Source organism: Oculina patagonica, chromosome 6, assembly GCF_052425735.1.
Source record: "Oculina patagonica isolate OP01 chromosome 6, crgOcupat, whole genome shotgun sequence".
In the NCBI taxonomy this organism is placed as follows: Eukaryota; Metazoa; Cnidaria; class Anthozoa; order Scleractinia; family Oculinidae; genus Oculina; species Oculina patagonica.
Window position 1 is genome coordinate 16022618 of NC_135763.1, and position 143273 is coordinate 16165890.

A 143273-nucleotide genomic window follows, 5' to 3' on the forward strand; every position below is an offset into this window, starting at 1 on the left:
CTCTTTATGGGGTGTTTAAAAAAAATCATAATTACTTTTTGTTAAGTCCGATTTCAAATATTTTAACATGAACTAATAGACAAGACATAAAATAAAATGATAAACAAGTTTCATTTTATTTGAGTTAAAGAGTAATTTTTCAGCGCGTTGAGCGCGACGCCTAAATTTGACTCGAAACAGGATGATTTTTTCGGTTTTTGACCGTTCTCAGCAATCATCGCCAAAAATATTGACAAATAACACTACAAGCCAAAATATTGCTATTTTTGTTTATCATATGGATCAATTGTCTTGCACAGAAAATTTGAAGGAATTCTGTTCTGGGCCGAAAATCGAGTGGTCGGTTCTTACACGGACGCCCACTTAAGTTTTGACCTCGGGGAGCCTCCCTAGGGGAGCTTCAAGGAGCTTCCCCGTATATAAAAAAATGAGGTATACCGCCTCCCTTCAATCCGTTTGGTTGCCGTTGCTGTCCTGGCTTGCTTCAAATCTCTTACAAGTTTCTTCGCTCCCGAGACGATCAAGTATTCCTTTTTATTACTTGTCTGTATAAGTTTGCCAGCGCAGCAGTTTGAATCTCGTCTTTATTAAGCAAAGTGAAAGAACTAATTTTCATCCTTCTAGTCCCAAACGCGACATCTCCTAAAAAAGCTGTTTTGGACCGTTTTTCCTGCGGCCTTCAGGATAATATCTGTGACTAAAATAGTCGATTTTGAAGCAACGTTATCTTTTAAAAACTTTACGTTTAAGATCCGTAAAATGAAGTTAAATTTCTCCGAAGAATGAAAGGGTATGCATGAAAAGACAATGTATGCAATTAAACGCCATATGTGAAACTTAAACACTTTAAAAAAGTTTTTTTTTCAACTTAGCGAGAAGAATAAAATATTACGCCGTCAAAACTGGCTACAATATTGACTCCCTGATTATTATAGTTGGTAATTTTACCACACCAACACTTAACGTTACATTAGAAGCTTTTTGCACAAGGGTTTGATGCGGTCATCACTTTAAAAAAGAGTTGCTTACTTAGCGTGGTTAAGTGTTAAATCTTCTCATGTACTTTGAAAAACCACGAAACATTTGTCAACTCCCACGCTGCATTTTGGGTAAGAGTGATCAGTTATATTTGGACAACTGAATGACTTGAGTCAGTTGAGCTCGATATACAGTTCACTTGTCAGTCATGGACAACAAGACGTGCATATTCGTTTTTTCTCTTTTGTTCGTAGCCTGCTGCATTTTGAGAACGGACGGAATTCAGAATCCGGGTTATCCCTTTGGAAGACCCAACGGGAAGCGAGCTACCATCTCGGTAATAAAGTGCTTTTTAACTTTCTTTTAACTTACAACCGTAATTTAATATTTATGTCAAATCAATTCGGATGTTCTTCATGTTTTCCTTTTTTATACATAGAAACCGTTCAGATAATTTCTCATCAAGGTTAAAAAAAAGTCACCGGAGTCATGATATCCTTGGATTTGAATTTATTAAAGCCCTATGCTTCTTGTATATGAAGACAACGCTGTTAAGTCTTACTCGCCACTTTTATTTGTTCATTTGCAGAATCGCGAAAGGAACATCCGGGACATGTGTGCCGCAATGAATGACGTTTGTAAAAGAGAAAGAAAAAATGTCGAAGCAAGCCTGGAATTTGACAGAAACTAACGAGAACAGATCTGAAGAGAAGAATAAATCATATAAACAAAAATAATGTAAAACATGTTAAACACTAATAAAGGAATGAAATTTGATTAAAGTCTGTACAAGAAAACAGATTGCTGCAACGGTCCTTTTCTTCTCCATAAGATACCGCAAAAGTCTGATATACGCTCCCCGGATATAAGCCCTTCTCCTCCCTCCTTAAAAAAATAAACCACTGAAAACCTCCCTTCCAATAACAACCCAACAATATTTTGAAACATAAAACGTGCGGTTCCTATAATAAGCTTTTACCGTTTGACTTTGTGAACGAAGACAATAGGTTCTTCAAATACAGATGTTTTAAAAGCTAACGGAAAACTCATTTTATTCTGCGTTGGATTTAGCCAAGTGGATGATGTTATATCTTCACCTCCCCTGTCGCAAGTTGGTCTCGAACTAGTGTTCTATAGATGCTCATTCTCAATCGGTATAAACTTGTGCAATTGACAGGAGCATAAATCATAAGTAAACAGTCAAAGCCGAAATTAAAAGGTTGTCATCATGATTGTCACAAACACGAGCTTTTTCTCTCAAATTGAAATAGCCGAGCGGACTATTTTAAACTTCCTTCTTGTGTTTTCGAAAATTCGCTTAAAACTCATCACAATTTGCTCTTTCTTCAAACATTCACGCGATATCTTCATCGTAATTTGCAAGGCACGATTAGCGTCTGATCGAAGGTACTTATATCATACTTCCAGCACCTCTTTAATCCCCCATCATAGTGCCAGATCCAAACATCTCTTAACAAACACGAAAGATACGAAGCAGAAGACAACTTGACAGATTGCTCTAAACATGTCTTTTGTTATATTCGTCATCTCTGTCCTTTAGAAACAAAATAAAATGGAAACAGCAAAAATGGGGCCCATACGCTTTATACCTTAGTCTTTTATTATGTCAAGAAAACCTAAAATGCCATCACAACAGCTATTAAATGACAGAAAAGGATAAGGTAGTTAATACTTCAAATGCCAACATCTTTTCTCCCATTTCTTATCTCTTAAGGAAAACTCACATCTTGTCGGGCTTTAAATACGATAGTTGTCAGAGGTACTCTTATCTAGAGAAAAAGTAAGGAGATAAAAGGATTTTAAAACGTGTTCAATTTTGCAGAGGCGCTCTACACAACAGCCTTTTAGAAAGCTTTTCAACTAAGTACACAAGTCAAGTAGAATGGATTTGTTAACGGGGGTTGAGTCACGATACAATACATACCCTGCAACGAATGATGGGTAAAAGCTTTCCTTAAAATTTCGGTGTCAGAGCAGACGTTATTCACAGAGTCATAGACGCCCTTATTTCACCGCTCTTCACAAATGGACATCAAGGCGCTCTACACAACAGCCTTTTAGAAAGCTTTTCAACTAAGTACACAAGTCAAGTAGAATGGATTTGTTAACGGGGGTTGAGTCACGATACAATACATACCCTGCGGCGAATGATGGGTAAAAGCTTTCCTTAAAATTTCGGTGTCAGAGCAGACGTTATTCACAGAGTCATAGACGCCCTTATTTCACCGCTCTTCACAAATGGACATCAAGACTTTTATGTTGATTTCTTTTCTCGTATCCGCAGCCTGGTTCATGTCCAACACTGAATCATTGTTTAGTAAGAACGCGAATATGAATGGGGGACGATCAATTTCTTTGGTATAGCTGACTTTTTTTTTTCTTATTCCTTGTTTTCATTTTTAAAATTTCCTTACGATTTCTTCCACATTAACAACTATTAATGTTTGTAATAATAACTTTAGGTACCTTAGTAAATTGAAAAGCGAGATAGTAACTCCACTATGAGGGGGTTGTGTTTTACTGAAGAATGTTCTGAATTTAGTGGTTTGGTCACGAGGTGAACCAATCGGGCAATTTGTTTTTCATTAATGCCAAACAAAATCACTTACGCACTGAGAATTTCAAACAATCGAAACCATTAAATCGGGAGAAAAAGAAAGACAGCTTTAAGAAAGAAACCTTCGGGAAAGAAGAACAGGGGGACAAAAGTAGAATCTGGCGAAAGAACACGCGGCAAAAATTCGTTTGTCCTAACGTTCTGACCAATAACTGCATTTGTGACACTTCAGTCCCGAGTTCAAATCCACGTCCAAGTTAATGTAAATAGGCAGCTGGTCACATACCAGAAAATAATTAAGTTTGTTTTAAGCTTGGAATATTCCATTGTTCAGTTTATAATTTGCTGTCTTGCGCTCGACTTAAGCAGGCATCATGCTAATTACCATCTCGCCAGCCTTTGCCAGTGCCATGCGTAAAAATAATGTTTGCATATTGCTTCTCAGTTTACACTGTCGCGAACGTACGCAAAATTTAAAGTAATTTGTGTTATATTTTGTATGGATTTCAGAACTCGAAAAGCGGCCAGAAGAATATCAGGGACCTGTGCGCTGCCATGAAAGATGTTTGCAAACGAGAAACAATTCAAGAGCAATATTTTAATCAGTGATGCTGTGAGAGTAAACGCTTTATGTAAAGAAAATCATAAGAAACATAACCACATGTAAAAACTCCAACTGATATTAAAGAAGCTAAGTACATAACATTGGTTCTGGCCTCTTTTTACACCTTGAAAAATGGATATATTATTTTCTTTGTTTTAAATTAAAAATAGCGCCGGCAAACGACAGTAGGAAGACAACAAAAAACACCCTCCCATATTCAAACTATACAGAAACCAATAACCTTCATACGTACAAATTAACCAAAGCTTAACGAAACATTTAATCGAAAAGCAAGAAAACAAAAAAGGTCCACAGTAACATAATAGTACACAACAAAATAAAATTAAGAAATAGTCACGGGTTGACGTTTCTGTTATTCCGCTCCAGGGTTCCGCTCTAGAAAATGGCGCCGCACTTAAAAAGAGCAGGTCCGACTATTTCAGTTTATGTCAAAAATAGCAAAGAAACACATCATCTTTAAAACAATTAACTCTCAATAAAATTGACAGCCCACGCTTTAACGAATAACTTCAAAAGCCCAGACCTCGATGACGTCTTATTCCGCAAGACTGAGCTTACACCCGCTTTCAGTGTTACGTGCATAGCTATCTTTCTATATCCATCTCTTGACATCGTCTTGCGACGCGCTGTTTGAAATGAGCCAATCAAAATCGATGCATACCGGTGTGAGTTGTTTGATGCAAATGAGCCCATATGTTCAGAAGGTCATGCTAGCGGGCTGTGATTGGCAGATTTCGATCCGTCGTTTGTTTAGACGTCGAAAGAGAGATGTCGATAGAAAGCCGCTATGCACGTAACACTGAAAGCGGGTGTAAGATAATCACTATTCTTTTATAAAACTCTATTAATTAAAACAGCAAAAAGTGGCTGCTGAGGTCGGGCATGGCAAATACCCATAGAAAAGTTCTTTATCACTCCCAAATTGTAATGTTCCACGACTGCAGGACATTTTACATAATAAGACTAAGGAGATTACTAAAACGATTGTGTAAGAAATTCTCCCAATAAGTGCTATACGAAAACAGGAAAACCAGTGAGGAGAATTTGTGGGCTTCCATTGCAGCTTAATTGGGTACTGTTAAAGGGACATGGTCAGCGTTCATGTTTTGAAGAAAGTCCACCTCAACCCGAAATCAAAAATACGCGTAGAGAACCTTCGAAATCTGCTTCAACCTTCTCGGTGTATTTTTATTCTCTAAATGTTCTTATTTAGTGAAACACTGAGAAGATTGCAGCAGATTTCTGAAAGTTCGTTTTAAAAAAAATTCCATCATGGACTATTTTCAAATTGTGAAAACTAGTGTCCAGGTCAGCGCGGTAAGAACGCTGACCATGTCCCTTTAAAGTACTAATCAATTAATTTTATATGATTTCCTTGCTGGTTTATACATGCGACGCAAGCATAAGTGAAATCATGGACAAAACCACAAGGCACGTACGTGTAAACCTGGTCAACGTAATCACAAGAAATGGAAACCTTATCTTATTCTTTTGACATTAAGGGATCTTCTTACGTCCTTTCGTTTTCAAGAAACCGAAAAAAATGCAAGCGCACTAAGGATTCTTTATCAGGCTCTTACGCGGCCTCTGAAGGCTGAGTTACACTAAAGAGGCAAGCGTACAAGCAATTTTGTTCTAGCCTGTAGAACAGGCGGTTTATTTTTCGTGTCGAAGCGCGAAGTGCGAGTTTTTATTTTGTGGGTCGCGTGGGGGCGAGCGCGAAGCGCGAAGGAAAAATAAACCGGTTTATTTTTCCCTCGCGCTTCGCGCGACCTCGCAATAACCCCGCAGAAAATAAACCGCCTGTTCTGCAGGCTATTTTGTTCAAACTTGAGTGGCACGACAGCCGTATACGACACGGCTAATGCTTATAAGTAACACGTGTAACACAAATGCTTAAGTTATGTGTGTAGACCATGCTTTACATACGTTTTACTTGTACCGAAACTCGACTCTCTCCTCCGCAGAGGCCTCTTTCGTGTTTCGGGCTGGGAAATGGGAAGAGGTGAAAAGTAAGCGCGTGGAGACTGGAGAGAGTCGAAACGAAAGCGTGCGTCTCGCTTTCTCCCACTAAAGGAGCCTCTGCGAGGAGAGAGGAAACTGCACGTATTGCAAAAAAAAAACGATGTCTATAAAAGACTTATGATAGCTTTGTTCCCAAAGTGTTCCATTCTTTTGAAGTTGAATTTATATGGATGTTAATTCTGATGGAATGTTAGGTCACAGGCGTTAACAGCTCGGCGTCTCTGGTTCCAAACCTGCAACAACCGATGGCACTGCAAAGACCACAAAAACAGTACATAAAACGACAAACATGAAAGATCAACCGACAGGCTTGAGAAATTATAAACACAACAACAAGTAATGTGAACAGGGCTGGCACAAAACCGAGAATCAAAAGCTCCACCCATGAACAAACATTCAGCCAATCGGCAAAGGGCCCGGTAGATGTGACAGCCAATGATTGAAACGCAGCAGGAAACAGGTTTACCATCGCTAACACAATAAGTGATAGCAAGGAAATTGTTTCCACGGTGTTGGCCTTCGAATCCCGAAATGGCTTCTTAGCTAAATGATGAAGAAGAACCAAAAACGAGAAGAAGGTCATCAGCATGAGACGAGAAAGTGGATCACTGATGACAGCTTTCATAACGATTAGAACCAACCGACGACCAATAAGAATGCTCTCCCAGTTCAAAGAACCTCCTTTGCCCTCCTCGGGCCTTTTAAAAGGGTCATAAAGAACTTTTTCAATTGATGCAGTCAAAAACGGGGAAGAAGAAAAGTTCCCATCGTTTGAATTACCCAGAAGAGCGGCGAGTATCCAATGGATGAGAAATGGTGCAGGAAAAATACAAGCAAGCAAGAACCTTTTGACAGAGAGCGCTTCGCTATGTAACTTTATTGCGGCCCAAAACAACACAAACCCAAAAGGGATGATGAAGGTAACAACAAATGCTATTAAAACGTACTGCCACCACTGATAGCAAACTACATTACCGTCATAAAACAGTCGCCACTCGGAACCAATAGGCACGCATCGCAAAAGGTCAAAGCTAACAGATCCTAGAATGGCGTAGCCCAGTAGCAGGATTTGTAGTATACCACCAAGATACGGGCCTGCGAAGGGAGCATCCTGACCACCTATCATCCGAAATCCTACATGAAAACAAAAAAGGAGGCAAATCGTAACCAGAGTACCAAACACATGGAGAGTAGAAAAGAGCCGTTTCGTTACAACCGTAAAACCGGGAAAAGGGCAAATAAACCCAGCCGAGGAGGAAAATTTTTGCTGAAAATTGAACAGTCCCACCACGGGCTCCACGAAATAGGTTTTCATAAGAGATTTCGAAGCACTCGAAACAAGGAGCAGACTTCCCGCCTGGTAGAAGTAAAAAACAATTTTCAAAAACCCCCTGTCGAAGTGTGGTTCTTGGGTTGCGGGTGTAGGCTCCTTAAACCAAATTATTTGACGCTTTAACCAAGATAGAAAAGGGGGTTTGAATGTCAAGTACAGTGCCACAATTAAAACGTACACTGCTGCTACAGGCCAAAACCAATAGTCTGTGCACTTGGAAACTGGTCGACAGCAGGCGGAGTAAAGTGTTTCGGTGTAGCCCGGCTTACATTGTCCACATAATACACCTAAACGGTTTCCCTGACAACTATTGTAATCTAATGAATCTTCCTGTTCGTTTCGACCGCAGTATCCTGGAGGGCAGATTGTAAACTTAAGGGTAGGCGGAAGATATGACTTCTCGAAGCCCCAAAAATTCTGTTTTGCAACAATGTTCTTACTGCAATTTGCTCCAAATGGACAGATGAGACACTCGAAGCCAGACATTAAATGCGTTCCATGCACTTGCCCACGCTGTAAACTGTAGAGACCCCCTGCGCAAGGCAGGCAGCTATAGTCCAGACCAGTAACCCTGATCGTACACGAATCATCTTTTGTTTCAGTGGTTATTGTATTTGAAAAGTTCAAAAACTGCATTTTACTCCCCACCGGGCAATAAAGTTGAGTGGAATTATCATTTCCAAAATCAACAATGCCTCCTTTTCCAATTGTCACCAAGGAATTTCCAACTGCGTAGCGCTTGGCGTTCATCGCGGTGTTTTGGATGACTAATGGCCCCGTACTTTCTGTATGAATAAATGAGGATGTTGAAAAGGTTTGCAAGTTGCGAATTAATTCAGTTTTGGAATGCAGGAAAAAACTATTTCGTATAGCAACACTTGTCGACCTTTCTTCTGTATAAATGGTACCGCCAAGAGCTGATGCAAAATTGTCCAGAAAGGAGCAGTTCTGAAATGTTGTCTTCCCGCGGTGGAAGTAAATTGCACCCCCGATCTGCGCAGTGTTGTATTTAAACGTTGTGTCCTTAAAAAGGAGCTTGGTGATATAATCCCATTTAGGGAATTTTTTTGTTTTTTCTGGATGGTTTTTGTCGATGCAGCCTGCATCTTCAAGCGTATCCCAAGGCATCTCAATATATAAAGCGCCTCCGGCGGTGTCAGGAGATGAGTTGTTTACAAATAGAGAGCTTTCAATTGTAATGCAATTTTCAAAACCAGCTTGAGAATCTTTTTTCTCCGAATTCATGGCCGAGTTAGGAATGATGAAAGCTATGGCTCCACCATAACGAAGAGCCGAGCTTAACACAAACTCGCTGTTTTTAATTGTAACGTTAGCCAGCCTCAAAGACTTGACAAATACCGCTCCACCTCGTCCGTTATCACTCCTGCTTTCCACAAAATACGACTGTTCTATGTAAAGAACAACACTTTCCGCTAGTTGCGATAAAGGGCCCACAAATAATGCGCCACCGTCACCAAACGAACTGCAGCCAAGAAAAGTGCAATTACGCAGGCTTACCAAAATCTTCGGAGCAATAACTGAGACCGCGCCTCCTCCGGTCGCAGAATATGAACTAGCGGATTTGAACACGCAGTCGGTTATGTATACAATCAAAACAGGGTCTCTATTCCAGTTAAAGAAAGAACGATCTTTTTGCAGAGTGGTATTTTCCAGATTCATTGGTACGTGTCTAAACGCACTTATAGAAACAGCACCACCACCTCCAGCGCTGTTAGCCTTGAAAACGCACCTGTGAAATGCGATCGTTGAGTTTGGACACTGTATATATACAGCTCCACCTTTTGACGCCCCAAACGCTGCCGTTTTGACAAACGATGAATTTATGACCAAAATATTTGCACTGTCAGTTGCCAAAAACAACAATGCACCACCATCACCATTCACGCCGTACGCGAAAAATGACGAGTTATAAACCTGTGCTGACATGTTGGTTGCTGTGACGCTAAGGGCCCTTCCGCTAAGACCCGAGAAATAAGTTCCACTAATAATTGCGCTCACACTATTACTGTCTATGATAAATTCGGTGCAATCTCCAAAGGGGCACAAATGATTGTTCCAAATGACAACAACATCCTTCAGAGTAATATTTTGATGGCCATTCATCAAATTTACATAAACGAGACCCATCCGGGAAACAAGGTTATTTGTAAATGTTACGTTGTCAAGTGTGAGGTCACAGCTAACCGATAAGCTACTTTGTATGCTGATCAAATTTCCCGACTCAACTCCAGAAACTACAAAGTAATCTCGGAATACTGTGTTTTTGACGTCCAAACTAACATGACTCTGCAATCCGTTTTTTGTACTATCGATAGCAACTGAGAGACCACTGGTGTTCTTCCAGAACAACGAATTTCGAACTCGGATGTTTATAAAAGTCTTGTTTGTCAATGTAAACCCGACTCTTTGTCTACGCCCTGCAAATTCACAACCATCTACTGCAGCTGAAGAATCGCGGAAAGTGACAGCAGTGTCGTTGAAAAATAATCCTGATAAAGTAACGTTCATCCCAAAACCGTTATCGGATCCATCAACAATTGTCCAGTTTAAACATCGAATCTGAGGGATAGGACCGAATCCTAGGAATGACAAACTCTTATTTATATGTAAAATCCCGGTAGGACAGTTGTAGGGATCTTTGTCAGTGTTGGCGCCATTCAAGTAAATGTGAACTCCAGGCGATGCCAAGTTGACGGCTCGCGCAATGGTTTTGCATGGATGAGACAGGTTACATGTCCATTTGTCGTCACCTGACTTGCGGGAAACGTACAGGTTAGCTCCTTCAGTAAAAACGCCTGAAAGCAATAAGGCGTGGTTAAGTTACCAATCAGAAATACTTACAGCTATGAAAATATAATTATGCCACTGATGGGCAAAGATTTAAAAAAACGTTTTATTTTTTTTAGTAGCATGCCTGTAACATAAACTAACTTGAAGCTTAGTACCACATGTCACTGTAATCTTCTGCTGCAGTTCCTCAAAAACCGTTTACAGTGAAACCTCGATTTAACGAAGTGCCAAGGGACTGTGGAAATGTGTTCGTTATATCGAGGGTTCGTTATATCGAAAACCCCGATATAACGAATTTGCGGAAAAACAACCAAAATGTTCGTTATATCGAGGTATAGTTAATAATTGTTTTTCACGCTGTTGCGTTGCACTACCCAGCATTTAATGATCTGAACAACTGTCAAAAATAACATTTGTGCTTTGATGTCTAATACCCACAAAGGTGTGGACATCTTCAAAGGTATGGATGTCTTCGAAGTTGTTTACCTATTGGGATTTAAGAATTTTTTATCCTTGTTGGTCTGTTCTACATTCATCTTTTGTCTCTTGTTAACTGAAATTCGTTATATCGGGGTACATTTTACGTTTGGGCTTCCGGATTGTGTTCGTTATAACGAGGATTTCGTTATATCGAGGTTCGTTATATCGAGGGACTGTTCCATACATTTTACTGTAACTTTGGCCGGGCTGAAAAATATCGTTCCACTGTATCAATTTTTTGCCGGTCTTCGCCTAAGGTAGTCAAACCATTACACTTCGAAATGTAAGAAAATATATAGAAAGTTTTGACTAAAAAAATTAAACCTATTCTAAAGCAAAGGGATACTACTGTCTCCTTTTTAAAGAGTAAGCAATGCAATTACGCTCACATGCCACCGCTTATAGAGGGCTCGTATCAAAAGAGAAAACACAAAGCTTAAAACGTGACCTGCACTACGTGTCTGAGGCTTTTCTTTTGCTGTTTCCGGTCTCTCTTTAAAACCTTTAGCTTCGTTTCTTTGTTGTCCCATTGTAGACCACGTGACTTTACCCTTGAGAATTCTCTCTTTCAAAATCAAATTCACGTGAAAATGACTGAACAATTTTCAGATAGACAAAGGGACAATTCTCTGGATTACCGTACCCAAATTCGCAAGTAGCCAATCAGAAGCGCGATCTACTGTCCTGATATCCTACGATATCAAGTCACTGACCTGATATGCCACCATATCACGGTCACTTTGAATTAAAGTAGTGTTTCTGTACGATGAATTGAAAAGAGGTTTTACCAATAAAACAGAAACTAGTATTTTTAATTAGCTGGTGTTTACCGGTCGTAAAATGAGAAAAACTTTCCCGCCAAAACTAAACTTGAGCGCGCTCGCCAATTGCGCGATGTTTGCCGACGAGTACTGAAACATTCACACTGAAACAATGGAGTCGGAGTTTCCAAATTTTTCGCAAAATTTGGATTTTGAAAATTTAGGGAATGTAACTCCAAACAAACGAGTAAAAAAAAATGTAAGAAGAGGACTTGATAAAAGTGTTGAAGACCAAAAAAGTATCAATACAAGCAGGTCAACACATTTTGTACTACGTGTCTGGTAAGCATGGCTTCAACAGATCGAATAATATCACCGGAATTTTGGCTGAATTTGGGTACGGTAAATACCTAATAGTACCTTTTTGGTACGCTTCGGCGGCATATCAGGCTCGTTTGGTCTCACCATGGGTATTTTGGCTCGACTGCGTCTCGCCAAAATACGAACCATGTCTCGACCAAACTCGCCTGATATGCCGCCGAAGCGTACCAAAAAGGTACGATTAGGTATAAGAACATCACCTGATCTACAATTAATGGGAAATTTTCACACGCAGCCAGAGGCTCGGCCTTCGCCCAATTTCAAGGCATCCCGCCGCGCTCTGGTAGCCGGGTAAGCTAGACCTAACTTTGAAGTTTCCAAGTTGACAAGTTTGTTGAAAGCCCTTTATCAATTTAGTCCTTTGTAAACGAAATATAAAAACTCGGAACTAGTCAAAATTACATGTAACGCTGACATTAAGGACCGTTCCTTTTATGGGCAAGGTCGGTGTATCTTTTCATAATGGGAGGGGGAGATTGGCTATACCCAACCCAGGGATTACATAGAGATTTTAAAAGGAGACTTTTTAAAAAAAATTGACTAAAGTGACAGTATATATTAGTGGCGGTATGCATTACTATTGAGATCTAAAAGTCGTAGCGTTTTTTATGCTTAGAAAATTCGAAATAGTCCCCTTAAAACCTTTAGGGTTGTTAACGTCTTTCTGGCCTTGTTTAAAAAGTGATTTTTCCTTTCCTCCACAATTTCCCTTTGTTTCATGATTTAGAATTTACCGAATTTAACAAAGCTTTTTTGCTTGCCAGTATTATAAATTTAAATGATATGATAATAAATCAATTTATCACTTATCACCTAATTGCAATAAGGTTGTCATAGAAAAAAGTCAAAAAGGAAAAAATCAAATAAGAATTAATTAAGCACATGCATAAAACTTATTTCTACAAAGGGCCTCAAAATACGAATAAATCAATTCATCTTGTTACAGCATAAAAAAGTGGACTCATAGTGTGAAGATAAAAACTAGTGAGTTTTCTGTAAATGCTATCAATTATAAAACTACGTTAATTAATTCCTAGTTAACGTTTTTCTTTTTTTCTTTTTTTCTTTGACAACGTTATTGCAATTAGGTGTAAACTTGATGAAGTCTAGAGTAGCCAAAAAAGTACGCGTCCATTTTTAGAGGTAAAGTGGCAGAGGTTTTGATTTCAGCATTCGTTTAAGTAGATAGATTAGGTGGGGGTAAGGTTAACAAAATAAGTATACCATTTGAGTAGGAGCTCATAAATTTTTCACTACAACAAATAATTAGTATTGGTAATCAAATGGTGACGAGTGAAATTAGGAAATAATTTCACGCGCGTGATTATTTCCTAATTTCACGAGTATACCATTAGATTACATTTTAATATCATAGGTGACAAATTACACTTTCAATCGTAGGTTTTTGACTGGTATATTGCATCGCGAACTCCGAGCTTTGAAAAGTTGAAAGCATACATTTTGCTCAAGCTCGCAAGTGTTTAAGTCTTTGAAGAAAACCTTTTAGAGATTCCTTTTTGCTGTTGACAAAAAGTTTAAAAGATGAATCAACTGTCAATTATTTCTCACATTATGACCGTAGTTCGTCTTGAATGAACTGAAACCGGTGCCCATGTAAAACGCTCCAAAATCGGCTCGATGCCATTTAGGTAATTGGCTTAAGTCTTGAAGTCGTTTTGACGTTTTGAAATATAAAATACAGTCGACTCCCGATAACTCGAACCCTCGCTAACTCGAACCTCGCGCTAACTCGAACCGAAATTGATTTCCCCTGGATTTCCGTTATACATTTACTGTAATTTTACCCTCGGTAACTCGAACCCTCGATAACTCGAATCTCCCGCTAACTCGAACCAATTTTCATTTCCCTTCAGGCCATTTTCTATATAATTTTACCCTCGATAACTCGAACCATGTTTGTCAAGACGTGAAAAGTCAAAACAAACAGTGTACTGTAGTCCAAAACGTTGTATTTATTTTGAAATAAAAGCTACACGAGTCAGAGCCGTTCCCGAAACGCCCCTCAACAAACTGTGGCGCGCCATTAACGTACTTGACGTGCTACAGACGTTCAGTTTGTCTGTGGAGGGTGATACCTATTCTTTCAAACTCCAACCTTAGAAAACGTTTAAGGATTATCGCCAGGACGAATTAACTGACCACTGCACGAAAAAGTAAATGGCATAAACTCTGCAGCAGTAGCCTATAGCGTTGTTCTCTTTGAAACCTACGATGTTCGCAGCTGGTTTGCTTTGTTTCACGTTACGTTACGTTCTGGTTTATACAGTGATTTAGAAGACTGTATATTGTTCCTTTTTCTTTTGGCTCTTCTATACTCGAATTAAATTTGTTTAAAATGTACACCGGTCAACACTGTATGAATAGAAAATCAGTAAACACCGTTTTTTCCTTATTTCCGTTCATTTGTTATCAACTTCCGATAACTCGAACTCCCGATAACTCGAACCATTTTCAATTTCCCTTAAAGGTTCGAGTTATCGGGAGTCGACTGTATCAACAAAAGTTTGATTACATGGCCAAGGCTAGCTGGCTAAGATGAAATTCAAGCGAAAATGTACAAAGTTTAAGCTTTAAAGGAGAAGTTCACTCCAGAATGGCCATTTATTTTCTTTACGCCAATAAAAAGTTTACACAAAGATATGTTATTCACCAAAATTTCAGCCTCCAACGGGCGCTTTAACCCTACGAAATCTTTCCCAAAAGTCGACAACTGAACGCCGCCATCTTGAAGCTGGTAATGTATGCGTGATGTCAAAGAGCTCAGCCTGAAGTTTGGCGTGAAAATTTAAATACTCAAAACTCCTTGTTTTTTTCGCAGTGGCTTTTGTTTGTTAAAATGCCTGTTTGTGCAGCTCCATTTTGCTCAAACAGAGCTCCAAATAATACCAAAACAAAGGAGTTTTGACAATAAAACTTTGTCTTTGGGCTGAGCTCTTTGACGTCACGCATACATTACCAGCTCCAAGATGGCGGCCTTCAGTTGTCGAGTTTTGGGAAAGATTTCGTAGGGTTATAGCGAACGTTGGACGCTGAAATTCTGGTGAATAACATATCTTCGTGTAAACTTTTTTTTGGCGTAAAGAAAATAAATGGCCATTCTGGAGTGAACTTCTCCTTTAAAACCCTTTCAGTGCTAAATTTATCCAAAAACAGGGTTTTTTTCTACCGTTAAACTGAATTTTTGATGCTACGATCCTGAATTTCCTTTAACTTTGCTTAAAAAGCACTTTTCCACAATGCAGCAAGATTTTGATGAAGATTCCATTAAAAAATGTACAAAAATGTACTTTGGCGCATGCGCATAAGCCAAAATTTGGACATTATTTTTTTTTTTTTTTTGCGAAATCGTTTCCATTTTTTTCTTGATCCTTTTCCTTTCGTTTCTCTTGGCTTTGTTATTTCCACTTCTTTCTACTGTATCCGTCCTTCCTTTAGACCAAAAAAGTTTTGATTAAAACATTGGTAAACCCTGAAAAGAGGACCTCGATCTTTTACAGGTGTTTTGGCCTGTTTAAGCACCGATTTTGCACTAAAAAGTGATTGACTTTTTCTCGATTAGCTCTGTCAGGATGCGACCGATACGCAAAATGAATAGTTCTTTGAAAAGGTCAAACCTAGCTCTATCAGATGCTTATCACTAAAATCTGCTGACTTTCAAATTGATGACGTCACAAGTGGTTCATTGACTGCTCCTCCAAATGTCGAGAAAAGTCGACTTTAGCAGTGAAAGAATTAAAACATCTTTTATTACGGACGCCATCTTGCCGCTTACTACGTTGCCATGGCAATTTTATAATTTCACATGTGAAATTATAAATTAACGTATAAAATTTCGCGCCAAAATTAAGGAGTAATTTGTCACTCATGATATTAACTAATTTATTAAGTCTTTATTAATTAAGCTCCCCTAACAATTAAGCATACATTCATGTTGTAACAGGTTTTCGTAATTATAAAGGCGTAAAAGTTAAGTCAATCTCACTTCTTGAGTGTAAGAGCCTGGTGGTACATCGCTTATCACTGAGCCAGTACCCATTTAAACATGTGGGTGAAGAGAATGGCATTAATGAAAGTAATTTGTCTTTCCATAAGAGTGAATGTGGTTCTGAACCTCCCATTCTGAAGTCCAACACATAACCCATGAGACATAACCACAATTCAGTGGCAGATCCACTGGTATAAATGCATTACAAGGTGGGAGCCCTAATTGAAAAAGCACCTGACTGAAAAATAGTTTCTCATTTTCATGTGAGAAGCCATTTTGAAATTCTGTATCGAGTGAATTCTTCAAAATCCTTGTAATCTTCGGGATATCGACTCTGAGAGGGCTGTAATCGTAAGAAGTAGAGCATACGGAATCCAGAATAAACACAGTCCAGTCAGAGAATATTTGTACAAAGGGGAATAGGATACTCCCTATAATGGCCTATGTGGGGAGGCTACACCAAAACTGTTACCCTTTTTCAGATGGGAGATTTATGTTGGTTGAAGATTAGAAAAGGGTAGGAGAGGTGTCTCTTACGTATTTAAAAGGACTTTCAAAATATCTTGAACTGTCATTCTAATGGTACAGGAAAGAGATGCAGTGTTTCTACTAAAAGTATGTAAAAGGGAAGGGTACCATTTTCTATGGAAGGTATATGATTAAGGCTTACCTTTTTTGTCAAGAATGGTGTGTGAATGGTGTGTGGAACTTGGGGCGGTGTCCTGCCATATAGAACTTTGTTCAGTTCCCCAAGGGGTGGGGTGAGGGCCCAGAATCCCACTGTTTCTCTATTTGAACAATATTTCATGCAGGGAATGTTATCATGTTATAATGTAATAACCTGCTAAATTTCCGCTCTCATTTTTTTCAATAACATTTTGTTTACAATAATTTTTTAATCACCATTAATCATACATTTTCATTAGAGGAACACCTAGTCCCAGAACCCCTTCCATTACTCCTCCCTTCTGCTTAGCCTTTCTCAAAGATGTTGAAAAAACCCTGGCTTGAAAGGGTAATGCAAGCAGTAATTAATTCAAATAATAAAAATAACAAGAATAGAGGATAGGACAGAGAATACAGGACCTGATCAAAGACAGTTTTTTAAGTTGAAAACCAAATTCTCTCAAGGATAATTTTATAATGAGTATAAATTCACAATTGCAATATATTAAGATTTAGGCAGGCCTAAAAGTGGAGCTCCTCATTTATCTGATTTTCACTGCAGTTTAGAGTGTTCTTATTCTGATAATTAATTTGAATCACTCACAGTTAAACTGAATGTCTTACAGTACAACAAAAATATTTTTCCTTTAATTTTTTTGCCTCTGACACTCCCACCCCCTCAGATTTTGCAATAACTTTGCAATAGGTGGGTATGGATATTTTTTAAAACTGCACAATTCGCATTATCTTAAAAGTTATGATGTATAAAACAACTGTATTTGCACGCTACATCTCAGTAGTATTTCCATTTAAAGTGCAAATGACAAATCACAAATAAAGTTATCCTTTCGACCGATGTAGCGATCAAGACACCCTATAAGAAACATGATCCTCTTTCCTACATTAAACCCAAAACAATAACATTTATTTGAGTACTGTAAATTGAGGCACCAGAAGCACCCATTTACATCTCAATTGCATAAACCTCTTTGCCACAAAAAATTAAATAAAAATTAGTATTTCTCAGGAAGTCCAACAACTCATCTTTTCCAGCCAGCAAAGACCCCTGACCATGGATATGCCATGCCCCCTTATTATGAAACTAGAAAGCCACCCACTAAAGTAAGTTACACCTGTACATCAGACATAACATTGCATCAATCTGAATACTGTAACTTACGGCAACAACAGTGTTTGTAATTCTGCAAACACTGAAGCAAGGCTATAAAATTAAAGTACTTAAAAAATTAAAGTAAAATTTAAAAAATTAAAGTAATGTACTTGAGAAAGCTTTCCAATGCTTATTAAATTATTTATACCAGTATTTATATTGATTACCTTTTTTTATATTGAATCTTTTGATGCAGTGCTTATTTAAGGGCAGCCATTTTCAGGGCTCACAGGGGCTAATAAAAATAATCATCAAGAATAGAGATAAACAACCCATTTTTATCCAAACACCATAGGAACAACAAACAAAACTCAGGTTTAAATGTCATAGTCACTGTCTCTTTCCCAATCAGAATGAGTAGAACACAAGTTGTATGCAGCTTATTCAAGGGTAGTGCTCAATTGGAGGTGGAAATTAATTTTGTTAATATTTTTGCTGCTATATGCAGGGCATGTTCAGGGGTGGAGCTTAATAGGAGGTAGCAAGTTACAACAGTAATTAATACTAATTTTTCATACTTTTTGCTGTTGATTGATGACTGAATTAATGCACTGACATGCCATATGCTACTTTTATGGTTATTTAATTATAATCACAACAACAACTCAATAAGCAGCCATGTTTTACTACTCCTGGAAAACTACATAACATCTCTGCATTGTTTGGGGGGGGGGGGTGGGCTAACAACTTCAACACTAATGCGGGTTCAGTCAATAATATTATTGGCTTTCGCCACAATACTGTGCACCCCTAAATGTCATGATATTTTCCAATCACAATGGTGAACACTTTTCTATAAAAACAGGGCTATCATTAACACCTGTTACAGCTGAGTTCACCCAATGTTATGCCTATAAATGGGTGAAAATGTTGATTGGTGTTACGTTACACTTGAATACAAAACAAAATGCTACGGGTGATAACTTCAATGTTATGGCTGCTAACAAACTTTATGAAAACCTTGAAAAAGACTGTTCTCAAAAGTACAACAAGAACTGAGAATAGTCATTAAAGATAATATATGAAATGGTGTGGGGGAATGGTAAAAGGAAAACAAAATTGAAATGCAAAGAGAGGAAGACAACTGAAAACAAAAAAATGATCTGAATTATAAATCCCAACATTTACTTGAAGACAATAAGTTGTGGCAATATTACTAATACTTCTACAAAACACACGTACAAATCTAACTGATGTTGTAACAGTCCCAAATGCTTTCTTTTCAGCCAGAATAAGTATTAAATAAAGTCAATAAAACTCGAAGAAACTTGATTCGGATACACCGTCACGCAACAGTTGCAAACGCAGTTGCGTGACACAAGTTGAACTACACGTTCGGCAAAATTACAAAATTACAAGTAAAGTGTGATTACGGAAAAAAAAATTACCTTGAACCTGGGTAGAAATAAGCAACCAAATAACTGAGACCGCAGGAAATAATTAACAAGAACATCCAACATCAAAAAAGTAAATAGACTTGGCCGAAATGAGACCATTTAGGCGAGCAAGACAAGGACGCCTTCATGACATTTTACACGTACGGTTCAAACTGAAAAGTATTTTAAAAGGAGGAGGAAATAAAATTATTATTTCGCTCTGTTTGTGTCTCATTACGTGATTAAAAACAGCGCAAAATCCTGTATTTGAATTTTTTCATTTCGCACTACATGCATCGACACGCCGGAAACGTGACAATAATTAAAAAACCAAATGTCGACAAAAATCATGATTTAAAACAAAAAAAGCACACAGCAGCATCAAAAGTAGCCTTACCGGTTAGAGAGACGAAGCAAAACATGGCGTAAATTAGAACTGCAAACCGTTGTTGGCCGTTTAACTTCATTTTGCTCTTGTGCAATGTTGCTCCACAAAATAGCCTGGGGAGAGAGAACCGGAAGTACAAAGTGCAGCGGAAGGGGTTTACACAGTGCTTGACATATCGTTCCTCGAAATGTCTCCTTGTTCCGCAGTAGAACTTAGTAGAAGACAAGAAAATGCATAAGTAATTTTAGCAATTTTTATAGCAAGACTTAGCTACTATTTAATTAAACGATTTCCCAAAAGATTTTTCGTGATATGCCATCCTAATTTCCCACTCGCGACCGTGACTTTATATTTTTTTGTATGCACTGAAAAGCTCCTGAAGGCCGTCTTAGGCGAGTTTCTTCCGTGACGTACGTACTTAAAAATAATAAATAGAGAAGAAACTTGCCCAAAACGGCCAGGAGAGTTCCAGAGTTAAATAACAGATGAGAAAAATAAGACAGGGGTCACGATCTCCTTGGTACTAAGTTAACAAAAAAAACCTCTCGCTAGTGTGATTGTTTTGAAAGTTAACTTTTAATTATTATATTTTCATTTTCGTTAGCTGAAGCCCTAAACACATCCCTCTCACAAACGTTTGCTATCTTATACCTCGTTCACACCATAGTTTAAAACTGATTTATGCTCTGCTTACTGACCTCGACTTGAAAGCTCCATAATGAAATCACAAGTTGCAGCTTATTTTAATTTAGCTAGGGTCACTGCTTTTTACTTTTGTTTAACTAAGCAGGTTTAGTTTGTGTGAACAAGCTATGAGACTGAATACATTTGCGCTTTATCACTTTTCAGCTGCAACAAGTCATTTTATAAATTTTAATTGCATATCTTTCCTCTAAGTAATAACCGGACGAGTCAGTCCGCGATATGATTAGAATTGTGGACGAGTTGATACTTCACAAGATCTACCTAGCTAAAAGTGATTTCGATTTTCGACGCATGCGTTATTATCAAGACACTCGTCCCCAGAGCCTGCTCTTCTTTTGAGAAACTCCGCGATTCACGGACTTTCGATTGTTTATGTTTAAATCTGATTGGCTGACAGTTAAAAATGAGCAGTCAGCGCATGCTCGAGTCCGCGTTCTTGGTGCTGACCAAAAGAAAAGCTGGTCTTGGGTTTGTTTGTACAAAAGTAGGTCCGCAATGTGTACGTGTGCCTGTGAGTAAGGAGTAGTTTTAAATGCACGGCTAGTACGACGACACTTGTATTGGACAATTTATTTGGCCGATATTTCGACTAGTCAACTAGTCTTCTACAGGGCCAGAGCTGGAGTGAGATAAAACTTAACGGCTCCTACAAGTGTCGTCGTACTAGCCGTGCATTTAAAATTACTGTTTTATACACCTCGAGTGACTTCTAGTAAATGCATCTCCAAGCTACGTGAGATCCGACAAAGAATTGTGCCATAGTCTTCCTAACGTTGTGTAGCCGTCTGCATTTAATCGTCCCACATATGTGATTAAGGAGTTGTATCACAAACCATGATAGCATTGGTCTCAGGTAACTTGACTTTACATGATTGCTGTTTCGCACGTTCACATTGCTGACCTATTTTATAATCCTAAACTCGCATCAGATTTTAGACTTCGATATATCTAGCAACAGTATACCCTTTGATTTGATGCAATTCTATAGAAACACAGACTGGCAATCTATATACTAATCTCTAGCTAAAATAACCTTGTTTTGTTTTGATTACACGTACAATAGCAGCTTAAAGAAGTTTAAGAAATATACATATACATTACGAAAGGCAAGTTTTATGACATCTTGACAATATTTTTGATTTTTTTTTTCAATACGCTTTTACTAAAAATTATTTAATATTCCAACAAAGCTAAGCACCCAAATCATGAAGTTTTAAGGGCTGATCAGTTTACCAATTTCAATCTGAACTATCAATTAGTGAATGATGAAGCAAAACGCAATTTTTATCTAGTAATTGTCAGTTTGAAACACAGACAAATTGCAAGGTCCAGCCTCGTCCACATCATAAGACTAATTACAGCGTAACATTATTTGTACATCATTAAAGAAAACACCCCATTGTAACACTGTTTAACCCTTTCACTCCCTGAATCGAATTTTGCGTATTTTGGGTAAGTGGATAAAACCCTTATATATGAACATTCAAATGACTTTTTTGGAGCGTTACTTTTAAATGGTACTTTTTATGATGCTATAGAAGTGGCTTTACGGTTTGAGTCTGTGTGCGTGACTATTGAAGTAATGCTGATGACAAAAGCTATCATGTTTCAAACTGAAACTTGACTGTAATTTGAACTTAGCCGCTGTAAGGGGTGAAAGAGTTAAACTTCACAATATCGTAACGCACTTGCATATTACATTCTCTCTCATTAAAGAGAAAGGTCGATGTGTTCAGACGATGTCGATAGACTAGCCATCTTTACTCATCGCACACTATACTGGGTCAAGCAGAAGTACTTTTTCCTTGATGAAGAACAGACGATGACATTCACAAAAGTCCACACAAACCACAGGCAGACCACCCTATGTGTTCGTGGTTAATAATTGTTGACATAAGGTTATGTTGAAATCAATGGCGCATATAGAAGATATATAGAGAAACATTAAGTCGGCGTCGATTTACTACAAAATATAAAGTTTACTCTAAATGATTCAATAAAAGTTAAGATGAAATGCTGAATGTGTCTTGTGTCGTGTTTTTTTTTTTGCCGCCCCGAGCCCTTTAAGACGTTTATTTTGCGAGATCATTTAGCGACCGGTAGAAGAGAGAGAGAAGGGAGAACTTCTTCCTTTATTGAATCATTTAGAGTAAACTTTATATTTTGTAGTAAATCGACGCCGACGTAATGTTTCTCTTATATCTTCTATATGCGCTATTGTTTATATTTTTCAACTTGTGTGTCTGCCTGTGCACAAACCAGTAGCAAGGTTTACAGCTACCTGTGACAGTACCAACCTGCCAAATATTCTCCTCGCTACAACTATAAAGATTTTATTACTGACGAAAAAGTAGTTGCCAAGTTATTTATATCAACATATAACTAAAACCTCCAACACTCTGGAAGACTCAGTCCAATGCAAGCCATTTCTGCCGTAAGGTTTGTTTTTGACTGTTAGAGGAGCTAACCGATCTTTTCTGCTTCACGTTGTGTGATTCACCCTTTGACCTTCCTTTCCGTTGTCACGTTAGCTTTACGTTAATGTAGTTGATGACTATCGTCTATGCTTTTATGAGGATTTCTTGCTTACTCAGTTGTCATGAATGGTTAGTAGTCTTTTATAAAGCGGCCCGATAAATGTCATTTGTTAGGATTTGTACTGCTGTGTAATTTCCGGTGTTATTTACGCTGTTACTCAGTGTTACTTCAGGTTCAGTGTTATTCTGTTGGTAGTTCCCCTTCTCGTTTTCCGAACAATAATCGAGGCAGCCCCAAAATTTTGTCGATGACAGAATTTTCCGAGGCATTCTGTGGCTGAGGGGCATCAACATTGCTTTCTTTGGCATTTTCTACCTCTGAAGTAAGTAAACAGAACACCGTCAGCTATGCAGTTGCTATTAGCAGTGTTAGTTAACAGTTTAGTTTAAGTGGTACAGGAAAGAAAAGTCAAAGGAGAGAAAGTGCACGTGAAAGATAAAGAAACATTCCTCCACCCCCAGAGAAGTTGAAACAGAACCAGAACATAGAACCAAGAATCTTCTGACACAAACGTCTGAAAAAAAAGAGATAGGGAAAGCAAAAGATGCAATGCTGCGAGTTTGATTTTGATATTTTTGCCCGATACCGATGGTCTACATTTGACTGAGTTCCCCGGAATGCTGAAGGTGTTTATCAGTCAATACGCGGCATGTTACGTTTTAGAATGTATTTCCCTCGTTTACCCTATTACGCGAATACATTGAACTTCTGTTTGTTTTACAAGGATATATTTTGGCTACCACCCTATTGATGAACGGCCTTCACCTTCCTTAATTGTATCTAGATACAGCTATACTGCAGTTGAACCATCCCCTGACGGTATAACGACATAAACGTGTTTGCTTTTGTTTTTTCTTTCTCTTCCATCTGACCGAGCCATACCAGTGTGTCTTAAGTTAGGATCTGGTTCTGCAGAAGAATAAGTACCTTTCGCTACGATACTATAAAGATCATCATCGGAACTGTCTGTTGGTAACTCCGGGGGCGGAGGCGTGAAAGGGTGAAAAGATGAAGTTCCCGGTGTGATATTGTAAGAATGCCGCTCAGATAAAAGCAAACTGGAGTTGTTTGCGTATGTATCTGGCATAGCATCCAAGGGGGAAAGGAGTTCCCCCATGCTAGGAGGACGCATCGTACCTTTATTAGCATCCTGCTCCTGCGGAGAGCATCTTTCAGAAGAAACATTTCTGCACTGTAGGACACTTCCTGATGTGTTCCCTTGATCGGCGCTGAAGCTTTTAGCACTTGCATCTTTCTGTCCCGATTTGACACCGTTGTGCTTCTGCCAAATATCACCTGGTTTGTTGTTGTAATTCGGGTTTGTTATTATATTCGGTGCACCATCATTTGTCGGTTTCTCTTTACTCCACTTTCTGTTTAAGTTCGGCGAGTTTCGATGGTTGGAGTAAGGCGTCGGCGCTCCAGCATTGCTGTCAGATGACAGTGTGTTCGAAGGATTGGAAGATTTCATCGTGGAGTTCGGATTCGGCCGTTGATATGACATTGAATGTTGTGAGGATGGCGTGGTGCGTACGTCTTCAGAACCTAGTGAAGGTGGTTTCCCTTGGTAGTTTGACTCTCCATCCCTTCCAGCGGTACCCGGTCCGAGCTGCTTTGTTGGATGACCAAGAGAGTTATACTGTGCACTTCTAACGTTTGACGGCTGTTGAGATTCACTTCCAGGTTTTTGCTGCCTGTTGTTTAAAGAGCCACTTGCAGAGGGGTACTGATTTACCAAAGTGCCCCCTGAAACAGACCTCGCTGGTGATTGGGGTTGTGAGGTGGTGTTTACAATCCCAGAGTTAGACATTCCATTCACAGGCGCTGGTTGTGCACTTGGTGGCCAGTTATGGGGATTACGCACAGGGGAATGACAATATCCTCCATTTCCAGTTGCAGCCCTCTGTCGGGGTAGTGTCCTAGCAGGCGACTGATTTTGTGAGGCGTGATCTGAATGTAATCCTTGTCGATTGTGAGGAGATACGTTTCCGGCGCTTAGGTGGCGAGGTAATCGTACTCTCTCGTCGGGATAATTAGTCATGCCTTGGCTGTGATGCCTTTCGTGACTTCGGGATACGTTACCGGTGCTATAAGCTCTGTCTCGTCGCGGTGTTCCGCTTTTGGGCTCACTTAGGGTACGGCTTCGACATGGAGTTGACGGTAGACTGGAAATCGCACCATTTCCAGGCAGATTTATTGGATTTGGATTGGTCACAGAACTTGGAGCTTTATTATTATTATTGCCACTGTTAAACATTGGGTTGACGTGAATATCTGTTCCATCGTCTTTTTTCGCTGTTCCATTTTCCATACCAGAATACCTGTTGTCAAAAAGTATTCATCAGTAAGTTTGTCAGTGTTCGGGCGCTTTCCATTTGTCAGAACAGGCCGCCCAGACCGGTATATTCGACAACAGAATTCCGTTGGATTTGTCCTGTCAAATCAGTCAGTACATAAATATTATACATTGTTAGGAAAATTGTTAGGAAAATCTCGTGTAAAAGGCTCATTTCACATTAACCATTTACACGGACCGGTCGGCCATTTCTGAAAAATCAAAAGCGCCCTTAGTATTTATTGAACAGTTGTTTACAATGCCTATTCCTCGCAACTCATCATTGAATTTTTACCGATTTCAGCAGCTCATCATTCGCAGTTATATCTCTGTAACTGTCAAAGACTGATAACAGGGCTTTGCCTTTCTCAACGAACGAACAACATATGAGTGGAAAACGAGAGGAAACTCGAGGATCGTCAATATCTGTTAATATGCAGTGTTAGTGCAAATTTCTCGTTGGAGGGCTTTGATTTTCCAACATGCGATAATAAAAAAAAAATAACAGTCTGGGTTTTTTGTTTGGAAAAAAAGACAAAGTTGCTAGACTACTATTTTTAACTTATTTTAACGACTTTGATCATCTAGAGATAAGGTGAAATCGATTTTTGATTCACCTTGATGAATACTGATGGATGGCTCTCTCTTACCACCGCTTACATATACTCACTAATAGCTTTCTAAACTCTGGCCCGCGGCATACATAAACACATTTTACAACTCAAAGCCTCCTTCTGAAAACTTCTTGATATTTTTTTTGTTTGTCTTCTACACATGCTTTTGAACAATAAGCCCAGGATTATTTTGGAAGTTAATGGTAGTCTACCACGGAAATTGCCCTTTTTCTCATACCTGTCGATGTTGAACTCTTTGGGAACATGATTATTGACATCATGAGCAGTAAATACAATCTCGGGTCCTTTTGGAAGGATTATTCCATCGGGTGCCTCCTCTGCATCGGCTAATTTCTCACCCTTTCCAGGAACATGTCCGTTCTGTTTCGTTGTCTTCGTTTCTTTGGGTGGAGCTATGTATCTCTTGGGTTTGTGCATAATGTCAAGCTTCAGGAAATCCTTCTTCTTCTGGAGAGTTAGAAAGCAAGCCACCACTGCTACCATTATTATTGCCGCCGCCAATGCACTCAAAAGAAACACCGTCAAATATGTCGATGAATTTTCTGCAACAAGATGATAGGAAACTTGCAAATATATTTGTGATTTGGCAGGAAGGAATATAAATATAACGTGTTGGCCGTCACGCTACCACGTCGGTAACGTATCAGTGGTGTGACGGCCGACGAGTTGGCCAACGCGTTGATGGGATCGGACTCGTTACCTTTCCCAAATAATCTACATAACGTACATAACGTCTAAAAAATATGATTAATGTCGAACCTGGTGCGCTGCTTTTATAATTTTCAACACGTGACGCACTAGCGTTTGGATCCGAAAAAAATGCATTGAATTTGTTTAAAGAAAGTGGTCAAAATTGGATGAAAGCTCTCATCAATGATTTTAAACGATCGAGGGCCAAATGAAATCCTAGAAAGCATTAGGACAGCAGCATTAAAAACGGATTACCAAAAGCACAACTTCATTTTTCGCAGGACAGAAATCAAGCTTTGGTTCACTTGTATACAAGGTACTCTATAATATTCAGAAATGCATGTTTCTTTTTACTTAAGTCAAAAGGATTTTTCCACAGAAACGTAACTAAATTTCATTGTGCTTTTCCTGTTTACAGCCTACGTAAGAATCCAAAATAATAGCACAAACTGGCCATTTTCATTAAAGAATGAATCAGGTGCTGTCCACTGTACTAGCATCACTATCATTTCGAAAAGCGTTCATTAGAAAAGTCATATGTCAATTAAACCCATTGCAGTAGCAAAGTGGGTAACATAACCATGGAATGAAATTTATTCAAGCAAGTGAAATGACATTCATATCAAAACGGAAACTAAGTATTAGAGATCTCTATGTTATATATTCAACATTGCTACCGTTTTACGGACAGTTATTTCAAGTACAAGCCAAGCGTAAAGTCTTGGTGCCGTTTTTTACTGCCAACGTTCCAAGGCGTCATTAAAGGGACTATGTCACGGGGATTTCGCAGATTTTTGGTCTAAACTGTTCTGAAATAAGTGGTAAGCAACTTAACCCATGAAAAACATATCTTTTAACATTAAACTAAAGTTGTAACCTTTATTGGGAGATAGAAATCAAACTCTGGCTATTAATTTTTTTAAGGCGCGCGGAAACAAATTAAAAACGTTGGATAACGTTTTCAAATTGCAATCCACTTTCCATCCAGGCCATCCACAGCCAAACACGCTTTTAAACAGTTTTATTGCTCTAAAATAGCAATTGTTAATAAAACTGGACCATTATTTTTAAGTTTCCTACTACAAAAATATTAAGTTTGGTTGTCCAAAAATATGTAAAAATCCGTGGCATAATCCCTTTGATGTGCAATTTGAAAAGTTGAAAGTCAAGCCGCGTATCTCACCTTTCATATGAAGAAACCAGAGATAAAGCGATCCTGCCACTCCCATGACGACCTCTGGCCTTGCCTGCTGCATGACCACTGGTGCAGCGCTGGAGACAGCCTTGGATAAAGGTCCCTTGCGAGTTGTCAGTATGATTGGTCGTACAGTGGTGGGTATGGAGGATTCTGTCCCGTTTGGTGATGTGTCGGTACCGTTCACTTGTATCGTGATTTGTACACCTGCGGACGTGGTTGGAGTCTTAGTTTTTTTGTCTCGGTCATTGGTTTTTGTTGTATTTGTTGACACAACAGGAATAGTTATCGGTACACTAGCATCAGATTTTAACACTGTTATGTTCGGTTTCACTGTACTGATACCTTTACTTACCGTATCCGGTTTCTTAGACGTTATGGGTTTAGTAACGATTGGTAATGTTGTCGGCGTCACTTTTGTCGACTTGTTAGTCATCATGACTGGCTCTTTGGTCGATACAATAGAAATTTTGGAAGTTGTTTTAACAGGACGTTTCGGTGCAGTAGTGTGCTTTGTTGACATAGGTGCTTTAGTCGTGCGTGTTCGACTCTTTCTCACAGTGGAGTTTGTGCGAGTTTTCTTTCGTTTAGTCAAAGTGGTTACTCTCTTACGTGTGGGTGTTACTTTAGGTGTTTTATGTTTAACTACCGGTGGTGTTGGTGAAGTGAAAGGAGCAGTGCTGTAACTAGGTGTGGTAGTGTAGAGAGGAATGGTCCTGATTTTCAATTCATGTTTGTTCACTGAAGAAGAAGAAAAAGAAAAGAAGAGAATAGAAGTATGCTCGTGAGAGGCAAAGATACAGATACGAACTGGATAAGATCGTATCAAAGTTGAAAGTGAGATAGTTTAGATATAAATATTACTAGATTCTTTAAGTGAGTTAAGGTGCATATCAACACATCGACCAATTTGAATCGCCGGAGAACACAAGAAGAGTTTCGTTTGAACTGTTTTAGATATAGCATTTATCTTAATTTTTGTAACTGCAAAAGTAGCAGTATACTCGCATCAGCTAATACAGGTACTTGAACTAAAACTAATGTCACTTATCAGCGTTTATCCCTATGTTTAAGAAACATCTCGTATTTATTTCAGCCGGTAATCTTACGAGGAAAGACATTTTACACTGGAAACTACCAAAACTATCATTGTTATTTCTATTTGAACGTTATCTTTCCTAAAATTTGATAGTTTTCTTTGATCTCGAAATTACAGAAAGTCACGTTTTCTTCACGCAACATATTATAATGTCCGTGGAGAAAAAACGATGCTTTTTAAGCCATTTGTAAATTTCTTTCCTAAATATACTGTATCTTCCGGTTACACCAATATTAAGTATAACGTCAGGTCATAATTCGAACGTGTGATAATTTAAATAAAAAATACTCACCACACGCGTAAATAACTTTGAGAAATTTGTAAATTCCTTTACAGTGATTTCCAAAGTAAGTTGCATTCACGGTAACAATGCAGCGCCTCTTTTTGTCGCACAGTTTCATTATCTGCGAGGTGACATTCATCTCAGGACAGACCGAGGTATCGTCGGTTTCATTAGCCAGAATAACTGACTGATCCACCAGGCCTTGTCTAAAAGGACACAAAGTGCGCCCATCCTCTTCGCGTCCGTATGTAGCAGCATAAATCACCATTGCAAGAGACGTGTTTTCACATTTGAACTTGAGCGTCGTTCCCTGGCAGATGACTTTAGAGGCCACTCTTCCTACATCCACAACGCGGACCTCTGAAAGAGAACAAAATCGTGAATCATGAGGTGTGTTCCACTGGGGGGTCCGGATCAGGATCAGAAATCCAATATCACTTGCATCACGGTACTTGAAAGGAACCGATGGATCCACTGTGGACAAGGATGCATCGGTTCCTTTGACACACCATGATCAGAGTGTTCTTGGTTAACTGATCCTGCTCCGGGTCATCCCAGAGGAACACACCCATAGTTCCTTGCAAGAAGGCAGTCAGGAATTTCATAAAGTGACAAAAAATCTCCTTCTCTATAAATAAAGGCATTTAGACTTCCCATTACACTTCTTCATCGGGTTAGGCAGATTTTAAACAGCACATTAATGGTTAAGAAACAGAACTACGAATAATCTTGATATAATGTCAAGAAAACAGGTGCCAAAAAATAATACGTGAGCTGAAGCAGTAAAAATTGTCTTGACACTGCGGGAAATGCACTGAGACTATTATTAAGAAGGAGTTTATGTTGACGTGAGAAGTTAAAAGTTAAAACCCCGGTAACTCGAACTCGGATAATTCGAACAACCCCGCTAACTCGAACTAAATTTCGTTTCCCTTGATCAAAATTTTGGATCTAATTTACCCCGATAACTCGAATTCAGTCCGGTTCTTGCAACTCGCCACGGTTGCCCTTTGATTAGAGCAACGAACAGATCACGTATTTGACAGCCATTTTCCACTCTTATCATAAGAATTTATGATCGTGTTAGAGTTTCTGACGAGATAAGTTTAATTTGCACTGTACTGTGTACTGAAGTGCTGAAAAAACAGTACACTATCAGTTATTAACTTGGAAAATTAAATATTCAATCGACCCCGATAACTCGAAACCCCGTTAACTCGAACTGTTTTTCGTTTCCCTTCAGAGTTCGAGTTACCGGGGTTCTACTGTATATGGAAATTTTATACTAGAGACGGATGATCCGTCTGAACGAACTTGCATTTTAATTAGGCGAGCATTTTTTAGTTCGTTTGATAATTCGTCTGTGTATAAATACGGGCAAACAGACGGATCATCCGTCCAGACCGTGAACTTTCTGCATAATTCGTCTGCCAAGACGAACTTGCCAGATAGTTTATCTGGACGGATGATCCGTCTGTTTGCTCGTATTTATACACAGACGAATTATCAGACGAACTAAGAAATGCTCGCCTAATTAAAATTGAAGTTCGTTTAGACGGATTATCCGTCTCTAGTAGAAATCGAGCCAGGAAACAGTCAACATCTTATCTTAAGGAAAGCTTGTAAATCAGTCAGCTCGTCAATTCTTCCACATCCCGCATGGTTTACTGAAACCGATAATTCCTGAAAATGCGCGACCTTTTACTTTAAAAGTTCCTAATTGTCAAGACGAAATTTTCTTGGTAGTATTTATGGGATTGCAAAACATGTTTAAAAAATAATAATAATTTGTGTGTTGACATCCGAGCTTAATTAAGCGATACGAGAAATGGGAGGATCCGCGCTTATTTATTTAGAAGAATTAAAGCTCAGACCATTTTCTTCATTTCACAGGTAGTATATTTAAACTTAAGAAAAAAATTTGGAGCAGTCTAAGAACTATAAGTTGTCTTGAAAACAGTATACAGACATTTTCATTTCTTCGTGATGAAATTAAGTATGTAGAACTATTTGGAGCAAACATGTCACAAAATAATTAAATTTATTAAGAAATTGAAAGTAAACACATTGCAGTCATTTACGCTAGGCAGATGTAAAACATCTCGGGTATAACAAAAACAACAGCAACAATTGAAAATGGCGTTCTAAGAACTTGGTTAAACTTTTTCTAAAAGAGGTCTGTTCTTTTATTTTTTCGGACATACATCTAGCTTAATACTTTTGCCATATATTTCAATTAAAAGCCCTAGTGACAAACTTGGAAAAAGCTTGTATATTGATAACTTATTAACACTGGAAAAAAGATAGGGTTTATTAAATTCTGGTGAATTTTCCCTGTTATTTGGACATAAAAAGCACCACTTTATTAAAAAAAAAGGTGTGGTTAAATTTTGCGTGAATTTTAATTTTGTCAAAAAATAATCCAACGAAGTCGGTATGTTTCTTTCAGGTCTAGAACTCACTGTACTATAAAACTACAGTTAAATCACTTCAAAAGGAAGCAATATATTATAATAACATCATAGTTGATATTTTACAGGATGGAATTTGCACGAAAGAAAGGTTGGCATTCTTTGCTACTCGTAAATGAAGAAAATTATTAATTAGACAAAAAATGGAAAGGTGAAAATTCATCCTCTTGCTAATTAGTTGTGGTTTCGTTACTTAAAATGTTTCGATCGATACACAAACAATAGCTTCAAAGGACTCGCAACATATTGTAAACTTTTTAATTGAGTGCGACATGTTGAAAGAAAGATATGTCCACGGCGTCATTAAAAGCAACAAATTTGGAACAGTCTCATTGTTTTGGAGAAAATCGTTTCTTTTTTTAATAATATTTTTTCTATGACGTTGGAAGACGCCAGGGGCTATATTAAGACAGCTGGAAAGAAAAGACGCTGCCAGGGCACAACTTTGTTAAGAATACATTACAATTCCCTTTGTTACCAGTTTGCTTTTACACTTTTCATCCGATCGTAGACGATCATGTCATGTTGAAATTGCCAAAAGACGTTTGTGAAAGGATGTTTACAAATATGGTTAAAAACATCTTTTTCCGAACCAATTACTCTGCCCCATATGCAATGAAAAGAATAACTTGATGGTTTTCTTTCGTGATCTTTGCTTCGAGCTCTCGCAGACCGGCAGTCTTTTGAGCAAAATCATCATTTATAATTTATTGATAAAGAAGTCTGAATTTTCGCTTATGTTCTGGCAGTCGTTTAGGTTTACAAGGGTTCGTACTTGCCGGCCATGAAAAATACATGATGATAAAGTGCTGTTTATGCTTGTAATCTATCATTTTGGATTTCGTGAGAGAATTTCATGCAAATATCTCCAAGTTAAGTTCTAATTAGATCTCCAGGCGAGTCAAACTATGAAAGTTGTAAAATATTTAATAACGTCGTACTAGAAAAGGTTCAGTTGAATTATCTGAACAAAAAAGTTCCAAAATAATGTTCAAATATCAGAATTCTTTTAAAAACCAAAATAAAGGTTAACAGAAATACTAAAGATTACAATTGTTGTTATTTTAAAGAAATCAAAATTTCAACTTGACGATAAAGTCGCGAATGCTTTTAAAATATCGTCTGTCGTACTTACGCAAATACTCGGTACAAAATATAGAAGTTTTTTTTTTACTAAACGTATAGTGCAAAGGAAATGAATTCACAACAGAGCGTATGAAAAACCCAAAGAGACTTTTTTTGTTAGCTGTAATTAACGAACGCAAGATAATAGATACAGATGTGTCCATTCCAGAACGAAAGATTAGCGTGTGTACAAAAGTTGCCTAATTATTGGACTTTCTTGAGAAATAACTTCCCTTGTGGACCTGACGCGGCAAGTGTTAATGAAAATAACACAAAAAAGGGCAATTATCGGTAATAACACCAGTGAGAAAGCAACATAGAAAATCTACTCTTTAAATTTTCTCTTCCACTTAAAAATGCACCCGCTTGAGAAGCTCGTTAGGGTTCCCTTGAATTTCTTTGAGGCGTGTTGAGCTCAGACACAACTCATTTTTGTATGCATATTTTATTCTGTAAAACAAACACTTGTTTTTTTATTATTAATTTCGCAAATCTAACCACATATGTTTTCTCAATGGACGCTTGTGGCTTCTAACTTTGGCATCGCCGTCTTGCATTTGAAATGTTTGGAAATTTTTAAAAATGGCAGTCTTCTTTTTTGTCAGGCAGTATCAAGGAGAGCCTTCTACGATCGCCTTGAAAAAATACATCGTTTTACTTTTTTTCGCAGTCAAAGAACTCATTCGGAGATAAGCTTCTTGTATACATTTGCGGTTATGAACGGAATACTGAATGAATAGCAATTCTTACCACAACGGCTGTCTGACAATGCTTTGCTAATTTTTCCCCGCTTTTTCTTACTACACAATTAACTTTTCAAAAAAAGAATTCGAACCATCAACAGACGCAATACTATTAAACTTAGAAAGATAAATGCGCTGACTTTATAATCACTCCAAATGTTGAAGGTATTCACTGAAGGGACGAGAATTGAAAAGCAGTATTTTTGGCTTCTCATTTCTTGATTTTCATCTACTGTCAAACTAAACGGGAAATAAATGATGTTACAATTTTGCGCACTTGAGAGACTAAAATTCCGCGCGCAAACTGAAAACTTTTGAAGATCGGTTCTACAACCACAGACAACCCAGATTATTCAGACCGTATGCAAGACAAAAATAACTTGAGACTTACCACCATTGTTAACCGAGATGGTCAGCTTCAGTACAAGGATCACAAGGCTAATCTGGGTGAAGGAAAAACAAGCAGATTAAAAACCTGTAGGTACAAGAAAATGTGTTGCGCTTGAGATCAGCTGCATGTGAAAATATCTCGCAAATTTACCTTTACAAGCACCGAGAAAGAATTAAAAATAATCATCCCGGACTACAGTCATCGAACTTTTCTGTTTTGCTCAAGATTCCTCTTTCCTTTCCGCGGCAAGTTGTCCTGTGATTCAGTACGTGTACATGACCTAATTTGAAGTTGTGGATATTGTTGTCACCCAAATTGACTTGCCCGTCCGGGTAAGCGAAGTTTATGGTGATTTTCATTAATTTTAATGCGCTTTTAGGAGGCAGAGCTGTCGCTCTATTTGAAAGGCGTTCAGTCCACTAAATCAAATTTCGTCCGAATGTCTGTTGATAAGCGATCGTTGTTTGGCGAGATCTCGCAGAGAAGCCGTAAAATTCTCTTCGGAAAAAATCCTGATCAATTTGATCTATGGTGCTAGGTGTTAAAGTGATAAATCCCGCTTAATTCCGAGGTAAATTCAGCAGATATTTTTGGTTTTCTACCCAAATTTAATTTAATCGTTTCACCACCTGCTTGGAAACATCACCTGTTCCCCTAATATGGGCAATGAGTTGTCAAATACACCAAGCAGTAATTGCAGTCGTACGTTGACAACTATAAACAGCGCACAAAGCCCATTGGAACTGCACAAAAGGCAAACAAAATCAAATTACTTGAGACACTGGACTCTGTTTACAAATTTACATCCAGGGAGGTATTCAAGGTCGCACTGCAAAATGGAATAACAATGGACGCGAAGATATTCGCATTCAGGTTCAAATTGCCAATTTTAAAGCAAAATTCTACAGAGTGCTTGAGTTAAGTGCGAAGAAAAGATGCGCTTCAAAAATGCTATCGAATGACGCTTGATCTCAAAGACCATGACACTGTTTTGTAGCATAAAAATCATAATCATATGCAAAATATCTAAAGTGATAACATGATAAGTTTCTTTTTTCTAAGTAGTTTAGATAAATCTCTTGGCATACAACAAACGGAGTTTAAGGCGACCTCAATACTCATGTCGTTTTTTGCTTGACTCTTAATGTCCGGCTTTCGAGACCACTTAGTCAGTGATCTTTATAATAAGTTGAAAGAAAATCGAAATTGAAAGTAATTTATAAATATTTTTCTTTGAAAACAAAGTATATGTATTTCTGGATAATTCTTCTTCATAAAAATTGCTTCAAATAATTCTCAAAAGATTCCGCTTTTTTTTTTTCTTTTTACCTCCCCAAGTAGACTTAACATTTTTACTCCGAAACGTTTTACAGCGCCTGTATAAAATGAAACAAATATATTCGGCTTCTTGTTTTATAACAAAATATTACGAAAACAGTACATGTTAACAATCACCTATGTTTTTCAATAAGTTAAAATTTCTATTCACGAAACCTATTGTAATCTATTATTAATCACCCAACTTCATAAAGAATTGTTAAAATAAAACAGTTGCATTTTTTGTCCTCTATCTCCCCTCCCTTGTAAAATGACAAACAAAAAAGCTTCTTTTAAGTTGAGGATGACATATTCTAGGTAGGTGGCCTTCGTTTTAAAACAAACCGTATATTTAATGGTTTAAAAATAACCCTTTGTTCGCAGAGATTTTAATGGACTTGACGAGTCCGTGTGCATATTATAAGATAGTTCGATACTATACATTTTCTCCTTGTCAGTTCAAACCATTTCTTCTTGAAAATTATATGAATTTTTTTAAGCGTTAGTTGAGAGAATTTGGTTCTGCTAAGACAGCATTTCATTGTTATTATGTATATTATTATTTTGTTTATTTCTGACACCTGTCTATTTGATATTGTGTTAATATGGTAAAGAGAAATAAGTAAATGATCTCTGTTTAGAGTTGACAGGTAAAGAAATCTCGTCACGTGATACACAAAAGCCGATAATAAAAAGGCAAAAACATACATGGTTCCTTAATGAACTGTCAATCAACATAGAACATTAAAATTCCGAAGACATATTCCGAGAACTGAATAAACGTCACGAGTAGCCGCCCCAGAGAAGAGCAATAAATTTCAATAATTCTTTCTTCATCTCTGGCCTTCGTTGGCACTGTCTCGCTTCCGTTTAAACAAGTAGCACGTTACTGATGAAATCGGGCTGTTTAAAAGATCATTTAAACGACAAAACAAGAGAATGGAGGCGAAGTCGTCCATTGGACAAACAATTCGCACATCCGTGGAATCGGGCATATAAAGTTTTAGCCAAGTTCAATAAAAATAAAAAATATGGCCGCTTAAATTCCACCACGCGTATACAGCGGCTATATTGTAAACTTTAATGAAAAGATGTGAATTTACTTGACAGAATGTGCGAGAATGATGAAAATGTTCGTAACTTGACAACTTGACTAATACGTTTTGTTTAAAGTGGCATTTCAGCCAATACCTCTGGTTGGCTGATAGTCTGCCACACAAATGCCTTTTCTCCCTTTAAATGTTTACAGATCAAATAAAATGAATCAGTAGAATTTCCAAAAACATAGGAAGAAGAAGATATAATGATCAATTAAAGTAAAATCGCGAAGAACATTCATTTTAGCTTGATGCAGAAGCCAGTGAAAAATATCTGGCAACGCTGTTAAAGATGAAAACGTTTGCAGCGGCGCGGCGTGTCTTGTTCTTGTTTTTAACTTTTTCTCATTTTCTCTGGTTTTACTTTTTTTATCAAAAAAGCGGTAAAACAAGATAACAAAACTACACAATTAGAATACTGCCAAAAAGTGCTGTTTTTACACTACTAAACTAAAATCATTTAATACTGACCTGAATATATAACTTCGTAGTTTTCTTAGACTTCATGGCTAATTTGATAATTCTTTCCCAAACGATTTTAGAGGAAAACGTTAAGCACGGGTCAAATGCCCAACATTCTGTTTTGCGATCTTCGGTTTTTCAGATAAATCTCGATAGTCTTGATTTTTGCTTACTATCGAACTTATTTATTACGTAGGTGGTTAACAATTAACCAATTAGAGAAAATAAAAGCCGGCAACATGCTGTTTGTCGTCCTGTTTACTAACACGGAGCCTTTGGGAGCCCCTTGTTCCTGGTTGTTCCAGGTGATGAGTTAATTTAATCGACGATTTCTCTTTTGAACACGAATCTTTTTGTTACAATGTGGTTAACTTTGTCACTTTGACGATGGTCAACCTGCCGTTAGTTTCGTTACGTTTCATTACGCCGTTGGGTGCTTCTTGTTCCTAGTTACTCAGCGTCCTAGTTACTCAATTCTTGTCAGCTTAATTCTTCCTGGTGACAGAAATCTATCTTCGTGATGTTACTAAGCTTATTGTATTCTAGATTGATTCTTTGTTGCTGTTTATCGAATTGCGTAACTTTATACAGTATCTACATACCATGTTCACTTTGAGAACGTTTTTGTGAACTTTTTTTGTGAATTAAGTTGCTGGAAGCGGTTAAAAAAAGTATTTTAAGTTTGACTTGAAGGGTGCCACTTCTTGTATCTTGTTAGGTGACATTTCTCCCAAACGTTTCTTTGCGACCTGTATAGTTCTTCACTTGACAAGTGCATTTTGGCCAATCTTGAGAAGACTTGTTTGCTATCTCTTTTTTGATGTTTACCACCAAAGTATAGCCCTGCCTTAATATTGAGATTATCTTTCAAATAACTTTGTCCTAGGTAGTATGGGTACTCAAATTAGTTTTTTTGCTTCTAAATTAGCATTCTTTTAGTTGCATAAGCTTTACTTTCGCATCTGTTTATTACGTACGACGTGGCTGACAATTTGACAGTCGACAACATGTTGTTTGTCTTCTTGTTTACTAACATTGCGCCTTTGGGAGCCCCTTGTTCCTGGTGACTTAAAGCGATAAGCAAAGTTAACTTAGCTAATAACTCTCTTTCGAGGCTGATTCTATTTCTTTTCTGGTTACATGTTTGCCACTTTGACAATGTTCAACCTGCTGTCTGTCTGCTTAAGTTTTAATACGCCGTTGGGTGCCTCTTGTTCCTAGTTACTCAACGCACTGGTTAATTAATTCTTGTCAGCTTACTTCTTCCTGGTGGCAAAAATCTATCTTTGCGATGTTACTAAGCTTACTGTATTGTAGATTTTTTTTTGTTACCGTTTATCGATTTGTGTAACTTTATACAGTATCTACATACCATGTTCACATTGTGTCTTGCATACATGACAGGAATTTTTAAAACCTTTCTGTGAATTAAGTTGCTGGAAGCGGTTTAAAAACGTATTTTAAGTTTGACTTGAAAGGTGCCACTCCTTGTATCTTGTAAGGTTACATTTCTCCCAAAGGCTTATTTTTGGACCTGTATAAGTGCTTTTTGACCAATCTTGGGAAGACTTGTTTGTTATCTCTTTGATGTTTACCACAGAAGTATAACACTGCCTAAATTTTGGGATTGTCAAAGGCTAGTATGGATATTCTAATATCAAGTTTTATTAGCAGTACACTTTTACCGCTTTTAAATAAGAATTCATTTTGTTGCGTTTGCCAGCCTTCGTATTCATGACATAATTTGATATTTATACTACAAAAGGTGTAATCCCGATTTCTGTAACCCTCGATTTCTCTGAGCTCTCGATATCTCTGATCAGCAGGGATTTGCTACAGCAAATACATAAGAAGAACCAAGAAAGATTTAATACTGCTCGACGTTTCGGAGTCATCTTGACTCCATTATCAAGAGACTTGTACAGTATGCAAATAAGGAACGCAACAAAATAGGCATAAAACAAAGAACGACCTAAACGAAACCTTAGCGCGGATGGAATCCGTTTGCACGTTAAGTGTTGGCTTACGCATGCGAATGTACAATATTTCTTTCACGAGGCAATCACATTTGCCGCTACATTTTGTGATGACGCGAAATTGTTCGATGAAGCGTTCAGGTATTTCGCAATTGTATTGCGATAGAGCAGTTTTCAATTGAGTGTCGAAAAACCAAAACCAAAGTAATTACTCTGGCCAATCACAAAGGACACAGACAATCGAGTGAACCAATCAAAACTCGAAGCAAATACACGTCGCCGGCACGAAGCGCGGGAAAACGTGCGCGAGCGAGTCACAATTGGTTTTGGTTTTACTCCTGATTGGCCGAGAAAGTGGCGCGAAATTTTTAAACCAATCACTAAGCGTAGTAAACGCAAAACCAAAGCAAACGCAATTAACTTTCGACACTCAAGTGAAAAACGCTCTATCTCGAACCAATTAATGTCTCCCTTGGAGGTTCTAAAAATCGAGATTCCACTGTATCGTAATCAATGCAAATCATAATAAATGCAATCACAAATTTGGCTATAAAGATAACCACAATCCACACTCCCAATTACCTCGTGGTTATTCATATTATCAGAAGCTCGTAAGTCTAGCTTATGAACTTCCGATATTATATAAAATATGTAGTTTATAAAATAAGCAGCAGAGGCAAAAAGTGTTTCTTAAAATTGGCGTGTTGACAAATGCCCTTTTGGACCAATCAGTTTGCCCGTTTTGTACTTTTATAAATTTATATCGCTTCCGAAATTCTGTGTTCGACCCAATCCAAAAGTATAAACCGAGCGCAGCTAATTAGGGCTTATTTCAGACAAATCTTCTTATTTGGAAATGACAAGCCTGAAATACCACCTGTACTAATTAACGTTCGCCATATATTTAAAAAGCGAAATCTAGATTAATTATTGTATTTACTCTCAGCAGACATTAGTCAATAAAAAGATAATTGGAGATAACCCTGTTCTTAGAGTGGCATATGCCGCCTTTGGTGTTCCGCGATAATGTTTTTGTAGTGCAAACATGGGAGCAGACACAAATCAAACAATTTTTAAAATTCGACGCAGGTTTGTCTCTGTTGTTAAAACTTTGGTGTAAACATCTAACAAATATATTTCAGAGTCGATATGATAAGCGATCTAGGGAATCACAATGATCAAAGTCTCCAAAAAAATTATCAACGGACATGAGCAAAGGCCCTCATTTTATTGCAACGAATTTATCCCCCCCCCCCCCCCCCCCATTAACGAAAATTAAATAAAGTCGTTTTGCTTTTTACTTTATGTCCTTGGCCGAGGCCCAAGTGGAGATTATGCATTTAATTTTTTCGCTTTTAAAACGGGCGGTTGTTCGAAAAAGGCGGCGAATTTTATTTTGTAATTATTTTGTTTGAGTTCTGACAGTTCTATCATTTGCTTCATCCTGCCTGTGCTTCGCTTTAACAGCGCTTCAAAAATGTATCGCTTGTTTACTTAATTCGAAGCCTTTTTTGCCTTATTATTTTCACGAAGTTCATCGATATATCTTAACTTTTTTACTAAATCAGTACACTGTGACCATTTTCAGGTTCGTTACAGTCTCCATAGCCATTTTAGCTAACGATATGTTTACATCATATGTTTTATAACAATTTAATACAGCACCCAACTCGAACGCTTTGCTCTACAAAACCCAACACACAACTCCGTTGTTTTAATTACGAATATCGACCACCTTTTGTTATTTGCTCAGTGGGAAATGTGCGCAATAAAATTGTAAGGTATCTTGATATATCAACGTTTTCAGGAAATTCATAATGTTTATTTCAAAACAATTTAAATATCACGAGTATGTGAATGGCAAATTTTGGAAAAATCTGAGCCCGTAAACCGTGTTGCCATGTTACAATATTTTTGTTAATGTCATTATTGTTCACAAAGTAACACATGGGTTACAATTTGGTTAAAACCCGTTACTTAATCATTACATGACGAACAACTATGCTACAAAATCTTTCATCAATATCTCAAGCACCCTGACTTTGACAATTAGCATAAAGCGCTTCAAACAATTTCTGTTTGCATTGGCTCCCCCTCCAGAATGACAGAAACTTCTTACGCTTTCTCAAATATAACAATACTTGTTAAAGTAATTTATGTGACTGAGGGACGATGAATACACGAAAGCGCGTGTAATGTTTGACTGAGTTTTGCATTACAAAGACACCGTTCAATTTCCGCTCTGTGGGATCTGGCTTAACGTATCGGTTATTCCACGCATTATTAAAAGAAAGGCATCCAGCAATGTTTTTCATGTGACTGCATATATGTGCACACAATACAAGCGTTCCTAACATGCTGAGATTTTCTGATATTCGTATACAAAAATATACTTCTATAAAACAGCGTTTTATATCACAAAGCGACTAACACGTGCGCATAAGAAGAAATAATTTGAAAGGGAAAAGCCACATGTCTTTACGTATTTGCTTCGATTAAAAAAATAATTAGGATATTTTTTTTCTTTTCCATCCGTCGCAGAAAAATCAGTTAATTTCTATCGACACTCAAATTCGTTTCTTTCCGATTCGTTAACAGCGTTGGCATAATCAGAATTTATAATGTACATTGTATTATATATCCTCTCTTATTATGTAAAGAAAGACATCAGCCTTAAGGGTTTTTAACTTGGACGGGTTGCTAAGAAAAACAATAGCTACCTCACGGACCATGCAGACGACGGCCTTTGCCAATACTGTTTTTCTTTCCTCGCTATGATTTTCATTTATTTTACTGTTGGAGAAGAATTAAATGGTCTAATACTTACTGCAGACTTTTTCCTCGTCCATGCCATTCCTCGGCCAACGTCTTTACAAACCGGTATTTATTGCATGTATCATCAGAGGATACAGCTGTTGTCGACCAGTTCAGAATCCACGATACGGTTATGGTTATTTCGCCATTTGAAGTTATTCAGAAAAAAAGTTTGCTAAACTGAAATTTCTGAGTATTTATCTTCCCTTTCTTCATTTTCCTCTTTCCGCTTGCTCAGCGTACATGAACGTAGTTAAACAAACATTTGGCGGTGGACCAAGCAAAAGTTCACAAACCAATTAAACGACAGCAGGTGATGTATGCGAGGAGAATGGGCCGAGTGGAAATGCGGTGCGCTGTTCTCCAGAAAGGACATTGGTAAAATGTAGTTTATGTTAAAAGGGCTAGGTCACACAATTTTAAGCAATTTCTGCACTGACCATCTGATAATAAAATTAACTGAAATATCACAATTACAGCTGAAAATTGTAGACTAACTCAAAAGTAACACAGAAAAGCCAAGAAGGGGCATGGATTAACAAAATCGGACAAGATTAAAACGGACTGCATTTCGTAAACTTGGAAAACGTCGGCCCGACTTTTTTCAAGTTTAACATATTTTGTATAAAAACTGTCGTTAGTAATGCTCGGAAATCATTGTTTGTTAGTGGTTATCACAGATTTTTCAAATAAAGACTGCTCGCTTGTTCCTCTACCGATTTAAATTTTAGACTCGTAATTAACAAAAGTAGACAGAATGATCTAAACTGCTGTGACCTAGCTTATTTAACCTATGATGCGCGGGAATCACGGTGGTGAAAACGCACTTATAAAACATGCTGTTCTGAATCGTCGAGGAGATGATTTGATTATCCTTTAATAAGCACTGCATTTCTACCTGTAATGTAGATGACAGGAATAGACTGGAATCGAAAAAACTCAATAAATTCTCCTTAGTGGTTTTATGGGTATTTATTAAGGGTTTCGCTTCTTAGCAGCGCTGATATGTGCAGTGTATTGTGAACCCAACTCAATATGCTAAGAAACGCTTCAAGGCAAACAGTGAGTTTTATTTGATTATTTACACATGATTAAATAGTTTCGTATCTCGCTTTTTTAACAAGATATCACACAAGTCTTCTTTCCGATATTTGAGCTTAGGAATACTGTTGTGAAAGGTATATATGGCCCGATAAAGTCTTTCTTCTGCACTTAGCTTACAAAGACGACCAAAGGTACAATTCTCTTGCGCTTCATTCCAAAAATCAAAATATAATTTCCTTACAGTTTACGAAAACAAAACATTTAGCCATAACTAGCTCGTATAAACATAAATCGAACCTTTTTTGTTTTATTTACATTAGGTTTCTTTTAATTATGTCATTTTTTAATATAAAAACCTACCAGGCTGATTATAATAAAATGAAAATTAACTTGGAAAGAAGGTCTATTAGGAAAACATTAGGAATTTCCTGTTTCCCTCTACTCGATTATTCTATGACAGTTTTCACAACATTGTAGGTACCTATTTGGAACTACAGTTGTGATAAAAGGAAGTCTTTAATTGTTCGATGAACTAGTAATACTGTAAAAAGCCATTTTATTCGTTTTTCATACAGTGGTGATATATTTACGCCAGTTACTAATTCAACTAGTAATTTAAAACGGCAATTTTAAGAGTTTTAAAATATCATGTACTTTTTAAATTTCAATCAATAAAAAAAAGTAAATGGACTGCAAAATAAGAGTCAGAGTTAAGGAGTCTTTATCGTTACAAAAATAATTCCGTTAATGGTAGGGACACTATGGAAATTGTTACATTTGTTTTGATCTGAGAAAACAAGGGTAGCGTGTTTTAAACGTTGAATCCGTTACAACGTGTAACATAAGTACTTTATCAAATTAAATTCCTCAGTTCTGATCATTTTATTTTATTTTTTCTACATCTTTTAATTGTCAACTTTTTTAATGGTGAAAACTGTGAAAACTATCTGTTGGTAAATTTTCCAACACTAGCTACAGATCTTTATTTTCCATTCTATGTTATACTTGTTAGTAAGATTGACCAAAAAGTTGCTCTTTTATAGATATATATTCCCAATTCCGCTTTTGCGTATTGGCCCAGGAGAAGATTAGGGACAACTTGAGTAAGAGATGACCTTTTAGCAAGGCTAACCGTGCCTCCATTTCTCTATATTGTCTAAAAACCCATCGGATTTACTGTAAGATGACTTTATAGCCTTTACAAAACCTGGACAATGCTAATAAAACACCCGTGATCAAATCGACTTCATCGAAGCTAAACTTTTCAAGAGAACCGTATTTAGAAATTATTAATCTCGGCAATTTCGAGAATACTAGGATGAAAAATTGTAAGCAATAATTACTTTCGTTTTAAGTTGGTTTCGTGCATGTACGACAGATTAGAGAGCTTCAATTTATTGCTCAGATTTTTTATTAGACTGTCATTCACGCAAGTATTTTTTTCTGAAGCATTCTCAAACTCGTTTTGTCACTAATATTAACGTTATTCGTAATTTCAAGGGGTTAATTTGCAATGAAGTTAAAATATGTTTTAAAAGTATTCTCCACGTTTTCAGCTATACCGTCAAACAATTAAGACTAAACTGTGAGAGGCTAATAGTCTAATAATAGAGAGCTTCGGCAGACGTACGCGTCGTTCCACTTTCTCTAGTATTCGGTCCTCTTCGATCATCGGTGTTCACATGTCTCCCTCGTCCAATTCTAAGAGATCTGTTTGTCCTGTAGTCTGGGTTCAAATTTTCTTGTCTTCTGGCTACAGGAGCAAATTGTGGCGGGCCCCGGTGATATCTGGGAGTGTCGGTTTGTCTGAATAAAAGGTAGGGAAAGCACAATACTAGATCTGAGCTTATTTTATTTCGATATTGTCTTCGATATTAAATATAAATATGATCCCCGCGGATTACCAACAGGCCTACAACATATGTGTCGGGGGGGAAGTTTACCAATAATGATTTAATTAATTTTGTGTTGTGGTACTCAACAAATGGCAGGTCCCATTTGGAAGGATGGATGATTAATGATGGCGTGGAAGGAAATGGTTAACAATACAAAAGAAAAGTAGAAACTTAAAACGCGCAAGAGGCGTCTTCAGTCCAGTTGGGCTCCCATTATTAGCTTTTTTTGCTGTGAAACAAAGAAAAAACCTCTAACCAAAACACCATTGCTAATCCACACTGGTTTCTTTAATTACCAGTAATGACCAAAATGCTGCAAAAATATGGTGTTGCAACATGGAATAGCTGAAGAAATTGCGTTTATCGTTAAGTTCGAATGATATAAGATGATAAAAAATCATTATGTGAGTCTTATCGACCAGAAATTAATCAGTGCTATCCGGTAGCTATTATGGGGTGAACTCTCAAAAGTGCAATAATTTTACCGGACTACAATATAAAATATAAAAATTAGAACACCTCTAGAATATTGCACTACTTAAACTTTTAATTCTATGATCAAAAAATGTTGCCAGACCTATAGGTTAAGGTATTCGATATTAGTTATTATTCGATATTAGAATCCGATATTAGTTAATCAATAGACCATTATTTAACGTAATTAAAATATGAGCGATGGTCAAACCCCATCATCACAGTTCAATGACATCTGCATTACCCGTGTGACTACAACACACCCTACAAAGGGTGCAATGTGGCATTAAATGATGTTTGAAATCATCGATGCATCAATAACACAATTAGGTGCACAAAAATCAAAAATGTAAAAATGAGATTTACGGTCCTTGGTGATGGGTTAGAAATTAAACTGAGCAGTTGTGGTCCTTGAAGTGAAGATGGTTATTAAGCGAGCTTCTGTTTTAGTTTGGTTTTTACTTGATGTGGCCTCCTCCTAACAGGTGCTGTAAAAAATTAAATAGCGAAATATAAAATAAAAACGTTAATGACGTGGAAGTAGGAAGGAAGGAGAGAAGCAAGCAAGCAAGCAAGGAAGGAAGGAAGGAAGGAAGAAAGAAAGGAAGGAAAGAAAAGAGATTGTGTAAGTGTGGATATTAAGCGAGTTAATGGACAGATTATATCTATGTTTGTGGTTAATTCTTATAACAACTGGATACTAATTTGCTTTAAAAGCATAAAATGGATGCTTTCAAAATGTAAAATGTAAATCACGAAGGATAATTTCGAAGCTGTTAATGTACGACGTTGGTCGCAAAGGAAAAGAGAAATATAGACTTAAAACCAACTCAATTGCACATCAATAGACAATTCTTTAGAAAAGAAAAAGCAACTGAATAAAATAACCACCGACACATCTTTTGCTAATTATCTCTACTTACCACTTTTTCTTACGCATAAACTCACCTCTCTCCATTCAGCTCCTTTGTGTGAACATCCTTGGCGCTGAACGTCCTAACAACTGTGCCATTTTGTGAGCTCTTATGAGGTAACGTACCTCCGCGTTGCCAGTTATATCCTTCCAACATGTAGTCAGGAGGAGGGGTCTTTATGGGTCCTGATAAGAATGGGTCAACTTCGGTTGGCGTCTTTGATCCAGTGCTCCCATATGTGTTGAATTTTGGCTCTAGGTCCTTGACTTGAAGCTGTTGTTTATGATTGTGGTGGCGATAGAGTATGATAAGACCGACAATGATGGCAAGAGCGAGTGCGCCCGCAGCACTGGCACAAAACACCGTGATATAATTCGAGGAATGTTCTGAAAAAAAGACGTAAATTATAGGTGTTTGCTTTTGTTTCTCGTTCTCTGTTGTTTGTTAAGAATCGTGCCTGGTGCACCGTGAGGCAGATATGTGCTTTCTCAACCAATCTGAAACGACTTAGTCTAGTCCCTGAACTCTCCCTTCTGCGCCCTATTTATGGTTACTGAGGCTCACAGCGTTATTGGGTATATTACACCCCTCTCTAACAGACCCAGTGGAACCCGACCCAGTGGATTATTTTCCCCTACCCAGTGAAAATTTAGTCTCCCCGCTACCCAGCGAATATTGTGATTTTACCTGCCTATTTTTGTGCTTCCCCAGTGACTGTGCGTTGTGACTTATGTCGAATAAACCTACTTTAGAAACGAGCCCAAACAGCCGACCCAGTGGGAAATTGGCCAACCCAGTGACTTTTTGCAGATTCCACTGGGCCGCTGAGAGCACACTACATGTATTATAATTATTGACCCTACTAAAGCCTTATTTTTCTCTCTTTGCAGTACATCGAGGATTTCAGTCGCTTCACACTGATGTTTTGGTTCATGGCTGCAATTGTAGATGCATTACAGAGAGAGAACAATATGATTTTTTGAGGGTCAGTAATTTTTAAACACAGTTGGTCATTAGAACACTACCTTATGTCTAGAGTTTAGGCTAATTTAATGTGACTTTTATAGGTTATAGGCTAGAAAACCTAGATTTTAACTAATGGTATGTTCTAACCCTCTTAACAATTTAACCCCTGAAAAATTGCCAATTGGCACATTGTACCACAATTGGGCAATACATGGTCAGTATATTTGCATTTTTACACCAAATTTGTCTTTGAAAAATCTGCTTTTTGGAAATGAAAATTGCAGCCCCTCTATATGTGAGTTCATTGCCTACCCCTATAGCATTAACTTCACAGTTGTAAAATCCCTTTACACCATTTTAAATCCATTTCTATCAAAGCTACAACTAATCTTCTTACTGGTTACTGTAATTTATGGCATAGACCGTTCAGTGCTTTAAAAATGCTCTTCTATACATGGACACCCTGTTTACATTATCAAAAATTCAAGCACCTTGCATGAATAATAGCCACATAAACAGTGAGCCTGCAATGCCAAGGGATCCAACATCGGACTTTGAAGCAGAGCCGGCCTGCTCCACTTGGAATGGGTCAATAGCGTTGTCAACTTCTGAATCGCTTTCTGTGGTGCTGGCGGTGCGAAACGTTGGAGGAGCTGTAGCTCTAGGCGTTGACTGACTTATCAGTATGGAACTGGTGGAAGCGATTACGTCTACCGTCGGAAAGATTGTTGTCGAAGAGAAACTTGAGAAGCTGACTAGAGAAGAGGTTGGCGCTAGTGCAGTGATCGTTGCCTTGGTTACAGTACTTGATGACGTGGACGTGTGAATGACCTTTGGTCTGCGTCTCAGCAAATCTTGAAAAGAAAAAAAGTCACATTTATGACATTTATTCATATTAAAAAAGGGCATTGGTAGCTTTGACGGGCAAGGAAAGCATTAAAACATATATTTAAATCTTGCTCGATCAAGTATCAAAACATTTAACATGATTACACAACCAACGTACACCAAAGGAAGGCATGAGTAAATAAAAACCTTAAATACTTGTTTAATCGCTTAAAGGATCTGTGTCACGGATTTAAGCCAAATATAGCCATAGGAAATGACCATCAAATTCGGTAAAATATAAAAATAACCTCTCCTCTAACAGTGACAGAACATTTCAATAACACTGTAAATGCAAAAGAAGGTATGGATGGCCAAAAATGATATGGGTTTTTGAAATATTGTTGGGCGGAACAGTTTTCAATCTCGTTTGCTTTTAACTTTAAATTAAAACGCCTGGAAGACACATTCGTTGCTTTGAAGCTATGGTTTTGTCATTTAGATCCATAGAAGTAATTTCTTTGGAAACGTTAAGTTTCATAGCAAGTATTTGGCAAAACTTAATAAAATAAACATAAAAGTCAGCCGTAAAACAGTCCCTTTAATCAAGGTAACATTTTATTTTTAAGAAAAACGTGACCAATCTTCCATTATCATGATTTATCGTATTAAAACTATTATGAGTGAAACATTCTCTCAGAGCCTTCGACAACCTGACCTAATACTTACTTTCACATAGATTTTATACTTACCACACGAATAAACCAAATTAAGGTACAAGTGTTTATCCAGACAAGGATCTCCAAACAGTGCACTGTTCACTTTAACTCTGCATTTATTTCTCTTTTCACACAGCGTTTTTAATGTGTCAGTGACGTCAGCCTCACCACAGTTGTAATTCTTGTCATTCTCCGCTCCGTTGTAAGGGCAAATCACGTGACCGGGTTCTGTTCGTCCGTAGAGTGCGGAGTAGATAGTCAGCCCCATGCTCGCGTTTGCGCAGTGGAGTTTAACGCGTTCTCCTTGGCATATTACCTTGTTTTCGAACAAGTTAATCTTCCACGCTGAAACATGTAAAAGGAATTCATGTCACCGATTTCAGGCTCCTTTGGAAGTAAACACCGCATGTTTTCTCTCAATGATATTATTATATTGTCAAGCAGACCGTCAATGAAAAAATCATAAAATAATCGCAACTATTGTTTGAGAAAAGTGGTTTTTATGGACTGATTTTTAATGAGTCAGGATATCAGTGACGTCTTTAAGTAAGATAAGCGTGAAATACCCCATTTTCAACGTCGAAAAATTGTTGTCTGGTTCTGAGACCACTTTTTCGCCGAAGTCCGTTTGTCGGTTTCTGGTCACTGGGTGAAGTCCCATATTTAGTTTAACATAGTAACATCACTTATACGGCCAGCACCAAGCTAACTCTAAGTTAATTAAGAAGGCCCTTTAGAAAATGCCATACTGAATCCATGGCTGACTTCTTCATTTGATCTGAAGTTTTTTTTTTTACCCAAGTCTCGTGAAAACTGATGAACAATGGGAAAGGAAACTTTGCAATTGCCTTAGATCCAGGGTATACTACTGATATCGGGCCTGGCCCGTTCACGAGTCCTGATCACGTGACGAATTGCAGTGTTTTGAATTGAAAATCAATTCAAAAACAAAGTTGAACGTACTTGAAACGATCTTGTAATAACCAATTGTTTATCAAAGAAAATACAGGCTGAAGTTTATTTTTTTTTTTTATTCTTTTTATTTTTTAAACTTTTTTTTGTTATTTCAATAACAGTACTGAATAATCTTACTAAGATTGGGTGTACTGTATATGGTTTTTGAAATGGTACAGCCAAATTGCAGCGTTATGAAAAAATTCAAACAAAGTTCGTTATGTCATTTGGATGAAGATACCTATCATAAGAGTCAGGAATTCAAGTTGAATCTTGATCTCGAGTTGGATCTCGAGTCAGAATTTCAAGTCAGGCGTTTGTCGCTTCTTGTGCTCTGCAAGTCACCCAAAATTTACGCGTGTCCTTCATTTTATGCCTGCATTATAATCTATTTCTCATTTTATTGATATGAATACAAGCTGCGATTGATCTGTGTTCCCAGTGGTTTCATATATTATATGAAATATTTATGCATTAGTGTTAAAGCAAAGGCGTGCATGGTTGTGCCGGTAAAATCAGTGCATTTTTGTACTTCAATATGCATTATTTGGGAGACCTAATCTAATCTTCGCAGCCATCATGTTCATGCATGATTTTCACCTTTATATATTTTTTTAAATCGGATTACGTGCGGTTTTACAACTTACATTCTAGCTTTATTTCGATTTATTAAAGCTTTCTTCTTAAAACTCCGCAGATAAATTGATTTATTGGGAGTGTTAATTCGATTATGCTTGTCAACCGTGAGACAATTTCAAAGGTGTATAGCGAACTGAGTATTTCTATGTTTTGTAAATTAATCGTATTAATATCACTACCATTTCCCATAAGGCAGTATTATGATTTCACAAGTCCGGCATTTCGACCGCAGACAATGTCTCTTATTCTTTGTCTTGTAATTATCTGTAAGAACTGGTGTTGTACATAGACAGAATTAGAATCTCTTAAAACATCTCTTGTCAGTCATTTCTATTGTAAAATTATCACGCGATTTTCTTATCAGTCTTGAAATATATATAGAAAAAAATAAATGCTATATTGATTGACCACGTACTCGACACCACTGATAACCACCGATCAATCTGTGTTATTCGAAAAGCTCCATTTTGCGAAATGTTTTTGTAAGGCAGCCTTTCTGTGTCCACGAGTGGAAAATGTGGACTGAACCTTGATTGTTGCCAATTTTTACTAGTATATCAGTGAGAGATCTGACATAAACACTTCTTTTTTTACAAATGGATGCCATCATTTTGTGAAAACCTTGCAATCAACCGCGCAAGTTTTCTTAAATCAATAAATGTTGGTCAGAATGTTTTCTTTGAGTATTTTTAAATTGTTACCATGCAGCCAAGTCGTTGTTACGGATAAACAATGTCACTTCCAGAATACACTTTAATATCGAGCCCTTGAACTTTCAGCTCATTGTTTTTACTCCCAAAAGTAAATATTTCGTTAATACAAGCAATTGGGCTTTTGCATTATTGGAATTTCTTGTTCTCATGAATGATAAATGCAGAACGAAAAAATCGATCAGTTTGTTCTCAGTTTCAACAAACTCGTTTTAAGATTATCTTTGAAATACAACTGAGACTTGACGAGTGCCGCAAATTTTAATGATTATAGATATGTAACAATTCTCCACAAGAAACCTTTAAAGTTCATTTACACTTTAAACTGTGCTGGCCTGCAAATTTTAAAATGAACCGGCAGAAACTAGACAAAACATTGACAATCTAATTACATTTACTTCTTTTGAGAAACCTTCTAAGAACTAATAAATTAGACAGAGTGACATTTGGAGATTATTCCTCAAAGTGGAGGTTAATATCGCGGATATTTACCAAGCCCCAATGTTGAGGTAAATATCGACCAGTGTCCAGCAACACTGAGCCTAAGATATTTTTTAGTTTTTGCCAAGCCACTGAATAACTAGAGTAAAACATCCAAATTTCCATTGCCAAGTTCAAAAGGATTTGCCAACAAGTGAAGATATCCCTCTTGTAATTTAAGCCAATCAGAACATGATATTTATCACTTCTGTGATACCTATATCAATTTTTGAGAACTTCATAGCGACTGAACCACTTTCCCGTTCTAAATGAGTTTATTTAATTTTTTTAGTTTAAATTTAAGCTTATTTTCATTTTAATGTACCAACTGCACTAAAAACATCTCAATGTTTACAAAGTTTTAAATTCGTAGGAAGTAAATTAAAAAACTCCCAGGAAGCAGATCAGTAGATTTTCCTTACATAGTGCCATTTATTACTCACATTATCAAAAGAGACGTATTTATTAGAAGATACGATTTAATTTGAAGCAGATCCCAGATGAACAAAGCCAAATGCAAACACTAAATTGAAGCATATCGAAGACACTTGTGAATTGGTCCTGTGGTTTTCTAGTAAGTATGACTGCTATCTCATTGGACACGGCAAACGAGTTATGAAATTCCCAGCTGGATGCTTTTGCAACGTGGTGCAAAGTACTCCGCCCCTCCATGAAAAACAAGAAGTTTTATCATAATTATAGAAAAAAAATTAATTTACACCGAGGAAGTTTTGCTCACCTCTAAACCGTCAAAATTTGAAAGATGCTTCTTTGAAACTTTGCGAGCGACCTTTCCTCCAACCGAATCGGTCCCTTATGCGGTTGCATCGTTAACAAACGAGATTAATTGGGACGGGATTTCCTTTGAGTTCAAATTAAACGTTTTCATTCGCGATAATAAGCGGCAAACCTCGAAATGCAGTTGAAATTGAATGGTTTAACACCTTGAAACCATCGGCCGCCGCCAGGCATAATTTTCTTACAAAGTTATAATGAATATTTGGGCCATCTTAAAATTTTAAGATTTCGACATAAGCGCTCGGATAGAAAAAGGAACAACGACCTATCAATAACAGATATCTTTCAACCCTTCTTCTAATATTTGTTTTGGACCACATATCTTTGTCCATCGAGCATAATATTATTAAAAGTCTCATCGAGCCCAGCCCTCGAACGGCTGTTTTAGTTTTTCCATTTGATGAACAATCTAAGACAATTTTGCAATTTTTTAATCCCTCCATACCATTAACCCGAGAATTTTGGCAATAAAATGTTAGAAGATTTTCGTTTTAACGCACAAAACTGTAAACAAAGTGTGTTGATATGAATAGAATAGTTTGCCAAACTGCCAAAAAAAACTACTATAGGATTTACCTTCAGAATTGCCACAAAAAATACCAAGAAGGATCGCAAAGACCTGAAATATAGAAGATGAGAACATGTGAGCTTTTTTACACATTTCAATCACTGCCCATTCATGTTTAGCTTTAAAACATCTCGGTAGTAACTGTACGCAAATTATTTTCACTTACCAATTTCAAAACAACTTCCTTACACAATAACTCACAAGCCATTTCAGTGCCATGTAGAAAGTCCAACCAAATTTGCTGTCAAAGCCCGCTGAAATTAAGTTATCCTGCGTAAAAGTGGAAAGAAAACGTGATTAAACTTTCAAGCAGAGTTTAGAATCCCTGAGTTGTCAGCCAATATCTTCCTATGCTGTTGCCGCGGGGGTTTTGTTGAGACCTGTGCCCACCGCACCACCTGTCAGGCAATACAGACAATGTATGGACTCCGCGTCAGAATTTTAATCAACAAAAGTTCTTGACTAAACCTTAATGAAAACAAAGCACAAAAAGAAAAGAATTCCTAATGAAGGCACCAAAAAGCTAACGAATTGAATTGAAACCGCTCTCGAAGTACGCAATGTAGTCAAGGACGTGTTTGTTTTGGTTTAAACATCGTTAGAAAGCCGAAATGGGTTAACGAAGGCCGTCCGGCGTTTGCAAAATGGATTGAGTTAGCAAAAGTTCTATAGAGTAAAGTGGATTAATCATCTTAAATAAGTAAAATTCGAACCTCAGAGTGTAGTAGCTTCAAAGACAACAGCTCAAGAACACATCGCCAGATGACGCCCAGAAAAACAAACAAAAGATCTTTCTGAATTGTAGAAAATGTAAATGGTTCGGTTTCTTACTGTTTCGTGGGACCAAAACGTCTGTTGACTAAAGACAAAAAATCGATGGCAGTTCGATTGATTAATCCGCGGTAAGCGTACAAACTCAAGGTGTTTGTGGGCAAGGACAATGTAATCGAAGATGAGAATTTGTTGATATTAATCTTAGTAGCATCCTTCTTTGTGCTTTCGTTTTTTTTCTGTCAATGTTAGCATTGGTAATTTTTCCCTCACCCATGGACTTTTAATTAAACGTCAACGAGTGAACATACTGTCAGTTCATGGTATCAGCATTCATTTTGGAGCAATTATTAAAATTGACTGCTTCCTGACGTGAAAAGCCTGTCATTAAAGTCACGAAGACTGTACTCTTTTGTTCATGTTGTGAGTTTTGGCCTTTAATTTAGATTGCCGAAGTGAAAGTCCGACGCATGTTTGTTTTCCTATCTCGATCTATCTCCGGCCTGTCACTGTAAGGAAAATCAGATGGAAGATATGGCGCTTGTGATTCCTGTAGCAGAAAGCTTATTCAAGCTATACTGAAGCCTCAGTTCAGTTGTGAAGTATATGGCCGTGTTTGGTTCCTCGCTCCTTCTAGCGTCTCTACTGAGAAAATCGAAGAAAAAATTGCATGCGAAAATTTTGTCAAAATTTTGTTCGACAAATCTTCATATCTGCATTTTAAAATTCCTTATTTCAACAACAGCTTTCCTCGTTCTTGGAGGTATTTAACACTCAGTATTGTCAAAATTTTGTTCGACAAATCTTCATAGCTGGATTTCAAAATTCCTTATTTTCGGCAACAGCTTTCCTCGTTCTTGGAGGTATTTGACACTCAGAATTGTCAAAATTTTGTTCCACAAATCTTCATATCTGCATTTCAAATTCCTTAATTTCAACAACAGCTGCCCTCGTTCTTGGAGGTATTTTAACAGTCAACTTTCAACATTCTTAAAATCTTTGTTAGCGAGTGTTCAAACCCATGTTATGCTATGAATTATAAACTCTGATAAATAGTTACTTCCATTAGGTGTGACTTAGTTAGTTACTTGTGTTAATTATAATGCCACTGATGGATGAAGGGAATAATGATGCGAAACTAAGAGCTCGAAGTAGTCGTTGAAGGTTGGGAGTTCCTTGGCTCCAGCAAGTATCGATATGGTGTAGCGTTTTTATACTATGCAAGATGACAAAATCTTGCCTCGCCCTTCTAGTATGTTCAATGTTAAAACAACACACATAAATTTATAGCTTTAAAATTGTAGAATGCCTCGAATATCCATGACTATTTATAAAAAAACAAAAAACTATTTGCCTTCGACGAGTCTTCAATTCCAGTAATTGTCAGCACTTCTCTTCTTTTCGTCACAGAACCGTTTTGCTTTCGCATAACTTGCCGGGCTCCTCAAAAACAGAAGCAAATCCTGGCGCAAGGAAATTCTTGTATTAGCTCGATCACGCGAGTTCTCTTAATTTCAAATTCTGATTGGCTTGTTGCACTATTTGCAAATGTGGTGATTAGCGTTAAATTTAGCATGATTTTATGTAAATTCTTGAAAAAATCACTTACGTTGGCCAATCTAACACTCAAATTTTGGTGCCTTTCTCACGACAAAGAAACGATCTGCAACATTTCTGTTGATAATCGCGGGCTCATCCACCCAAGGCACATCGCACAGCAAGGTATTTTTTTCTCTCTCTCCTCCCCCTCCCTGACTACATTTATGTTCACAAAGGACTGTGAATTCAAGCCGGTGTTAAAAACAATGCTTCGTAACTTGCCGATTCCATCAATGACCTGGAAATTGCAGACTTTTCTATTTCACCGATTTCAAAGAGTCTCATTGCATGTCATTGGGCTTATTGATGCGAAAAACATTCCTCGTCATTGGCCCCGTTACGGGAGACGAAATTAAGATTATTTTCCCTCTCCTCTGGAGAGGCTCCTTTCACCTCTCCCCCAGCCAAGAAAGAGGCCTCTGCGAAGGAGAGAGGGATTCTGGTTACTGTCAACGCAGCGATACACCATACTAATAAGTTCAATGCGAAATATTGTATCTGACATGGGCTATTAAGTTGATTGCACAGAAGCTTCATAACCTCTGCCTTTGGGCTTTCGCTCTTGTTTCGTGAGAGATTTCATTTCTTTGTTCATTAGATTATATGACCTAAAACGATGCCACACTTTGCAGAACATGAGATGTAAAGCGACCTTAGTTCAAACCACACTCTTGCTTCTCTACACGAAGGCTTAAAGAAAAAGAAACAAGATTTGAATTTTACCTGAGCTTTATCTTCTTGCTGCCGTCTTGAAGAATTTCGGATTTTCGCGACGCTCGTTATTCTGTTATTAATCCGAGACGTTGGTTATTCAACGATTGCGAACACTTTCAGAAAACTGCGCCCTTGACAAGAACGTCAGACTTCAATATCTGTATACTTCTTCTAATTTTGTAAGAGTAACAACTTATTGAGCTCAAACTGTGTCAGGCAATATATATTATTTGTGTTGTTATATCAGTTCGCATTATTTGTTGAATCAAAATTATTGTTTTGTACCTGATAACTGTACTTATATAATATTACCAGGAATAAGTCAGTGTTTGTGTAGAAACAAGATTTAAAGATTTTTTGAAATTATTTTAAACAATCTATACATGGAAAATGCGAGCTATTGAATTGGAACACGGAGAGTCCTGTAACAGTTCCCTCAGATATCTTCAACTATCTGTTCAGTTTTTTTTTAATAACGAGATGAGAAATATAAAGGTAACAGCCGCCTTCCTGTGTGCAGTACATAACTATTAGGAATCCCACAAAAAGAAATTAGAACTGAGCCACGAACAACAAAAATATAACACTAAAAAAATCAATCTATTTATAGAAAGGAAATTGCTGGAACGAACACAACCTGCTGTGCCTCAAAGTGTATCATCCTTAAAAAATATAAACTATGGGATTCCGAATTTGAAGACAAACCATTTATCATATGCAATGCTTATTTTGATTATGTTTTTATGTCTAATTACTCAATAAAAAAGACAAACTAAATTGAATGGACGACTGCTGGTCTCATTACAAGAGGAACTTGGGAAAACTTATCTTAAATGTGATCTCAATTTTAATGTCAACGATTTGCATTTCTCAAACAAGAGCCCCTTGTTTTCAAACCATTAGAACGACCAGTCTTTCACTGAAGTGTTCGTTTAGTCCTCTTGTGGCCAAGTTTAATTTTCTCTGCTATGCTAAAATTAAGCTGCTGTCATGAGGAACACTCATCTAAAAAAAGCTAACTTTGCGTCATTGTTATACAGTTGAAACATCATTGCAACAAATGTAAAGACTGACGTCAATGAGACCTATGAAGGGCATTTTTATCATCATAACAAAACAATATTGTTGTTTTGGAGATGTGGAATTCATGAGAGCCCAGAAATCCAATATCTTGTAGCTTTATCTCCATCAAATCACGTATTTTATTAAAAAACTAGCAATAGTATATTGCAATTCCTGCGTTTTGATTGGTTAACAGGCAATGGTATATGAGCTCATACACCATTGTTCACAATATGGGAGCCGATACGCGCCAACGAAAGCAACCGGGGAGCTATGCAATGCAATTCTTTGGGTGTTTTTAATAAAACAATTATTCCATTCGCGCTTGTTGGATATGAGATCGTTATAGCCAATTCGGTGCTACGTGCCTCGTTGTCTATCTACCATCTCATATCCAACGCGCGCTCGTGGAATAATTGTTAAATGTTTGTTTGTAAATACGAACCGGTGAAATATCACTCACTCAACTTATTACCGGATGGGGTCATGTTTTTAAGCTGAGTTTGTGGTTTGGCAATAGCCAACACAAGTGAAGATGCGGTACTAATTATAACGGCATTGTATGGACTGGTATTTCCAAATAAGATTTTTGGAAATTTTTGTAAAACAACAACAACAACAACAACATTTTATTTGCACCTATTCATTCAATTATTAGCAAAAACAATAAATAAAATAAATAGATTTTGCCCAGAAACTTAAGCCTTTTTTAAAAATATTTTAAAAAGGTAGGATATTTATATTTAAAAAAAAAAAAATAAAAAAAAAAAAAAAAAAAAAAAAAAAAAAAAAAAAAAAGTAAGAAAAAAAAAAAAAAAAAAAAAAAAAAAAAAAAAATATAAAATATTTTTTTTATTTGTCAGCAGTCTCGAAGTTTAAAAGTATGCAGTAGAACCGCAGAAGACGTGTGGACTAGGCATTTAAGCTGATCGAATATGCTTTAATACGGACATCAGTATGCTGTATTCGAGTTATTGTGTTTATATAGCTCCTTGATTAACAGTTATCACTCTTGGTCTAAATAATAAATCTTTGCAATGTCGGTACACTTATTTATAATCAATCCTGTTTATTAAAAGAATATTTGATTTTTTTCTAGCTCGTTAATATCTTGTAAAGCACCGACCGAATATTACAAGACGGGTTTATGGGAAAATTAAATAACGATATCAAAAACAAAGAATAAAAAGAATATTTCACACTCCTGCAAAAAATGTAACGTTTATGCACTGCGAAACACGATAGCGATGTCGGGGGCGGGATGGGAGTGGCGGTAAGGGCAAGGATTAGAGTAAACCGGATTCTCTGATTGAACATTTTTGGCTAAGACGACATTTAACTGAAACTTGACTAGCTGACAAACGTTTCACTTAGCAATTCTGAACACTTGTTGCAGCTTTGAAAAATACTCCAGGCATTTTCCATTTTTCAAACTTTATCTTTATTTCCGTACTTTTTCTATGCGTACTGCGTTCTTGAGCTCTCTCCTTCGCGGAGGCTCCATATCAGAAGAGGGAAAAAGGCTAAAAATAGGGGAGCGCGGTAGCCCCCCGCGCGCTTTCGTTTTTCTCTCTCTAGGCTCCGCGCGCTTATTTTTCACCTCTCCACATTACCCAGCAATACGTCTCCCCTTCGTCTCCCCATTTACTAGCAGTACGAAAAATAAAAGAAGGCCTCTGCTGCGGAGAGAGGTTATTGAGCAAGATAATTCACTCTCACTATGCGTCTCTCCACCCAGGTGTACATGAAAAATCGGCGACGGACTCCTTGTCGTCTCTTATGCGAAAATTGTAAGACCCGAGGGACGGACTCAAAAGACGACTGGGGACGAGTCAATATCGGCGAACTGTTCGGGAAAACGCTGAGGGAAGTTGCTTTATGCTACAGATACTGGGACAATAAACTGCCGACCGGTTAGCTCAGTTGGTAGAGCGCCGGACTGCCGTGCGGGAGGTCTCGGGTTCGAGTCCCAGACCGGACCAACCAGGCTCAAAATAACTGAGGAGAATATGCTGCCTTTGCAATGACATCGCAAATGGAGATATTCTAGTCTTCTCGGATAAGGACGAAAACTGTATGCCCCGTCTCCTGCATCTTCAGTGTTATAATCAACAGGGGACGTTAAAGAACCCACACACTTATCGAAAAGAGTAGGGCACGAAGTTCCCGGTGTTTGTCTATCTTTGCGCATTGTGTTGTATACTGTGAAATGCTCGGTTTCATTAGCATATACTTGCTAGAGCCCTAACACGGCCATAATACCGAGGGTAAATAAAGTTTCAATACAAGTTAAACTGTCTACATTAGACACAATGCACAACGAAACTCAAACAATACAAAAACGGCAAGTAATGGAATAAATACTTTATTAACCTGTCAACTTTCTCAATAATTTGATTTCTGATTAAAATTTCCTACTCTCGACTCCATTCACCAGACAGAAAATCGTCAGAAATATATATAATTTTCTGTACATACAATATGATAGAATTTTCACCCCCTATTTACAGCCCTCGCAATGAAAACCAATTCACAGAATTGAATAGCTAGCCAAAAAAGTACAATATATTTATTTTTGCCGAGACTTTCTATGTACTCAGCCTTAAAACGCTCACCTTTGACAACAGTAGTTATAGCATAACCCGTAGCCAAAGGGCAAAACAACTTAGACACGCCTCGGGGAACTGTTATGAGGTAGGGGTGTTGGTATTAATCGGGGGGGGGGGGGGTGAACATCTTCCGCCTTCAAACCTTAAAACATCTTTATAACAATAAACTGGTGTGCCTTCCCCCGCCCCCACCGGGCCCTCCCCAATTACAAAATCCGACCTATTCTCCCTTCAGCAAGGAAAAATTTCTAACTTCTCTATTAGTTTGATGGATAAATTCAAGTATGCAGGTCATGAGATAAAAGGATCTCGTCAACTCAGCACTGAAGACAGTTATGAATTAAACCAGATTCTCCCAAGGAGAATTGTAGAACATGTATGAAATCTGTATGGAGAATTTGGAAGGTGGTCTAAGGGTCAATTGCTGCAACGTACCATGCATGAGAAACTCTCATATCCCACGAAGCACTTCGTGGGCTTTGAATGAAGTACATGTATGAATTAACTTGCCTCTGAGAAAATGAAAGCACATGATAAATAGAACGAGTCATAAAACCAAAGCCTAAGTATCGTTACATTTTGCCAATGACAAAAACGTAAACATAAACGAAACAAAACGTAGCAAGAACATGTAGCTTTTGCCAAGCGCGGGAAAACGGACGCGTTAGCCAGAATCGATTTGTGCGGATCATGCTTCTGATTGGTCAAATTAAGCATGTCCGCTCTGATTGGTCGAAACAATTTGCACGAATTTTATCAACCAATGGTAGAGCTGAGTTGAAGCAAGACAAAGTCGGCACGTAACTACTCAAAAGAGCTACGCACATTATTTTCAGAACTGAGATTAGCGAATGGAATTAGCTACTTCCCACCTAAAAAATATATAGCTTTAAAGTTTTTAGGACAGCAAAGAGAACAGAAAACACGACTAAGCCATTATTTCGTGCGAAAATAAGGGCAGTAGCCTCTTGCTAATGTCGTCGCAAAAGAAAAAAACCCCTTTTAGCTTTCATCAGCTACTTATTTAACGACTCGTGTTGAATTTTCGGACAAGCATCGCTGGCTAAAGTAAGTGACGATGAGCAAGAATTTCTGCCGCCGTCAACGGTCGGGCGTCTTCGGTGATCCGTCGTATCGGCGGCTGTGTGAGACCTTCCCTCGTGAGTGTTACTCTTGGTTCCTTGTTGTTGACATTGTCACGAAATTTAGTCAAGCGAAGTTCAAGTTCTGGCGGTCTTGACCTCGACGAACTCTCGAATCCGTCCTTGGTGTCTCCTGAAGAGTCTTCATCGATATCTGGGACAACTTGAGCAGGCTCGCTGATTGTATTCGACAAATACCTGCCGATAAGCAAAAAAAAAATTGTTATAAAATGTTCAGAAAGAGCAGTTTTCAGTTGAGTATCGTGAAACCAAAACCAAAGAAATTACTCTGGCCAATCACAAAAGACACAGACAATCCAGTGAACCAATCAAAATCTGAAGCAGATACATGTAGCAGGTGCGAAATGCGGGAAAACGCGTGCGAGCGGGTCACGATTGGTTTTTGGTTTAACTTTTAATTGGTTGGCAAATTGGCGCAAGATTTTTTAAACCAAACACTGACCGCTCTAGCCCTTGTGACAACATTGGTTGGAGGGGGGGGTAGGCTGTAGTTTACCGGGGTATCGTACAGGAAAAGTATTGTCGTTTTCCGTTACCTTCTTTAATTTATCCCAACGATTTACCAAAAGTTAAAATTCAGAGGTGATTTGACTCGTTTACTTGCATGAAAGTCAAAAATTGTTTTGTTGGCCACTCACCATGCCGTCATGGTATTTCTCAGGAAATCAAGCACACCAGATGCTGTGAGTCTCTTTTGAGGATCCAACATAAGCAGCAGTCCAATCAGCGACTTAGTGTTATCAGACACGCGGCCATCACTGCAAAAAAGAGAGTTCATGAGAGTTGAGTAATAAACAGCACTTCTCAGTAGCTATTATTTGAATAGTCACACACTAGGCTTTCATCCAGACTTTAAAGTTAGAACAAGCTTGTACCAAATGAAAGTACTGCTAAGTAGCTTTTATTTGAATGGTTACACACTAGGCTTTCAACCAGAATTTAAAGTTAAAACAACCATGTACCAAAAGAAAGTACTACTCAATAGCTTTTATTTCATTGGTTTCACACTAGGTTTTCATCCAGACCTAAACGTAAATGTAAATACAATTTTAAAGTCCATACGCGGGACGAGGTTACCCTCAGTGTCCGAGCCAGAGGCTCATGTATAAGACGTAGGACTGTACAGATCGAATTGGAATTTAGTAGTGTTGATTTTTGCGGAGGGAGGAAAACCGGAGAACCCGGAGAAAAACCCTCGGAGCGAGGATGAGAACCAACAACAAACTCAACCCACATATGACGCCGGGTCAGGGAATCGAACCCGGGCCACATTGGTGGGAGACGAGTGCTCTCACCACTGAGATGGTAAAGCCTGCATATAAGCCTAGTGACCCATCAGGCCGGAGGTTATCCCAGTTTCTGTAGCATAAAGCGACTAGGAGACAGAGTATTTTCTACTCCACCCTAAATAGGATGCTAATCCATCGCAGGGTTTCCCCCAGCATTAAATTCCTCGGTACCCATTTATACATGTACACCTGGGTAAAGAGAGGGACTATGAGAGTAAAATGTCTTGCCCAAGAACACAACGCAGGGCCACGTCCAGGGCTGGAACCTGGACCACTCAATCCGGAGTCCAGCCACCATGCCTCCCAGACCCACCCTATACAGCATAATAAACCAACCCTCCAAGTTTATTTTTTTCCTTAGTGGCCATTTGGCCACCGACTGCTCAGGTTTGGTCGCCAGTGAAAAATTTTGGTCGCTTAAATAAGCTCACGCATACAATCCTTCTTCTCAATTTTAGTCGCCAGGCTGGCGACTTTGGTTTCAATTTAGTCGCAAGCTGCAAAATTTTAGTAGCCATGGCGACTAAAATGGTCTTAACTTGGAGGGTTGTAAACACCTAACTGTACGAAAGTACAGTTCAATTGCATTCCATGATGGGTCACACAAGCATTTCATTCACAGACTCAACACTTACTTTGGTAACACAAACTCTGCAGTTTTGATCTTTCTGAACAGCTCATGTGGTATGCTGTCATAGAATGGAAACTGACCATACAGCATGGTGTACAGAACGACTCCAAGAGCCCACATGTCACTTGCTTTCCCTGAATATGGAGCTCCTAAAGAACAAAGACAGGATATCATTAAAAACCAATTAATGCCTACAGTTACTGTAATGTCCTCTCATTACTGAGGTATGTTCTTGATAACTTTCAGAAAACCAAAAAAAAACAACAACAAAAAAAAACAGGGAGACATGCATGTTAACTAAGCATAGATTGCACATCAGGTAATGCTAGATCTCTAGAGAAGTTTTCGGAGGGGGGAGGAGGGCGGAGGGGGGGGGGGGTTAGTTTTGACCTGTGGATCTCAATTTCTCTCCAAAAATGAACATGCTGCACAGTGAATTTAAAGTTAGTAAGTAATGCTTTTTTTTAACTTTATCAGAATTCAGGCCATCTGGAAAAATCATATGCTATTTAAGACCAAAAGTGCACATTACCCAGTAAGATCTGAAGAAAATTTATAAATCACATTCAGACTAAAGCAACAAGGCGTATACAGTTGTATAGCTTATATAAGGGAGAAGTCCTCTTAATATAATGCCTCCCTGCAATAAGTTTGACCATGTTATACTGAAAGATCATTGATTATGGTTTGCTCACACCTTACAGAATGATTTCATGACTTTGTTTTGTTGTTCAAAGACATTTTGTTCATCAGTGAGTTTACCTTCATTATTCAAGCATACATAAACACGATTGTGATACTGCCCTTTTAACAGTGTATGCCGTCAAGGTGAAACAATGAATGGACAGAGCTAGTCATATGGCTCTACCCTTATGGGTATTTCCTAATCTCGTTCCCAGATCTAGTGGGCGAAGCCGAAGGCGAGATCTGGTCAAATCCGATTTGCACCACGTGATTGCCTGTCAGGAATGTGGCAGGCGAGTCAATTGCGCATGCCCTAGACAATTCTAAGAAAATGGCAATCAAATGAATATCCAATCCTCAACCAAATGAATAACGAATGCTTTACCATTCTCGTCTTTCTTGGAATAATATCTAGCAGAGTATTTTACTAAAGAATTAAGCAGAAGGCAATCATGAAAGCTTTAGGTCGGGTAAAAATATTTATTTGATTTAAAAAAATTGTTCATTTGGCGGCGAGACATGTCTAGATTTTATGCAAATTTGATCCGGTCACTTAATCAAACTTAAATATTCTTACGGCGGATTCTCTGTTTTTAAACATCGTTATTCGTCAGAAATAGCTTTATAATGCTACAAACAACTAAAACGAAATCTTCTTGTCTTTTGAGGCCGACTGTAAACAACGAAACGTCTCAAAAACGAATATATTATGATTGCGTGCATGATCTATGATTTGCATAAAAAACAGACATTGAATTCCCTTGGGGCCGCATCACACGTTCAAATTTTAGCGCTGTGACAGCCATGCTTTGAAACAGCCAATCAAAAAAATTGAATTTTCTTACTTGGCCAGATCTCGCCTTCCGGCTTGTCTACCTGCGAGATGTGGGAACGAGATTAGGTATTTCCAATGCAAATAAACATGTCAACAACAGCTACTGATGCCTTATATTAACTAATGCCAATCATATTTGCAGATAAACATCACCAAGTGTCACTCACCACTGAGGACATCTGGACTAATATAAGCCGGACTTCCTCGCTGGTCTTTCAACAAATCATTGTCTCGTATCAGGTGCTTCCCCAGGCAAAAATTTGTTATTGTAATTCTTTTTGTGCTGAAAAGGATATCACAGTATATAACACATTAAACACTTGAATTAATATAACAAAGAAATATTTTTACAGTAACTGTAAATTAATTTGATTCTCAAGAATTATGTACATCAAATGTCACTTTACAATACAACATTAGGGTTATTTTAGGTTACTTTTTTGGTAATTTCAACTTGTCCAAAGTCTTTGATAATTTCACACGTGACAACAGTGTACTTGTGAGTTCTGTTCTCTCAGAGTCTATTTTGTTATATGGTTTTCTTCCAATCAAATTCCTGAAATTTTAACTAGCCATTTTGGCTAGTGAAAGCCCAGAACCTACTAGCCAAAACTGCATTTCGGCTAACAAATCAACATCAACAAAATCGACAACAAAATGTTCACTTTTGAAAGCAAAAGTAGTTGACACAATCAATGTTTGCTAATCACCACAAAATCAGCTGTGATAGAGCAAAGTACAGTGCTGCATGGCAGCTTCTTACACATGGGACTCGTGGAGATGAAACTTCCAGCTGAGCCAGCTTGATTTATAACAATAATTAATACATCCATTTTCCTGTTAACCTCCCCTTCCTAATTAGTTAATATATTAATTAAATGAAACATGACAATTTAATGCCTTCTTAAGTAAATTAACAAAACATATTCAGTATAATTATAATAACATTATCAAATAACTATTTATTACCTTCTATTCAGCACAATATTTCCAAGTTTTAAGTCTCTGTGAACTATGTTTCTCTGGAAAGAAAAAATGCACCTGATGAGGACATGAATACAATCACTCGTAATTTAATTTCAGCATGCTTAGCACAGATGTGGCATTGGCATTCTGCACACACAGGCTGTTGCACAGCTGCACTATTGTCTACAGATTAAGTCTGCATATGAGCCTAGTGGCATGGCCCATCAGGCCAGAGCTTATCCCTGTTTCCGTAGCCCGGGGGGTACTCAACAAAGTTTTGTACCGGGGGCTCCGCCCCGAGCTCCTACCCCTTACCCTTTTATATACCATTTTGCCAGAAATTGTACCCCTTTCGTATACCTTTTAATGAAAAAAGGTATCCCTTTCATATACCTGAAAGTCATGCATAGACTTAAAACACAACGTTTTCTTTTCATTTTCAAGTAGCGCTTCATAAACTGAAATTATACAGCCATAAATTGCATCTGCTCGAAATATTTTTATTAAAAGGCCCTTTCAAAAACCTTAATGACTGATTTCCATACCCTTTCGTATACCTAAACTGTGAAATCCCTAGCCTTTCATATACCTGAAGCCTGAAAAAGGACCCCTTTCGGGCGGAACCTCCCCGTATAGGCCATTATAGGGAGTACCCCCCCCCCCCCCGGGTTCCGTAGCATGAAGCAACTAGGCGTATTTCTACTCCCCCTTGATGGGATGCTAGTCTTTCGCAGGGTTACTCCCAGCTTTAATTTGCCGGTACCCATTTATACACCTGGGTGAAAAGAGGCACTATGATGTCAGTGTCTTCTCCAGGAACACAATGCAGTGTCCTGCACAGGGCTCGAACCCGGACCATTTAATCCGGAGTACAGTGCACCAACCATTAGGCCACCATGCCTCCCATACAACTGCACTATAGCCAGCAAAAACAACTTTTGTAATAAAAATGTCCTTATGTTGGTATTATAAAGCAAAAAAAAATTGTTTAAAGCATCATTTATTCAACTATAAACTGTTGAAGAGGTAACCAGGGCTGGCATTAAAGAAGTTTAAGAAAAAACACTCACAAAAGGCTTGACTGTGTTTTGCGTTTTCTTAGACTTATGCTTACATCACTTTCTAAGTGGTTTATAAAAGAGCAAAATTTGAATAAATATGAGTTATATCCTGAAGGTCTATTTGCATGGAAACAGGGTGGCACCCTTAACCAGCTGGGTTACCTGTCAAATTAGGCTTAAACACCCACCCTTTTTTATCCACAATTCCATGGTTTTCTCCCTAGCTATCCTCAACATTAAATAACTGGCAAAAAAAAAAATAGTCACTCACATTGAAAAACATCCTTTTATAAGACACTATCAAAAATCCCAAAAAGAAAAAACAAAGCCTATTTTGACCAAATGTTTCAAAAATGTATGACATTAATTTTGTTGGAAGAAGTAAATCAAAGAAAAGGAAGTTGGGTACCCCTGGCAGGGACACATGCGTAGGGTTAGCTCTGTCCCCAGCTGCGGTTGAGTAGGCAGGCTGATAAGCGACCCTTCTAGAAGGGTAAACCTGCTCCCACTGCACTATGGAAACAGACCAAAAAGGAAACAGAAAACGCTTTAACCATATGGTTCTGAAAGAGACATAAATTATGTAGGAACAGAAACAAATACAGCAGATCCTACTCTTAAGTTGCTTCTATAATTTTTTTTTTCAGATTATGTAACTTGTCTTTGATCTTGAAATTTGCGGTTAAATCGATAAGGGACTAATCTCATTATAGGATTATTCAATTACATTTAATTTTTTTCTATAATTTCAAAGAGAGCCGGTGATCTAGTCTAAAATCAAAATAAGTAACAATACTTTTCTTCATGTCAGTATCAATTTAGCCCACGTCCTTCAGAAAAAAAACAAAGAAACTTTGATTCAAAAGCGTAGGAGTAAACCTGCTGAAACGAAACTAGCAAAACTTAAAAATGTGCTTGAACGCCCCCGTCGATTGTAAGTTTATAGCTACGTGTTGACATCGTATTTGCATCCATCCATGCGTAAAACATTTGATTTGTCACGTTGATATTGCTAGTTTCTCAGATATTGCTGTAGCTAGACCATCTTACATAATATACGATGCACTCGGTTAATTTAATAAATCTGTAACTATTTTAATCAAGAATTCAAGCAAACGGTTCCACTCAGACTAAAGAGGAAGTTGGGATTAGAATACATATCAGAAGCCGAATGAACATTACCACCCACGCGAAAGATAACAGTATTTCCCTTAACTTGCAAGTAAGCCCCAAGAAAAAGATATCTTTTTGTAGAATAAAACATAAACGGATTTGAAATAAAATACGCTAACAAAAACTTGGCGAGATTATTGTCTGTAACGCGAAATCGGTGCCAAATTTAATCTGATTTTAACCAACGACTTACGATCGAAGCGAAAACCTTTCCTTGAAAGAGTAAACCATTAAGACTTGACTGAAGGTTTTTCCTTGAGCACACCACAAACCATAGATATAATTTTCTCAATATAAATTTGTGCTATAGTCTTACCTTATGCAAGCACTCCACAACTCTGACAATGTCGTGAAAAATTATTACTGTCTCTCTTTCGGACAATCGCTTCTCTCGTATCACGTAATGTTGAAGGTTTATGAGGTCCGCAGTATCCGAACTAAAGTCATGGGCGCAAAGGCAATCCAGTACTAAGCAAAGACGATGTCGAATTCTATACTGTCTCGCAACTGCACTTTGTGGACGATGAACTGCTGCCGTATTTGTAGAATCTTTCTCGAGAGGGATTTCCTCGTAATATTCGTCTTTAAAAAGTCCATGATGGTGAACAACGCCATCTTGATCGTTCAAGAGGGAAAGAAGTGAGTACTCGGTATGTAATAGCATTTTGCCTTGTTTATCATCGTAGCTTTCGCGTCCAGTATCTGATAATGTTAGAATCTTGATCGAGTAAAAATCATCGGTACCTTCCTTTTTCGCTAAGCACTGAACAATACTTCGCACAGGCGAATTGCCTAATCTTGGTCCAAGCAAATACGGACCGGCGCGCTTCAGCGTTCCACGATTCGAAGCTCTAATCAGAGCTCTTCGCGAAGTACTTATCGATGAACTCGAGTTTGAAGTTGACGATGACTCTCCAGCTTCGAGGCAAGACGCCTTTCGCTTCACTCCTGTTGATCCAGCACTACTAGATCGCATTTTGGATGTGGTATGTTTCCGCGAAGCAAAGTCGCTTGCTGTGAAAGGAAGATTCTCTGCGTTGTCTGCGGAAGTGATCCCATTCAAAAAATTTCTCGTGTACTCAGATCCTCCGGGACAAAACGGTGCGCGTTAAGACTGGGACGAGGTGAGCATTTCAAAATTCATTTCCGAAGAAATCGCCAAAGTTTAAAATCTTTTTTCATTAAGATCTGTTATTGGAACCTCAGAAGCTTTCTTTTCGATCAAAGACGGTTCATTATATAAAATTGAGGCAAAGCGTTGCGTTACCTTTACGATTTTTCGTCTGCAGTTCACCGAGTTTGGTTGCCATGGTGAAGACGCCACACGTGTAACACCAAAATAATCAAAATGGCTGACATTCTTCTCCAAACTCCAGATGTTGCAGGTAAATATATGTCGATCTTTCGCTAGGCAATGCTTTTATCTTAAGTAAATTAAATCCTGTTTTACGGAAAGTTTTGTTAAAAAAATATTCCCGAGAAAGGAGTAAAATCGAAGTTAGTTTGGTCATGTTTGGTCTTGCTCACAAATTCGAACACTGTAGCGTCGCGCGCGATCGCGCGAAAGAAGTCAAATTCTTAGCTAAAAAGCTGTGATTTTCGCCCATATTTTTTCATAGCATTCCATTAACTCAATAAAGTGAATTATTTGGTAACATAAATGGTATCATAACAAACGCTAGTTAAAATGAGGTAGAATAAGCCGACATGCAAAAATCAAAAATTATTTAAGCTTATTAGCGTTGGATTGGCTTTTGATTAACAACAGATGCAGTACCTTTTCGTGTACCGCGCAAATCGGTGGTTACGTGTACATATATTGGGTTTGACAAAGTTTTCGTGTTTATCTGAAAAGTTTCGTGGTTTATAACTTGTATGAAGACTTTTGTTTTGTGCTTTATCTTCTAAATGTGTTGAATAAAGATAGCGTGCTATATTGATCCCTCAGGCAATACACCGCTTGTGAACCCAATCATCAAACCATATTATAGAGATGGCTTTGGAAGTAAATCTATTGGCGAGCCACAATGGAGGCCACATCCTAGAAATGCCCTTTCCATGCCCGGCAGACTTGACAACTCAGAAAGGTGAGTCTGGCATGAGTCTTGTTAATCTCAAGGCCGACAACAAATTCACCTAATTAGTTTCAAGACATTCTATAATTCGTTTTGGGGAGAATTTGGTTTTGAATCAAGATGTCTTTCCCAAGATGATCAGGTTATCTGCCTACATCTATTTAAAATAGTTATAAGGTAATCAGAAATGAAGGTTTATTAGATTACTGCTACATGCAGGATTAAAAGGCTCAAAAACGTTTCAACCAAGGAATATCAGTAGTTCGCATAGTGTGATCATCTGGGTGAGAGGTCAATGATAACTTTATTGACTGACAACAGTTTTTTCACTTGACTAAGAAGATGACTTCCACTCAAGTTGTCAAAATGTCAGTCACCAACAACAGTTCATTACAGAACAACTCTCACCCGGATGATCACACTATACATTAATTAAAGTGTTCAGTGTTATGAAAAGTACTTTGGCAAAATGGAGTTCACATAATGTACATAGAATTGGTGACTGTTTCAAACAATAAGGTTTTCAATTCCTGTATGTCAATCAAAGTGATGACTGACAATCCAGTTTTTCATGCTTAACCTGTAGGACAATTACATTGCGATTGTGTTAAGATGTACATGTACATGTAAGCATCCCATACCATTTCCAACTATCCAAAGTTCTACTCGCTGCCACTTGGGTGGAGCTCTGCCATTTTTAATGGCATAGTGACTGAATGGCCATTAGGCTTACTAGCTGTAACAGTACATGTAATTTTTTTTCATGTATTCTGTCATTCTGCTATTTAGAGGGGGCAATGGCCTTGACTGGGTATCAAGTATTCGCTGTGCATCCCTAGAGAAGACAAGACATTCCCCTCCCAGGCCAGCAGAACAAAAAGCTCCAACACCTCCCATCACCAGGGACAATAATATGTTGACCAGAGAGCAAGGTATAGTCAAATGTATACTGCTTATCATATAATTTATACTTATACTATAATAATAAATAATTATAAAATATTTATATAGCGCCAATATCCTAAAAGAAAAGCGCTTTACAGAAGTAACGTTAAAAATATTAAAAATACTATATATTCAATGAAGTGCCATCAAATATTTTACTTGCTGGATTTCTTTAAGGAATGAATGAAGGTGAGTCTTTTTTGGGGAGAGGGGAGGGTGAAGGGTTAGGAGTTTTACCGGTTAGTTCTGCTGACAATGGTTGTACAAGTTCCTCTCAATTTTTAAGCGATGACGATTGCTTTGTCGTGATGCGTCGGTGGGATCTGTACTGCTTGCATTCTGTTAGCTTTCTGTTGCGCTTAATTGACGGATTGACAGAACCAAATGGGACTGGGAAGTACCTTCAGGACTAAATGCTATGTGAACAGAGATCGAGTTTACAAGAAATCGCCACTAAAAACACAAGCAAAATACTCCTGAGAAGTTAAAAAGGACTAATACAAAATGTAAACGCAAGAGAAAAATAATGTTTGAAAAACAATTAAAGATTGCATTTTACCTTGGTCGCTTGAGAGAGAGATCTTTTATAATTTAGGCTTATACCAGATCACACAACTTTTCTCATACAAACATTCAATACAAAAGTTTTCAGCTACTTTTATTTAGTATACATCAATATTTTTTTTGGATAAATTTTCAGAAAACAATTTAAGAACCCTTGGGAAACGTCATCACTTCTGCATGCATTGCGTGCCATTTATTTATTATTGGTAGTCTGTTTCTCTCTGTTTTCTTTGAATTTATTATTTTGTTGAGCTCACTGTAAATGAATAAGCAAACAAACAATCAAACATCAAGCTAAGGGAGTGAATATAAGAATTTGAAGACATCTTCTGCTGTGTGTGCATCTGATGTACCGGTAACTTTTTTGTGCCTGAGACCATTCCATTAACACCCTCGTTTTTGTGCAAATATATCTGTAGTAGTGTAATATAACGCTTATGTAATTTTGTAAATGTGTGAGCAATCAATAAAAAAAAAAAAAAAAAAAAAAAACACCCTCGTTAAACTTTACAAAAAAAACTCGATCCTATATGAGATCTGACAGCTACATCTTGACTCAACAAAATGTTGCATCCTAATGAATAATAACTCATTACTTGGTTTATAAGAAAGGTTTTTTGTCTATTTTTTCAGCTGGCCAGGTACCCAGTGAAGAAAAACCCAGATATGTCCAACCAACTGTTGTTTACGACACTTATGATGACTTTGAGAGAATTTACATGAGAAGACCACTAGAAATATCTCTAAGAATGTCTGTTGGGGCAAAGAAACAAGGTACTCATAACAGGGATTTAATGTTCTTTAATACATTGGGCAAAAACCAAAATTCTGAGATATTTTGAAAGTTAAAAGGAACAGTGTCACTGAGATTTACAGTGCTACTTGAAAATTGCGTTGGTCTTAATTTGAAATCCACATGTATAGTCACCTGGCCCTCTGAAAACGTACTGTACTGTAGTCATGAAAGTTGTTAAAAACTGATGTGGCTATGGATGGGTAGGAAGAGCGTTGCCTGAAACTTGAAAAAGCCGGGCTGACGTTTTCAAATTGACAGTTTTCTTTGGAAGAAGATCAGATCAAAAACCATTGATTACCGGTAGGGTTTATCTTGGAGAATAAATATATGCCTTTTTTTTAATTTTTATAAAGGTTATTTTGTCCTGATCAGTGAGTGTACCCTCATAGTTCTAGCATGTTTTTAATACACAAAACATTATAGACTTCACGCGACACTGTCCCTTTAAATCACCAAATATATAACAAAAAATCTTTCACACCTCCCTGTTTTTTCCCCCTCTACAATACGATTCCTTTTTTATTTGTGAGATGGTCTGAATTGTTTCAGAGTAATTAATAAGTGGATCACCTGACTGTGTTTTATTGTTTTGCTCTTGGCAGTGTATGACAAGAGAAATGATATTCCTGTAGCCTCATTAGGAGATAAGAGTTACCAAGTTCCAGAATATTCATTAGATTTCCACAAGCAGGGAAGCACAAGACCCATTATAAATTTTGGGTAAGAAAACGTAGAACAACATACTGCAAAAGGTAGACCTGCAATGCGTACATGAGTTGCAAAAGGTAGACCTGCAATGTGTACATGAGTTGCAAAAGATAGGTCTGCAATGCATACATGTCTACTGGAATGACTCCACAATGGGTTGTTTTTGTGTTGTTCAGTTTTGTTGAATTGTGGTCATGTCTGGCAAGTTATCAGTAAAAGTAAGGTAAACAGACTTAAAATCATTACTTTTGTTTACAGTGGATCCTTAAAATGTGTACCGGACACTTTTGTCCCTCTTCAAGATTTACCATTTAAACCTAGGTAAGTGAATTAATCTTCCATTGTGTTTTATTAGGAACAACCATTCCAACTGGAAGCAGTTTAATTTGGTTGATGTGTCCCAATAGAACACTCTTCCAACCACTTTTAGTTGAAACTGTTGATAACCGTCAGGTTTCCCCTAGAAAAATAAAATTTCCCTGACCAAATAAATTCAAATTGCCAGATATAGTAGCAGCCCCCAGCCCACACTTTCGAGAAAATAAACATTATGCTGAGATCTCTTCGCATCGAAATGAAATGCTTCTTTCAGCCATCAATTGTATGAAATCAACTGCAGAGTGGTATATTCCAATTTTCCCTGACCTTGAAAACATTTTTTTTCCCTGACCATTTTCTGACCTGTGGTGGCCCTGTTTTTAGTTGAAACTGCCAGGCTGTGTTCTATATTGGGATCAACTGTTTTCAGTTGATTGGATTGGTTGAGTGTCGAGTTTTTAGATAATTTTATGTCGTATACTAATTTCTTCTCATTCCATTTTAGAATCACATTCGAAGAAAAGCAGAAGAAAAAATTAAAAAGGGAGGAAATTGAAGAGGTTAAAAATCTTGATCATTGGCGACCAGCTGATCCACTTTCACCTGCGCTACAACTTCCTGGAACACATGGATGATGTCATCATAAATTACGACCAAAAAAATTAGGTGGTCCCCATTAAATTACTACAGTTAGATAAATTTTACCTTTTAGAATCTTATTTATGGAAATGTTACCTTTAGTTAGGAACAAATTGGACAATTCTTTTGAAGTGTTTTCACTTTGGTTGTTACATTTTATTGCCTAAAGGGAGTTTAATTCACAGCTGGTACTTTAGCCCCTGTCCACACTAACCTGGATAAATTTTAAAACATAGTTTTCACTCCCAAAATGGATTACATTAATCCAGATCAATTAATCATTAATCAGCATTGTCATAAAGCTGCATTTTGGGGTGTCCACACTCACCACATCACCAGTATTTTCAAATTTCTCCACTCTGAGAAGTGTTTTGGAAAAGCTTTGTTTTCGAAGTCAGAAAACACAGCTTTAGTGTGCACAGACAGCACAGTAGACCAAACCATGAACACATGTTGTAACTGAAGTACTGGTACCATTTGGCTGATGAAGGTCCATCACTAACAGGGCTGTCATTAAGTTTTTATGCAGCCGTAACATTGAAGTTATCACCCGTAGCATTTTGTTCTGTATGTAAGTGTAACATAACACAAATTGACATCTTCACTGTCTCGTAACATTGAGTGACCTCAGCTGTAACAGTTTATGACCCTTAATGACTGCCCTGACTAATAGCGAAGTGCGCGAGTGATGTCATGACTCAGACAAACAAACCAAAATGGCAGAAAATTTTCCTAAAACACTTTATAAAAAGGCCAGTACATGTTCCTGAAACACTAACACAAATAGAAAAATAGAAAACAGGTACTTCGCCTTGATTCCTTCTATTTCCCGCAGAACACGCTGTTTGCTGAGCCACATGGGGGTTATATTCATTTTGCATTCTATTTTTAGACTTCGCACACTTCGCTATTGAATAGTTCCAAGTTGCAACTTTATTTATGAAATTTATTATTATGTGTTTCAAAGGTTCTTGTATGGCTGTATTGCTCTGAACTCAATGAAACATTTTATAACTTTTGTAATGAGTGAAAAAGTTCCTCACAAACAAAATGGAAATGCCAAAAACAGGTACTTAGCCTTGATTCTCTAAGTACACAATATATATTTGAAGGATACCTTTTTTTATTTATTTGTATACATGTAGCATAATAATTTATTATTGCACAAAGAAATTGAATTAGACAAACATATTTTTCATGCACATATGTATTTTTTAAGTATTTGTTTGAAATCAGTGATATTTTTTTACAATGGTGTAAATAAAATTTGTGCGTTGGGTAACTTTGAGGCCATTCAGTTTTTTTGTCTAGACTGTGTGCAAATGTCTTATCTTGCTTACTTTGTTTTTGAAAATAAATTTAGGATTCTACTGACTAGATATGAAATTCCCTGAGTTTTACCTAACTTTGAAGAGGTTTTCCCAAGACTTTTTGCTGGTCTATGGATATCTACATGTAACGTTCCAGAAGGCCTCCTCCCAGGCGGGAAATTTTTTTGAAGTTCCAATTTATAGCAAAGATAACCTTTTTCCCCTCAGTCTAAACCGAAAAATATCCCTCGTTTCCATGAAATAAATGACTACCTGGTATCTTTCCTTCCCCCTAAAACCTCTTAAGCTAAGGAAAGAAATGAAGGAATTCAAACTTGGCCACTGTGTAAATACACTGAATGTACACTTTCTTTAATTGCCTCCTCCAGTACCTTAATGTACTATACAAAGTGAATGACACTGGTATCACAAGCACTTGTTTAAATTCAAATTTTTTTTGGTACAATATTTTATAAAAAGGTTTTCAGGAACAAACATTGGCCACTATAATTATACAGCTGTACAATAAAAAATATTCATCAAATTCATATACAATTGTAGCTGCCAGACAATAACAAAGTGTTGACAAAATCCAAATAAATATATTCCTATAAAATATAAGTACAGTATATTTGTATTAATTCTTGTCCAAAATATTTTTTATTATTTTTCATTTTGGGAACATTTCAATCAATCACAAAATATAAAACAAGGCAAGCTATTAGCAATAGCATCTCAAAATAGGATAACAATTTCTTTCAAAAATTTGGCAAAATCTCATTCATTGCAAAATATGCGATTCTTTTAAGATTAACTTTGATAACATCTTGTAAATCATTCCTGTAAGTGATTTTTCAGCCTGAATCTCAGGGGTGAATCATGGCACAAGATGCGTTTAAATGGTCTGCAAGCCTTCTAATGAGGGCATCAAACCTTATTTTATAGTCTGTAAGTTATAAAGTCAGACCAGCTGACTGATCTTTACACTAACAAGACTTAACTTAAAATAATCATTTCAGATGCATCAAGCAAATAAGGAAAATGATGACATTCAACATCAAACGTAGCCTTGTCATCTAATCTTCTGTAGATTTTCTATAAAAAATGGATATACAAAAGTTAATGTGTGTTTAATTAGCTTCTTTATATGAAAATGCCTGAGACCCAATTTGTTACAATAACAGTGCACATGAAAAATAGGATGTTAAAACAATAAATTAAGAATAATCAATTTCTCACAATAGAATAAGCTGTTTTTATTTTTCTTAGATTGAACTGGACCTAGCTTGCGACAGAGACTATTATCAGTACAAGTGTAGCTGTTTCTAATAATTTACCTGTTGCGATTTAAATTTATCTTTTGCTCAAAAATCTTCAAACCAGTTGCTTAAGACAATGATAAATAAAAATCAACTGGTTTGAAAATTTAAAACAAGATAAATTTCAACCACATTATACCCAAACAATAGACTCTTTGGCAAGCAAGTGTCAGTTCAATCATGGCCTTTATGGTGGAGGCAAATTGAGAGAGGTCTGGGGTTGATTCAAGTATCCAGGCCATCATTGGCATCAACAGACTGAGAATGAATTATGGGAGGTGTAAAATGTGGTACTCTGGATGCAAAGTGGCATGGACCTCTGGTTTTGGCTCCTGAAGCTTGTCACAGGAAAGAAATGATGCAATCAAGTATGGTACCCAGGGAAGGAGGAAGGCCTGATAAGACTCATCAACACATTTGTCCGGTGAGAAATCTGACATGCAATGTGCAGTGTTAACTGATAATCCAACCACCAATGGGCCAGTGAGCCTCTCTATAGGCCAGTGAGGTGGAATTTTAATGCAGTTAAGTGTATGTCACAGCCCCAGGCACCTGGGCACCTAACCTTCACTTGCAATAGAAGCATTAATAATTTGAGGATTCATTGTCTTCAATGTACCTGATACAGTGTTGAGGAGATTCTTTAGATCTTCAGTGGTGTTCATATCATGTCTCCTCCCAGGTGGAATATCAAGCTGGTAGTCTGGTCCATAGGCCAGAAAATACTGCAAAACACAATTGATGTTAATGTTAATGGATTGTATTTTTGTCATATAGTCCAGGTTGATTGGCAAAATTCTAAACAGGCCACATGCAGACAATAAATTAAATTAAATTTGCATGCGAGAAAAAATAAGTACATGGCACTTATTACCTCATGTTCTGGGATGTCAAGTGATAATGGTTGATTAAGAGCCACACCAGTCAGATATGTCCAGCATTTTGCAGCATTCTTTGAATTATATCCACCTAAGATAAGCAATAAGCCAAGATAACATTATAGTCTCAGATTAATCGTCACAAATTAAGGCTTAGACTTGCTCCAAGTCGCTTGTTTCGTGTCGATAGAGTAACTTGAGTAAGTTCGCTTTGAAATCGCGCGCGAGTAACCGTGCGGAATTTGTTTGTCCGTGCGTCAAGGAATGGCTCGGAACGAGCGACTTGTGTCACTTGCAGGAAATCGATTCTGGGTGACGTTTTCGTGTGCATTGAGTTAGTTTCTTTTACCGTGTTGACGTCAGTTTTGTGCGCCGTCTGCTGTTGACGCGCGCTGTGGCGTGTGTAAAAATGGCGATTGTCTTTACTTTATTGTGGGAAATCATACTTGTGGCTTTTGATGGCTCTTTCATTTCTGTAAAATTGAAAAGGGACAGGAACAAAAAAAGATATCTGTGTTGTTCACACTGGTCTAACTGCCGATGTGAGAAGGAAACTAGTCTGCCAGAGAGGTAAAAATGCAACCTTGTCTCGTGGACAGAGCGAGCTATAAATTAAAGTTGGCGAGCACAGTGCGCTCAGTAAAGCGCGCGCAATAATATGATTGACAGAATCTCGATGGCGTCACTGGTGGAAAAATCTACCGGTGACACCACATTTCAGAATTGGCGAGACAAGTCGCTCGTGCACGCCCTCCGTTTCCATATACGTGTACTACGAATCAAACGAGCGACTTGGAGCAAGTCTAATTAAGGCTGAGTCTTAGCCTTAATCATTTTGTGAAAAATCTGTGATGGACACCATGCACAATACATGCAACGTGTGCAAAGGTTTCCCTTTTGCTGTGGGTCTGTTCAGTTATGTCTATCACAAATGTCAAAATGTGGTAATTTAAGAACTTCCAGTGACTGTGACCCTCTCGCATAGCAGCTCATGATCATGGGCAGCCACATCTTTTTCTTACCAGGGCAGGTATTTTTTGCAGGTTGCAGGTCGGAAAATTGACTTTTGAGTTTTGTTTGCACTCTGGTAAGCCTGAATAGCACTCCAGTTAGCCAAAACAAGCTCAGGATGCAACTTGTATTTGGATACCACATCCAGAAAGACATTGAACCCTTTTGAAAAATGTTCAATAAATTGAGACCAATTAACTACATTTGGTCTATATTTAAATAGTTGATAAAATTAACGCTCCATGAATGGTCAAACTAAAAAGAACATTTCACCCACCTCCTCCAAGCAATAACAATGGCAGGTTCCATTCCATCAAGTACCTGACACACTCTCCAATGCCATGTTGGGTAAGATTAAAAGATGCCATAGGATCACCAGCTAGCGTATCCACCCCACACTGACAAACAACCACACTTGGCTTAAACCTCTTTCTGACCTCTGACATCACTCTGTAACAAAATTGAAAGCATTTTTTAAAGCATAACCAAATTCCTCAGGAAAATACTATGTATCTTTTGGCCAAGGGTTATCTCCAACAAAGATCTGATTGCCCAATGTCACCAAGAGAACATGAGAACTATCATAAGAAGGAGGTGTTGGAGCTGGGTAGGACATGTGCTGAGAATGGAAGGGAAAGCTATTCCAAGAACAGCACTTCATTGGACACCTGAAGGCAAAAAATCTCGATGATTTGGTAAGTGCAGAATGCAATATGGAACAATTGAAAGTATGATGTTTTATATATGTTCGTGTTTATTTGCTTTATTTTACTTTCGGAAAAACTGTTCACAGGCTACTTGTATTCTTTCCCAGGTGTTCCTTACGCTAATCTTTGCAAACGTAACAGGACACTTTTGTTCGTTTGTAACAAAATACTTTTGTCTTCCTTGAAAATGCGATAACATGAAACTTTTGTTTTTTTGTTTGTTTTACAGCGGCATCGATGACATTTGTTTAATTTAATTAAGTTACGGTTTAGACTGCAAGAAAGACGATTCTCAAAAACTAAAGAAACAAATCTAATCAAAAAACATATTTTTCGACAAGTTTTTTAAAACGCAGTACAGCTAGGATATTTGTTTCCTGGTTATCAGGTGTTCACGCCGAAAATCCCGGTGCAAGTTTTTGCATACCTAATTACGAAAGCGCTGTGAAAGTCTCAAAATCTAATTTAATTAATTTGCGGTTTTTACTTGGCCAAGAAGTCTGCATGAAGCCTACTGCAAACACGCAATACAAGCGATGTTCATGATAGTTCCAGAAAACAACGTAGACTAATCTGCGCATGCGTTTGGTGTAAATTACGTTGAGTAGTACCACAAGGAGAGCAAAGGGTTTTCTGAAACAAATATATACGTTTGAGATCTTCATATGAAAGTAACGTAGATGTGCTCCAGGTTTTACCTAGGGGTACGGTCAGGTGCTCCCCACCCCCACCCCTCCTCAGGAATAATTAATTAATTGATATTAATTAATTAATTGATGATTAAAAGTTTACACCGCGTTAGCGGCTTAGTGGTTTAGGGGTTAAGCAGACGCCAACCCACCAAACCATCACAATAGTGCATTCTGCACTAAAAACAGTGCAGACGACCAAAAACAATTTGGAGATGGTCGGTAGAAACTGAACTGAAAACCCTAAGCTACACACCTGGTGAGACATTAAGAAGAAAGCTTGTGACAGGCATGTGTGGAGAAACTTTGTCGCTGCCCTTAGCGCCGTTGGCGTAAAGGCAATAAGTAAGTTTAAAGCATAACAATCATTGACAATAAACACAATTCATTTTTGGGAAATCCTTACTACCATGTTTGTTAAATACTGTTTCTTTTAACTGGACGATTTTCCAGAAGATTTCTGGATGGCAATCTGGCAAAGACCCTCAGATCACAAGTACCAACCTCGAAAAGATTTTTATAAAAGGCTTGTCAGTGATTCCGTCCTTCAGTGGTACGTTGACTGAGTAATACTTTCCTTTGCCAAAACCCACATCCTCACATGATCCTGTACCTACAGTGTAAACAGAGTTGAACCTTTGGTTTTTATCACTTCCAATCTACATTGTATTTGATTTTGGATTTGAACTTTAGTCTACCTCAACCCTACAAGTCAAGACCATTTTAGTCACCATGGCGACTTAAATTTTGGAGCTGGCGACTATATTGGAACCAAAGTCCTCAGCCTGGCGACTAAAATTGAGAAGAAGGATTGAAAGCATGAGCTTAATTTAGCGACTAAAATTTCTCACTGGCGATCAAACCTGAGCCGATGGTGGCCAAATGGCCACTAAGGAAAAAATTAACTTGGAGGGTTGTACCTACAGAACAGTTATCACATATTTAAGGACGACTACTACAATTGAGTCTGGAAGGGTTAAAGCAGGGCTAAAAAAGTGCTGTCTGGTAGTCTTGGACAAGTACAAATGTGGGATTTTTGTTCCGCGGAAGTATCTTTCATTCCCACTTGCCTGATGGATAAGGGGCCCAGGCAAGTCATCGGCCAACTTAATGGAAAAATAATAACAACAACAACAACAACAAGACAACTAATGCAAGTATCCACCTGCCAAAATGCGCAAAATTAAAGAGCTGCTTATCCTAATGCGAAGCTGGTATTCAAGCTTTTTTCCCGAGTTCTGTTAAAGCCCTTTTGGATAACCCAGAGTTTACAAGTGTAATCAATAACTGAACCTTACTTTTAGCTGGCAGATGTAGTCACTGTGACAAAAAGAATAACAAGAAAAACAAAGAAAAAAAGACAACATATTACCTGGAAAAAATCCTGGGGAATATTTATGAAATGACACTGACATCACTTTTGAAGTAAAAGAAAATGCATCCTCGACTCCTGGAAATAATATTCAGTATTAGTATGACTGTATAAACTTGCTCCTAAACTACTGTTAAAACTAGTGTATAAGCTGCACCTTTTTGCTGAACTTTTGGGCTAAAAATTGTGGGTGCACCTCATGTACGAGTGCGGCTTATACACTAATTTTTACGGTACATGGTACAAATTAAAGTGTATATGACATGAAAAATATTTTCTGCTAATTTGAAAGGCCTTTCGAAATACAGAAGAATGGCGTTTTTCTTTTCGAAATATCCTTTTTCGTTTCAGAGATATTGACGTTTTTGTATTATGCAAATTAGATCAGTGATGACGTCACAAGATTTGACTCTAAAAATGGTAAAATACTCAATAAACAATATCTCTAAAACTATTAAAGCAGTGTTCTTGGAACTTGGCACCACAAATGTGCATCACAAAAGAAACAAAATGTTACTCTTAGGGCTGTTGCCATGACAACAGTTTTGCCGCTGGTGCTGTCTCAATAAAAACTGAAATTCCCAGTTTTTGTCTTAAACCAAGAACCATCTAGCTCAGCCAAACCAATGGTGGGAATTAAGGCAATATGGGAACTATGTCTGTTCTAAGCAGGACCCTTTGTCTCACTTTAGAGGTCAGATATGGAGATATTTGTATTTTTGACAGAGAGAGACTGGAGCTGAAAGAGTTGCTATGGCAACAATACGTAGGGTGTCATTTTGTTCCTTTTGTGATGCACATTTGTGGTGCCAAGTTTCAAGAACACTGCTTCAATAGTTTTAGAGATATTGTTTATTCAGTATTTTACCATTTTTAGAGTCAAATCTTGTGACGTCATCACTGATCTAATTTGCATAATACAAAAACGTCAATATCTCTGAAACGAAAAAAGATATTTCGAAAAGAAAAACGCCATTCTTCTGTATTTCGAAATGCCTTTCAAATAAGCAGAAAATATTTTTCATGTCATATACACTTTAAGGAAGAGGGTTTTTTAACTGTGTTATGCGTTATTGTAACCAATACAATTTCTTCTTGTCAACAGTTTTTTGTCTCAGCCTGGATAGAATGTCTTGCGTATTGGTGAACATAAACCTATATAAACCTATGTTTGCATGTGGTTAGTGAGATTGAAATTAAAAAAAATATATATCATTTGATAAAAAATTAGGACATCTGTCATGGCTGTCTTTAATTTGCTGCTGGAGTTTAAGATAGGGCAGCTAGTAGGATGAAGGGTGACCAGATTTATCTTGAGGCTTAGCATGAGGTGCAAATTTTATTGGGCTTTTGAGGATGCTTTTAGTTTAACACCCTGTAGTAGCCTGATGAAATCCCCCTCACAAATTTGAAATAAAACCCTTAATGAAAGGCAAAAGACAGATTATTATATACAAACCATCTCCATGATGAAGATCAATGTCAACATAGAGAACCCTGTCAAACTTCTCACGCAACTTCAAAATCCCCAAGACAATGTCATTGACATAGCAGAATCCAGCTGCTTCATCCCTAACAACAACAAAAACAACAAAATTGGTTGTTAACTGCTACATAGACATGTACCCAGTATTTATAAGTGCATGATGCAGGCATGTAAAGTATGGAGGGGGTAGAGCTTTATAGATGATGCCTATCATGCTAGACAACAAATAATTAGCATCATGGGATAGATTACAGGAATGGAAAAAATCCATAATTTTTAAAATTATCACGGAAAGTTTAGCTCTTTTCAAAATAATTAGTTGTGACCTTTCTTATGCTTGAACTCAAGAGTTTTAAGGACTAGATAACCATTGAACAAGAATGTTTTTTTTTTTTAATTCTGAGCAAACAAGAGAAAACTCTTAAAAACTCCTAAGAAAAATGTGATCCAGACTAAATTTGATAAGAGCTAATGATAGTCACCCAGGGTACCTTGGAGATTCATCAGACCAAATGAGGGCAAGAGTTTCAACTCTTGTCAATTTATGTTTGTTACTGTCTGTACATTTTGCAGTAGTGCCTCACATGCAACATTTTGTCAATGAGCTGTTTAAGACCTACGTAGCTCAGGCTTAAGGAAAATTGTGACGTTGTGGACTTTGAAAAAGATAGGAATAAAAAGGTTCCACTGTGGGACTATATACCTCTGGGCGTGGTGCCAGCCTCCCTGCCAGTTGATTGCTATAGAACATTCCCTTTTGTTCAACATCTCAGCAGCAGTCAGTGTGCCCCCAGCCACAGCAGACATGCAATCAAACAAGTCATCAAACACTGGGCAATCAAAGCCTGCAGCAAAGCACAAAGTTACCATTATTATGATTCACAATGCAACAAAGAAGGATGCAAAATAGGCATGTACTATGTAACATTAAAGTAACATTAATTAATTAATGTTAATTATTAATTATTAATTAATTAAGTTACATTAATGTAACATTAAAGAAATATGAAACATGTTTTGAGTTGAAGAAACATGGGAAAATGTTTTCTATTTCTTTTAGAAAATACTGCAAGGGAAAGAAGAAACAACCCCACATTTATTGAGAATATCAAAAAGTAAATTTATTTCTCTAAGCTTGCATGATTTTATATGGCAGTCAAAGCTTTTTTTATCTTTTGAACAACCAGGCCCGGTTTACTACTACTACATAACAATGTAATGCTAGTTAACATACCCAAACCATACTCAGAAGCCAATTGCTCTACTTCCTCACAATCTTCATCATTTGTCATCTGTTCTAGGCATTCAATGAAGTCCAAAGAATGAAATGCAGAAAGTTCTTGGACTGAGGCTCTTCTTGGTTTAACAACTCTGTTTGAAACAAGTTATATTCACTTTTTCTCTCAAGGGATAAAACAAATAACAAACGCACAATGTTTTGACACTGTCATGGCATCATTGTCAAGTGACCAGGCATAACTAAATATTGATAATCAATGACATCAATTGGGAAACAATGAGTAATCAATGGGTAATCAGTTGATTAGTCATTGATTATTGGCGATAATCAAGGAGTAATGGAAGCCCAAAAATTTTGTGGTCTATTGATTACTCATTGATGTAATTGATTACCTATCGATGATATTGGTTAATCATTGATGACCCATCAATTACTCATCGACTATTGACCATTTACTTTTTTTACGATCCCATAATACACCTTGTTTACCCCCCAAAATTTTTGTATAAGCATTGTTTTCAATTTCTCTTGGGACGATTGTACATCATTGTAAATCACAAGAGAAATTGAAAACAATGCTAATGCTAAAATTTTGGGGGGTAAACAAGGTGTATATGGGAACGGTGAAAACAGCAAATATTTATACACAGACAATATGATTTATTTAAAGGTGGCTGAATACAGTTTTCATGTGGCTCAAAGGCGCGCGCTACAATTTTCTGCTTGACGTCATTATTGCTCGCGCGGGCTAAAATGGCGCTAGCAACTCTAAACGGAAATGAAACGAATTTGATTCACTTCGGAGGTCGTAAAAGCCAGATTTTGATACATTTTTTTTGAAAACCTACCGTACAACCTATTATGAAACTTTCACAATTAAATTTAAGGGGTGAACCACGTCCACAGTCAAAATTTTGAAAAAGTTTGTAAGACAGATTAAAAATCGGCAAAAAATCACATTTTCCTATTTTGCGAAAAATCTGTCTTACAGATTTTTGCGTGAATGATAAATCAAAGCCAATTTCTTATTTCTGAAATTTTGAGGTAGAGTCGTACGGGTAAAAAACGCTGTTTAAACTACTAGTGCCAGGCCCCTCTTAAGCACTCAGCCATTCATTTAAGCCGTTGATCAGCATTTTTATTTAACAAATATCGCATTAGATGGTTTAAGGATGTAACAAATAGTGACAAGAGAAAGACAAAACTTTTCTGGAGATTGTACAAGAGAGTTAAAGGTTGGACTAATTTGCCCTCTCAAAACTGTATTAAGCCACCTTAATTAGAAAATGGACCTTGTGACACACAATTCAGAGACTGTATTCATGTTCTTAATTTCAATTTTAAATCACTTGCCCAGTGACTCCCTGAATTGTGTTCCACTCAGTCCAATATATAATAGACCTTTTCACAGTTTGATGCCCTCTTGGTGGGAGGCAAACACTGCAAAAGTTACAGTAAATGATATAATATAACAATATATAATATATGATGTATACAGCAATTCCTAGGAATTACAAGGTGGAGATACCTAGCAAAAGATTTTTTTGATCAAATTTGAAGGACACAGCAATGCTAGGAAGCCAAAAATCTCATTTTTAGTTTTTCGTACAAATGTTTATATTTTTCCACGCAAACGATGGCTTGGATTTCAGACAAATGAATGTGAAAATGAAAAAAAATGTTGGAGCTTTCCTTTTGACACTACATTCCCCAATTTTGATCAATAAACTCTTTTACCCTGTATCTCGAGTTTGTAATTCAAAAATATTTCAGAAATAGTATTCCATTAATTATTCGAAGAAATTTTAATTGGACACCATATTGTCTCACCCTAACTAGCTATGTAGAATTGTAGTTGAAAAAATCCAAAACAAGAATCTTCAGTAGGATTACATTAGTTCTTTTTGCCAGAGAAAATTATTGTCGTGGTTGGATTTCATGGCTGTAACTGAGCTGCTCAAAACTTGTAAAGAGCTAGCTGCCATTGATATAATAAGACAAGTATAATAAAACTAATCATAATAATTATTTCAGCTTTTGGCATGTGCATGTAGTTTGCACTGTAAATCATCTTTAAAGTTGAGGTTTGGATAAAGTTTAATTTAGTTAAAATCTACAAGCAGTTAAGCCTAACCTTATTTAACGAAAAAATAACTTGAATAGTATCAAAATTAAACTTACACGAAGACCTGCTTTTGAACAGGTATCAAATAAATAATTTGTTGAAATGCATTTTTGGATTAAGTAGATTTGTTGCAATCAAAAAAGCAGTCAGTAGATTTAACATGCTTGAAATCCTAAAAATTTGCATGAAGTCAACCATTTTAAGGACAAAATGACCCACTGGCCACTAAAAGTCGAATGTAAATTTAATAAAAGCAGGCTAAAGGCACACGATTGAGCAAATTGCAAAATTATTGATAGGCCATGTTTGGTTTCCCGTTTGTAATAGATTAATATTTTGCGGTTAAGAAAAACGACCGTAGTTTAGGATTCCATAAAGAGAAGCTACATAATTACCTAGCATTTTCCAAAAGTCCATAGGCTTTAATCAGTGTATGGGTTAACGACGCCTACAAAAAGAATTACGAAGATCAAAGATTACCGGTGCTAACGAAAACACATCTCGGCAAAATATAACCAAAAGAATGCTGTTGAAATAAAAAAAACTCACTCACCCGGTTAGGGACTTTAGGAAGATTATCACACAGTTTTACGAGTTCGTCTGAGTGTATAAATACCACCGTTGTGGGGACCTTTTTAGCCCTTTTGACAGTGAGTCCGCCATTTTCTCTCAACGCCATCTTCAAACTTGCGCGGGAAAATACTGGACAATAGAAGTCAAAACAACTAACAGGTAGGGGTGGGTAGAGTGGAATTGTCATATGTACGTTTTTAATCCAAGATGAACATTAAACCGAGATTTAAGGCTTAGATTAGTCATACAATACTATAAAAGTATTATTCTCACTCTAAATGTAAAAGAATTTGAAGATTAGATTTAATGCCACCTAAAGAACAAAAACTTACCCCTCCCCAGAAATTTGCTTGGTATGTATCGCAATGCATTGTGGAGATTGTCACACGTTTCAGTCATCAGCTGAACGTGAAATGCATCAATGCTGAGTTTCAATGGCGTCTTTGTGTTGAGTTGTTTGGTCGTGTTATGTTCAAAAGCTTAGAATTTAACACTTTTTCTGAGAGAAAACCTCAAACTATTCTTCTGCTAATGCAGACAACAACTTTCTATTCGCGGTAAGTTGAGTTTATTGGTCAAATTAATGTTGTGTATTGGAATACAAAAATGCATGGCGGTCACGTTCGATTTGGCCTGACAGCCAGAAAGTGAGCATTGAATGGCCATTTCATTCGACGAAAACGAACTCTAGGCACTTTTAAATGTTTGTGTTGCAAGGTTTGTAACGTTAGCTTGAATTGATCTGGTTTATATTAATTCTGCGCTTAGTTTTTCGCGAAAATCGAGGTGCCCGCTTTCCCGATGGAGCGCCTCCCCTACTGTACGAAGACTCAAGAGGGTTTCCTCCCTAAATTCACCAAATTGTGTTATTCCAATAAACAAAATTGTTAGTAATAACGATTTTACTCCCTTTGCGTCTCTCCAGGTGCGACGAGGAAGGGTTTTGGAAAGAATCGAGCGTCGTCCCGTGATCCCGGCCACAAAATTCTGAGGTGAGACAATCGCTTGACGACACTCGTGGATTTGCAATGAACAAATAAGCTTAATAAGTATTGACGCTTTCTTCTTTTTTGTTCCCGTTTCCAAGAGATTCTGACATTCGTTGCAGCTGATCCAATTGCTTTCTCTTTTTCCCCAGGATAGTTGAAGAACGAAACGGAAAGATGAAGGACGGAGCGCCTGTGACAGAGCGGTTACATTTGGAGAAAGCACGATGCTTCCAACCTTGGATTGCTGATCATACATAGCTTCAAAAAGGTAATATATTTTAAGATGGGATTACAGTTACATTTCCTACAATTTGGGTACAATGAACGATGTCATATCAACCAAATATCACTAGAACTAAATAAAGAGCACTGACCCAGAGCAATGACAGCCTTAGGTTTCTGAAAATGCATCAGTTGTTCACCTGTCAATCATTCTCCTGGTAAAAATTAACAGAAAACTTACAGTACTGCACATCACAGTGCTCTGCTGTACCAAATTCATAGGAGAATGCATTAAAAGTAATTGAAAAACAATCAATAACTCCCTGAAATGTAAGATAAGTGATTCAGAATAGCCCTTATGCATGGATTCTTAAACGTTGTTATGTTTATTTGATTTATTTGTTTCAGTCATTTGCTCGGCCCCACAAGCCTTTGTGCTATAAATACACCAAGGGTAAATAAAGGTTATTATTATTATTATTATTATTATTATTATTATTATTATTACAAGTGAAACCGGTAAAAAAAATATATAGTTATATATCCCATAGAAAACAGGTAAATGTGAAAATAGATTAGTGTGTATCAATCAGTTCAATCTGCAGCTTACTTTCATAAGCAAATGCCTACATTGTGCGGTTCCAGAAAATATCCATACCCACCCCAAGGATGGTCATTGGAAATTCCGAGGGGGATGGGGGTCTCAATAGCACAAATTTTTAAAAGAAAGTATGAAGCTAAACTGGAAATCCCAGGGGGTGGGAGGGTCCAAAACAAATAACCATCCTTGGGGGAAGTATGATATTTTTTGGAACCACACCCTCTGGAACCAAGCCTGTGCTGCAAAAAAACTTGACACATTAACTTGACCTGGAGTACAATTTATGGTCTGCGATAATAATTATGTAAATTCTCTGTTATTTCATTATTTTTACATGTTTTTATTGAAACAAAATTTTTTTGCCATGAACCTCAGAATGGTTTTAAAACTTACATGTAATCAAGTGTCAGTATTTACATGTAGCCTTATTGGGTTCTGGGATGTTCATATTATATAAAAAGCCATAAATGTCACTAAAGTATATTCAGGTTTAAACTGGCAACATGTAGGAATCAATCATGTGACAATTTTATTACATTGACACTGTATTTTTGAGTTCATTTTGACTAACAGGAATTCCCTTGCAAAGTCTTCAAGTCACCTGTAAATAGAAACAAAACAAACAAAAAACTATTTTTTTTATGAAATTGCTATTTTCCAGCATGCAGACTGTATATTAAAATTAAATGGCCTTTTTCAGTGTGTGAAAAAACTGGCTGCTTTTATGTTGGGCCAGTGGATCAGTAGCACTTTCTTGTCTGACACTTGCAGAACTAAATTTAGCTCTTTTTTCTTTGTTAATTCATCCTTATTTGTTAAAGCATACAGTATAACATATATTTAATTAGTAACAAAATACAGTCAAACATGATCTAGTTAATATTTAACCCAATCCCAAGATGTTTTCAATGATAAGTAACTTGACTATATTGCGATGACGGTGTTTCGTCAAATTTTCTTGCGATGAAGCGGTGTTTGTGTAATATTGTTGTGGTGTTGCGGTGTTCAGGGTACCCCCATGTCCCCCTCATTGCTAGAATTGACTGTCACATAACTATGTGTAAAACTAAGAGATCAACAACTACCTGAACTTGTTACAATCCATAGTTTAACTCACTGAACAGTAATCCAGAATGTCCTGTCAAAACATTAGGCATTCTATTAGTCCCAAAAATTACCTGTATACCACAAAATGTAAAGGAAACGTAAATCTATGTTTACCAATACAATGAAACATCATGGGAAGAACAAATTTTAAGTTAAGAAATGGTCTCATTTATTAAACATGCCCAAAGAGGCATTCCAAAACGCGAGTAGCACTGTTCAATTGAATTCTAGATTAGCTACCAGGTTGACTGCAAGTAGTCTCTAGTCTAGCTTAAGAAAAAAAGAGATCACACTGAGCTGAAATGTTTTTTCCAATTTCAAAGGTATCGCATCAAATTCTCCTGACATAATTTTTCTTTGCGGCCTAAAATGGCCACTTGGTCAATATTTTGAGGAACATTTCCTCACTTATAAATAATGAAAGGATACAATTCTTATTAATTTGAAAAACAGTAGCTTAAAATTCAGATGACGAACATAAATAACAGTTGCATGCCTCGACGAAATGACTGCCATTTAATACTATCGCCTCGTTCTCACTATCTATTTTTTTTACGCCTAGCCCGGCTTAAATTCCAGTGAGCTAAGTTGATAATCATGATAAACGTCAAAGAAATAAGCTTTAACCAGTCTAAAAAAATCATTGTTCAATGAGAAACACTCACCTCAGGTCCCTGTATAAAGTTTCTGTTACCCACGTTTTCGTACATTTCTACTCATTCCATATTCTTCTTTATCGGGAATACAAATAAAGGAAGTGTACCCGGGGACTCGTTTTGATGGCGTCAAGAAGGAAAAACATGGACAAAACTGTCCTCTATAACTCAAAAATAGATTCCCTATTCTTGTTGTCATAGTCACCATTTTGAAAATCCTCTTGTAATAAGCCCACAACACAGACCACGGGGAATCCGCTGGGGTGACCCCCAGCAGGGGGAGGGAGAGAGGCAGCTTTTTAACTTCTCCCCAGGCCCACTCCTTTCGTCTGAAAGAAATTACATCCATCCTCGCCAAAAGCAATTGAAATGAGAAGATTCTGACAACGCCATCATTAAGAGCATAAACTCTTCCCTTTGGCAAAATTTTCTTTTATTCCTACTGCAAATGGTCGTTGAGTAGGAAGCCAACAAACTTTTCAGTTGTATTTTCTACTGCCGTACTTTTTTAGGAAAAAGTAATAATGGCCATTTTTAAAAACACTATTTAAATAGCTACAACTTGGCTTAAAAAAATCCTAAGAGAGAGATACAAGTAAAGTTTTCAAGCGAATTTAAAAATGCGGTCCGTTCTGGTCACGTGACCGATGACGTCATAACAATAAAAATGATAAAAATGCACTTAACATATAAATACAGTAAAAACCCACGTATTAGAACCTAGTTTTTTTCAAGTTAGCCTAAACAGGTTCTTATATAAATGGTATTTAGGGTAAAATTAGGCTAACAAGGTTCCTCATTAGGTTCTTAACTTTTGTTCAAGAAATAAAGTAGAATTTTTTAATGATCTGGTCTTTAATGTCTAATAACAGTATTCTTGGAGGCTTCGGTAAGCAAAATACTATACTATATTAATCTGATTCTGTTAAAATCAAACCTATACTGTAACCTTCACTATAATTCCCAAATAAATCTTGTATACAAAACAACATAACATGATAAAATGTCAACGTTCCTCTTTAAAAACAGACTGTGTTATAAATATATTTTTGAGAAGATTTTTTAATTCTATATTTTTGAGAAGATTATTATTTTTTTTTTTTTGAAAATAAGAACCTGTTTTAGAACGCCTAAAATGGTTCTTATGTGAAGGGTGCTTAAAAATGAAATTTTAGCCTAACAGGTTCTTAAATGTTAGGTTCTTATACGCGGGTTTTTACTGTATCTAACCACATGTAATTTGTTGCTTCCTCACATTTAATGCAACGCCAGATACGCACTTGTACGCAGACTCCCACTTTTTGAAAATTGTACATAGCTCCTTTAATATTCATATTTTGTTCGGTACCCGGGCAGTCTGAAATGCCTCACACCAATGTGCTTCAAACTGCAATGACTGCTTTTTCAGTAACAAAATCTTCGTCACAGTGAGCTAAAACGAACATCAGGGCAATGTCCCGTGACTAATGACAACATCGCTCTACGTCTTATACAAGAAGTGGTTATTTTTAGGAGTTATTTCTATACGACGTAGTAGTCCTGCTGGCTTCAAACTGATCAAGTTATTTGGCATTGACAATTTTTCAGCTGCAAAGGATTTTGGGAAGGTTTTTATTATAATTATATATTGTTTTTATTATTTTTATTATTAATATTATTATCAATGTCAATCATGTCTCCATGGTAACCAAAAAACTTCAATTTCAGGTGAAATTTTTACCATTCATTAGTTATTAAGGTTGGCCAAAAAGTAAATCACTTATTCTGCAGATATAAATACAAGGAACATCTTCTGAAAAAACTGAAGTCAATAGCTCAAAACTTCTTGCAAATATTTGCTGGAGCAGTTCCCTTGTCATGAAAAACACTAGTTTTGAGAAATTCTAGTTAAAAGTTTCAAACGTCAAAGAACAAAATTCTTTCATCAACATCATTAGAAACACTGTAGTTTTTTGGCAAGATGCTGTCTTAAGAAGTAAATACAAACAAAACTGTGACATGTGAGACATTGACATGTCCATTTGCTGCATGAGAAGGCACCAGCCTCATATGTGGTCCCTTCCCAATCCTCTCAGCGACCCTCTTTGTTGCTCGTCTTTTTTCTTTTGAATAGCTCTGATGATCTTTTTTCAGCTTTCTTTACTCTTTGAATGTCCAGAAAGTTCCATAACTCTGTGCTTGGCTTTTGGACCAGAGCAGAAATGCAATGTTGCAGAGATCCCTGGCATTTCTACATGCCTTCTTAGGGCTTGGGACTAATGGTAGCCACCTTTACGATACCCACAAAATGGTTTGTTCATTTTTGCCAGCAAAGCGCTGGCAGAGTTCAGTCCAGATCCTACTCCTGTTCATTGCTTTTCCTTGTTGCGTGGTTGGGAGACTCTAGCTGAGGCACAGTGTTCCCTCCTTCAGTTCCAGTTCCGTCAAAAGTTCCTTTAAGAAGTCTTCCATTTTCCACTCCTGGTGGCACGGTGGTCGGTAACTAAGGAAATTTCTCCCGTTTGTGCGGGCTCATTAATATGCAGCGGAACTTCTCCAAAGACGTGTGTGGGCTCATTAGTATGCAGCGGAATTCCCCATGAGCTCTCAAGAGCAAACAAAAATGGCGGACGAAGTGGAGCAAGGAAATCTAGATTTAAAGGCTAATCATGGTAGTTCTGAGCGAAATGAAAAGTTTTGGAACACAAGCACGGTAGAAATGAAGTCCCTAGTTGAGAAAAAATGGATCAAGGCCGTAAGAGTTGCCAAAAATAAGCCCAATTATGGAATGGGCGAAATGGATTCCCTACACGAAGAGGTTTGTGGCAACAAACTTGAAATGGCTGGACCTCTCATCGATTGCTATCTTCGCGAATTAGGAGAGGGTTTGAAAAAGAAGCAAACCCATTCAAAGGCAACTGGGCTTGTTAACCCTATCGTTCTTTTTATCCCTTGGATGATATTTAGACACATACTGACACTGGTTCGTGGCTACAAATGTGAGGTAAATGTTTCCAAGCGTGGGAAGAGAATTGAAGTCACCATTGAAAACCAAGCTACGGCCAGAAAAATGTTTTGCCCATCTAGATTTTCCGGCCAAAATTACTTAGGTCACCGGAAGTTTAAGAAGCTGTCCGATGGAAAATATCGCTATTCTGGAAGATCTGCCGTGGTTATTACAAAAAACACACCGATGAAACTAGATTACAACATGACAGCAAATCGTGTTACACTCTCAGCATTTATTCAGAGGTACACCGAAGATGGTTTTGCAATTGACAGTCAGCTACAAAAGATAATGAACAATAAATAGACATTTTGTAGCAACATATGTGTATTATATAGTTTTACATGATATACATTTTACAAAGTCTTACCAAGTTAATAATATATTAAGCAGCAAGAGTGATCAGTATCTATTTTATCATTATAATATCAATGTACAATTCATCTTTTTGTTCATAAATAATATTGTTTAATTATCAAGCTAAAATTATTTTCACATTTAACAAATTTCTTCTAGGATACAAAATTAATGGAGATGAGTAAGGAGAATCATGTATGCTAACATATATTGCAACTACATGCACAAAGGTTAAACTCTGCTGTCAAGCAGTTTTCCAATCTCAACATCAATTAAAGAACTTAATTTATCTCCGGGATTTATCTACTCTGTTTTGAGAGATAAAAAAACTCAAACTATATTATGTCATTGAAAATTCACTTGGCTGTAATGTCAAATTATCAAACTCTGTTCTAAATTAGCATTAAAAAAACCGTGTGAGCAAAACCAGGCTGCTTTAATCTTTAAAGGTTTTCAAAAAGTATCTATTATACACTCTTTATTCATTCAGACAGTCCACAGGTACTTTGGAATAGAGGTTGGGCATCAGATTAAGAACCTGGAAGACATGGTGTATTTACAGTAGATTCATGTATTTTTTTTTAATGGGAGACTAGGTGGCCTAATGGTCAGCGCACTTGACTCTGAGTCGAACGGCCAGGATTTGGGCCCTGGCAGGGCCGCTGTGTTGTGTTGTTGGGCAAGACACTTTACTTTCGCAGTGCCTCTCTCCATACAGGTGTATAAATGTGTACCAGTGAATTTACTGCTGGGGGGTAACCCTGTGATGGACTAGCATCCCATCCAGGGGGGGGGGGAGTATTCACCTAATGCTTTGGAAAGGGGGATAAGCTCTGGCTGTGTGGGCCACTTGGCTCAGACACAGAGTTAACTATGTAATTAAAATGTTTTGAAATAATGTACCATTCATGGGATTTCAATTTATGTCATTTCAATGTCTAGCTACTTTCTGATGCTAGAATACCTTCAAGTCTCCTGATGAGGTGAGCTTTATCCCCAGAGAGAGAAGCTCCCCTTGCCTTTAGCTCCTTTTTAAGTTCACCAACTTTCATAGATTGTGGATGAATCTTGCTTGCCTTTCTACCCTTACTTACCTCATTGCTTGCTGAGTGTACAGATTTAGCATGGGATTGTAGGGTAGGTTCATCAGGAAATCTAAGCTCACATTTCCCACACTTGAATGGCTTGAGGATTTCCAGCAAATCCTCTTTTACTATCATTTCTTGTGCACATTTCAACAGTTCTTCAGATTCTTGACAGAATGCACAGATAGAAATGTCATTTAGTGATCTTCCACACTCACAAAACTGAAGACTGTTTTTACAGTGTGGTGGAAGACGTGACTCAAAATGAGATACATAAGCAGAGGGTGCTGGCTGGTGCTCAGCCAAGTAAAATGCCCGGACATAGTTGGTACGCATCAACTGCCACCACTTACCTACAGTGCTTGTTGAGCGAGACCTGTTTGTTAAATTAAGGTCCTGCTTGACACCTGAATGTTTGGATTCCTTTGCCTGGAGAGAAATAATACCAAATCCTACCTTGTATTGTCTGTATAGTAATTCTGCATGGTAAGGTATGGCATAGCCAACTGTCCAGACCGTTAAATTTACAGCTTCAGGGAAAAAGAGGGCAAGGAGATTGAAGTACATGGTGCAGATATCTTTTAGTTGGAGTATTTCAGCTGAATTTGTGTCCACTTTGTTGAAAAGAGTTCCAGCATCCCTGAGATACTGGGCCACTTTACCTAAAGCAAGTCGTTTGATCCTTTGTGGACCAGACTCACCTTCCATTTGAAGGGCATCAATTAGTCTAAAAGAATACCTGGCAAGGGAAATGGCCTGCTCACCTATAAGCCTTGTTGATATGTTGTTGCTCCTTTTTTCCTTGTCATTGTAATGCTCCCTTATGTGCCTAGCTAAAAATGCTAACTGACAACCTTTTCTACCTGTATTACCTGCTACCTGGTAGTCTCTTGTGGCTCTGCCTATAGCTTCCTGAAATGCCTCATGCTTACCTTTAAGTAACTCTGACTGCCTAGCTCTATCACCTGTACCCTCAGGATAAATTGATGGAGTTGTTGGAATGACTTGTCTTGGCTGATCATTGTCACTAACCTGCAAAGGCAAACTCAGAACTTCCAAAAAATCCTCAGTTAACCCTCTCCGCAAGGCTTCCTGGTAGATAACATTCAAAAGATGCTGCCAAGCATTAATTTCATTATGTACTGGCTCTGGTCTTTGGCGGTCTGCGTACTCACCTATTCTTGGGTACACCAGTTGTCTGATGCTGTTATCTGCCATGAATGACAACTCTTTTTCGTGCCTCTTTGATTGACCAAGAGAGCTGTCCAAGGATTCCCTAAATCTTGATAATTTATCAAGGTCTTCTTTCCTCTTCTGCATGGTGGGTGGCTTCCAGGTATCAGAATCTGAATGCCCTATGGTTGCCCCCATTGTTCCCAAATTACCTTTGTGAACAAAAGCATAAGGGGAAGGGTATGTCGCAGCCTGATTTAACTCACCATTTGCCCAACTCTGCCATGACTGGTCAGCACTTGGTTGAAACTCTAAAGTGCACTGACGACCACACACATTCAAAACATTTCCTTCTAACAAAAGCATTTCTTCAGTGTGCTGTTTCCAAAGATCTTGCATCACTCTGTCTTTCTCACTGGCACTTAAGCAATGTAAGAGATACTGATAATCTCTACTCCTTACTTTATCCCCAAAATTCCACAGGGTAAGTGACCCTATGGACATGCTGAGATCACTTGTTTCTGGGGCACCATCATCAGAAAACTGTACAATAAAGTGATTTACATTTTCATTAAACCAGATAAGTCGGTCTCTAAGATAAGGTAAACGTAAGTGCAAATCAAGAATCATGAAAACTAAACCTGTGACTGTCCTAGATACACCTGAGTAGTTTGGGATTTCAGAAACATGACCTACATCTAAGCTCTTTACAAACTTATCAACCCTTTCATCTGAGAAAATTCGAGGAAGATAAATATTTCCACCAGCACACTTAACATTCCTCGGTAACCAGACATCTTTCTCAGCATTGAAAACTGAACTTTGAGTTTTACAAATAAGTTGGAATTTTCTTCTGGACAGAAATGCTTGATATTTCATGGCAACAGCCTGCTTTAATGCCTCCTCACTGTTGCCATATTCTTTCATAGCCCTCCCAAACACACCCTGTAGAAAACTACCCCTCTTATAACTACCAATGAATTTCTCCATTTGATCTTTTGTTGCATTTGATTGTAAATAGTCCCATGCCCCATAGATTGACCCTTCCTCCCCACCATGAATAAATTCTAGAATGTTTTTGGTTTCCTGCCTTCGCCTGTATCTTGTGCTAGAGTGTGGATTATTGACCATTTCAAAGGTTGTGGCCGTATTCATCCTTCGTGCTTTGGCATTTTGTTTTTGTTCCAGTAGCACCTTAAGTTTCTCATATTCTTTAGATATGGTGTCTAACTGCTTTTCTTTGTCCTTAAGCTCTACTGCAACAGTTTCCTTTCACCTTTCTAATTTCTCTAAAATTAAATAAATTAAAATGAAATCAGTCAGTCGAATCAACCAATCTTTATTCACCTGCAATCTCACAGTTACACATTCAAATATTGCCATTTCAATTACACTTCACTTAATTATACAACTAGACTAAAAGTTTCTGATCTACCTTTAAATATTTTCATGAAAATGTCCCTTGAATTTCTAAAAACATGTATAATATAAATTGTGCTAAATAAAATCATCTAAGTGTATTTTATTAAGGCACCAAGGTCTAGCTCAAGTAGTAAAGCAGAGTAAAGAAACAATTATTTTCTTCTACTTATAATGAAAAATCTGTTAAATAAAATTTCTCAAATACAGCCATAAAGAGACATCCTAAAAGGTCAACCATCTTTGCTTCTAAATTTAGAACACAAGAGCCTAACGTAAATAATGTCTGACTCAAACCTGTCTCAACTCTAGCTGTTGCATATTTCTCCTCAACTTCCTGTATCTGCCTTTCTTTCTCAATCACTTCTGATTCCCTAACAGAAACTCTGGCTTCCTTTTCATCTATTCGAGCCTTTTTAATCTCGCATTCCGCTTCGACCTCACTGGCGACATTTCGTGCCTCCCGTTTGATTGAGTTTCCGACTTGAATAGGTGATCGAACCCAAAATGGATTCACTGTTCTCCTCGAATCGCACTTTCCATGATGGCGGTCATTTTTGCTGCATTTTCTGCTCTTTGAGCAAAGCTTTCGGCCGCTGAAAGAAACCAAAAACGTTTTCTGCTTAGCAATGACGATACAAGAATTTCAAGATGGCGGACGGCTAAAATAGAATTCAAAACACCTGTAAACTAGCTAACAGCTAAGTGTGTACTTTTTTCCACGTTAAATAAAGTATGTATGTATGTATGTATGTAAAACGGTAGTTTCAACTCCTTGTAAATACCTTTTCTTGTCTCTCTCTTCGTCGCTGACGGAAGCCATTACTTCAAACTCTGTTCTGAACGTGCGATGGCATTGCCTGCTGGGATTTATTTCTCAATAAGAGCAAAAAACTCTTCAAGTAGGGGCTCCACGGGCTTAAATGTGCTTTCACGCGGAGCACGGTCAAAACATGAAACACTTTCCATGCTCAAATCTTTATTTATATCATTGTACTCCTTCAGAACTAGAAAGACCAAAACATAATGTCCATATGTGGTCTGCAATACCACCCCTAGCATGTTTTTAGTGGGTCAATAACACAGCCAAATTCTGAACGACAACAGCCCTAGCACACCTCCCTGGCAGATTTTCAGCAAAAAGATGCATTATAATTTATGCAAGCCCCCAACATGGAAAGAACAATACAAATGGACCAACGAGAGAAGTCAGCCAAGTTTATTTACATAATTTATGGGAAACGACGCCATTTTGGTAGACGCTTGGATCACGTGACCAAAATAGCGTCACGGAGGATTTTTCCTTGGTTACCGACCACCGTGTGGTTTTTTCGGCGTGTGATCTGCAACTGCACCCCTTCTGGTAGTTTGCCAATAATGGCGGGCACAACAATTCCTTTGAAGTGTTTGCATTTAGGTTTAACGCTTTCAATCCTCAATGGTAAACTTCTACTGTGTCATACATGTATAGCCGACGAAGGCCTGCTGTGTCCTTGTTGTGATAGACTGGACTCACATTCAAGAGATCATTTTTTTTTATTATTATTAATTTAATTGCAACACACACACACAAAAAAGAAAAAGCTTATTTACAAATTGATTGCTTACATTAACTCTACTCACGGTACAGTTACATACATTACTTACAGAAAAAAGAAAGACTATTTACTAATCGCCCGTAAGTAGTGCAAGTAATCGAGTATTAAATTCAAGAGATCATTAATGTGTGCTCTTTCGATGACAACTGGTTTTCCGAATCTCTCCTTTAACAAGTTGACAGCGACTTCATAGTTAGCCGTCGTGAGGGCAAGTCCTGTGATTGCTGTTTTCACTGCTTGTCCACATTTGAAGGGGTTGTATGCGCGTGAACTGCACTCTCAATACAGTCCTAAAACTCTTGCCACTCCTCGATTTTTCCATGAAACCGTTTAAGTTCTAGCTTTGGGAGCCTTGCACACACATCCGTTTGAGTCGTTTCTGGTGAACTAGTGTCGGCGCTCTGATGGGTTTTTTGTTCTGTACTGGGAGGTTTAGGCCTTAGCAGCTCAGCCAAGGAAGCAATCGTTGCGCTGATGTCTTCCTTCGAAGTACCGGTGAATCGAACTTCGTCTGCGATTTCTTCATCAGTGACACCTTCTATGCCTACTACATGTAGATCTCGCAGAATTTCTTCGTCTAACTTCCTCAAATTGGTTAATTGTTCTTCAAGACTTGCCTTTAACTGTATGATTCACAGTTTCGTTTCCGCAGAACACTCTCCTACAGCACGCTCCTTGGCCTCGGGTAAAATCTGGTTGACATAACCTCTATGTCCTTCTTGTGACTTTTGTTTCGCTTTTTAGGCCTCTGCCATTTCTGCTCAAAATTCTGCTATCTCGTCTTTTCCAGCGATAAAATAATCTGGCTCAAAGGACCAAGTGTTTGGGAACTTCTCCGGATGCTGGTTCACAATCAAAAGGACTATATCTTTCCAATGGTTGCATTTAATTCTCTCACAATCTCGTTTACAATGTTATACTCTCAATCGCTATTCCGTTCTGAATTAAAGCTTTACATCAATGGCTTAAACATCCGAGAAATGAAATACAATCATGCTGTGGTTAAATCTTGGCGTGCTATATCCTATTGTAATGACATAGCCTTAAATCTAGCTCAAAGTTATTCTAAGTTAGCTTTGCATAAGTACGTTATCTATTGCCTATACAGTCTGTAAGTAAAAGTCACGCAGTGTAACATAAACAATTAGAATACACCGAATGCAAATATGGCGGATGACTCGGTCGTCACCTGGATCGAGCTGCATGAAAGCGAGGCTAGTGAGGCTTCGGTGTTTTGTTTTGACAATGTTTTCCTACAAAAGTCTTGCGTATTCGTCAATCTGTGTGTTTCTTTTCGCTGCACCTACGAGTTGCTGTGGTTCTGAATGCCACGATAAGTGATAGAAGTGTTCACCGTTTCCTCTAAGGGAAAAAGTGGATCAATGCAATTCATTGAGACGAAAGAAAGAAGTTCACGATCGTCGCGGGAACTATTGAGGTTTTGTTCGCTACATTTCAGGTTAGAAGATCTTAGAAAAATCGTTTAAAGGCCAAGCTTATGTGGTGTCTGGTGGTGTTCAAGCACGAGTTGCATGGCCAGTACCTTCCCCAAAGTAAAGAAAAGCTCTACTTCCAATACAAACTTTGTTCAAAAGAGGTTGTTTATGTCCGGCTTTGTTCGCGTCCGATATACTCGCACGGAATCGTACGAAACAAATACTAACCAAGTGAATGAAATTCAACTGCCCCGTAGTTAAAGCTAGTGAAAGTATTGAGCCAAATAAGAATGACTTGGAGCTAAATGTGATCGCTTACACATTTTCTAAGATCTTCTAACCTGAAATGTAATGAACTTTATAAAGTTCCTTCGGCGATCGTGACAGTCGTGAACTCCTTTCCTTCGCGATCGCCTGATTTCCCCTTAGAGGTGAAAGGGGAAACTCACAAAAGACTTTCTTTGCTGTGGAAGATTCTTTTCCCTTTATGTAGCATTAACGAACCCAAAAAATCGTAGGAAGGCCGAGATCGACCACGAAGCAAGGCTTTTCTGGGGAAGCTTGTCAAAACAAAACATCAAGGCCTAACTAGCCTCGCTCTCATGCGACTCGTGCCAGGCACCGACCGAGTGGTCCGCCATATTTGCATTCGGTGTATAGCGTGATATGAAATTACAATTGACTATTATCAGACAGGCTAGCTAGCAAAAAAGTTAGTTTCGAGCCCTGTTACTTCCGAACCACCTATGCTTAGGGCATCGTATCCAAACCAAGGAATTGATACATTCATTTGGGTTTTGAGTGCGACCTGGCAGACACCTCTTAAAAAGCTTTTTATCAGATAAGCAGACGTACACATGCTCCAAGTGTTCTTTAAAGACAGGAAAAAGATGGTGGCAAATGTGGGTATGAAAAATTCCCAGTTGGTGCGTGACACCTTCAAAATTGTACTATAAAACAAAACAAAAAAATGAAAAAATGGTCACAAAAGTGTCAGTGTGTAATTTACACAAATGCTTCAGGCGTAGCCCTTCTTCAGTATGAAACCGTTTTCCATTTTCAAAATGGTGGTTTCCCAGTTCTCTTGTAAGAGCACCATGAGTTTGAAGAACAATACTTATGCCTCTCTTTATCTGGCAACTTGCAGCTGTGGTATATCCAGCTTTGATCTCATTTTTCATTGCCTTTAAAGTGCTACTGTGATGAAATTCGCATGTTTCCTTTCGTAGCCGTTTTAAAATATTATAAAGTACTTCATATGAGAAGAAAAATGCCGTTTACAGTTTTCAAATATCTCTTTTCGTTCTAGAGATATTCAAGTTTTTAAAATATGCAAATTAGCAAAGTTATGACGTCATAGACTCAACCAAATTTGGATCAAATATGAAGAAAGTGATAACTTAGCCAATTTGTATCGAAACTCTCTGATTTTTTGCAGTACTACTCTGCTAGTTGAGTTGCACAATATGAACTTTACAATTTGGTTACCATGGCAACATACTAGGTTCCAGATCCCCTGATGTTAAAGGCTTTTCTGGCCAATTCTGGTATTTCTTTTTGATATTTGCCGATGATACTTTACATGTGTGATGTGGCAAGCATATGAATAGATTAGACAGGCGTCTTGGCCGGGTTACATTTTTCCGAACTGAAAAATTCTAAAATATTAAAAACAAATTCATGGGGACTGGAAAAGAGTTAGTTGCCATGGTAACATAATGTTATTATACGTGTAAGTGTGTCAGCTGCAGAACTATTAGTCTGCCAAGTTTCATTGGTCTCCGCAGAAAAATGATTGAGATTGATCAATTTTTGTACTTGCGATAAAACTGGGTTGAGTAGATGACGTCATCAGTCCCCTAATTTGCATATTTTACGATTTTTTTGAGCTCAAATATCTCTGGAACTAAAAAAGATATTTGAAAACGGAAAACGCCATTTTGAATCTTTCGTTAAATACTCTATGAAACACCTAAAATTTCAAGGGGTGAAAATTTGATCATAGTAGCACTTTAATGCTCTTTCTGTCTCTTAAGTTGTCAGTTCATCTTCCTTAATATTAATCCTAATTGCTCGTCCATAGTACTTTTGCAATGTTTAAATTGCTGGTTTTGTCAAATGACCAGGTCTACCACACACTGGCTTCCCATCTGGTAGCTTTCCTTTCTGTTCGTTGGACATCTCTTAATGCTTTACCCATCCTCTTTTGCACATGTCCTACACAGTCTAATTTTACAACTCTGTGACACCCGGCTTCTTCTGACAGTTGATCCTTTTTCCCGTGGTTTATATGCCAAGGAGTTTTTCCACTTTATGTAATCAGATGATGATTTCTACATTTGTTCATACTTGTCGCAGTCACTGCACACCCCATAAACATCCCATACTGAATTGTATGCCTTTGAATCTCCATCAGAAACCATAAAGCGGTATTCCAAGCCATGATTCCGCTTCTGTTCCATATTTTACAAGCACATTCAGTTTTTCGTGATTGGACTTGTACCCTCATATTCCCCAACACAGTCATGATTTTTTCTCCATAGCTCAAATTCCTCCTGAGGAAGCCTTTTCTTGTTTATTCTGCATGTGCTGCATGCCTTGGAAACAACTGAATAACCCAGAACTTCAGAATTCACATGTTATTGGGGGGGGGGGGGGGAGGGGGAGGGGAAGCAACTTCCCATACATTCTCTTATATGAAATCTGAACGATGTTCTCACAACTTGCAAAGAAATCATTGGGGCGGTAGTCAGCCAATGAAAGCCCAAAAAACATTGCAAATTTGTCAATTTTTGTGAAGTTATTCCCAGACAATAGCACAGTAGCTGCAGCTTGGAAGTTGTTTAACAGCACATTGTTCACCTCGCCAGAGGTGCAACATCTTCGAATATGACCAGCAGAGCACTTGCAGCAAAGCATGGTACTGTACTGCACAAAGTGTAATCCACTGTTGTGTCATGAATGCATCCAGGATGTTTGCCGCTTCCTTCTAACTGTTCTCCGTGGTACTGGTCTTCTTCATACCTTCTTCTAAACTTAAGGTGTGGGCCATATTCTGGAATGTGCTTTGGTACAGCAGATCTGGGTGGCTTTTATATTTTCCATCCCTGGGGAAGCATTCACCACATGAGCCATCATCCTCCTGACTCGGCACCCATGTAGGGCAGACTGTCTGGGGATAGGAGGAAGTGGTCAAATCTAGATTTGTCATCTAGTTTGGTGTGAAAAGAGTCACGGAACAAATAGCATGGTAAATTTACCACTTGGTCCAGAGAGAGAAGGCAGTGCCGCATAAACAGACACACAACTGAGAAGTACACGTGTAATGGTTAAAATACCCAAACTTTATTGTTTATTCTGTGTGTGTCTTTTTGGAGGATGGCTGGTCACGCCGCTTGTGACAATCACAGGCGAAGTGACCAATTTCGCCGCAGGCGTAGCATTTCTCAGAGGTAGCACTCCTTCTGTGATCGTTCAAGTTGCGTCAGTAGCTCTGGGAGAGTCTGAAGCGTTCCCCACGGTACTGAGTGGGATGTCTGGCGCTTGCTTTCTGTTCGTGACATCGAACAAGTTTGTCAGCCTCTCTCTCAGCTTCCAAAGCCAGACTGCCAAAGATGATGGCATGAAGATTGACCTGGCGACCAGCTTGTTTGGAGAGGGCGAGTCTATCCCACAGGGCTGACAAATTTGTGGTGTCTTCTGCCTTTGACAAACAGGCTTTGTCAAGGGTGGCCCGTAGTTTGTTGAGGGCCACAGTCTCGTTGAAATCTATGGCAGTACAAATAAGTTTGTCGTGCAGGCGATTAAAACGCCTTGGGTGGTCAGTCCCTTGTAGCGAATTGATTTCGCCCTTCATCTCTTTAACCAAGCCAACAAGTTCCTGAGTTTATCAAAATGACAGAATATCAGAAGTGGATAAACATGTCACTCTCCATTAAACAGGAAATTGCTTCTAATCAAGGGCGTACCTACTTCTAAACTTTTTCATGCTTAACTGGCACGCATCTTTCGATCAAAGGATGGCGTAGCCATCAGAACATTTCTACTCACTGATAAGATGGCCTGCGAATGCCATGTCGGCCGAGTAGCCGCACTTTATCTTCCCTGAGACCCAGGAGGAATAAATGATGTGGTCCAGCCATATTCTTTAGTGTCCTTTTTGTCAAACTTTCAACATGGTACTACTGCTGTCATAAGTTATTTTACGACCTCTTCTAGTTCAACGGCCGTCATGGGACAACATCGCCAACTTAAAGCAAGAGCAACGCAAACAAACTCAAACTGTTACAAAATGGTGTACCAAACAGCTCCGCGACCACTAAAGACAGATTTTTGGTCAAAATTTCTTCACTCTTTTCAAGGATGTGTGCAATATAAAATGATTAAGACGCTTTCATAAAATATCCGACAATTGTGATGTATATTAACGCTTTCAAACAGTTTTCCCTTGGCACGCACATGCACAGTGCGTGATATGGTCCCTTTAAGTACTTGTAACAGATAAACCCTTTGCTGCCCTCTACAAAGAATATACACATACAAACGTGCTTCATTCCCCACTTGGTGAGAACATCATGTAAGATGCCATGAAGTTGTGACTTTGACTCACTGATAAACAGCTCATAGAAAAATAAAATGATACCACATGGTTTCATGCCAAAGAATGTTCCTACATGAAGGGAAATAGACACAAATTATATTGGGATGATTTTAAAGCATGTAAAAAAAGCACGGTGTATGTTGTCAGTGCTGTATGTTTCAATATACTAACAAAATATAAAATACGAAAACAATGAGGTTAAGGGAATTCTTCAATACTTATATTCATCAATACTTATAAACAAGTCTTCAATGTGTTAACATTGTGTAATGTATAATAAAAATAAATTCAAGTTGATAGTATTGTAGTTGATGGGCTAAATTTGTTTTTAAATACATTGAAAGATTTACATGCAATGTTTTTTGCATGATCAAGTGTTTTATTTTTTTGGCTGTGTTTCAAGAAATTAATCCACATGTCTTCACAAACAGCAGCGAAAAGAAAACAAAAAATACCAGAGATTAATCAATTTTAATAAATAGTGTGTAACAGAGAAAAAAATTGCACTAGCAAGTTGACAAGGCACGTGAAGATGCTGGTAGTGTTGGTGATGTGGCCTTGGGTGAGAATGTAAAATGGCTTGGAGTAAATAAATTTGGTGTGGTGTTGACAATGGTTGGTGATAATGGGGGATAAAGATGGCGTGATATAAATGGCTGGATGATGCCGTAAAATGATGTTGTCCAGGTGCTGTGCCCAGAGCAGTTGAAGTGTGACAATGACTTGATGCAGTATATCGTCAGAGTATAACAGCAGAGTAAAACAGGTGCAATTTCTGTAAAATAAAATAAATCACTTTATTTAAGTGTCTGCACTGTAATAATCAGGCAAATGTTATAAATGGAACAGAAAACCTGTTAAAAATCCCAAGTGTCTGTTTTGTAGACGTTACTGAGCAGAACATGCGAAAGAGGCCAATACTTTGTTTTTTCATTTTTTTTTTTGTCTGGTTCATTCCAATTGCAAAACTTCTGGACTTTCCACAATCCTTTCCACTTCTTGAGAAGCTGGCTATTTCCAAAAACACGAGATAGAGCATTCTCTACCAGATCATCTTGATGCAAGGCCATTTTTTGCAGTATATAGCTTTAAGGGGAGCAGGAATAGCACAGTGGTGAGAGCACTCGCTTCCCACCAATGTGTTGTTGGTTCTCGTCCATGCTCCGAGGGTTTTTCTCCGGGTTATCCGGTTTTCCCCCCTCCTCAAAAATTAACACTTCTAAATTCCAATTTGATCGGGAATCTGAGGGCCACAGGTTTGTTAGTTGCAAGACTATTACGTGCTACCCTTTGTAAAATAAAGACGATTGAAAACTGCTTGAGGTCAAGCACCCACTGAAACATGTCATCAGTAATATGGACAAGTATACCTTTGTCATACATTCTTGAAAAAGTAACATTCAATGTTTCCTTATACACGGAATTATGTTCAGTGGTGCTGCTATTCCAAATGAGTTGTGACAAGAGCTTGGACTTGCCATATTCTGTTTTGGCTTTACGTCGGGCATTCGCATCTGTTGAATGGATTTTAGCCTTAAAGTACTCCCGGCATCCATGTCTCACTTTTGCAACTTTCCAGGCTCTGCAATACCTCACCTTTCCTTTGCCTTCATCTGACATTGCTGTGACATCTCTGCCATGTCCTGTATCAGAGGAAGAAGGAATGCGCTCACCAACAACGACGTTCAGAATTTAGAGCAAGTATAATTTCTGTCATTACATGATAATGGTGCTCTTGAAGAAGGGAAACAGGAATATCCAAGAGTTCTGCAAACTCTCTTTCAAGATCCTTCGATACAAGAAACTTGTGCAGATCAGTAAAATGACATGCGAACTCTTTCCTTTTCATCTTTTTTCGACTTTTTTGCTTGTTTACAAGCAAGGAAAGAAGAATATTGGACATGTTGTTCTATCTCGAGCCACATTCTTGTAAACTCTCAAGGGACTGCTTTAATTTCTCAAGGAATACTTTCTGCTGTGGGTGATCAAAGCGTGTGACTTGTAAAGTGTCATTTTATAGTTGTGCTTCAACACTTCTGTTCTTGTAGAAAAAAACGTGACTTGTCAAATTTACAAACGTTATATAACAATTAAAAACGCGAGTAGCCCAAATCTTACGTGACATAACCAATTAAGAATGTGAGGGGTTCAGTGCTCGAAGACAACAAACTTTCAAACGATTAAGAACGCAATTTGTACTGGTACAAGTCTTAAGGCAAACTCTTCTATGAGAATGCTGAGCATGGTGCTCAATGAGGAACTTCGTCTCCCTACCAAATATTCGTACTTGAAGGCCAGGTTTTGGCGCTCCGTCTCATTGTTGGTGTTGATAATAACAAGTATCCTGTCTTTGCGGTATGCCCAAACCCAGTGCTAAATAACAGATATATGAGAGAATTAATAAGTGGCCTGGTTGTCTTTGCTTTCCTTTTTCCTTATAAAAGTCATAAAAACTCCCCTCTTTGACTGGTAAAACACATTCTTAGAGAAATGTCTACAAACAAAAAAAATGGATAGTTGCACTTGCCTTGTGTTGTCTCACCCACGTTTTTTCAAACCACCTCCTGTAGAAAGAGTTTCCCCAGAGCTCCTCGTCCTCTTTTAATAGGTCCACTTTCCTCTCAAACTCCTCTACTGTCCTAGCACGGGCGATTTTTCGCATTGCATCTAAAGCCATTGTTTATAAATGGGCCATCCCATTGCTTGTTTTTGAGAGCCAACGCTCCCACGCTTGCTCTCTGTGAAAATCACAGATGAAGACCAAACATTCAAATAAAAAGAGAAACAGTTTTTTAGTTACATGGCAGTCTTGATCTTTACATTTGTTGAACCAAGCCAGTGGCATAGACTGACCTTATTGCTTGTTACGTTCAGTTAAAAAAATAAAAATGAAAACGCTAACAAAGACACAAAAACAAACAAGTACTGAACTTGGTTTAATGGTACCTGGGAAAAGATCCTCCACTGCTGATATCTCCTCTTCAGCATAATCGACCATGAAGTGCTTTGGGTCCCAGTCAGGATTCCACTTCATAATGATAGACAGCGCCTCTTTGATAGCATCAGTGGTCTCAGACTGTGTCACAAACGAGGCAACAACCTTGTATTCTATGTTTGTCTTCACTACAAGGAAGTAGAGGGGCAAAGAATATTTGGTTGTCCTGTATGTGGCATCCAACAGACAGAGCTCATTCCCATATCTGTTGAGCAGGCATCGCTGCCAACTTGTCTGGTGGACAAATAGCAGACCTTTGTTGGAAGTGCCATCGTCCGCTTTCACTTCCTCCTCATTATCTTCCTGTTCGTCATCGTCAAAACTGTCTGCGGTGACATTTTTTCCGCTGGGTCGACGTAAGGAGGAAACTTGAAGAAATCCCCCTCGTTTTCAGCTCGCCAAACCTTGATTTTTTCAATGAGGTTTGCTTGGTCTCCCTGGAAAAAGGCTATTCTGGATGTAAATGTGAATGCGTTGTTTTATCTCCTTCACATCTTGGACACCGTCCCCGGCTAACGCATTTTTACTCCCGCATGTTATCATATAATGTTTCCTGTTTCTATATAATAAAATTTACACCACTTAAACTCATTGTACATGACCTATAACAGCTCTTGTACATCTTGCTTCATAGAATATAAATGACATTCCCATACCAGAAAAGAGGTATAAATAGTATCTAAGAAATACCCTCTCCAGCCAGGAAAAACAGACACCCAAAGCACTCTGTATGAAAAAGTGTCTTTCTTATTGTCTTTGGGACCACAAGTCAAGTGTATCAATACTACTTTCATTATCAGCTGTTTGTTCAAGCACCTGTGTAGTGAGATTCCCCGCTTTCCATACCAGTCTCTCTGGATCTCCCTCATTAGTTTATCAAGTTCGAGTTTCATCTTGTAGTCAATGACCACCACACATTCTCCCAGCTTCAGGCTCTTGAGAACATATTTTCAATAGTCTCCTTGGTGCTTTGTGACAAATATGCCAATCGTCTGTTGAGGACAGATTTAACAGATTCATTAGACAGAGATTCAGTTCACAGCAAAAGGGAGCTGTGGGAATTGTAAACTGATAAATTGTCAATGCACACTGCTCGACACTCCACTAAACAAGACGGTAACTACAAGTTTTAACAAGTTTTATTATAAATATAACGGTTTTTATGTAATATTTGAGAAAGAAAGCTGTAGGCAGTCCAAAAAAACGAAGTGGTTTTCAAACATAAAAGTGCCAAATATAACAATGTATGTACAATGTATGTATACGTGTATAATTCATCATAGGGTGAAAAGAAAAATGCGATTTAAGGTTTAGATGTAAGACATAAGAGATAAATGCCAAATATGAATACATGTCATCCACATCTTCTGTCTGCTGCACTTGAAGTAGGCATCCTATTCCCTGCAGCTCCTTGGAAGCGTTACCAACCCATGTATCTAATGTAATGAGAGAAATACCCTGAGAGTATTTCTGTTCTGTTCTTTATGTAATATTTGAGAAAGAAAGCTGTAGGCATTCAAAAAAGTAAATGGTTTTCAAACATAAAAGTGCCAAATATAACAGTGTATGTACAATGTATGTAGGTGTATAATTCATCATAGGGTGAAAAGAAAAATGCGATTTAAGGTTTAGATGAAAGACATAAGAGATAAATGCCAAATATGTATTCATGTGATCCACATCTTCTGTCTGCTCCACTTGAAGTAGGCATCCTATTCCCTGCAGCTCCTTGGAAGCGATACCAACCCATGTATGTAATGTAATGAGAGAAATACCCTGAGAGTATTTCTGTTCTGTTCTTTATGTAATATTTGAGAAAGAAAGCTGTAGGCATTCAAAAAAAGTAAATGGTCTTCAATCATAAAAGTGCCAAATATAGTGTATGTACAATGTATGTAGGTGTATAATTCATCATAGGGTGAAAAGAAAAATGCGATTTAAGGTTTAGATGAAAGAAATAAGAGATAAATGCATAAATGCCAAATATGTATTCATGTGATGCGCATCTTCTGTCTGCTCCACTTGAAGTAGCCATCCTTTTCCCTGCAGCTCCTTGGAAGCGATACCAACCAATGGGCCATGTTAATAGTCAGATAGGTAGGGTTTGTATGAAAATACATGATAATTTTTTATTATTTGAGAAAAAAAGCAGTAAGCTGTCGAAAACAGAAAGTGGTTTTTAAACATAAAAGTTCCAAATATAACAACATAAAGTATAAAGGTGTATGATTCATCATAGTGTGAAAAGTAAAATGGGTTTAAGATTAAGACGAACAGCTGGTTATGCACTGTTCAACTGGGTTGGTTTGTAAATTGCAATGACAACTGACATAAGAGATAAATACCTGGAAGGTTTTATGTATACATGTGATAGGCATTTCTGTGTACCTCACATGAAGTACGCAGCAGTCTTTTCCCTGCAGCTCCTTGAAAACGGAACCAGCCAGCCATTCCATATGAACGGAATGAAGTTTTTCTGCACATCGTTTTGTGTCGTAGTTGACTTAAAAAATGCGCTAGGTGGCTGCTTACCTACTTGCCCCCCTTGGAGGGAACAAAAACCCATCTGCATCTGACATCAAGGATATTCTCTCAAGTGTTGGTATTGATGTTGACTCAGAGCGCGATTGCTTCAATAAAAATGTCAACTTTAATTTTTTTACACAACAATTGCACAACAACGATGTGTCAATTGCACAACAACGATGGCCTGGCACATGCTAATGTATTAAAAGCTTGCATCCTCCTCTACGATCCAAGGGTGATGAATACAAACCTGCAAAAAATACATGAATAACCTTAAATACTTCGAGAATATTCATTAAATAAACCGCTTCAGGTTGCTGGTATAAGGAGCAGGGTTTGGGAGGTTTAGGACACCGGGCCGCACCGCCCTACCCAAAATTATATACCAAACAGCAACAGTCGTGTTTAAAATGCTAGCATTTACTGAAAAAAATCATTACTGTGATTACACGAACCGGTGGCTAAAAATTTAAACGTGAAACCGCAGGGCTGATCGAACTACACGCATACTTTTTATATGATGTACACCGTCTACAAGGCTACACGCGTGCAAAATTTCAGCCTTCTTCCTTAAAACCACACGAAGATAAGGCCATGGAAAGATCTCATTTTTACCTTTCCTGAATATTCTATTAGCGGTCAATGTCACAACATGAAACGTTGCCGTCTCAACGGTATTACCCTCTGATGGTAAAACGGACAAATACTTAGTCCTCATGCTTATAAGAATGGAAACAGTTCAATTCTCAACCGTATATTTACATTTCGCTCGCGGGGATTCTCCTCTGGTTCCTTCCTACTCCCTGCTCATCCTTCCTGCTCGCCACTATAAAGGAGATGGAAAAATGTTTCTGTTTGAGAATTTAAGCTGGTTTTTGTTGTTATAAAATGAGATTTCGCTTACTCGGCATTACAGAAATTTACGAGAGGAAAAAAAGCACATGAATCAGAAAGCCGCCAATCTCATGGTCCATAAACTGCTAGCCTGCGTACTGAGCATTAAACTTAAAAATGGAAATAAAACTCAACAGATACTCACCTCACCTCTCCTGTATGCTATCACCAATGATAAAACGATGAACAAGTCGAGAAGGCAATCATAGAAGTCTTTATTAAGAAGCTAGTCACAACAAACGTGTGGCTTTACAATAAAAAAAACAATCTAAAATAAGCTAAACTAGTAAAATGAACCTATTATATGTATCAGTTACAAGGATTTTAAGAAATAAATTTAAAAAGACATCTATTTACAAAAGTGCGTTTGAAACGTTCTGTTTTTACTTTAGGGAGTATAAAGTCATGGCCCCTTTCTCTAAGAGCTCTGTTCCGTTTGGGTGGGAGCAAGTCATATAACACCTGGCCAGTGTCACTTGTGATTCTGTTGAAAAGATCACTGTCCCTATTCTTAATAACATCAGATATCAAAATGATCTTATTTGTATAGCCAAAACGATAGGCTCGCCGAAAGAAAGTGTCAATCCGATCTAAATATTTGCCTTGATAGGCGGAGCCCCACACTTCTAATCCATACAGAAATAATGACATTATTAATGAGTCGAAGAGTTTACTAAGCTGATCTTTAGTGTACCCATAATATTTGCATACCCTAAGAATATATAGTCGGCTAGCAGCTCTAGAAAGTAAACTGTCAACATGAAGGTCCCAGTTACAAGGATCTTCATGGAAGGTAATTCCCAAAAGTTTCAGCCACTCTCTGAGCAAGAACAACCAAAGAAGAAGCACGAGGACCTTCCGTAAGTTCACCGATCGTGGTGTCGACCTCGACCGGCTTCTCGATTTATCTCACGATCACTTTTTGGAATTGGTTCACTGCCGTGCCAGGCGAAGAAAAATTGCGCACTTGTATAAAACGACCTGACGCCAGTCTTTGGTGCGTTTTGGGGCAAAGGCTTTCGTTAACTAACAAAATGTTGGCAAAACGACTGGCATCCTATACAAGGATTTAGACTCAGCGTGACGACATGTACAGGAAACCGAACTGTACTGAGTATCACAGAGCTCTACGTAAAACTCTACGCCTGTTTTAGGCTCATAAAATGGGCGCCACTTGGTACAATGTATGTATACGTGTATTATTCATCATAGGGTGAAAAGAAATGCGATTTTAAGGTTAATATGACTGGCATAAGAGACAAACGTCAAATATGTATACATGTGATCTGCATCTTAATAATAATATTTAAAATTTGTATGGCGCAAATTAATCAAATGCGCCTTACAAAATAAAAATAAATTAATACTAAGAATATAAATGATTAAAAAAACTAGCTATTCTGTCTGCTTTACATGAAGTAGCCATCCTTTTCCCTGCAGCTCCTTGGAAGCGATACCAACCCGTTGGCGAAGTAAATAGTGAGATAAGTAGGGTTTGTGTGAAAATACATGATAATTGTTTATTATTTTAGAAAAAAAGCTGTAAGCAATCAAAAACAGAAAGTGGTTTTTAAACATCAAAGTGCCAAATATAACAACATAAAGTATGAAAGTATATGATTCATCATAGGGTGTAAAGTTAAATGGGTTTAGGATTAAAACGAACAGCTGGTTATAGACTGTTCAACTGAGTTGGTTTGTAAGTTGCAATGACAACTGACATAAGAGATAAATACATGGAATGTTTTATGTATACATGTGATAGGCATTTCTGTGTACCTCACATGAAGTACGCAGCAGTCTTTTCCCTGCAGCTCCTTGAAAACGGAACCAGCCAGCCATTCCGTATTGACAGAATGTAGTTTTTCTGCACATCGTTTTGTGTCTTAGTTGACTTAAGAAATGCGTTAGGTGGCTGCTTACCTACTTGCTACCCTTGGAGGGAACAAAAATCCATCTGCATCTGACATCAAGGATATCCTCTCAAGTGTTGGTATTGATGTTGACTCAGAGCGCCTCTATGTTGTTATTAAAGAGCTGAGTGGGAAAGATATTGATGAGGTCATTGCTGCAGGCAAATCCAAGCTAGCATCTGTTCCCACAGGTAGCGCTGTGATGGCAGGTGCTGCAGCATCTGGTGCTCCAGCGGCAGTAGGTGGAGAGGCAAAAGAAGAGGAAAAGAAAGAAGAAAAGAAAGAGGAGGAAGAAGAGGAATTTTGACGATGACATGGGATTTGGCTTGTTTGATTAAACAACTGTATTGCTCAAATAAAACTTTATTATGGCCGTTCCCTCGGAACCGCCCGCCTTCGTTTCTCGAGGAGGATGAATGTGCGTTTAATATTTTTTCTGCCAGCATGCATGGTGGTAACGATAGGGGTATCAGTTTCACTGTCCGACGAGCAGCTAGTAGAGTCTTGAGCGTTGTCGTGAGCATTGTTACTCATGATAAAGTTAAGAAGGTAACATCTTTGGGCCACTGCTTCATGGGGAAAAGCTTGTTTCTTTTTTAATATACTTTCAATTATTCTATTCTATTCTATTCTATTCTATTCTATTCTATTCTATTCTATTCTATTCTATTCTATTCTATTCTATTCTATTCTATTCTATTCTATTCTATTCTATTCTATGTTTCACCTGACTTTTTAAATAATCACTCAAATAATTTTCATTTTTTGTGGAAAAAAGAAGGGTTTATAAAAATTAAAAATAGCTTCCATGGTGGAAGGGACCAACACTTCACGTAGAGTTCTCAAGCGATTCACAAACAAGCCATGCATACCTTTCAAGATATCACAACTCGCTGTCAACAGTAGTTTTAAGCATTAGGAACCCAAATATTTTTCACAGGGTGTTTCAGCATTAGCATATCAGGCAGGAATTGTCATTGCATGGATGGAGAGTTCATATTCTTTTACATATCGTTGTTAATGTCTTAACTGTCCAAAAAAAAAAAAAAGTCGACAATGCCTTCCAGCGATCTATAAATACATCACTGGTGCACTTTTTCTTTGTCAATTTTTAAATTTTCACAAAATAGCTGCAAATAAAGAGATCTAGTCAGTACTTGTTTCTTTTTTACCTTGGGTTATTCTCTTCTATTCTATTCTTAGTTTTCTCTTTTTTGAGGAGTTTTTTCCTACTCTTTCTAAATGAAACGCAGGAATGACATTTAAAAATAGAAAGACAAGCTTATTAGCAAAGAGTCTTTTTTGTTATATCGTATCATGGGATCTGTATTTGATCAGAAAAAACAATTATGACAAAAATGAAACATAACTCAAATTTCAAAAGGTTTCACTGGACAAACCACATTTCTGAAGCTTCAGCCGCAGGTCTAGGATCAGAGTACAAATTCCAGCCAGCAACAGGGTTGCCATATTTAGTGTACCCGTAAAGGAAGTCACATCGGTTACACCTTAATGAACACTTTATTCCTTTGGCCGAGCCATTAAGTTGGTGGTATTCCACCTCCACAGTATTGTTGTAGTGCACCCGATGGGACGAACACCGAAGAAAACAACCACATGGAGGTGTGAAAACGTGGAATGCATCACACTCATCTGTTTAGGGAAACTTGGAATAGGGCAAACCTGCAACGCACTGGAACAGCGAATCACTTCACGTGTGGACAAAGAAGCTTCCTAACTTGATGACAAGCATTAATTGGCAACACTCGGAGAGACAGAACAACACGGCCAATGGAACATACAACCGCCAAACCAAACCTTACGATAACAGAACAAAGCACGACATCTGCAGAAACGTGCTCCACTCGCTTTAAATTTACCAACTGAATATCCTCTAACAGCCTTGTGCCAATGTTTTCAGTTCTTATTTCTTCATCAACCTCTTCGAAAAGATTTCCTTACAGCCCCATACATTAATTATGTATGCAATTATTTCATACTACCACTACGCAGACAGAAATCATGAAAGGAACGAGTCAGTTAGAAAATTGTATGCATAATTAATTACTTTACCCATTTCACTGTTACTGTGGCATTGGATGGTCCTTCGATCCTCCGACTGGCCATGTTGCACACTCTGAATGGCAGCTCTAAGACTTTTTCTTAGCTGGGTCTTGTTTCCATCAATCGGGAGATTTAAAGCTTGCAAAGGTAGGCAAAGGACTTCTGACGATAGCAAAGGCAAGTTTTCAGGACGACACGCGCTGCGAGTAGTTGGTTTGGAAGCACCACGTGGACGAGCCATTACAATTACAATAAGTTAAAGTTGCAGTAGCGATATAGCTAGCAAAAGTTCGAACCTTACACTCTTTATAGCCAGACAGCTGTCTTGATTTAGCCCAATGTGTACTATAGACAACAAGAACTTCGTGCATCATAGATCGAGACATGAATTGAGGTATTATTAAAGCTAGCCATACAGAATGCGTAATATAAAAGTACTAGACGATTTTGCAACTTGTACACTGTAAGAGTCCTCTATAACCATTGTCTTTTGAGACAAGAAAGGTCTAAAGATCTGTTGCGTTACATTACACTAGCACACACTTTGTTCAAGTGTTTGCAGTTATGACCTTTATGCATGCACCCTGCACAACTTCTGTATGAACCAGTACCTGTTAAACTGAAACGAAGCCTTTTGCAATCATGAATGTAAATCATATTCACTGTCATGTGGAATGGTGTTTTCTTGTATGCACCATAAATTTTGCAAATAGACAAAAAATTATTTCATCCAGTGGCACTTCAAGAAATGGATCAAGATTTTTGGGTTCCTTTCCTTCCACATGACTTGGGGTTATTTCAACAAAAGTAAGATTTGCCCATTAAATAGTTGGTGTTGTTCCTTCTCTAAAGTTTCTGCCCATCCTGGCACCATAAAAAGCCCAACACCACATGGACCACACCTTTCAAAGTACCATCGGTGCTGAATGTTCTTTCCATTTTTGATCATCATGTTTGTCACTCTTATTGTCTGTACTTTACTCTTGCTCTATTAGATCATCATAATTCAATTTGCTTAATGGATGAAAGAGTTTGCTTACGACTTCCTTACAATCCACGGCCATGCCGAAAGCTAGCGTTGTAACTAGATAATGAACAGAAATTACTCAAGAATGCATGTTCCTAATTTGATTGTGGGTTTAAGAATCTCACATTTCTAATAACGCTTTCTTGAGATTCCTATCCTCTGCGTTTTGATAAAATATTGTTATAGTGTTAAGTTATCCGCAAACTCTAGCTGGTCAGTTGTTTTTTTTTTTTTTACTTATTGTTTTTGTCCTTTATTATTTTTTTTCTTTTGGGTTTATCCCCCCCTTAAAACCTAGGACAATACACAACAGCACACTGTTAAATGGTCTGGCAATAGGTTACAGCTCTGGTTGCTGATGAGCTACATTCTTTCAACCCACACACTGTCCAGGAAAATACTCTGTAAAGCTCTCTCAGTTTTCCCTTTGTAGTGGACAACATACCTTATATTTGCTTTGTTAGAGCATTCAGCACCAATGCTAGGATCACCTATTAGGAGTGCATCAAAGATTATATTTCTTTGGTATCTTTTGTGGCCATTACAGTAAAGGTTATGAATGGAGTTCATGGCAGAAAAGACCGGACCTTGTGCAGTTGTGAAAACCATACCCTTGTTAAATAAAACGTGGAATTCCTAGGATTTTCCAAGGAGTTCATAGAAATGAAAATGTGAAATTTCATGGTAATTGGAACCATGGAATTTGCTTGACCTGAGGTTGGCTTGGACAATGTTAAGAATTTCTAGGATTTCGTAGGAACATGAGTAATCCAATAGAAACTTTGAAAATAACTGGCTAATAGGTAGCAATTCTTAGTTATAGCTGGGAAATTCTGGAAGTTGGTGGGGATTGGAAAAAAAGTTTAAGGAATGTATGTTATGTCGAAAATATAAATTCTTCAATTAGTACAGATATACAAAAAACAGTCCTGTGATTAAATTTGTTTAATGCTCAGTTACAATTTTGGTATGAATTTACAAGCAATAAGTTTTAATTGTATAAAGATATAAAAAAAAACTGCAATAAGTTTTAATTGTATAAAGATATAAAAAAACTGCAATATATTTAACAATATAATATAAACAGGGCGTGAGATTGTGCGCGCTTAACGCACATTGACGAAAATTTAAATGAACATCAGAATATTTTTGTCTGAGAATTAAAATATGAATTTAGAATTTTGAGTCCATGTTCATGCCATTAGGGGCTAGGGTCTTGTAAATGAAGGTCATCGTCATCTTCTCCCTTTGTCTTTGGGCCGCCGGTCCAGCAACTTGCTTAACAACAGATGCCGACATGTCATGGATGGAATTGTGGCTCCCTCAGTGAGAATGTTCAGCCCCGGGAATCCACTATTCTGGTACTGTTTGTTGTTGTGGTAACCTTCAACTGAACAAAGGTGCTCGCCGAACCTGTCTGCAAGCCTACGACCAGTCTCTCTGATGCACATTGCTTGACAATAGCAGCATGTGATGGCATAAATGACTCTGGTTGTAGTGCAGGTGTGGCGTCCTTTCGGGTTCACAACTTTTTTTGCGTGGTTGATTTTTTTAAGTTTCCCCAGCGAATGCACGTGTGTGGCATCAATATACCCACTGTTGGTTGGTTGATAGTCCCACAGACAAGTCACGGACACTTGCTGAGCTTCCATAGAGAAACAAAACAATCATGTGTCATTATTGTTCTTAAAACCAACTAAAATATTTTGGTGAAATAAAAGTTAATCCTTAGCTACTCTATAAAAGAATTCATCAATTACTAAAATATGTGGTATATTACATAGAAAGGACTTTCTTCCATCACCTTGTTCATTTGGCTTGAAACTCCATTTCATACCCTCCAGCTCATACTACTAATTCTTCTGTTGTACCACTGTTCGACTCTAAAGACATAGAACCGCAAGTAGGTAATTTTCTATTTCTGAGAATTGGTTTTTCAACAAGTGGAGCACATCTATTTCTTGTTGAGTTTTAAGGAAATGTAATGAAACAGTGTTCCTCAAACATTTCTAGAACAACAATGGCATGGATTTATGAATACATGGCCCAGTTATCTGCTAGATATTTGCCAAAGAAAACATTGTTAGCACGATCGACATTGCCAACAATAAGCTTTTCTGAGAATCCATGACATGTTTACTTGTGCAATAATGAGACAGATCCAGAGGATTATCTTTCTTTGAGTTCCAACATTGAGAGGCGGATGCCATTTTTATCTTTCTCATTCAAATTAATTGGGAAATTCATGGAATTTGTAAAAAAAACATCGTGGAATGTTGCACTGTCCACCAACTGGTCAGCATTACAGGACCCATCCAATGAAGACTGAGAGTTCCTTTTGAAAAGGCGCCTCTTGTTTTGATGTTTCCTGATTTCTATTCTCTTTTTCAGCTGTTTCGTTTCGAGCCTTTTCCATTTCTGCTTTCTCATTTTCCCTCTGCTTTTTCCTTTCTTTTCCTTTCTTTCTCTGCTTCTTCTTTGACTGCTACCTTGTTCACCATTACTTTTTTTACATTTTCTTTATATAGCCAATACTAATACTGTTTGTATTGGCCAATGTGGAAGCTTGTTTTTGACGCATGCTTGGTGGCTTTTGGGAAAGGTGGTTCATTTGACAGTAGAACCGTGATCCAAAAAGCTAACTTCTTCAAAAATTCACATGACACTTTTCATCAGCCAGCTGATAATCTCTCCCTTGTTCTTACCGTGTAAGAGTATGTTACTTTGAGGTATTTTCATACGCAACATCTTGTGCTTTCTATTTTTTTTTAATTCTACATGTTTAGAAAAAATGTATTTTGATGTACCACTTTTTCTGCCTTCTTTGTGGTTGACCTTATCTCGATGCAACAAGATTATGGAATATGTTATTTTAACCTGTGAAACCAAAAAATACCTTTCAACACCTTGACTTTAACTTGATCTAGTGGTTTCAAGTCCAAGTACTTTCTGCTATTTGAACATATTTGAACCTAACCCCTGGCCACATAAATGCACCAGTTGTTCGACGGTGAATACCAGGGGGATAAGTTTTTGTAGCAGATATGTTGGTTCCTACCTGGATTCGTTTATCAGCTGTCGCAGCTTGTTTCGATAAATGAATAATTCATGTCCTTTTAGTAGGCGAACCTCACCACATATATTCACAAGAAACAAAACAGACTTTTTTACAATCGAGTTAGGCAAGGAATCATAGTTTTCACTGGCGAGAACATCATGTAAGATGCCATAAAGTTGTGACTTTGACTCACTGACAAACAGCTCATAGAAAAATAAAATGATAACACATGGTGTCATGCCAAAAATATTTTCTCTCCTCACTCTCTGCAACAAAGTTTCTAAGTTTCCCTTTGATTTTTCGTAAGCCATGGGACTTACTGCTTCGAGCAGAGCATTGCACAGGTCTTTAAACTTGTGTTTGATGATAGCCGGCTGAGGTAATTCTTCTTCCCTTGCCCTCCCCCCAGGCTAGCAGGTTTTGACATCACTATCCCAACTGACAGCTGCCAGACCTGCACGTTTCTTCCTTACTGTTATCTGAATAAATGCTCTATAATAACCTGTGAGACTTAATAGGGACATAAATCAACAATGAATAAGACTAAAAAATTGAACCAAATAATATTGAGCAAGAAAACAAGGTACGGCTGGGGGGGGGGGGGGCTTACCTTTACCTAAACCAAAGTAGTACATTACCATCGCTGCATTCTCAGCAGGCCTTAAATCTTCATGTACCCCTGTTTCAGGCACACATTAAGTATCTGACTCTTCTCTTAGTGTCTCACACACTGATGGACAGGCCTCCTCAGCACCAGCAGATGTTGCATCAACAGAGGCTTCTTCAACAGACAAATTATCATCAACACTCAAACTAGCAAATTCTGCACCAAACATCAAACCTTCATCAAAGAAATCAGCACCCTCATTTCCACAATTTACAATCTCACCAACTGCCTGGTTGATTCCAGCAGAACTAAGAGCCTCTGCCAAAATGTCACAACTCTGGACATCCCTGACCTCTTCAACAAGCTCTATAACCTCCTCCTCCTCTTCTTTGTCATATTGCCACATTGGGCCACGATTCAATGACACCCACTTGTGGACAAAGTGGGCGAACATTGTCTCTTGCCAAGGGTATAGTGTTCCTCCATTTTCATTTTAACAGTGCTATCAGCATTAAAGAACCTTTTATTATAGTCTATTAAGCCAAATGGCATTCTCTCCATATCAATTCTCTTTTCAGCAAACACTTGTGCCAGTTAGTAAATAATGTTTTCTTTGCCTGCTTTTTGAAGTTGCTGAACTCCATCCAGGACCTCTTCCATATAGTCACCATGTAGAAAGTGCAAGAATGGTTAACCATAGTTTTGTTCTACCAGCAACTTAAACAGATGATTTAAAAGCTGACACTGCATTTTTCGTAACATCTAAACTTTGAAAAGGCTAAGAAATTGGGGAATCACTTCCCCTAAAGGAGACTCGTTCCTCAGACTCTTTATGCTGGGAGATTCTTGGAATAGTGGCGATAGTGAAAAATCTTGCACAGTCTAAGGTGAATGAGGCACAACAGGTGTAGAAGTTCTAAAATGGTTAACTCCATAGAACTCCTCTGTTACGGACAGGCTAAACTTCGTTTTTCAGGTGCTTTAAGACCCTTGTCTTACAAGATGACCTGTAAAAACAAGAGGAAAATAGAAATCTACTCAATACAGCTATTTGTTTACAAATATGCATGTTTCATATAAAAGTAAAAATTTTACAAAGAAAAGAAAAAAAGTCCGGCCTTTAAACTATTTATGTAAGGTCTTTCTCAGATAAATTAATTTGAGTTTAAGTTAACATTCACAAAGAACACATTTTTCCCACAAAACAATAGATAAATTGTTATAAACAAATTATAAATAAGGGAGTACAAAAAAGGATGTTGTACCTGTAGCTTTGCTTGACCTGTGGCATCGACAATTGCCTTGGAACAACTTTCCCCCAAAAAAGGTTTTATTTATCCTTGGCCATCCATCGGTGTGAGCACCTACCCAATAAAAGGCAACATATTCCACTTGTGCTGCGAGTTCTTGCTTGGTCCATTCTTCAGATCGTGCAGTAACATCAGTAACTTTATGTGTTGAACTGGCAAACAAACTCCTTCTCGCCGGTTTTTGTCCACCGTCTTCTGTCGAACAGTTGGCAGATTTTTTCGGGGCTGCCTTGCTGGGAGTGTTTCCACTGCTTCTAGGTAGTTTTCGTTTTCTCATTTCTGATTATCTAAGTCTAGTAAAATACATTTCAGCCAACCCTGTTATAACATAACCGACTTCGCAGAAACAAACAAAACCACCACAAATTCTCGCGAGGTTAAAAAAAATCAAATTCAAAAGCAGATTCTGATAAACGGAGAGGGGTGCATTGGGTTGCGATCGACCCATTCAAGACATTTGAATCGTGTGCCCTCAAAACTGTGGTAAATTATCTCTTTGTGCTTATGGATTCAGTGAAGCAATATTGAATTTGTACTTGAGTTTTATAGGATTAGGTTTTTTCTGGGAACTGAATTTATATCTTACAAAGGACTGCATTCCTTTCAAGCTGTCTAAGAAGGTAAGAAATAATTGAACATCTAAATTTGGGATCTTCAAGCATTTCCTTTGTCCTTCAAGAAAACAATTTTCAGAAGGAATGGTATCACTGACAACAGACATAACTACACCAAACAAAAATATATCAGAAGCAAATGAAGGTGGCTGGCAATGTGTCGATACTTTTTACGATATTCATCCTGCTGAGGCTTACTTAAACACTTCTTTTTGGAAACTGCCTCAGAGACTTAAATGGTCTTGGCAAAATGAGCATTGGATGAAACCCAGTATGCACCGTAGTCAGGAGAATATTATCAGTTTTGATATCACTATGGAGAAGTTGTTTCATGTGAAGATATTGCAGAGCTTGGCAAAGTTCAAACATTATCTTGCCTGCACAGTACTTTGTGAGGATTATGGCAGGACTGCGAAGTACATGATACAAAGTACAAGAGTGATTTTTAATACCATAAAAATAGGACACTAGAAAATAAGGCTTTTTGGTCAGATTGACACCAATGATGTGAGGAGTTGATGGATGGGAGCATCTTTCCATCACAGCTGCTTCATGTCTGATATCCTCTAAGGTAGAAAGGTCATTGTACTTCTTTAGAGCTACTGGAACAGTTGGCAGTTTTTTCAGGGGCTGCCTTGCCGGGAGTGTTTCCACTGCTTCCAGATAGTCTTCGTTTTCTCATTTCTGATTATCTAAGTCGAGTAAAATGCATTTCAGCCAACCCTGTTATCATTAATCCTTACGGTGAGGCAACATAACTGACTTCCCTAAAAACAAACAAAACCAGCACAAATCCTCGCAAGGTTAAAAAAAAATCAAATTCAAAAGCAGATTTTGATAAATGGAGAGGGGTGCATTGGGGTGCGATCGACTCTAAATGTTCATATTCATGAGTATTTTAAAAGAATTTAAGGCGAGGTGCAAGCTAGGAAAAGTGGTCTAAAACTAAATAATCCGAGTGCGTAGACCGCACAGCACCTGGTTATATTGGGTCTAGGTTGACTGCAACGGAGATCTGTCTGCTTGAAATAGTGTAGTGGCTTTTTCGCGGATCTCCAGGAGGCTGGTCCTTTCCAAGTGCCACAATTCTACCTGTTTGGCGATGTGACCATGGAATTAACGAATGCTTGACCTCAAGTAACTAGAGGCCTTTGTCATGAGAAGCTCCAATAATTGTAACATGGCTAACTTAAGAGGCGCTTTGAGGAAAAAGTACATGGAGCAAATTTGTTAGGCCAGTCCACTGTTCGCCTCTTGCGTGCCTTTTCAGGAGCAGAAGGCATGCTAGAATTCTCGGTATCCACGTCTGTGCTGCCATCAGTGCGGTAAAGTTGCAAAACTTTGAGCCTCAGTAAGACGGATTTCCAGTTGCAAATTGTGTGCACTGGAAAGTCGGGTAGGGTCTGCTGCAGCTGAAGAAGCTCCTTGAGCTTTGACCACATGTTGTTTTGTGATCCCCACTTGAGACAATTCTTTCTTTCTTTTTGCTTTCCAAAAGGGGCAAGCTATCTTCCGTTTCCTTTAAAGAAGGTCTTGTCCAAAGTCTTCAGGAGACATCAACACATAGCCCTTCCAGCCAGGCTTTGTACCAGCAGATTTCTTTTGAGAAAGCGCTTCTTGTTTTGATGTTTCCTGACTCCTCTTCTCTTTTTCAGCTGTTTCATTTCCAGCCTTTTCCTTTTCTTCTTTTCATTATCTTTCAGCTTTTTCCTTTTTCTTTCAATTCAGAAGCCCTTTCTTTTACGGTTACCTTTTCCCTTCATTCGCACTGTGAAAAAACACTTTCTTGGCAGTGCTGTATGAAGATATTGTCAACACGATTTTTGGTTTCATAGCTTTCATATCCCCACCATAATGGATAATAATACATACATGTATATACGCATGCACGCACACTTCTCCTTAAGGGACCAGATGTATTTGCTCAGTTCGATTGCATTTCTTTTGCTTCTATCCTTGAATGATGCTGTGTTATTACAAAACTTGTTTTAAAGGGGTTGCCAGTTAGGCTATTGTTTGCTCCTTGCCTTTCTCTCTCCATTTGAACAATGGTGTGGTCCAGTTGGTGCATTTTTCACACGTGAAGTAACCCAGTCTTTCTTGTCTTCATTTTATTTTTTTCAGTTGACTCTTAAGCTCAAGCATTCCCTTTTTGACTTATTAGAAATTGCAATATTTTTCTTACCATATTGTTTGGGCCTTCCCGTTTATTTTTTAGTATAACCAAACGATAACTTAACAATAACATCATATACCGTAGTTATTCGGTTATAAGGCGCACGGTTTTTTCAAGAAAAATCAGTTTTTCTGTGGGAAGTTCATGCCAAAATTGGGGTGCGTCTTATAGCCGAGTATTTTCGCCCAACAAAATCTTATGACCGCCATTTTACCGGAACTTACAGTTAAAACAAGAGAAATCAAAACACTTAATGTTGTTTATTGACTTTTAGTATTAAAGATATAAGAAACATTAGTTTAAACGCAAAGTTTATTATCGCGGATATAAAACGAGTTTAAATAACACCTGTATATGCCAGCATTTTGGTGAAATTAGACAAAGAAAACCAAGCATACTCATTTGAAACAAACCTTTCTAAGCGTGGAAAGTGGAAAATGACTTTAGAAGACAAGGAAAACACTAAAAAAGCTTGAGAATCTTTGAAAAACACTCGATAAACAAAGTTCGTAGCGATACGAAGCATGCTTGAGGACTTGGTAACCAAGCTACAAACTCAGTGGTCACTGGTAACTACACATCTGCCAGGTTACTAAGCAGCCAAGATCGAAGCATGAACGATGGAAAGATGTTAAGCACAAGTGGATTTACGTCTTTTTAACCGGGCGGGGCCTGGGCCCGGTTCATAATCTGCCCGGGGTTTAGTTTTTGTCGTTTTTTTGTCGGTAAATCGTTCGAGATGCAGGTCACGGTCATGCAAATTTTGATGTGTATGGCGATCGCTCGTTTAAAATTTTACAAACACTTTGCTCTCTGTTTAGTGTGAAGTGTTTGTTTGTGACATTCGAGCGTTTGACTGTCACATTGCAAAACCGAAAACTGTTTTGAAATGTCCACGCTATTTTTAAATGAAACCATTACGATGACCAGCAGGCGACTCCTTGGTCACGCAAGTTTTGATGTTTACCAGCGATCACTCGCCTGTAGCTATACAAAAATCATTCAGTGCCGGTTTTTAAAATATTTTCGAATACTCTGCGCTCTGTTTTGTGTGATATTGTGTTATTCAAGCGTTTTGCTCGAAGCGAGTACAAGCCGTACACGGAACGTGCTGAATATATTGCAAAACAACGACTTGTTTTGACATGTCCAAGCTGCACGCTAAATAAAGAACCATTACGTCATGACAGATGTGCAATACCAGTTGCGTTGTTGATGTCGTCGAGCGCTGTGTTTGTTGAGCTCGCGTTGAGTTGCCTTGAGCTTTATATAATCTGCAGAAGTGTATTTACAATTCCCGGACTGCCCGTGGACAAGAAACGTGAAGGTAAGCATTTACATGTATTTCCTTTACTGTCAGGGTCAAAATTTTGATATCTGTACAGAGCCCATTTTGCGTTTCCTTTTACCGTGCCGATTTGCTCGTGAGATAAGGCTTAGTAATAAATCACAATTCTGTTGGTTCAGCGATTATCGATCTCATAGAAGGGAACCACTTGCTCGCAGAAGCAGAATTATATTGTTCGTACAGCGAAAGCATTTATAGAAACACTGAAATACTGTTATGTGTCTTGTGTTGCTCCAAAGTCTGTTCATAGAAAGCAGTTCGTTTAATTTCTCTCGGTCTTGTGTTGCTCTAAATTGTTATGTTCGATGAGCTGTTCGTTTCTCTGGGTATCGAGAAAAAAGTTTTTCTTAAATGTGCAAACTCGAAAATGTTCCAGAGAAAACAATTTATTCCTCGCAAAAATTGACAATTTAAAAGTATTCGCGTGTGATGTACAGGTATTTCGTATCCACTATTTACCTTCGATCGCTCGACGAGCTGGTTTACTTGACATTAAAGTTTTCAAATTCTCACAATGTGCTTTGCTGGATGCATAACGTGTACCAGAAATGAAAAGCTTGAATTGAAGTCATGTTTAAAATGGAATACCAAAACCTTGACGAAAGCAATAACGAAAAATATCACGCATTTTCTGACTGTATTTTTTAGTCACGTACGGGACATGAATTTGCATAAGTTATGTGCTACCAAAGTTGGAACTGCCTTGATACAGTAAGCATTCGAATAAAACGTGCTTTGCTTGACTGTCGTCACAAACAGAAAAAAATTAAATGGAAGTTATACTTAAATCGGACATTCAATAATACTGAAGTTAGTGAAAGTACTTGCGTGAAATTGCATTATTTTCTCCCGGATTTATTTTTAATCAGTGCTCGAGATTAGTGATCGTCCGAGGCATCTAAAAGCGCGTTCGGAAAAAAATGCCGGACAACCCAAGAAAAAAATTGAAGTACAGTACAGTAATTACAATGTGACGCCCAACATAATAAAGATTAGAAGTTATAAGTTTGAAACACGAAATTATTAACTCTTTATAGCTTTCTTTCTGATCGATGGAATCCACGACGAAATTTTCGATATCTTGGCGCTTTGGAATGCATTTCTTGCCTTCATCTTAAAAGAAATATTATTCTAAACAAAGTTGAGTTCAAGTTCTTTCATATTTCAATCTTTAGTTCGGAAATTTTGACTTTTTTAAGCGAACAGATTTGAAACCCCAAGACGCACCTTGTCTGGGAATAGTTAGGATTTAGAAAATTACTACACCGCTTCAGAAAAAACAAAGAAGTATTTTCATTAACATTAGTAAGTCGAAGCGTTGAGTTTATTTACTGGAAGGAATTCTGCAGTTTCATCTACATCTACATTCTACATTCCTCGAAGCCCAACCAGCTAAAACTGATGAAACTTGGCACGCACGATTTGTCTCTACTGTAAACAAACTAATCAGGAACTATTGTGCAACAGAACCAACAAAGCAGTAACACAGAACACCCTACCCCACCATGTCCCTTATCTCTAGCCCTCACTATTAAAGCAACTACAATACCCTTAGCTGAAACCCTGAGGTGGGTACTTGACCTAAGTTTAGGTATAGGGGTGCCGCTGGGAGTTTGAAACCCTGTATAGGACAATAAAAACTTAAAATGCATACCCTGTGTAGGACAACACCCCCTATAAGGTTTCAAGTGGTGCTGTAGTCTTGATAACCTACAAATTTACCCTGTATGAGTTGAGCCGTAGCGAAAAGGTCATATGGATTTTGATAACGTCAAACTAAAATATATTAAAATACACAAACGCAAGAAAAATTGAGAACATTGAACAACCTACTAACTCAAGTTATTTTGGCTCTAAAACTAAACAGGATCTTTCTCTGATTTTATTCAGTTGCAGGCCAAGAAAATACGTCAATCACAAGTCAAGTACACAAAAATCAAAGGCGACATTTATTAAAATGAAACTAAATATGTCAAGAACAAATGGACATTTCATTTTTTGCCAAAAAAGGATTGCATTAAAAAACACAGAAGCTACGGACTCAAGTTAATCAGCTGATCTGACATTGTACATTTACAGAATAATTCATAACAGTCACGGAGCAACTTGGACATAAAACAAATAAAGTGAAGACAAAGCCTAAGAACAAGCTGCCATCGTGCACTGATACTTGAGTGTAGTGGAAGTACACTTCTTACCTCAGACAATCTACGTTCACAATTTGTGATTGCGTATCTGTGAAGAATTGTTCCGTAATTCAGCTGGAATTTAGCTGTTTATTTCCCTGTGTTTTATTTTTTTGCGCTCCATCTTCTTGTATACTTTCTTTTTTTGTACTTCATGTTCTCGATGTGTAAGCACTTGCTTACGTTCATCTCGAGGTATGTTTCAGTGTGAGGTAATACGTCTTTCGTCAGGTGTGTTTCTAGTACGAGAATTACAGTTCATTATATGTTGCTGAATCTTACAAGACAACCTTGTAGCTCGCTATGCATCTTAGTTTTGTGATGTTATTATTGAGAAATTGTGTTTTTAATTATTTCAAAGATTTTTCACTGACCATGAAGGAGGTTAAAGATCTCACCAAAACATTGCAGCCAGATTTGGTATGGTGACAACTTTGCAGCTTAATACAGCAGAGAGCTGTCTTACTATATTATTGATGTCATTGATTTTGCAGGTTAGAAGTTTATTAGTAAGACATTGTAGTTAAGGTAATTTCGTAGTATTGCATTGCGCATTGTTACTGCGTAGAATGTTAGGCGTAATTGCTATCTATGAAGGCGTGCACATAAACGAAATGCTGGCTTTTTTCTGCGTTGCTTGGTTTTGGGCGAGTGAGAAATCATTGTAATCTTGTAAACAAGTTCAGTCATCTATTATTTTTTCTCTAGGTTTGAAAGTAGTGATTAAATTCTTTTTATCATTATCAAAATGAATACAGATCAATTTCTATGGCAGTATAATACAATGTCAAGGAAAATGTTCACTTCGAGCAGTACTCGCCAATGAAATATAAGAAATTATATGGTAAATGCAAGGTCTTACTGCTTCTAAATTGAAGCAGGAAGATCAGTGGACTTGAGTAACCTGGGGTCCAGTGTTAGTATTTTTTACTGTTTTCAACTGGCCAAGTAATTTGTCACACAAGTTTTATCAATATCTGGTTTAAATCTTGACTTAAATGCTACAATGTTGAAAAAAGGGTGGAAAAAGGGGTTAGGGCTTGTTGAAAATAGTTGACTTGAGTAACCTGGGGTCCAGTGTTAGTATTTTTTACTGTTTTCAACTGGCCAAGTAATTTGTCACACGAGTTTTATCAATATCTGGTTTAAATCTTGACTTAAATGCTACAATGTTGAAAAAAGGGTGGAAAAAGGGGTTAGGGTTTGTGGAGAATAGTTGACTTGAGTAACCTGGGGTCCAGTGTTAGTATTTTTTACTGTTTTCAACTGGCCTAGTTATTTGTCACACAAGTTTTATCAATATCTGGTTTAAATCTTGACTTACATGCTACAATGTTCTATTGATAGTACTGTACAGGTATGCTTTTCAAAGGAACCATTCAAATATATCTAAGTGCATTCAGGAGTAGGTCATATAGCTCTTTGATTTATTCAAAATTTAACTTCCCTTAAAGTAAATAACCAACTGCTTTTTATTTGTGAAATGTGATTTCAATTTTGTTAAGTGCAAATGATTATTATTTATGAAAATTGCGCAGTAAAATCAATAATATTATTATTGTTTTGACTGTTTATTTATCGGGGATTTGTACAAGTTCGATTTGCGTCCAGCAGTTGACGGCTTACAGTTCGAGTGTTCGTCAAATCACTGCAAAACAGTGATGAATAATTCTAGTATTAGTTCCTGAAGGTACAGCAAAACGAAACAAAACAGAACTGAGACACTTACCCCTAATTCCAGATAAATCTACGACGGACGTAAAGAGAGTTCGCTTAACTGTACGAAACTATGCGAAAGCTAGACTATGCGAAACACTAAACTACAGCTTTTGAAATATGAATAATAAATGTCGAGGCGTGCCCCTTGGGGCTGCACGGGGGCACGCCACATTACGTAAGTTCAGTTTCTTTGTTAACAATTATAATTCAATATTAAGTCACAGAATTCTTCCAAATCACTGAAAATGCCAATGTGTGCTGCTTTAATAGACTCCTTATAAATTTACCTGACTGTTGATAGTCAGACTCCTTATAAATTTACCTGACTGTTATAAATTTACCTGAGATGTTTTTTTTTTTATCTGTATAAGTGAAAAACAATTTATAGCGTGTGTGTCTCTGCCCAGCGTAGCTTAGTCTATGTGTGATGATGAATGGGATGAAGTAAATTTATTTATTTACAAGTGATTTTCAATAATGTCTTTGAAAAACAATGACGTCTTCATTTTTACCACTGAATTTTCACTGAAGGAGTATAGTGGGTAGCCCAACTTCACTCACATGGTTGGTCGGTTGGTTGGTTGGTTGGTCCATCAGCTGTAAACATTTTGATAAGAGAAGTAAGAGTGTAGCAAGGCGGCCGTAATAAGGCTATTTTTTAAGGTTTAACAAGGAAGACAAAAGCAAAGAAACAAAATGCGGCTGAAAATTATGTGTGGAAGGTACTTGAAAAAGTGGACATTAAGAGCCGCAAAAGCGATGCAACATGCAATATTTGCATGCGTAACAGCTGCTTGTAAAGCATGCATGAAACTGACACTCGCGCATTCATACTATGCATAGAAGATTCCTCGCATAACATAATTTCCTGTTGCAAAGACAACGCCGGAATTTTCAAATACGTCAAACAAGTTTATCTTCCACATTAAGAGCCGCAAAAGTGATGCACCGATCGATCTCTTTCGTATATATGTTCTGATATATTTATTTACAGCGTTATTACTTGACGGCTTACATGTAAATGCTTTTATTCTCCAATTCTCCAGGAGCGATAGAATAAACAAACCATTTTAGTCCTGCAGGGTAAAAACAGAAAAAAAGGAAAAAGGAACAGACACTTCTGTGTTTTGATATCACGACCTCTCACCCTCCATCCTGAAACCTACACGACTGAGCTAATCAGCCCTTCAGGAAGTTATGTACTGTACATTGGTTTCCCTGCTACAGCCAGTGTAGCATTTAACGGTTTCTCCTAAGGAGTCCAGCCATAGATCATAAAGGTCCTAACTAGTTTATCAAACCATGTGCGCAGGGGCCACTTGGCGTTAAACTGGTGAACATTTTTTTTTTCAGTTTTTGTAATATAGTAGGCCTGAATTGTCAATGGCCATCAGTCTGAGTTAGATTTGTTCTGTTTGATTATATAATTTACTAGGTTGGAAGCACTTGCGCAGGGGCCAATTGTTTCCTATTCTTGAGAATAACTTTAAATATTAGCAAACTTTGACAGTTCATGTAGGTCATAATTAGTTTATCAAACCATGTGCGCAAGGGCCACCTGGTTAAACATGGAAACAATGTTTAGTTTTTGTGATATAGAAGGGTTGAACTGTCATGCAATGGCCAACATTCTGAGATATACTTGTTGTGTGGCTATATAGTTTACTAGGTTGGAGCCCTTTATGCAGGGGTGAATTGTTTCCTATTCTTAAGAATAACTTTTAATATCAGAAGAATTTGTCAGATCATAAAGTTCATAATAATTTAGTTTATCAAACTACTGTCAGTAGGGGCCACTTGGTAACACCCGTAACAATTTTCAGTGGTTGCAATATCGGCGTGGTGAACTGTCGTGTAAGGGCCAACAGTCTGAGGTACATATTTTGTGTTGGGTTACAGAAGTTACTGTAAGGTGGAAGCATTTGCGCAGGGGCCCATTGTTTCCTCTCCTTATGAATAACTTTTAATTTTAGCAAACTTTGACAAAATAGTAATTCTGTGGATCTCACCATGTAAACAAGGGCCACTCAGTTAAACATGTCATCAGGTTTTAAGGGGTTGAGTGATTACTAGAGAGAAAGAATTAGTTATAGGAAGGACAAATGTTTCCTAACCTCGAGAGTAACTTTTCTTTGGAGCTGCTTGATTCTTGTCTAACCAATTAATTTGTGGATCAAATTGTGCTAGCAAAGGCCACTGGGATGTAGTTAGTTCTAAGTTGACGTGCATGGGCTGTAAGTCCTGGATTCATGGTTCAACATTTACTTGTAGTAAAGAGATTGGTAGAATTCCGGCAGGGGCTAATTGCTTTCTTACCTTAAAAATAACTCAAATATTTGAGGCTACATTCAATAACTTATCAAAATTTATGTTCAACCTGTATTTAAGTTAGACCTGTCAAACATTACTTAATACTAATGATTAATTATTTGTTCATATAAGTGGGACAGCACAATTGAGCAGGGGCTAAATGGTGGTGGACCACTTATATTTTTATAACTTAAGAAAATTCCCTAGTTGGCATTACTCTATCCTTGACTCATATTTGCGATAATTCCAGTCCTCCTTCCCCCCTTTTTTGGCTGGGCGAGCACACTTGTACTGGTATAAAGTAATTAATATTTATTACAATTTAGCATAAGTTAATTCCCTGTAGGATGGGCTAGAGCTTGAGCCTTGGTTCCTACCCAGATTTCCTGACCAATTTTTCCCTATGGGGTTTTTTGTGGCAGGTTTTTTCTGGCCTCCGTTTACTTACTAGTTATCTAGTTTGTATTTGCTCAGCTCTACTGGGGTCAATCTTCAAAGTACAGGTGTAAAAAGGGCTTACTTGACAACCAATTATGTTATAATGGTATATTACACTTGCGCAGGGGCCAAGTGTCATGGACAGACTCTCTTATTACAATTTACAAAACTACCTATCGGTGCAACTGGCCGTGTGTACAGTGCACTTGGGCCGCTTAACAGTCATGGTTGTCTTAAGAGTGTGCTTTTAGGTTCATGTACCTTGGTTAGATACATGTACTAGGTATGCTTTGTATGTACAGCAAATGACAAGCCAAAAATAATTAGTGTTCAAACAGATGGTTTAAAAAACAAAACAAAAAATAGCACCTCTATACTTATAATTTACTTAGTATGGATTACAGTCTCACCTAAACTTCCCACTTGTTGTAACCTACCATTGCCATTCAGGTTGCTTATAGGTCTAAACTCTAAGTTGTGCTTGTTGCGGTATTGGGTTAATTTGTCCCAAATGCTACAGTGATCATGGGAATTTCCAGTGGCCATATTCATTACTGTTATATGCTAGTGAGAGTTATGCTCTCTTCTTTACTTTCACATTGTCAGTTGGTTGTGTCTGTTGCTTTGGCTTCGGGTGGGTGCCTGCTCACTCGTACCTCATGGCGGGCTGTGGTGGGTTCTCCCTCACCTTTGCTGGGATAATACTTTAAGGTTTCCATATTTTAAGCTTTCAATCCTTGATATAAAAAATAAATCTGTTAAATGGTCGTCTTGTCTTTTATTATCCCAGCAAACAGAGCTTTGCCAAAGCAACACATACATACTTGTTTATATTCATGACATCTAATCTAGGAGGAACAGGATACATAAAGGATATTTATTTTGCAAAAATAAATGGTTTTATGTAGCTTGTTTCGTAAGTATTTACCAGCTTCCGGTTAAATTCCCTCCTACTATCACTTCCGGTTACATTTTCGCGGGCTTTTAGGTTATGAAGGCGCGGTTACATCGCCTTTACGCTTATGGCGTTCACGAGTGAAGAAAAGTTTCCCCTCCCTCCGCTCCCTGCGTTCTGTTGTTGTTGGTTTGGGTTGGCGGGTTCTCCCTCACCTTTGCTGGGACTTTACCCGGCACGTTTTATGAGGTCCGAATAGGCGTAGAGATTTTCGTAGAGCTCTACGCTTCTACTTAGTACAGTTCTCACAGATAAAACAGTAGCTCTTGAAAATGCGTATAGCCGTAGATTAGTACAGGCGTTTTCATTCTAAACTTTTCGTTATCAATGCTTTACGTTTTCTTTCTAAACTCTTGACTTCAAAGCTCTACGTTTTCATTCTAAACTCTACGGTTCTACGGCTCTATGCTTTCAAGAGTCGTAGAAGCGTAGAGTTTAGAATGAACACTGACGTACAGAAGTAGGCTTGTAGAAGTGTACTATACGCTATGTACTTAACTCTACCCTTCTACGGCTCTACGTTTTCAGTTCATTTTAAACTCTACGGTTCTACGGATCTACGTTTTCATTCTAAACTCTACGCTTCTACGGCTCTACATTTTCATTCTAAACTCTACGCTTGTACGGCTCTACATTCTCATTTTAGAATCTACGCTTCTACGGCTCTACGTTTCATTTTTAACTCTTATTTTAAACTCGCATAATTTCCAGAGCTACCCACTTATGGATTAGGAATCATGAAATGTGTAGAAGCGTACAGCTCTACAGAAATTTCTACGCCTATTTGGACCTCATAAAACGGGCGCCACTTGAAATACTATAAGGTTTCCATATTTTAAGCTTTCAATCCTTGATATAAAAAATAAACGGCCACACCCGTGGCCAAAATCTGCCAAATGGTAGTCTTGTTTTTTATTATCCCAGCAAACAGCTTTGCCAAAGCAACACATACATACTTGTTTATATGCATGACATCTAATCTAGGAGGAACAGGATACATAAAGGAAATTTCTCAACAAGTTATTTCCTTAATAGGAAATACGTGAAAACTTATGTAAAAAGTCGTAAAAATTTTTCTTTGTTTCAAACAACTGTCAATCAAAAAACTGCACAAACATGTTACAACCAAAATAGAATATTTCTCTTTTAACTGTTTCCTTATTAGGAAATATGTGAAAAACATATGACAAAAATTTCTTGGCAACAGATCACTATTCATAGAAATATTTTAAGTGAATTCCAAGGCAAAAAAATGTCAATCAAAAAACTACCATCTGTGTCATAACCTAATTAGCAAATGTATAACACAGTTATGTTAAAATTTTCTTGGCAACAGATCACCATTCAAAGAACTATTTTAAGTGGCATTCCAGGTCACAAAAGTAATTTGTAATTTCGTAAATTGTTAGCCTGTTCACAAAAGTTTATACCTTAAAAAAAAGTAGAAAACTGATTTTATTACTCAAAAAATAGTGCAGGTTACATTCATTGTTAATTCTATAGGCAAAATAACGTGTACATTTCTAACATCTGAATGCTTTATTTGTTTTTCTGGAGACATCTCTTTGCTGTTGCTTCTTACTTTGTGCTCTTTATTTTTTCAACTGCAATGTTATCTAAAAAACAAAGAATAAGAGTTATATTGAGCTTTATAAAATGAAACACATAACAAATTAAGCCACTGTATTTTATTGCTATCTCGAAAAACATTGTGGAGATATTATGACAGGATATTCATCTCAAATCGAATATTTGTGTAAATAAATATGTGTAAAACGAATATGTTGCACAATACTTACAGCCGCATGGTTCTGTTCTTATGTATTCATACATGCCATTTTCAATCTTCTCTCTGTAATGAAAAGAAGTATCACATGTTAAGTTTTGGTTTCTTTCAATTTCAACTAAATTTACTGCAGCATCTCTCTGATCTTATATTTAAATAATGTTTTCACTGTGTTGCCCGATTTCATATCTAACTTCTTTTATTTGTCTTTTGTTGCGATTACACGAAAAACAGAAACACCTTTCATTATATCTGCTTTTAAAAAACATGTATCGAAAATTTTAACAACTTTTTTTTTTAAAAGTAAAAACGGCAATTTTACTTACCCACAACCGCATTGTTTCCGCTGTTTCACCTTCTTCTTGTGTTTTTCCACACAATGGATACAGATGAGATGGTCGCATCTCAACACGACCCAATCCTTTACTACCGAGCTCTTCATTTTAAAGCACAGTATACAAACTGAAATGTTTGACAGAACATTATATTAGTTTTATAATGATACTACTTAATAAGAATTCTCAGAAAAAAACGATAAACATGAAAGGATACTTACCCCATCTGGCCAATAACCAGAACTCATACAAGTTAAGAATGAGCTACGTTTACAATTCAACATATCTTAAGTTGCAAAGTTGATTCAGTAACAGATTGAAATATTAAACCAGTTATCTTGTTTACATAACAATCTAAGAAACCGCTCGACAATATAAACAGCAAATATGCATGCACAAGCTCTTTCGTTTTAAAATATGACACTCATGGAATGAGAACACAGAGATAACATTGCGAAGAAATTGTAAACAATATTAACTCAATTTTAACAGAAATTACCATACATAAAACGATCTGACAACTGCTGTGTTGATTAATTGTGCAGCAAAAGTTAGCATATTTTCAAGTGCATTATGTTAAACAGTGCGTTTCGCAAGTGAAAACAAGGTCAAAGCACTTTCTGAACAAATACGGAAAACTCTTTCTTTTAAATAACTCCGTTGAATTCGTTAAACAACCGACAGCGTATGGGCCTGGCAATATTATTTCGAAATTAGTTGCGTAAAATTAAGACAATAAAAATATTTAACTTAACAACATATAACGGGTATAAAAAAATTAAAAACGATGAAAACAAACTTATCGACTACTAATACAAAATAAAAAAGAGAAAACTTATAATACCTTAGAAGAACGAATATGAGAAACAAATGACACCTGTTTATCACATACAAAAGAAGTTTAATGTGAAAACGTAACTACTAATCAGTACTCTATTACAACAATGTTGTATCCTCTTTGTAAGAACAGTACATATACACTTTAAACTAAACCATTTAAGTGTACGACAGTTGTTTATGTTAAAACTGACTTTAATAGTTGTAATATAACATGTGTTCATTTATTACTCTTGTTTGAGGCAATCAAAGAATATTTCAGACTATCGGGTATATTTGAAAGAGATCCAGCACTGAAAACTATTTCTTTGTGTTTTGTTAAATAGCAGAACGTCCATAAACCAAATAAACGACTTTATAGTTCCTTATGCCACGTTTAATTGCACTCCTCTTATGAAATAAGCTATGAATCCGAGAAGGAACTCTATCCCTTTTCTTACAAATTCTCTTACAGACTTCTCGCCGATGAAAACAACAATTGTAAGAACAAACCGTCATTTTACTCTCATCGAGCTCACCAAATTCAAAGCCAAAATAATTCTTACAACGACAGAAACGCACACTTTCAAATTTTCTTTCATAAGCACTTCCATTAATACATTTATGACAGTTCTGAAAAATTCGACAAATAGTTTTCTCATCTATTTATTTTAACATATTTCAGTGAATTAAAAGAACTTAATAAAAATAGATGTCACCTTGAAAATACTTATAACATTTCCGAATAACACTCATCTTCACAACACTCCATATAAGGAAATAACTACAACATCTCTTCAAAACAAGTAAAACACGTTTAGAATGCGAAACAGCTATCAACATTCTCTCTATTATCTATTGTATCGAATTAATCAAAGAAACCCAGCACCATCTACTCCGCACACCACAAACAATATCCATATATTAACTCACAAAAGCATGTTCCTGCTTTGCTTCCGACTAACCATTAACTTCCACCAACCTAACTATATAAATTCCGAAACTATATTCCTCGTTTAAACAAAACAATAATTTCAAACTCAGAATCTTCCACAAAACCATACTTTCGTGACACTAAACATTGTTTGATTTTTACAACGATATAATAAAAAAATCTGTTACGTTCGAAGCACTTAAATCACGCGCATAGTTCAACAATAAATACCCTGTTGAAACCTTAATCATTATTGTAAGAGTTGTAAACAAAAATTATAATTCATTTCAATTTTTTTTCCAAAAGAAAAACACCAAATTCAAAATCGACACTAAATATAAACCTGGTACACAGCCAAACCCTAACCTATTATTTAAATACAATAGATAAAGTACAACTGTTCATAATCTTCACACTTTCCAGAATAGCTGTTATTAAAACATACCAGAAAATAAACTGTAAACAAATTTCAAAAACTCGTGCACCTAAAAAACAAAATTAAAACCGCTTTCTTTGCTCAATCAAACCTGCCTTATACTGTAACGTAACAATCACAAAATCAAAACCCTTTACCGACCTTTACCCTTTTTTTATTTCAAAACACAATCATGCATGGTAAAATAGTCTAGTTTGCCCTTTTATTCTCCATCAATTATAAACTACACTACTCTTTTCTAACTAACCTGATGTACTAATAACTTCCCAAACTATATTCCTTGTTTAAACAAACCATGCATTATTTCAAACTTGCAATTTCTCGAAAAACACTACTTTCGTGACACTAAAAAATTGTTTGATTTTTACTAAGATGTAAGCAATAAATATGTTACATTACCAGCACTGAAATCACTCACATAGTCTAACAAAAATATCCTGTTAAAACTATTGTTAGCGTTGTAAACAGAAATCAAAATTCTAATTCTATTCTTTTAACTAATTCCCAAACTACAAACGTTAAATTTAAAACAAATACTAAATATAACTTCCTACACAGCCATCGCTAGGCTATTTATTCTCATACTTTACACAATCCCTGTAGCTGAAACATTAACTATACAAGAAAATAAACTGTAAACGAATTTAGAAACTTCATTCCTCTACTAAAAATATACAACTGCATTCTAGCTCCTTTGTTCAATAAAAAATAGCTGCGTTATACAATAACGTGACAATCAATAAAACAAAATCATTTACCAATCTGTATCTTAGAAGTAAATCATAATTACTAAAATATTCCAATTTAATATTTTCTCTCCATCAATTACACATTATATTAAATAACTTTAACTAACCTGATGTACTTTCTTATTCCTCTCCACAGCAGTGTTGTTTAACCCAACAATTAACTCTCGCAAATGCTTTATCTTGTAGACTGAAATCGGATATACCATCTACGCAAAATATTCGACCCGAGCAAACTAAAAACTCTCTTCTAATTGTCCCAACCGTTCCATTTAAAAAATATAAAATTTAATCTAGTAAAACTCCTCAAATTTAATAAATCTCTTTCACTCCTTTATTTGCATTCTACGCCGTGATTTTCCTTTAAGTTAAAGTTCAATTCTCTTCAACTAAAAACCTATTTGCAATTAACACTCTCAACCGACAAACCATTACAATGAAACACGGCAAAGGCAACACATTTTCAATGGAGAAATACTTTTCAACTTCTACTTATAAACAAAAATTATTTGTTCTTTCACAACACCGAAAAAATCCGGCGGCCTCACAACTGAAAAAATCCGGCGGCTTCACAAAGCAAATGTTGACATGGCGGGAAAAATATTGACATGGCGGAAAAATTCGGCGGCCTCAAAAAGCAAACACGCATGGAATGCACTTTTCCCCCCTGTACAATTATCTCGTGTCGTCATCATGACGACACGAGACAATCGTCATCATGACAACGTCATCATGACGACACGAGATAAAAAAGCGAATTGTGAATAAATTAAATTAATGTCGCTTCGAGTGTGACAACATTTGGGGGAGTGTGACTTTATTTGAAGATTTGACGTAGTGTGACTCTATATATGTGACAATGTGACAGCTTGTGCCTTCGTGTGGTGTTTGGTGACGAAGTGACTCGAGTCTCACGGTTTGCTGGTTTGTGACGGCTTTTGATGTAGTGTGACTGTGACAGCTTGGCTGTGAGATAACACGACACACAACATGACAACGGCAGCATAAGCAACTTGCGACCAGAATTATAGTTACCGTATTTTCTCGATTAAACGCCGGGCCCCGAATAAACGCCGGGTCTCCAAGCTGTATTTGAAAATAGGCCACTTTAACAATTATTAAAGGTTTAATATGCCTTAAAAATAATGTCTTCATATATAGCTGTCAAAAATAATGAATAAAAATCGTTTCGTAGAAACATAGGGCTTAAAGTTTGAAATAAAGGCCGGGGGAGTTTAATCGAGAAAATACGGTATTTGTTAAATGTTCACTTGTGTGGTGTGTGGCATATACTAACACGAAATATTTTGCTTTCAAATCGTCGCAATAGAATCTTACTAAGAATTACAAAGGACCCACTTGCCTGATTTTAGCGATTTTATCTAGTTGGGCGAAAATCGCTAAATTTAAGTACCCCCCTCTTATCCCAAACGGAAACACAATTAAACACAGTCGACTTGAAAATTTCGTTTAAAAATGGATGCTGGTAACTGTTTTTTTTTTCTGACAATGCAAATGTTCGTTCAATTTCTAGTGAGTTTGTTAAAGCTGGTTTACATGAGATCGCTAACTTTTTAAGCTTTTCCGAAAATCGCTCAATTGAATAGTCGCTAAATCTAAGTAGTGGAACCCCGATATAACGATATGCCAAGGGAGCAGTAAAATTATATCGTTATATTGAGGAATCGTTATATCGAAACTCCCGATATAGCGATATGTCCGTAAAATAACCAAAAATATCGTTATATCGGGGTAAACCTTACATACCGTAGAATTCCGGTTATAAGCCCCCCCGCTTATAAGCCCCCCCTGGTTATAGGCCCATCTACCTGGAAACAAAAAAATACATCCGATTATAAGCCCCCCCGGATATAAGCCCCCCTCTACCGGATGACAGTACTGAACAGGGCTAAGTGTTGCTTTTTTATGCGTTTTTAACTTAAAAACGTATTTCGATCAACACTCCCGAGGTGCGTTTCGAAACGTTTTTTTCATTTCGCTTATAAGCCCTCCCGGATATAAGCCCCTCCGCTTATAAGCCCACCGAAAAACCCTTACGAAGTTGTATAAGCCCAGGGCTTATAACCGGAATTCTACGGTATACTTTTTGGATAAAGAAACTTAAAATACAGTATCATTTTCGTATATCATCGTATAAAGCTGTTGTCAGAAACGTTTACTGTTATGTTATTGTATTTAATTCAGTGTTTTGCTTAAGTTGTGACCGGGGGGGGGGGTACTCCCTATAATGGCCTATACGGGAGGCTCCGCCCGAAAGGGGTACCTTTTTCAGGCTTCAGGTATATAAAAGGGTAGGGATTTCACCAGTTTACGTATATGAAAGGGTATGGAAATCTGTCATTTGGCTATTTAAAAGGGTCTTTAATTAAAATATTTCGAACAGACGCAATTTATGGCTGTATTATTTTAATTTATTAAGCGCTACATAAAAATGACAAGAAAACGTCGACCTATTTTAAGTCCACGCCATGACTCTTAGGTATATGAAAGGGGTACCTTTTTTCAGTTAAAGGTATACGAAAGGGGTACAATTTCTGTCAAAAATGGTATATAAAAGGGTAAGGGGTTAGAACTTGGGGCGGAGCCTCCCCGTATAAAACTTTTTCGAGTACCCCCCCCCCCCCCCCCCGAATTGTGACTGTGTTTTTATAATATCAAAATATCGGGGAAGAGTTTACGCTCGGTTCGCTAAATTCTCATCGTTATATCGGGAATATCGTTTTATGGAAGATCGTTATATCGGGGTTCTGTCCCATACATTTTACTGTAACTTTTGCCGGGACATAGCATATTCTTCGTTATATCGGGAATATCGTTATATCGAGGATCGTTATATCGGGGTTCCACTGTACGCCATCCGTGACATAACTCCTCTAATTTTGTTGGTTATGAATAATTTATCCTCTGTGGTTTTCCTGTGTTGTCAAACCACTTGATGAATTTTTGACTGTCATGCGAGAAAAAGGTTGTGGTCATATTGGGAGTCTGTGCTATGCCATAGGTATTAAATATTTGTCGCAGCCGCCGAAAATATCCATCATTTGTCGTCAAAGAAAATTATATGTACAAAGCTGGATTCAGTATTGTCGTTTTAGCTCGTGGTTTTTGTCATTTGATGTGACCTTTGACATTGTTGACCATTTTTAGTTTTCTACATACGTACGTGTCCACTTGAAAAGTTGACATTTCTAAGGATTAATTCCCGGCGTTCTGAATCGTGCCTTCAATGACAAACTCACCTCCAGCGAAAATGGAGGCTCTCGCTCTTTCCATTTTTCAGGAGTCTGTCTCGTCAGATTGGTTGAAATTTGCCGTTATTTCAAATGCTCTTTTTGTGATGTAAGGTATAGATGCTTGACATTGCGCCAACATTATCTCACAACTGGGAAAAAACGAAACAGAAACAGTATCTATAAAGAATCATTCAAGGTAAATTCACGATGGAATGGTTATTTCGTTCAATTTTTCTTGGCACTCAACTGACCGCTTATTTTGCTGAATGTGTGTATTTTTATTTTTCGTATAGGATTAGAAGCAATGGCCTCCGTTCCTATAAGCAGAGCGTACGTGCAGAGGCTTACAAACAGAACAGAACGTGGCAGAACACACGAACACTGTAATATTCAAATAAACGATGTCAAAGAACAAAGAAAGTCTTTCTTTCAAAGCGTTGGCTATCTACGCAGGATTTCTGCGACGTGTACGAGTTATGACCATGCAGTTAGGATTCATATTGAGAGGGATGTGTCTAACAACATCCAAGAGTAAAAATACCACGAAAACCGCGATACCACGTACTGTATTTAAATAATTTAGAATTATGCATAGTGATTGCCAGTATTTGTTTATTTTAATGAGTCCCTCTTTCAGTTCTTGGCATAGATAAGATTCCTATCATGTTCCTATATTATGTCTCCAAGTACATTTAAATCACCAGAAAGCTCAATTTAAATTCGAATTTGAACATAGGAAACAGGGAGAACGAAAAAACTGTTTGAAAATATCTTGTGTTGTGTTTAATTTTAACAATTTTCATCTGGTTGCAGTTTATACAGCCTAACAAATGTGAGAGGTTTTCTGAGATTATGTCAGGCGTGGAGCTGGGCACTATTTTTACGCTGTAACTATTTATAAATGGTGTATTGTACCGCTAAACCAGATTGTTATAAGGTAGGAACCAATAAACAGAATATTAAAATAGTACACCGATAAGTATTTTCTTAGTCAATAAAAGTCTCTGGTTTAGTTCTGAGTCTACTGTGTAATAAGCTAAAACTATGTTATTGCGAAATGAAAGATGATCTGTACAGGCCCGCAAATGATCCCGACCCGCAAATGATCCCGGGACTGCAAATGATCCCCAAATTGGACCGCAAATGATCCCGGGACCGCAAATGATCCCAAAATTGAACCGCAAATGATCCTCGGACCGGAAACAGTCGCTTAACCGTAAAAGTTGGATATGCGTGGACTAAAGAATTTGGACAGGGGATTTAAATTTATTTAATCAATTTCTTTATTAATAATACAACAATAAGAAAAACAATTAACGCGAGAGAATGTACCATATTTGAACGATTTACTAAATTAAATTCAAAACCACATTTGTATCAATATAGCTGATAAATATGCTCCGATTAGTCACCTAAAACGTGACATAAAGTTTAACAATCCAACCAACAGAAATATGAACTCTCTCCAATCAAGGGATGATTTATTTGCGGCGAAATTCTTTAAGCTAATAGCCATTCACACGCAGTCAGGCAGCGTTCATAGCAACATTTATAAATGTCTAGACGTAAAGTCTGGAAGAAAGTTGAGTTTTGTTGCTGATATCGAGCTACACTCTTTCGAAATCTGTGGTTATTTTTTTCTTTGAATGTCTTTATCAAGTCACTGAAATAAATTCTGACACAGGCAACTAAAAATTCTCTCAAAAACTGACTTCATTTTTGCGTAGCTTTCAGTACAGATTAATTGACAGTAAGAAACTTGCACGTGCAAAAGTTGACAGCTCTATGCGTGCGGTATGCAAATAAATTTACCCAGATACGCTGTAACCGTTTACTGTATTTCATTTTATATTTGCAAGAACGAATTGTGAAGGAAAATGTGTTTTCAAATAACGGTTTCAAAATCTGTCATAAACTCCAAAATTCGCACGTAGAAATTTTGTGCGCTTCCAAGGAAAAGGAAGCTCGTGTCCACCAAGGCAGCATTGTACAGGAAGTGGCTAATTAGACAGCAGAGGCGTCTTCGAAGATTCATGTTTATTTTTTAGGTGCGTTTTCTAAATTAATTTTGCTATTTCGCGCGTTATTTTCACCGCTTTTAATCGGTGCGTTTTATTATGCCTGAGGCACTTGGTCTTTTATAAAAAATACATCCATAGACGATTCATAAAGTCCACGCCATTCCAAGTATTCTGTTGTATCATTAACACAAATCATTTCCGGTACTGGGATCATTTGCGGTCCAATTTGGGATCATTTGCGGTCCCGGGATCATTTGCGGGCCGGGATCATTTGCGGGCCTGTACAGATCCACGTTCAAACATCAGATTGTAGTGTTTTTGTTGTCAAAGACCGACAAATCTCTATATCGTCACAATCTGGGATTGTTGCAGTTTTATCATGTCAGGTACCCGGACTGTGTTTACATTATTTCGAAAACTGTGACGCGTTCTAACATAATCATCTGTAGTATTTCGTGATATAATCAATATATGATACCAGTTCTAACTTTTGAACAAGTCGAATAACATATATTCCCCGACAAAATTTTCTTCAACTCTGCTATAGATTTCTATTTATGAAAGTTCATACTTAATGAGTGGCAGTATAAAGTTTATGAAATACATGTATTTACACTGATGACATTACCCGTTGATTGATTATTTAATAATTATTTATGGTAAGCTACTAGATTGATCAACAATAATTTAATGGTCTCGAATATGCTAAAGAGGGGGTTATACATTCAAAAGTACGAATCTTTACAGTCGTTTTGTAGCCAGTAACTACTAGAAGGAAATATACTTAGATAATACAACTTATGTTGTTAAAACTTATCTAGTT

At 37.5% G+C, this 143273-nt stretch overlaps 9 protein-coding genes, 4 long non-coding RNA genes, 1 other non-coding gene and 3 pseudogenes across 20 annotated transcripts; 7 read left to right on the forward strand and 10 right to left on the reverse strand.

Moving 5' to 3' along the window:
- The first annotated feature begins 1087 nt into the window (after window positions 1-1087).
- LOC144656052 (uncharacterized) lies at window positions 1088-1779 on the forward strand. Its single transcript, XR_013571244.1, has 2 exons — window positions 1088-1315; window positions 1568-1779. It is a non-coding gene; the product is annotated as an uncharacterized LOC144656052 (long non-coding RNA).
- Window positions 1780-2975: 1196 nt separating this feature from the next.
- On the forward strand, window positions 2976-4259 carry LOC144656054 (uncharacterized). The gene is made up of 2 exons (XR_013571247.1): window positions 2976-3357; window positions 4067-4259. It is a non-coding gene; the product is annotated as an uncharacterized LOC144656054 (long non-coding RNA).
- LOC144656014 (uncharacterized) lies at window positions 4066-19674 on the reverse strand. 2 transcript variants are annotated; one of them, XM_078516223.1, is made up of 3 exons: window positions 19589-19674; window positions 7182-10355; window positions 4066-6457 (listed from the first exon to the last, which is right to left on the reverse strand). In XM_078516223.1, the coding sequence occupies exons 1-3, from the start codon at window positions 19656-19658 to the stop codon at window positions 6411-6413; spliced, it is 3291 nt and encodes a 1096-aa protein (XP_078372349.1). In that variant the 5' UTR covers window positions 19659-19674; the 3' UTR covers window positions 4066-6410. The 2 variants fall into 2 exon arrangements, with proteins under 2 accessions (XP_078372349.1, XP_078372348.1); XM_078516222.1 differs by having other exon boundaries at window positions 4066-10355.
- A 3325-nt stretch (window positions 19675-22999) lies between these two features.
- On the reverse strand, window positions 23000-41648 carry LOC144656015 (uncharacterized). 3 transcript variants are annotated; one of them, XM_078516225.1, is made up of 6 exons: window positions 41469-41648; window positions 33790-33841; window positions 29069-29419; window positions 27666-28418; window positions 26010-26334; window positions 23000-25143 (listed from the first exon to the last, which is right to left on the reverse strand). In XM_078516225.1, the coding sequence occupies exons 1-6, from the start codon at window positions 41493-41495 to the stop codon at window positions 23613-23615; spliced, it is 3039 nt and encodes a 1012-aa protein (XP_078372351.1). In that variant the 5' UTR covers window positions 41496-41648; the 3' UTR covers window positions 23000-23612. The 3 variants fall into 3 exon arrangements, with proteins under 3 accessions (XP_078372351.1, XP_078372352.1, XP_078372350.1); XM_078516226.1 differs by lacking the exon at window positions 41469-41648 and adding an exon at window positions 33940-34897 and having other exon boundaries at window positions 27666-27884; XM_078516224.1 differs by lacking the exon at window positions 41469-41648 and adding an exon at window positions 33940-34897.
- Window positions 41649-42504: 856 nt separating this feature from the next.
- LOC144656021 (uncharacterized) lies at window positions 42505-53460 on the reverse strand. Of its 3 annotated transcripts, XM_078516233.1 has the most exons (8): window positions 53155-53460; window positions 52608-52711; window positions 52450-52492; window positions 48326-48637; window positions 47240-47602; window positions 45817-46168; window positions 43505-44305; window positions 42505-43401 (listed from the first exon to the last, which is right to left on the reverse strand). In XM_078516233.1, exons 2-7 carry the CDS (start codon window positions 52647-52649, stop codon window positions 44101-44103), a joined length of 1317 nt encoding a protein of 438 aa, XP_078372359.1. In that variant the 5' UTR covers window positions 52650-52711; window positions 53155-53460; the 3' UTR covers window positions 42505-43401; window positions 43505-44100. The 3 variants fall into 3 exon arrangements, with proteins under 3 accessions (XP_078372359.1, XP_078372358.1, XP_078372360.1); XM_078516232.1 differs by lacking the exon at window positions 53155-53460 and having other exon boundaries at window positions 52608-53128; XM_078516234.1 differs by lacking the exons at window positions 42505-43401; window positions 53155-53460 and having other exon boundaries at window positions 44160-45356; window positions 52608-53129.
- Window positions 53461-58495: 5035 nt separating this feature from the next.
- Window positions 58496-58569, forward strand: Trnag-gcc (transfer RNA glycine (anticodon GCC)). Its single transcript has one exon. It is a non-coding gene; the product is annotated as a tRNA-Gly (tRNA).
- Window positions 58570-58936: 367 nt separating this feature from the next.
- Window positions 58937-68107, reverse strand: LOC144656020 (serine/threonine-protein kinase 40-like). The gene is made up of 6 exons (XM_078516230.1): window positions 67315-68107; window positions 64768-64820; window positions 63966-64081; window positions 62284-62428; window positions 60998-61117; window positions 58937-60536 (listed from the first exon to the last, which is right to left on the reverse strand). Exons 1-6 carry the CDS (start codon window positions 67972-67974, stop codon window positions 60260-60262), a joined length of 1371 nt encoding a protein of 456 aa, XP_078372356.1. The 5' UTR covers window positions 67975-68107; the 3' UTR covers window positions 58937-60259.
- A 112-nt stretch (window positions 68108-68219) lies between these two features.
- Window positions 68220-74149, forward strand: LOC144656034 (uncharacterized). Its single transcript, XM_078516263.1, has 7 exons — window positions 68220-68383; window positions 68947-69085; window positions 69863-70005; window positions 71216-71356; window positions 71981-72098; window positions 72345-72407; window positions 72910-74149. The coding sequence occupies exons 1-7, from the start codon at window positions 68347-68349 to the stop codon at window positions 73037-73039; spliced, it is 771 nt and encodes a 256-aa protein (XP_078372389.1). The 5' UTR covers window positions 68220-68346; the 3' UTR covers window positions 73040-74149.
- An 883-nt stretch (window positions 74150-75032) lies between these two features.
- LOC144656908 (histone deacetylase 8-like) lies at window positions 75033-85889 on the reverse strand. The gene is made up of 11 exons (XM_078517152.1): window positions 85734-85889; window positions 85576-85628; window positions 83050-83186; window positions 82519-82660; window positions 81789-81901; window positions 80330-80407; window positions 79462-79570; window positions 77839-78011; window positions 76547-76641; window positions 76292-76397; window positions 75033-75448 (listed from the first exon to the last, which is right to left on the reverse strand). The coding sequence occupies exons 1-11, from the start codon at window positions 85857-85859 to the stop codon at window positions 75426-75428; spliced, it is 1155 nt and encodes a 384-aa protein (XP_078373278.1). The 5' UTR covers window positions 85860-85889; the 3' UTR covers window positions 75033-75425.
- A 170-nt stretch (window positions 85890-86059) lies between these two features.
- Window positions 86060-89218, forward strand: LOC144657896 (uncharacterized). Its single transcript, XM_078518247.1, has 2 exons — window positions 86060-86310; window positions 86892-89218. The coding sequence occupies exons 1-2, from the start codon at window positions 86060-86062 to the stop codon at window positions 86998-87000; spliced, it is 360 nt and encodes a 119-aa protein (XP_078374373.1). The 3' UTR covers window positions 87001-89218.
- A 4388-nt stretch (window positions 89219-93606) lies between these two features.
- Window positions 93607-96084, reverse strand: LOC144656016 (uncharacterized). The gene has a single exon (XM_078516227.1). The coding sequence runs from the start codon at window positions 96082-96084 to the stop codon at window positions 93610-93612; it is 2475 nt and encodes an 824-aa protein (XP_078372353.1). The 3' UTR covers window positions 93607-93609.
- Window positions 96063-97335, reverse strand: LOC144656044 (uncharacterized). Of its 2 annotated transcripts, XM_078516274.1 has the most exons (3): window positions 97134-97334; window positions 96646-96944; window positions 96063-96218 (listed from the first exon to the last, which is right to left on the reverse strand). In XM_078516274.1, the coding sequence occupies exons 1-3, from the start codon at window positions 97169-97171 to the stop codon at window positions 96202-96204; spliced, it is 354 nt and encodes a 117-aa protein (XP_078372400.1). In that variant the 5' UTR covers window positions 97172-97334; the 3' UTR covers window positions 96063-96201. The 2 variants fall into 2 exon arrangements, with proteins under 2 accessions (XP_078372400.1, XP_078372399.1); XM_078516273.1 differs by lacking the exon at window positions 96063-96218 and having other exon boundaries at window positions 96248-96944; window positions 97134-97335.
- Window positions 97336-101413: 4078 nt separating this feature from the next.
- LOC144657897 (uncharacterized) lies at window positions 101414-102593 on the reverse strand (annotated as a pseudogene).
- Window positions 102594-112299: 9706 nt separating this feature from the next.
- On the forward strand, window positions 112300-112663 carry LOC144657062 (uncharacterized; annotated as a pseudogene).
- Window positions 112664-120951: 8288 nt separating this feature from the next.
- On the reverse strand, window positions 120952-122432 carry LOC144657899 (putative serine/threonine-protein kinase DDB_G0281745; annotated as a pseudogene).
- A 10852-nt stretch (window positions 122433-133284) lies between these two features.
- LOC144656318 (uncharacterized) lies at window positions 133285-134364 on the reverse strand. Its single transcript, XR_013571292.1, has 3 exons — window positions 134235-134364; window positions 133922-133974; window positions 133285-133738 (listed from the first exon to the last, which is right to left on the reverse strand). It is a non-coding gene; the product is annotated as an uncharacterized LOC144656318 (long non-coding RNA).
- A 5764-nt stretch (window positions 134365-140128) lies between these two features.
- On the forward strand, window positions 140129-141448 carry LOC144657637 (uncharacterized). The gene is made up of 2 exons (XR_013571588.1): window positions 140129-140625; window positions 140723-141448. It is a non-coding gene; the product is annotated as an uncharacterized LOC144657637 (long non-coding RNA).
- Window positions 141449-143273: the final 1825 nt, after the last annotated feature.

Coding starts and splice junctions, on each gene's coding strand:
- LOC144656014 (XM_078516222.1), bottom strand. CDS start 19,658: ATGAAGTTAAACGGCCAACAACGGTTTGCAGTTCTAATTTACGCCATG. Junction 10,356..19,588: donor TTGCTTCGTCTCTCTAACCG/GTAAGGCTACTT, acceptor TATTGCTTTCAG/GCGTTTTTACTGAAGGAGCT.
- LOC144656015 (XM_078516224.1), bottom strand. CDS start 33,975: ATGATTATTTTTAATTCTTTCTCGGTGCTTGTAAAG. Junction 33,842..33,939: donor CTTTCTCGGTGCTTGTAAAG/GTAAATTTGCGA, acceptor TCCTTCACCCAG/ATTAGCCTTGTGATCCTTGT. Junction 28,419..29,068: donor CAAAGTTATTTACGCGTGTG/GTGAGTATTTTT, acceptor CTTCTTCTTCAG/TGAACAAACATGAATTGAAA.
- LOC144656021 (XM_078516233.1), bottom strand. CDS start 52,649: ATGGCTTGTGAGTTATTGTGTAAGGAAGTTGTTTTGAAATTG. Junction 52,493..52,607: donor AGGAAGTTGTTTTGAAATTG/GTAAGTGAAAAT, acceptor TCTATATTTCAG/GTCTTTGCGATCCTTCTTGG. Junction 47,603..48,325: donor TAATTTGGTTTATTCGTGTG/GTAAGTATAAAA, acceptor TTTCTTTTCAAG/ATTTGCTGAGACGCAGACCA.
- LOC144656020 (XM_078516230.1), bottom strand. CDS start 67,974: ATGCGATCTAGTAGTGCTGGATCAACAGGAGTGAAGCGAAAGGCGTCT. Junction 64,082..64,767: donor AATATTGTGCTGAATAGAAG/GTAATAAATAGT, acceptor TATCCTTTTCAG/CACAAAAAGAATTACAATAA. Junction 60,537..60,997: donor AGAAATACCATGACGGCATG/GTGAGTGGCCAA, acceptor GCTTATCGGCAG/GTATTTGTCGAATACAATCA.
- LOC144656034 (XM_078516263.1), top strand. CDS start 68,347: ATGGCTGACATTCTTCTCCAAACTCCAGATGTTGCAG. Junction 69,086..69,862: donor AGACTTGACAACTCAGAAAG/GTGAGTCTGGCA, acceptor TCTGCTATTTAG/AGGGGGCAATGGCCTTGACT. Junction 71,357..71,980: donor TGTTGGGGCAAAGAAACAAG/GTACTCATAACA, acceptor TGCTCTTGGCAG/TGTATGACAAGAGAAATGAT.
- LOC144656908 (XM_078517152.1), bottom strand. CDS start 85,859: ATGGCGTTGAGAGAAAATGGCGGACTCACTGTCAAAAGGGCTAAAAAG. Junction 78,012..79,461: donor TTTATAAAAATCTTTTCGAG/GTTGGTACTTGT, acceptor ATTTTGTTACAG/AGTGATGTCAGAGGTCAGAA. Junction 75,449..76,291: donor TCTCCTCAACACTGTATCAG/GTACATTGAAGA, acceptor CATTTTTTATAG/AAAATCTACAGAAGATTAGA.
- LOC144657896 (XM_078518247.1), top strand. CDS start 86,060: ATGCCACCTAAAGAACAAAAACTTACCCCTCCCCAGAAATTTGCTTGG. Junction 86,311..86,891: donor ACAACAACTTTCTATTCGCG/GTAAGTTGAGTT, acceptor CTTTTTCCCCAG/GATAGTTGAAGAACGAAACG.
- LOC144656016 (XM_078516227.1), bottom strand. CDS start 96,084: ATGAATACGGCCACAACCTTTGAAATGGTCAATAATCCACACTCTAGC.
- LOC144656044 (XM_078516273.1), bottom strand. CDS start 97,171: ATGGCTTCCGTCAGCGACGAAGAGAGAGACAAGAAAAG. Junction 96,945..97,133: donor GAAGAGAGAGACAAGAAAAG/GTATTTACAAGG, acceptor GGTTTCTTTCAG/CGGCCGAAAGCTTTGCTCAA.